At 35.3% G+C, this 144,179-nt stretch overlaps 1 long non-coding RNA gene across 2 annotated transcripts; it reads right to left on the reverse strand.

Annotated features, from left to right (window-relative positions):
- Nucleotides 1-23,104: 23,104 nt before the first annotated feature.
- On the reverse strand, nucleotides 23,105-65,181 carry LOC129524280 (uncharacterized). Of its 2 annotated transcripts, XR_008668046.2 has the most exons (4): nucleotides 41,579-41,641; nucleotides 30,155-30,225; nucleotides 23,238-23,463; nucleotides 23,105-23,155 (listed from the first exon to the last, which is right to left on the reverse strand). It is a non-coding gene; the product is annotated as an uncharacterized lncRNA (long non-coding RNA). The 2 variants fall into 2 exon arrangements; XR_010134873.1 differs by lacking the exons at nucleotides 30,155-30,225; nucleotides 41,579-41,641 and adding an exon at nucleotides 65,127-65,181.
- Between the last annotated feature and the right edge of the window lie 78,998 nt (nucleotides 65,182-144,179).

Consider the following 144,179-nt stretch of genomic DNA (forward strand, 5'->3'; position numbering starts at 1 on the left):
GTATGGCACTGCTCATAAAGATCTTTTTTTGGACTGGGCGTCATGGTGTGTGCCTGTTGTCTCAGCTACTCAAGAGGCTGAGGTGAGAGGATCCCTTGAGGCCAGGAGTTCAAGGAGGTTTCAGTGCACTATGATTCCAACTGTGAGTAATCACTGACTCCAGTCTGGGCAACACAGCAAGATCCTGTCTCTTTAAAAAAATGCCTATTTGGAAGAATTCTTATACACTTTGTGTATGGGAAGAGTAAGATGCCAATATATTTCTATTACTTTTATTATGTTTATGCAAGATTTTCACTACATATGAATGAAAATATATAAGGTAAAGTGCACTTTTGATATATATTCTCTTCCTTTCCAGTTTTAAAAGATGGCTTTATTTTAATTGTTTCATTTTTGTTTTATTTTATATTTTATCTTGTCAATGAGGGTAATAATGTGATTAAGGAGTGCAAACCTTGCCCAGAAGTAATCTGGATAGGATCTCTTTCTTCTGGAACATGTAGTTTTCTAATTTTAAATATCTCTACCTGTGATATCCACAGATGTGTGTACATGAAATGTGAAGAAAATAATGAGAACCGCTGGTTGTTAGTGTAACAAAGAATCAGCAAATTAACAGTCAGTAATATAAATCTACTGTAGCTAAAGCCATCTACTGGCAACCATGTGCTTTAAAAACCAGTGCTTTTTTGATATTTTTGAAATTTCAGTGATGACACTCTTCTCTAAAATTTAGGATTGCAAGAAGTTTACCAAGTCTGCACTTTTAAATATCCATTTCTAAACCATTATAACTAACACTGCAGAGTGACACAGTGTTTTTAATGAACATAAATGTAAGTCCCTATTTGTGTTGCCAAGGGAACTTTAAAACTCATGCATTAATTTTTCTTGCAAGGTTTTAAGGAATGTTTTTCTTAGTCTAATTTAAAAGATATGTCTTACTGTTTACTCAGTAGCCTATCGAGAATAGGGATCTTGGTTTCAAAGTTTGTGTTATACCAGGTAGCCTATTACACAGAATAGTATATGATTTTGTTTTAATTCAAAGGATATAAGACCTCAGGTTTATAAAGCACAAAAGAGATGAAATCAGTTTATGAACGTTATGTTAGTGACAGATTACCTATGTTTATCTAACAAAATGGGAACAAATCCAGGATATACAACTTGAAATACGGTTCTCCCTCAACTACAAAATAGAGTTGTTCCTGAAAAGTTGAACATAAATCTCAATTTTGCTGGTCACATACAATAAATTGGAAATTGTTTGCAAAAGAAAGGACATTTTCAATGGAAAAAGCTGTAAGCAAAGAAATAGCAAGATGGTATATAATCCCTAGCTGGGCTTTGCCCCAAGGACATCTGCTCTTGGCATGTTTTGCAGGGTGGGAGAGAAATTCCTGGAATCAAAATTGCTCAATATAATATTTCTTTCAAATAAAGACAGATCTCACACTGCCTCTCTGCCAACTCCCAACACAAGCCTGGCTGATCTGAGATGCACTCGACCTGGAAAATAGAAACAATCATGGTAGACATTGATTTTAAAGTATTCATAAACTCTCCCCTAAAAAGTCCCTAGTTATCACTATTCTGAATTATAAAACAAGCTCTTTAGTATATATTTGTATGAATAAAGAGGACAAACAATACCTTGTAGAGAGAAAAACAACATTTAAAGAGAAAATGTAATCTGTTGAAAGATTCCCAAAGTTTACTTCAGAACTGTCATGTTGTCAAGAAAGTTTCCATCCAACCCAGTTAAGTTACGGTGTTCAATTTCTTTAATAGACTCTATTTTTTTAGAGAATTTTTAGGTTAACGTCAAAATTGACTAGGAAGTCCAGAGATTTCTTATATACCTTATGCCTGACACATGCATAGACTCCCCCTTCAGTAACATCCCTCACCAAGGCAGCATGTTTGTTACAACTAATGAACCTACCCTGACACATCATTATACTGACACATCATTATCACCCAAAGTCCACAGTTATCAATAATGTTCACTCTTGGTGTCATACATCCTATGGGTTTGGAAAATGCATATTAATATGTATTCACGACTATGGTATTATATAGAGTAGTTTCACTGCCCTAGAAATCCCCTATGCTCTGCCTATTCCTCCCTCCCTTTCCCCAAACCCCTGGCAACCACTGATTTTTTTTAGTGTTTTCATAGATTTCCTTTTTCAGAATCTCATACACTGGAATCATACAGTATGTAGTTTTTTTCAGATTGTCTTCTTTCACTTAGTAATATGCATTTAAGGTTCCTCTGTGTCTTTTTATAGCTTGATAGCTCATTTCTTTTTACTGCTGAATAATATTCTATTGTCTGAATGTATTACAGTTTATTAATCCATTCACTTACTGAAGGACAAATTGGTTGCTTTCAAGCTTTAGCAATTATGAATAAACCTGCTAGAAACATTCATGTGCAGGTTTTTGTGAGGACATAAGAAACTGTCAAACTGTCTTTCAAAATGGCTGTACAATTTGCATTTCCATCAGCAATGAATGAGAGTTCCTGTTGCTCCACATTCTCACCAGCATTTGGTGTTTGTCAGTCAGAGAATTTTGGCCACTCTGGTAGATGTGTAGTGGTATCTCATTGTTGTTTTAATTTCTATTTCCCTGATGACATATGATGTGTAGCATCTTTTCATATGTTAATTTGCCATCTGTACAACTTCTTTGGTGAAGTGTGGTAAATATAAGTTCTCCAACGTTAAGGAGAAAAAAATTTCTCTTATGTCAAAATCTGTTTTAATCATTCTTACAACAGTGTTTCTTCTCTTGCCATGGTAATTGTACAATATTTCTACTTATTAATATATCATTTCACAAGGAAATGCATTTTTTCCATGTTTTAAACAACTGCTTTACAATGAACTTTAGAAATATCATCTAATTTTAAATTAGATAATTCTGAATGCAAGAAGTTCTATACTTGCTAGATAATATAAAACTTCTGCTACTTTAAGATAAGATTTTTCAATAAAAGCAGTTTTTCAAGGTTAGCATTTTAAGGTACTAAAGACCACGTGATAATAGGATTTTTAAGAAAACTGTACCTATAATTTTTTCTAAAAATTCTTTTTTATGTTTTCATTTTAATTGAATTACTCCTAGTTTTTCCAAATGCAAATACATAATAACACAAGGTACATACAATTTTGAATAATTTAAATATTTTACTGAGTGCATAATGATCTGCTGAAATTAGATGCCATAATTTACATAAGCATTCAATATTGTTGGACAATTGGATCATTTTCCAGTTTTTGCTATATATTTTCGCAATGGATGTCCTTTTTCACATGAACTTTTATTCCTGCTTAATAATTTCTATCTGAAAAATTCTAAAAGTGAGATTGTAAAGAAAGTAAGTTTTCCTTTGACTTTTCATTTTATTTGGAATTTTTAATTTTTTTGACATTTGTTCATCACTTTTGAATTTCCAAATGTTATTTTGGTATTGCATTTTCTTTTGAATTTTGATTTCACTTCAATTGTAATTAGGATTGGATTATAGTTTGTCTAAGTAGTTAATTTAAAAAGTTATCTTCTCTAGCTGATTGGTTTTAGCCAATACTTAATAGTATAGGGAATTTTAACATTTGCAAGGAATATGTACAAAGTGTAAATATTTTCTACTCTATCGATTTCACAACAGCTAATTTTTATATTTTTAGTTTACTTACAATAATGGCTATGTGTGGTTTACTATCCTCTTAAAATATTTTAATATGGGAAGTTCAACATTTGCAAGGAGTATGTACAATGTGTAAATATTTTCTACTCTATCAATTTCCAAGAGCTAATTTTTATATTTTTAGTTTATTTACAATAATGGTTATGTGTGGTTTACTATCCTCTTAAAGTATTATAAAATTATGCCAACATTCCCTTTACAGATCACTTAAAAAGAATCACAAATTCAATAGGTACCAAGTTATTAACGATAGAATGGTACTCATTTGTCATAAGAGAATGATGCTGAAAACCACAGTTACCTTCTTAAGTACACAAGAAAAACGTTTTTTAAAAAAATATTGTTTGGGCCAGGCATGGTGGCTCACGCCTGTAATCCCAGTACTTTGGGAGGCTGAGGCGGGTGGATCACGAGGTCAGGAGATCGAGACCTTCCTGGCTAACACAGTGAAACCCCATCTCTACTAAAAATACAAAAAAATTAGCCAGGCTTGGTGGCCAGCGCCTGTAGTCCCAGCTACTCGGGAGGCTGAGGCAGGAGAATGGCGTGAACCCGGGAGGCGGAGCTTACAGTAAGCCAAGATCGTGCCACTGCACTCCAGCCTGGGTGACAGAGTGAGACTCCGTCTTTAAAAAAAAAAAAAAAAAATTGTTTGAAATTTTTAACCCAAGATGTCAGAAGCATCATCATCCAGAATCCCAACAATAAAAAATCAAGATTCAGTATTAAAACTGAAGCTAAGTGCTTAGAAAAATAAAGCTAATAGTGTTATTAGAATCTGAAAGTGATTAGTTCTCAATCATATATCCCTCTATTTCTTCCTAAGTTCCATGTCAAAAATATATACCATTTCCAATGTATAGTAGAGTCCAAGAAAGTTTATTAACAGTTACATGTGTTTCATCAAATATAAAAATGAAGAGCCTCCTATAGCACATAATGTAAACCCAATAATCTACTGTTCTAAAAATATGTACTCAAGATGGAAGATTTCATTCCCATCAAATATTACTTTTGTTGCCACTAAGTTTCATCTGCTTATTATAATTAGGGTGGTTGGTTTGTTTTAAAAAGAAAAGAAACCTTGATTCATATTTCCAAAGTATCTTGGGCAATAGAAGATCAATGAAGAAAAGGAAATTTGGGTTTTGGCAAATGATTTTTCATTTTCAAGTTGAAAAGAAGTAACTACAACCCATATACCCAAATATAGCCATCTTCCCTATTATTCTACAACGGCCAAAATCTCTTTCAAATAAGCTAGTCCTTAAGCCGCAATTCTGCAGCCAATTTTAAGAATAGTCAGCCCAGTTGAATTTTGCTTCTCAAAATCGAAGTTTTGAATTTTGGCCTGTCATCAAGGAAAATGAAATTGGATGTTCAAACCAAAAATTAGCCAGAAGCATCTGTGGTTTGCCTACTCTGACTTCTGCCTGAAATTGAGAAATTACTTGATGAACCCCAGTTTTTCTTCTTAACCCCTACATCATGATGAAAAATGGCTTCAGTTTTATTTAACATTGAGCAACTGCAGAAGCATATTTGAAAAATTATCGTAATCAAAGGTAAAATTGAGATAATCTGAAAGGACATGCATCCACAATATTTACTAAAAGCTTGCTCACAAATAAAACAGAGATAATAAAGAACGATTATCCAAGCCAGAAGCCAAAACATCAACTGAACTAAAAAGCTTAAAGTATGAAACAAACAAAAAATATTGTCTGCAAATAATCTAAAAGCAACTTGGTAAATCAAAGATAACTAATGGTAGGATAATAAAACAGAGCTTTCTTCTTGCAAGGTTCATCTTTCTATAAAGTAAAATATCTGCAGAGTTCTCTGATTTTTGTTCCTTTTAATATTTGTTGTATAGAATTGCACAGACAAGCCAAAATACTCCCTGGGTTTCAGCTTTATCTCCAAAACAACTGGATGGAAGAGACCTTTGAGCATCTTTCTATGCACTATGTTCTATATTATGTTCTATGTGTCCATCATAGTAAAAAGAGGGACTTTTATACAGTTTTCAATTCTTGAAAAGAATTTTCACTGAAGCCACAAAAATGAGGCAGTAACTTCTAATTCCTAATAGTATCTTGTAAGATTCTAGGACAAAATCCAATTTCATAGAGTCGTAGCTTTTGCTAAAATTACATTTAAAACACAATGACTTTAAGTCAGGCCACCTTTTCATCCTACTTAAAAGGTTATCACTTTTTTGTCTGAAGTTGCACTCGCTATAGTCATAATGGAAAATTGTAGAATACTGAAATAGAAACTGAGTGGTATTAACAGATGTGATCTCATCAGGGTTCCATTTGTTAAAGAAAACATTGAATATTAATTAAAAGTTAGTTAGAACTAATTGCCAATTAGAAAGAAAAAGTAATTTGAAGCTACCCAAAGCCCTTCTATTATTATTACCTTTGAGAATCCTGCCCACCCAAGGGCTGCCAAGCATGCTACCTTTCCTTCCTCTGGTATCACTTCTATGCTTCATTCTGTTAAGAGTTAACTCATTGCATTAAACTACAGATTGTGATACCCAAACACATAATTGCATCAGTCATGAAATATTGTCACAAAGCAAGAGTTAATATTATACTGAGAGAGAATTCCGTGTGCTGCCGAAAACAAGAACTGCAAAAGCAGGAAAGCAAATGCAATACTTTTAAAGTATAAGGGAAGATGGAACATTGACAATGATTGTGGCTCTGTGTTGAGTGCCTCACCCACATGTATTCCTCCTTCTTCTAGCCCCATATCCTGATTTTCGTTTGAGGATCCATACATGTTAGGAGGCTCATGTTCAGAGTGTAGCTATATTACCAAGAATCCAGAGGCAGTACATAAAATGCAGGTCTAAACTAGAATGACTTCACTCTCTCATCCCTATGATTGAGTCCCATTAAGGACAACAAGCAGAATGAACCTCAGGGATGTTTTCCTAGAGTTTCCTTTAAAGGGCTCACTGTTTACTACTGGGATTTAAACGAAAGGAAATGAGGCTGAAGCTGGGAGCCATTTTGCCAGCAGACAGAGCTGTGACTGAAAGGTGAGCTGGAGAGAGACAGAGCTCCAGACATCCTTGAGCCTCAAAGCCAGCCACATCTGGAAACTGCCAACAATTTTTTTTCTTCTGGAGCTAGTTTGGGTTGTATTTCTAGTCACTTAAAACCAAAAAGTCCTACTAAAACAACAGCATTTTAAAGATATTTAAAAAATAGATGCAGAAGAGATTGTAATACACAAATATTCTAATAATTCCTTTCAAATATAGTATAGTGTAATATAGTAATAGTTCCCTTAGAGTTTAGCAAAGTATAATCTTCCAAGAAAACTATTGTTGCCATACCTATTCTTTGGTTTTATTCTGAAAATCTCAGATTGACACTAACAAGATGACTGTGAAACTGTGATTTTGTTTCTCAGCAGTTAGACTGAGAGCCTTCATCCCAGAATGCATTTCCTGTGCATTAGGTCCCCATTCACAGTAGATTTTCATTCACTCAAGACTTGGGTAGGATTTAAATCATTGACCTAATGGAAACAGCATGTTTTTTTAAAAAGGAAATTTCATGTATCAGAGAAATGACAATTTTGTTTTGTTTTTCAAGAAAATGCTTTGTGGTAGTTGTGGGGTGGGGGGAGGGGGGAGGGATAGCATTGGGAGATATACCTAATGCTAGATGACGAGTTAGTGGGTGCAGCGCACCAGCATGGCACATGTATACATATGTAACTAACTTGCATAATGTGCACATGTACCCTAAAACTTAAAGTATAATAATAATAAAAAAAAAAAGAAAATGCTTTGTGGTGCACTTCTCTGTCCTCCCTTTTGTGCCCTAGTTTCGAGACTTTGACTTTAATCTTTTAGACAGCAGGTAGCTACTGAGAATAAGAAATCCACGAACATTTTAATAGTACTCTAAGTAAAAATGCAGTACTAGATGGCTAACTTGAATTTGCTTCTCTCAATTCTTAGCTTTTATTTTAAAGTGCTTCTCTGATCCATTATGAATATTCATATAACACCTTAACACGTGTAGTTAGAAGGTGAACCATGATGTTACAAAGATTGATCCTCTCACTTACCCAATACCTTTACAAAAGGAAGTCATGATTTTTGCCTTATTGACATAACTTGAATGACCTGATCATTTTAGCTCCATTTAACAGCAAAAACAGGGAAATTGATTAGAAATGATACCGAACATGCTAATATTGACCTGGTTTGCTTATATATGACTTATGATTTTGAAACCTTTACATAAAAAAGAGTATAGAACAATTCTCAAATTTATATTTTTCAATTTACCGATTGGTTTTGTGGTTTTACCTTCAGATGGTATAAAAATGAAAGAAAAATGAGATTTTGCCTTTTCAAACATTCTTAGCTTAAATGCTGGACTGAGTTCATATATTTAAAAAGCTTGTCATTTATTAGAAGTATTATTAGTCTGAGCCTTCAGGCAGTTCTAAGAAGGTTACACAATGAAATGAAATTCACATTACTGAATCTAGAAGTTTCATTCTGACCTAAAAGCTCCATCAATGATGTTTAAATGTGGCACAGAAAGGTTGCTCAGATTTTCAATACCTTAATAGTATTTTTGCCTTGGAGGCTGTAAGAAATATTTAATATTTAACTTGTGATTCACAAAGGCAATATGCCTTTTTTCAAGTTTTTATATCTTTGACTTTTTGAGAATATTCTATAAGAAATGTGAATAATCTGATTTCCATTTATAAAACCCTTTCCAATATGGTATTCTTTAATTATGACTATTTTAATAGCCTGTTTCAAAGGGAAAAAAATAAGCAATAAATATATTGACCAATCAGGATTCTAAGAGGATTCCCTTGGAGTCTATAGAGAACTTTATCGTTAGAGCTTTTCTCTAGGTATGAGAGGCTTCTGATTAATAGAAGATACCTGAAATTTATCATCATATAAAAATTGTTAAAATACACACACACAGATTGAGCAACAGATCTAAATTAGCCATATTCTACAAATTCTGTCCTACATGACATTGTTGCATGTGTGTATTTTAAGGAAACAATTGAAAAAAAATGTTATAGTCTTGATATACAGCTCAAATTTAGGGTGTATTTCTATTTTCAGGATAGAATTTATTCAGTCAAATATGTCTGTTTAACACAATAATGAAAACCATATTTAACTTGTATTTTTAAATTACCTCCATGCAGGGAAGTCTTTGGAATTTGCTCCTGAAGTGCCTAAACTCTTATAGTTGCCACTTACACAATTTGATTTCTTGTATAACTTTAGTCAGCTTCAGATTATCCATGCCAAGACACAGCAATAGTGCACAGATAATGTAAAAATGGCAGATAACGCCAGTGTCATTTATATGTATGTCGGGAACGCATTTTCTGCTGCCCTTCTTCCCCCACCCCCAGAACATTTACCTTCCTAATTATGTTTTACTCAGTCTAATCTTTAAATTAATTTGAATTCCCTGAGCTCCCAACTGACAGTGAGAAGAATGAAGGAGAAAATTTCCTGAAGGGGAGGAGAAATTAGATTAAATACTAATGATCACTCGTGTTCCTATACCACTTCAGAGTTCACGATGTGATTTTGTGTATTTTCACCGAATGGGCCCCCACATTATGAAGTGGATGGAGAAGGATGCGAGTTAGTGAAACGGCATCTGCCACGTTCAGCTCCTTCAAAGGAAAATGGCGGCTGCTTACGAAAGCCCACAAGGGCAGGAATTCGTGGCACTTTGTTCACCAATGGGAACACAGCCCCAAGTGCCTCAAACAGTGCCTCGCTGTCATTCAAGCACAGTTCAGATTTGATGAAGACATGAATGTTACATTTCCTGTGGGAGGGTCAGCCCTGTGCCATCCTGCTGTGTCCCATGTGACTCCATCACCACCTGGCCAGCATGGAGTGGACCTCTTAAAGGGGGCCCAGGGACTCAGCTGCTGAAGGGACCAAAGGGAGCAGCATCCCGGCACAGCCTACTCGGAGGCAGTCCCCCAGCTAGAGAAGGGCCCCCAGGGGAACGTTCAGCCCAAAGAAGGATGAGACGAGCCAATCCATTTCTCACAGCAATTTTAATTAGAAAATAGAAAATTAAGAAATACTGAAGCAGGAACAAGCTGAAAGGAAAGCCAGAGCAAGGCTCAAAGTTAATACAGAGCCATGAACATTTTCTATTTTTGTACTTTATATACACATATGTATTTTTACAATGTTTAAGTCTAGTATTAATCATAATCCTGGTGGGGCAGGAGGAGGCGATAACAAGGGATATGGCTATAACAGTGGGTACTATTTTGTGAAACCATCCACTCAACCACAGACATACTCTTGAGGAAGCCAGAGTAAAAGCAATTGTTTTGGAAAACTGATTATGCTATTTTAAAATATTATCAATATTAGCATTCTCAAACAAATGTTATCTTCCTGGATAGTTACCTTGTAGTTTTGGTCTCTAGGCTGACTGTTGTTCATGTTATATTTCTATGAATTTATAATTCTAAATAACCTCCAGTTTTGATGATACATTATTTAACATTCTTGAAATATGTAATTACACACTGTTTGCTTTCTATCTGTATAATACAATATGTTAATAGTCACTGGCAGCATAATTTTTTTTAACCTAAACAGGTATGAGTAACATGTTCAGTCTATTGTTAAACTGATTTTTTGATGTTTTTATTAAAAGATTTCACTCTTAGCTAAAATTATTATTAATGACAGATCTTTTTCCATTTCAGTATTTTATATTCATTTTATTTGTGTGATACTTTTTTATGTGGAAGCAATGAATAAGTTTTAAAGCAATTTTATGTTTAAATCCATTAAAGATGAAGCAAACAGCCACCATCACAATCAAATTACTATCATCGTTATAAACACATTGGTGCTCAAGCTCTGAAAATACATACTTGCATTTCATTTCTCCACCCCTCCCCCAATGTTGATAAAATCCAGGCTTTACAATAGCGAAGACATCTTCTGCTTTTGGCAGAAATGGATTAATCATATTACAGCTAGCTAGTACCTGTTTCTAATGGAAAAGTAATGACACGCTAACAAAAAGAAGAAATATAGGTACAGAGACGGGGATATTATGCCTGGCTATGTTTGAAATAAAATGTATAATTTTCTAAGTGCAGTAAAATTTTCTCATAAATTTAAAACCCAGAGAATATAATATTTAGCTTATTCTGTGTTTCCAAATGTAAAGTACAGCTAAAGATAGAAGAAAGATAATTACACTATTCATGAATTCTGGAAAAAGCATAAAATATCTTATTTTGCTGCTCTCATTTGTAGCATCGTTACTTCAAATATTAAAAAGAAATATGAATTGAGCTGTAAAAATTTTGTTATTATCAAAACAAAAGATTTTTGACTCAACTTAAATTTCCATCCTTCAGTGGAAATAGAATTTAGGTAATTATAAAAATGTGTACTATGGTTTTCATGTTACTGTTAAAATTTTACAATTTGTTTATGGATATTTACTCAGGAGGATAAATTTGCCATTTTATAGCACAAATGTATTGATTCTTCTATTCTGTTCTAATAGGATACACATATTACTCAGATACATAGGTAGATATGGCAAAAAAAATCATGTACTTGTGAAAATACTACACAAAATATATTACTTTGTAGTATACCTGATGGACTTATAACCAATTGCTCTATTTGGAAAGGCATTCTTTTTATGTCTTATTTTATTTTTTTCACATTTGCAAAGAGGATTCTTCCTTTGTGCCTTAATTATTCACAGAAGAGGAAAACATTCCAAAGTATATTCATCAGAAGACACTGACTCATAACATAGAAGAGGGACACACCAAAATTAACATAACATCTGATTCAAATAACTTATTGAAGATACTAGGATGATTGAAAATACTCTCTTATGTCTTTGATTTTAAGTACTATATTAAAGTCATGATGGTTTATAATTTTAAAACATTGGAGAAGTCACTCTACAATTATTGCTACTTACTTATTATAATGAGTCATTGTTTACCATCTCAGGCTATTAGTTTAGCTTAGGGTCTTGAGCCTAAAAGCACTATTTTTTTTTTTTTTTTTTTTTTTTTTGCTAAACACTTAAGGCAATCATAAGTCCATAGAAGCCTTCTGTATAACCTGTTTTACTGACAAACAATTACATTTTAGATTGAAGAGGTGAAATGATTAAGAATATTTGACTTAGTTGCCATGACAGCATGCATTTTTCATCAGGCACAGTGTAATTACTACAATTTCAATGATGTAAAATCAAGAAAGATGATAACAAACAGCAGAACCGTGGAGATATTGCCATTGCAACCAGGTTGCCATAGCAACAGTGATAATAATCCCAGTGATAGATGTTTTCTCTTGCTCTTTCCATTTTGTACGGTTATAACATTCAGAGCCAGTTTTTACCACAGCTTTTTATAGTTTATTAGACTGTCAAAATAGTTTATGAGATGTTGTTGCAAAGGAAATGACTGAGTTCCGCAGCCTAATAAAAATGCCAAATACTCTGTTTACATACTGCTCCAGCACTTAACAAACATTAAAAAATTGTATGAAAAATGATTTGATATTGTATCTGTATTAATCAATTTGCAAGGCATAAGCTTTGTCACTGAAGGTCAAATGAATAGTTTCCAAACACTACTTTTGGAGAGCCTTTTTAAAGTTTATTTTTTGATGTAACACTGGCAACCCCCTTCACCTGGATGTGAGTATAAACTACCGACAGGAAACACGTTGTACAACTAAAAGATAAATAGTTATAGAAAATTAAAACCATGTTTGCTTCTCAAGTTGTTTTGGGAGAAATATTTAAAGTGTATGGCCAGGAGTATTCTAAATTAAGTTTTCAAGACAATGATTTTTCAAAGTATAACCAAAGATAACAGATATTAATGGAATGGGCTCAGAAATAAACACTGCGAGTGTAAATAGTTGACAAGAAAGCATATAGTAATACACAACAGTATGTAACTACATAAAGTACATGCAAAATGTGTAAAGAACATCATTTGCTAATGTACGATATCTGTGCCCATCATTATAAGCAATTTTTAAATGGGCTGGTTTTTTGCTTCTAATGGAAACACATTACAGTGAATGTACTTCAATGCAGACCTACCATGAGTTTTGTAAAGGTATCCAAAGATGCATGCATTCACATGGATCTGGAGGGTTTATAATTTATTGCAGTCATGTAGAGTATTCATGAATAGACTGCAGAAAATTGAGTCACACATTAAAGCTTTGGGACCTGCTTATACGCGGCAAACAGAAAGCACTGAATAGTTTCAAAGATATGTGTGATTGTGAGATCACAGGCAGTTTTACCAAAAAGCATAAAGGGTATAGAAAGAATTTTCAATGATAAGTCCTCCCCCTTTATTCATTCATTTATTCCCCTACCAATATTCTTCACTTTTGTGGAGTGCACTAGATCTACTCAGATTGGTGTTTAGAAAAATTACACTAATGAAAGTTAGGGTTATGGCCTACGCACAAGAATACCTGTTATCTTAGTGTTGGAAGACAAAGTAAAAGGCTTTAGAATTCCCAAAGTGTTTCCTATTACTCTCATTTATTGATGATCTGCTATTTAACAGTTTTATACTTCCGTTATTTGTTTTAAATGGGTATGATCAGGTGAGGCCTATGGATTTAGAAACAGGATTTTTGGGTTACCTACAGCTCTGTCAGCTTCAGTGTCCTTGTGTAAATGGTAATAGGAAAGCTTTTGTCACATAGCATCGAAGTAAATTTGTGCCTGTAACATGGTAAATATTGGCTGAATCCGATAAGGCTGTCCAGCACCCCTACAGCTGCTCGGGCCTCACAGAGATGCCTGGTAATCCGCCCTTTTGGTCCAGCTGCTAGAGTTGGGATGTGAAGAGATGAAGATGGTAGGATTTTCTTTGTGCTTTCCATCAGGAGCAGCTCCACAACTTGAAGGAGGGGACTGTAGATCACACATCCTGCCACAAACCACTCATTATATATTAACGCCTCTTAGGAAACCATTTACCAAGTTACAACTTTTAGCAACTTAAATAGAAAGTTAAAATAGTTAACAAGACTTTAAAAGTGCATGTTACTTTGTTCATTAAATACATCTCCAACACTTCTCCTGAAAACAAATCAACAGGTGTATTTTATGATCGGAGCATTGTATTCCTATCCTGCACACTGTCTAGTCATTAAATGAAGGTCTCATTGGAACAGGTTCCTCTCGCTAGCAAATAATTACTAGTGAGTTCATAACCAGGAGTGCCCAAGTTTTTAGTAAGTATTTTATCTGCTTAGAGAGAGATAATATCCCTCAAATTTGGCCTGAGAAACATAATTCTAAGTATTCAAGTGGCCCTCTATTTCCACCCTTTCAATAGTTCTTTTAATCCTACCATTTAGTTGTGACAAATGTCATGTTTTTCACTATGTGGTCAAATGCTATCAGACTTCTAGCTATTTATTTCATCTATTAATAACAAGCACTCATAAGAAACTCCTTCCAAAAAGGGTCAAAGAACTCAAAACATATACGGAGATGCTCAGAGTCATTAAATCAACAATGAAGGCAAGATCAAAGGCCTGAAAAAAGAATGAGAGTTGTAAGATGGCCCAAGATTGAGGGCATGTTTAAATCCTCAAAAGAAAATTCTCACCATTGCTCAAAGTCAAGTTAGCCTTTATTCCTTCCTTAAGAGAATGTTCTTTATCTATAATCTTAAGTGAATGTTCTGTCCCAGGAAGTAATATGTGTTTCTTAACTTGAATTGCTTTGATGTACAGTTATGCCATCATATGTAACTCACAAAACTGCCCTGCTGGGATGTTCGTTATTTAGTATCTAAAGAGCAATAACTCTAATCCTACAGCATTTGAGTTAGTTGTAAAAAAAATTGATCTTAACAGAGCAGTGAATATCTAGTTTTAATACCTCAGAATGCTGTGTACAAAAGGGCAGAGTATTTTATGGTTTTATTTCTACAATTATTCTCTACTAATAGTTTTAGGTTTACACTTGACTTCATTTTTGAAAGATTATACAAAAATGTCTATAAAATGTACCTAATTGTTTTAGCTGATTCTATTCCCTTTTCTTAACAGTTCCCAGTTGTGAGACTTTCATTTCCATTACCCTGGAAATTTTATTCTATTGAGGCACAAGACATTTATGCATATGGCAGGATTATACACAGTGCATTACATGAACCCAAGGAAGCTCAATGGTTCAAGTCCAACCTCAACCCCCTTACCCCAAAACATGTATATAATCCTCAAACAATAATCTGGAAAATTCAAGTATATATGTGTGTGTGTGTGTGTGTGTGTGTGTATGTGTGTGTACTTGTGAATATCTATAATTTATGGAAAATTTCCTATATTTTCTATTTCTTATTGCATTAGTCCTAGTCTGAACTGTACCACTAAGTTAGTGTGAACCACTGAAACTCAAAGAACTTCAATATTCTCTAAGATAGAGATAATAAGAGATACCTGGTTTATCTTATAGGATTTTTCATAAGGTTTGAAAGCGGTGAGAGATGATAAAGGATTAGCAAAGTTAAAAATGTAATTTACATAGATATGAAGCTAAGAAGTCATAATAATTGTTATTATTTGTTAGCTGACACCTTCTTGTTTAATTTTACAAATAATAATACATGCTGTGAAGTTCATAATGCTTGGTCCTCGTGGACCTGTGAAATTCTATGAAACTTGGTAATAAAAACATTCAACAGAAATGCAACTGAAGTGAACTTCAGCCTTGAAAGAATTATTACAGTGTTATTATTGTAAGAAAATAATCTTGCTGAAGAACGTGAGGACAAGCAGCATTTTCCTGGTAGTCAGAAGCAAAAATGCCAGGAATGGTTAATGAGGTAATTTGAGATGCACCCAACTAAGAGTCAGGCTCAGCATTATTCCATGGAATTGTTCATCCCATTGCATACAGGGTGGCTCACATTAAAGGAAACTTAGAAATCAGATGCTGGACCGTTTTCTACTTTCCTACCCAAACATTTAAGTATTTTCTGATGAACCATTATTGTTATTATTTCACAGGGGTAGTCTTGCTTCAGAAGACATTTGGATGTCCAACCTTCATTCTCATTTTAAATTTGCATCCATGTCATAATTTTCTTCCTGTCTCAAGCTGTATCCATTCTTAGTGTTTCAGAGCATTTGTACTTAATATATCATACCCCTCCCCAGACAGATCCAGGTCTAATTCAGTACTTTGACAAGTCAATAATTAACGTTCTGATATATCAAGTTTTCTTGGTTTGCTAAGGAGAATTATTAATTAATTAATGTAAAGATGAAATGGAATGATCAGAGTTGCATTAGCTCATTTTATAGTAATTCTCAACCACAGAAGTTCTTCCAAGACTTTCAAGCAGTGTCAGAACTTACAGTGTTCAGCTCCAAAGCAAAATACAGCCCTTTTGCAGCTGCAGAATAAAGATGTCCAGCCCTGTTATACATCTTTATTGCAAAGTCTATAACATGTATGGTCTTTATTGTCATTATATCCATTTTGCACGTAAAACCAAGATAACCACTGCTTTGCTTGCTCTGACTTTAGATTATTCTCCATTTTCCTTTGCGTGCTCTCCATGCTTAAAGAAGCTGAACAAATTTTTAACCTCTCCCATGTAAAATCATTTGAAGCTTATTTTTCACATACTAGTTTTTTTTTTATAAAAGTTCAGAATTCTTACAGCAAGGTTTTTCTGTAAATGGGATGTGTTGTATATCATGGATATCTCTGATAGTGCCCCAAATATAACTTTTTAAATTAGTGAAGCCTTGGCTCTAAAGCTATATATATCTTTTACATTGACATCTGAATTTCCAAGTTTTATGGAACTATCTTAAAAATACTTCCAACTAATTCAGAGAAAAAAATGGAAAAAAACTAATTCAGAAGATCCTTTCAGTATCCTCTCACTTGATATGTGCTTAAAATCAGAAACATGAATTTCACTAATATTAAAACATTTTTACAGCATTTAGTAATTTGTAATTCTAAAAAATATATAAAAAATTAAAACAAGATTTAACAATGACGGTTGAACTTACAAATCACTTCTGTACATCTGGGATTTTACAGTGGATATTTCTGTCTTGTACATTTCATCTTGTTATATTTCCACCAACTGTTATTCCTTTTGCTCTCATTTAGCTTTATCCTGGATCACAGTTTAGAGGAGATGTAGTCTTACAAGACAGAAAGTGTTTCAAGATGCCAGAGTATATCTTCTGTTTTCTAGATGAATATTTTAAGGAATTTTGGGAACACCAGATCAGATTACTTCTTCTGAGTTATACAAACAACTTTGATATCCAGGCAGCTCCATAAAACTTTACATACTTTACTTCATAGCTCCTGTTTTCCTTGACACCTCATCTTTGGTTGTTATTGGTTCTGTATTATTTTTCTAGCCAGAAAAATGCAAAGGAAATTGCAATGATTCATGCCATGTGAAAACTTAGCTATAATACTGACTATTCATTTCGTAGCATTCTCTGAACTGTAAACCAAGAGGACTTGATTAAATCATTCTGTTAATTTAATGCCAATCCCATGTTTAAAGACAAAGAAGTCCTTTAGCAATTAAAACAAAGAAAAAAACATTAAAGAAGTAAAATTCAACTTCAAATGTTTTCTTTGGCTCACTAAGCATATTTGCCATTTTATTGGGTTCATTTCCAAGAAGTAGAATGAGACAATCTGAAATTTTGCTAGGATGGAATGCTAAAAATGAGAAATCACATTGTCCTGAAAAATGCACAGCACTGGTGTGCACTGCTGAAATTCTGAGCCTCCCCTCTTCGAGGTCTGATACGTTCCTAATCTCCAGCTACATAGAAGTTATTTTACGTCATGGAAGAATTAATACACTTCCCTCAAGAAATCTAACTTACTCTAACATGATAACATTTCCTGGTGAAAAACACTGAAGGATCTTAGATAACCATCTGTGTTTCTAGCTGTTCCTTTATAAAAAGATAAAATTGGGACAGGGTCAAACTTAGACGCTTCGTAAGCTCACCATTACTCCTATAAAGGATATAACAAACACCTATCTCTTTTACATCATACCATTTAGTGACAATTATTATACTCCTTAAAATACATTGTATCGAGTGATAACTAGTGATAAGTTTTTTGTTATTAGTTATCTTGCTGATAAATCATGGATCGTGATGAAGTATCCTTGATTCTTTCTCAACTTAACATATCATCACTTAATTGTGTCAAACAATTTTTTTTACTATTTCATAAATTGCTTTCTTCCCTCCATCCCAATGCCATTGCCCTTGCCTGGCCTGTGTCACTGCCAATCTTCCTGTAACCACTCTCACTAGCTGTTCTCTAACCCATCCTCAACCCCACAACCAGAGATAATTTTCTAAATGACATCTCATCTTAACCCATTGCTTAACATCTTTGAGATACCCAAGGCTTCTGATTCAAAATTAGAAATTTTCATATTTGGATTTCCAAGCTAAGAAAGAGTGAAAAAAGTAGTAGAAAGCCAGGGATCTAAACCGGAAGACAGGATGAGGGCTGAGTTATGGCAGTAATGCCTAAGTCTAGATTCCATGACTAAGTTTAGCATCATTGGGATTTAGAAATATTACAAAGGCAGTTTCATCCTGAGTTTAAGATCAGGATCCCACTTTTTGAAAATGAGGCCTTGTCCTAGGTCTTCAAAGTGGGGTGTCCAGAGAAGCAGGATCAGCACCATATGGGGACTTGTTAGAAATGCACATTTCAGCCCTGCCCCAGACCTGGAATGGGAAATTATCAGATGAGGCCCCGACAATCTAGTTTCTGATAAGCCCTCCAGGTGATGTTAATGCCTGCTGAAGTTTGACAGCCATTATCTTAAAGAAGGAGATCAATCTAAGCCTGCAAATTAAAATTAAGGGGCCCAGCTGTAAAGGAAGACATTCTGCCAAGTCTACAAAGGAGGAATTTTATCCTGGGAGCACTTAAAGCAGTGGATCCCATCTACACTGCACATTACAATCACCTGGGAAACTTAAAACTACTGATGCTTCAGTCTTACCACAGGCCAATTACATCAGAACCTGTGAGGGTGGGGCCTAGCAATGAGGGGCTTTAAAGATAACCCACGTGATTCACATGTGCAGTCAGGACTGAAAACACTCATTTAGGAGGATCTAACCCCACTTAGGATCCTCCACTGCCTAGCTGAAACATTCTGGTACTCCAATTTTTAGGATTATAGCTATACTGCAGCTCAAAATCTGGGCCAATTTACCTACCCACACTTCTAGAACCCAGCAGCTTAAATGCAGGGCCACTACACTGCTCAGTAGCAAGGGCACCTTCCACCTGGTCAATGCGGCTGTCCCAGCCAGAACTCCTGAGAAGTGCTGGTGACATGCTTGTTCCTGCTCCTATACCTCATCCTGTACCCTGCTCCAGGCTGCTTCAAATAGGTGCTCATGCATCATGCCCTATGGAGATAAGCAACTCTACTGTCATGCCTTACATTTTAACTCAGGCTGGAAAATATAAAGTAAGACCTTGTTCTGTGTCTTTGACATAACTCTCCTCTTTTTAAAGTTCTATTATACTGCTTCAAGTCTTAGGTCATAAATCATTCCAAAGTAATCTTTCATAGTTTGAAATAGCTTTTAGTATTAAAACAACAAACACAAAATGATTATCTTTGATGTTCTTTTACTCACCTCTTTTGACTCGTGATAAAGGTAACTATCAACTTAATAATTAATTGATCTTTAATTTTACATAACCATCATTGACATACCATATCACTTCCTATGCTTAGCCATGTAACGATCTAATTTACACAATAAAAATTTAGTATTTTACAACATGAGGTGGTGGTCTTGGATGTTGCTAACCAAAGTGTTGTTCCCCAGCCCAGCAGACTGTTTCTACTTCGGAGTATGGAAGAAAAGCAGAATCTCCTGCCCAATTCAGACTTGCAGATGCAACATTTATTGAGAATCTGTATTTTAACAAAATCCCACGTAATCTTGTTGCATATTAAAATTTGAGAAGCGCTGGTCTTGGAAATGCTGTAGAAATTGATCCAAATTCAGATTAGAGAATCAATTTCACTTAGCAAAAATGAGTCCCCCCAAAATTTGACATGCTAATTAAAATTACAAATAAATTAGATTTTTTCCTTTGTTTAATGGATAATGAGCTCCAAATTAACATACATGGAGGAAACTATGGTCTCAGAAGGTTAAAGCCTATAGAATGATTCTCCTAACACAAAATACACCCTCTAGTTACCTAGGAATATAGCATGTTTCAGGATGCAAGAAGCCAGCCATGGGGTCAAGGCATATCAAGGTGAGGATCTACTGCTACCAGTGCTGAGCCAGTGGAAAGAATGTGGGAGCACTTCAGCACTTGATTTAGCCACTTAACAAACATTACAGAACATCTGCCATATGACAGAAATGGGATTAAGTACAAGAAATTCTTGCCTTCAGTTTGTTCACTGTCTAGATTTTGGAGACAGTCATGGCAACAATTACAATGCAGCTTGATAAGTGCTGTAAGATAGTCAGGCACCAGCATTATAGGGGGTTAAAAGAGAAAGCCCTAAATTGACTTGAGAAGAGTGAGCATAGTCAGGAATAATTCTTAGAAAAAGGGACAGGTGTCAATTCAAGTACTTGGAGGTGAGTGTAGTTGAATTCCAGAAGGACACAATCATTTGTTTATGAGTTATCTGAAGTCGTTGCAGAAAAATGAGCCTTGCAGGTGAAATCAATAGTCAGGTTTAATTGAATGGTATTTAACGGGAAGCCTTCTGAGAAAAAGTGGCTGAAGGAGAGAAAGGAGTTATGATGCAGGCCACAGATAGAGAAATAAAACCTTGAAAAGATCAAAATACTGCATTCCTATCACTAGAAGAAAGGTAAGTGATTAGGCTGTAAGTGGAGGAGGACATTCAGTTGAGAGGCTTTGCACTTGAAGGCTCCTATTTTATCTTCTCACTGAGGAAGAATGCAAAATCTTCCTTTCAGAAAAGAGTGAGATGGGCTGGAAAAGGCAACAGAGAGGAGTTTTGCAAATCAAAATTGCTCTTTTACATAATGAGAAATGGAATTTACAAGAGATGCTTTAAAAGGAGCTGGTGAGGATCCACATGCGGTTGGAAATAACAACAGTCTTTCAGGTAGTGGAATTTTGTATAACAATGTCCAGCAGAGTAGACATAGAAGCGTAGATACAGATGTTTGGATTAATTGAAGGTTACAGGAGTGTGCTGCACATGGAGCAGAAAGACAGAGATAGAAAGATCCTGAAATGATGTCAAGAGTAATTAATATGATATACTATGCACTTTTTAAAACTTAATTTGTATGTGTATCACCTGGAGCCTTTGTTAAAATGCAGATTCTGATTCAAATCCCTATTTCTGAAAAAAATCCCAGATGATGTTTGTTCTGGCATTCCAGAGACCCCACTTTGAGTTAACAAGTTTCTAAGCTATAAAAAGGAAGAATTAAAACCAAAAGTGGTGATGGCCTGGAAAAAAAAAAGAGATGGAATAAATATACTGAATGTCAAAAAGCAATTATACCATTTTATACCCTTAGAATGGCTATTATAAGAAATATTTTTTAAAACCCACAGAAAATAACAAATGTTGGTGAGGTTGTGGAAGGATTGGAATTCTTGTACACTGCTGATGGGAATGTAAAATGGCGCAGCCGTGGTAGAAAACAGTATGGCAGTTCCTTCGAAAAATTAAACATAGGATTAACACATGATCCAGAAATTCTGCTTCTAGGTATATTCCCCAAATAATTGAAATCAGAGACTCAAACAGATATTTCTCCACCCATGTTCCAGCAGTGCTGTTCACAAGAGCAAAAAAAGGAAACAACTCAAATGTCCATCAACATATGAATGGATAAACAGAAAATGGTATACATCCAAAAGAAAATTCTTCTTCTTTAAAACAGAAGGAAATTGTGACACATACTACGACATGGATGAATCTTGAAGACCTAATCCTAAGTGAAATAGGCCTAACATCGTATGATTTCACTCATATACAGTACCTGGAATAGTCAAATGCATAGTGACAAAAAGTCGGTTGGTGGTTACCATGGGCTGGCAGGGGATGTGCGAGCATAGGTTGAGGGGTAGGAGAGTAATGGGGAGTGATTGTTTAATAGGTACAGGGTTTCTGTTTTGGATGATGAAAAAGTTCTTTCAAAAATACAAATGCGTAACTTTTACCTGCAGATAGTCCAGCTTAACCGATTTGGAATGCAACCTGAGCATCACCCAAATCCCATCTTGAATTGTAGGTCCCATAATTCCCACATGTTGTGGGAGGAACATGGTGGGAGATAATTGAATTATGGTTGGGGAGTTCTCCTATACCGTTCTTATGGTAGTGAATAAGTCTCAAGAGATCTGATGTTTTTATAAACGGTTGCCCCTTTCACTTGGCTCTCATTCTCTTTTGTCTGCTGCCATACAAGACGTGCCTTTTGCCTTCCACCACGATTGTGAGGCCTCCCAGCCATGTGGAGCTGTGAGTCCATTAAACCTCTTTCTCTTTGTAAATTACCCAGTCTCAGGTATGTCTTTATCAGCAGTGTGAAAACAGACAAATACAAAGTCCCCAAGGTGATTCTATTGTGTAATAAAATTTCAGAACCACCAAATCAGAGGAATTTCAAGAGAAGAGTGAAAGGATTTTAAAAATTAAGAGTTATAACCACAGGAGAATAGTTTTATATTCAGCTTTGAGGAAATGATGCAGCGTACTTTAGATGTCTGCTTTTGTTTCTGGAGACTAGTTTTCAGAACTGTCTTAAAAGAAAAAAAATGAGTTTGTTGGTGTAAATCTACTTTGTCACATATTTTGAATGGGATCATAGAAGATCTTATCACTGGCTCTGTTTGGTCAGGGTCAGCCAGGAGCTTGGGCTAACTCAACATGAAGGTACAGAGAGGTGTGGGGTGAGGAGAAAACTTCCCCTTTGCCCTCCAAAGGTTCGCTAAAAACAAAATCAAGTGACAAAGGACAGATTAATAGGAGAAAAGGCATACAAATTTATTTGATCATAGTTTTACAAGAGCCTTCAGAATAAAGACCCAAAGATACAGGGAAAACAATCCATTTTTACACTGACATTCAATGATGTATGGACAGCCATGTAAAATACAACTGGACAGAAGGGGTATGATCAAATGCTTAAAGACTGCGTGGGGAAACCCAGCAAGGACGGTCCAGCTTCTTGGCCTCTCTGTGCAGCCTTCCTCCCTCTCAGGCATGCAATAGGACTCTCTGGAATGAAGGTCTTAATTTCTTTATGGCCAGCTGTTACACAAAAAGGCGGGGTTCCTGGAGGGGGAGACGTTAAAGCAATATTTTGAGGCTTTATGGTGGACTTTGGGGGAAAGGGGTTCTGGTTTCTATGACCCACCTTGGTGAAGAGGAATTTTAGTTTCTATCTTGCCTCAGTGGAGAAGGAAGGGAGAGAGGATGGGAGGGCAGGAGAAGGTCAGAGACTTTACTTTTGGGGCTGCTTCTGAGGACTTCACTTTGGGGTACTGTTTTCTGAGCCCCAACAGGGGTATTGAGTTCACTTTACAAAGTGCTTTGCTCTCTTTGTGACTGCATTCAGCTTCTTACTTCTGTGAATTTATACACTTCAAAAGAAAAACAAGATTTGGAATTAAAAGAAAATCAATTGGGTAATAAACATTGTTATTTTCTTACCATCCTGTTTTTGTTTGTTGAAGAAGTTGAAATTTCCGGGAAAACCGGCCTATAGCAATGCAAAATAATCACGAAATAATCACAAAGCCACCTATAATATGTGATACAAAATTACCTTGTCTGAAGAGGAAATCTTTTAATAACTATCACCTTTCTGTGAAATTTATTTTAGAAGTCCCTGTGATGAGGTAAATATCATAAAGATGCAAACTAAGGTTGTAGAATATACCCAATCAGACTCTCAAGATCCTTGATGTCCCCTTTTTCCAAAGAGTACAAAAGGTTTTAGAGGTCCAAAAGGTCTAAACTCTGATAGTTTAATTAGAATGACTTTAAGCCATCTTCCTTTCAAGGATACATATATATGTTCTTCTGCATTTATACATAAAGCCAATGATTTCAGTGCAGTCCTTGATAGGGCATAAGATTACAGCACTGACCCTCTGTTTAAATACAGTAGCCACTTTTTGTCTACGGTGCTGAGTATTATTCCAAGTTACTTAAGTTCTACTTTGAAATGTGGAAATAAGAGAAGAGAGAGTCCTTTCCATTTCCCATATATTTATAATGCTGAGAGACAGTATTTGTAATTTACCCCCAGTAGTAGAGGCAGGTGTCAAAACCAAACCATGACGGCAAATGGACATGACCCAAATTACTTTCTTCTAATTGAAACACTCTTACCAGAAACTAATACAATTAGATTCAAAAGCATCTCTCAAACCGTAAAAGAAGGTATTTATATGTTTATTGATCTTAAGGCAACAGAATCTACACAAGCAATACATACTTCAAAGGCATTTTGCTGCTTGTGTTATATTGTATGTAAATATATTATTAATAATGCCATTGGATAGGATAAAATGAAGCTTATTTTATGAAGAAGTATGTTCCAGGTTTAGAACCTATCCTTTTTATGTGGCCTTGATCTACACAGCCATCCACAGAAACTTTCCAGTGTGTTTAGCTAAATTCTCCCAGTTGTAAGTTACTCTCTCACAGTAACTTGGGCACTTTCAAAGGCTCATTACATCTTTCTGGGCCCTGGGGTATCACTAAAGAAACTGCTACAGTAATTTGCTAAATGGTATCCTGGGGACTTGAAAAAGTTCTTGTTCCTTACAAAAGGACTAACTGACTCTCAAAAAAAAAATACTTCCTACCAGGATATGGCTAAGACCCTTTGTTTATTGTTCCAATGAGGATTTAAGGGGGTTAAATCAATTATTTGCTTTAGACACACTCTGTGATCTAAAAACAACTACTATATTTTTTTATTATCAGAGTAAAAAAAAATGCACTAACCTGACTGTTCTCTACCCACTAGTAAGTCTGCCCATGGGGAGAATTGTCTATTTAAATGGTATGAGGAGCTTGGTCTGCCTTTAATTCCAAATTGGCTGTCCTGGAAATACATCAGCTGTTTCTTTAAGGCCCAGAGAAGTTTTATAAACATTGCTCTAAGTTTAAGTGAAACTAGAACTATCTTCAAACTCTTAAATGACATAATCTAAATAAACTAAACTAACATCTCTAAAGGAATTTCCATTACAGTAATGGAAGAAGAGATGAAACGCCGAGTTAAAAGTTATGTGATCTTGCTTCAGTGTTCTTTCAGTGTTTGTATTTGTTAATTTGCCTCCTCTACCATCCTGTACTGTTTTTCAACCAAATAAAGTATAGAATCAAGCTCATGTGGCTTCGCATGCCTAAAAATAACCCCCGGAATACAGTTCCGTGGAACTAGCATTAAAGAAGAACCGGGAGAAAGTTAGACCTAAGAATTAAATCTGGCCTTCACGCACAGATCAAAATTAAAATCACAAGGAGAAAAATCAACAAAAGCCCCTAGTATAGCCCTCAACCTCCTACCCTATTCTTGGCATTCTGTACAAAGGGGAGATTGGAATCTAGCCGTGTGTGTAGTTAGTGATATGCACATTCCAAAAATAAGGGTTTGGGGAAGTACCAGCATGAAAGAAAAGAATGTCATAAAAACTTGGTGTAGGCAACACCCGCCCCATCCTTACACACATGCATACAGACCCAGGCAAAACAATATGTAGGTTCTAAAAATAACTTGCCAGATACCACAAAGTTACCTCTAGCAAAATAGCTTATGACTGACTCATAGGACACTCATGACTTTAGTATAAGTACAGGATTTTACAAAGCCACAAGTGGTATTATTATCCCAATTTACAGATTAGTAAAGTGAAACTCACAAAGATCAAAAAACTTGCTCAGTCACAGAGCTAGTAAATGGTAGAAGCAAGATCAAGGATTCCTGTTTTAGCTCATTCCAGATCCCATGTTAATTCTACCACATTGTGACATCTAGAGAAGAGTCCATTTACTTTAGAATAGTAAATATTACTCAGGCTCTGCAATCTCCTACTTTTGTAAGCATAAGTTACCAAGGCTTCCCAGGTCCTAAAAGCAGAAACATTATCAAATAAGTGCATAAAACACTGAACCAAATGTGTTATTCCTATAGGACTATTTAGAGCCCTTAGTATAGAAATGTGCTCTGTGAATCTCCAAAATGTGGGCAAGAGAAGCTTTGGTTTTCCCCTGAAGGACATTTTACAGGACTCATGTTCCAAGAAATACATTTCAGGTTTGTGTCTGCAAAATCTTGCTGGCCTGGAAAAGTCAGTTTCTTTACAGTGGATTTGTATATCTCTGTTCTCATCTATTTTATGGTGATTTAAAATTTAATTCTCAGAGGTCAATGTATATCCCTTATGTCCAAAAACCATGAGAAGACTCATTCTTCTCCCCTGTAGCCTACAAGTATTGAAACTATTTATGGAAACCTGAAGTGTGAGAGCAGAAAACTTCACAGTTCCTTCCCTCTCCCCTGAGAATAGTGAAGTTATTTTCAGCACTTCGTCTAGAGTTGTGGACCTAGGGTCAACGCAGAGGAAGACCTTCTATTGTTTTTTCACACTTCTGTCCTCTGATTTCTCCCTCTGCTGCTCAATTGTGTTTTCTCTATTTAGTCTTCATACATTGCTATTTTCTTTTCTTCCTCCTGCACTTTTAAAGCATGTATCTGAATTTGATACAAAAGTGAGGAACATGTGTACTTCTGAAGAGTTTTTTGCCAGGCTGTAGGACACATTGATACTCCATTGAGAGCACTGGCCTAGAAAAAATGTAATCTTTCAATAAATTCTCCGTATACAAACAGTGAAAGCATTCACCAGTGTTGTTTGGAGCTGCAATGCAGTGGGGCTGGGTGTGATGTGGCTTTGGGGTGACTATGGGCTAGTTACTGACTTATCTATGCCTTCGTTTTCTCATCTTTAAAACAAGGATATAGATAGAATTACCTACCTCATCAGGTTATTTCATGTATTAAATACATAAAATGTACTAAAACAATGTCTGGAACACGGTAATTACACAGCAAACGTAGTTGTTGTTTGTATAATGCTACATTTATGAAGCTCTATTCCACAGGAACAGCTGTGACCAAAATTAGAGCAAGGTCTACTATGGTTCTCCTTCTGCCCCAGTCACTTGGCAAGGGCTTCCTCATCCTGGAAGAAGCCCTTCCTCCTGACTGGGGCAGAAGGAGAGCCATAGTAACCAGTGCCGTTCACATTGTAAGATGGACTGGAGGGTCAATCTGGGCACGTATTCGGTAGAAGCATATGGTGTCATTCAAAGAAGCTGAGGGTTGAAAAACTGTGGCCTGTAAAACTGACTCCTACCTTGAAGATTAGGTGGGAGATCTCACTGCATCTTGTTAAGAAATTAAGTAATTAAGAAAATCATTCTTGAAAGCATTTGTTTATATTCATGCATTTTTCCCTTAGGTTAAATTTGTACAAAGGGGCTATAGGAGAGATGGAATTCAAACTCATATTTTAAGACTTAGGTTCATATTAAATTTTTTTCCACCAAAAAAATTGCCAGTTCTTGCTCCCATCAACAGTGTACATGAATGCCTATTTTCTTAGCACCTTGACCACACCAGGCTTCTTGTATTTTCAAACATTTTCTATTTGATAAATAAAAATGTAACTATTAACTTTGTTTGTTTTGAATCACCAGTCAGGTTGAACATCTTTACATTGTCTACTGAATATTTGCATTTCTTTGTAAATTGTCTGTTCATAGCATTTGTTAATTTTATAATAATCAACTCTTTTTTTCTTTCCTGAAAACTATTCTTATTTGGTTGGAAAAGCATTCATTTTGTATGTTTTCTTCTGATTTTATGGTTTCCTATTTTTTTAATTTATATATTTCATATTTTATTTTTGTGTTATATTTCCCAATTATTTTAAAGATAAGCATAACAAAGTGTGATCCTCTGCCTTTAATGGAAATACATCTAGATTTAATTCTATATAGATTATTGATATGAAATATATTATTTAATATAGTAAGGAGGTATAATCTAATAAGATAGTTTACTAAAGTAAACTATTAAAATGATTAATTATATTTGTAGATTTCTTGTATCCCTGCACTCATCATAAACTCTACTTAGTCATAACTCATTATTACATATTATTTAACATGGTGATGGGTTCAATTTTCTATTTCATTTTTGTGAATATTTTCATAAGTGTAACTGGCCTGCAATGATCTAACATCGTACTGAAAGTTCTAATAAAAAAGAAATAGGAGTTATAAATATTTATGTTTGTTTGGTTTTACATATCTATCTCTGGACATACACACACTAGAAACCATTAGAAAGCTGATAAAGCAATTTCAGTTCAGCATCTTTTAAAAATAATCCTATGACAAGACTTTTCTTTTAAAGTAGCAACACAGTGATGTTCCATTAAACTTTTTCTCAATCTTAGTTGGTTTTTTAGAATTAAAGTAATGCATTTTAATATGAAATCATCCATTTCATTAATACTTTCTTATTTATTAGGATAGAGTTTTATATATTTATCTTATAATTATCTACTAATTCATATTTTTCTACATCTGTGTTTGTTTTCTGTTACTTATATAACACATTTACCTTATCTGTTTAGTTTTCGTAGTTTTCAAACAATGTGCTTTGCTTTAGGATTTATTAATCAGTTAGTCTCTTATATTCTAAATCATTAATTTTTTACCACTTATACTAATTGCTTTCTTTTTTAATATTTCAATTTATTTTATTAATTCCTTTCTAATATACAGACTGACTCAGTATTTTTTTCTTCATTATCTAAATACTAAAAAGCTTAGTATTAAGATTTTTAAGGGTACTTTCCTACTAGTACATATGTTTGTCTTAGGATTTTAATATGGACTCTTCCCACTACTGTTACTTTCTGATAGTCTTTACATCCAAGTGGTTAGAACATTTTTAATTTTTTGTTATTAACTTTATATATAATTTATTTCCTCATTGAATATTTCCTGTAATTTTTCCTTTGGAGAATTTCTCCTTTGTTGGGAATCTATTTTATTTTTATTTTTAAATTGCCAACTTTACTGAAACCAAGAACATGTTAGTATACACACACATATACATACATATACGTGTGTTTGTATATATATCAACATATGTACACATATATATCCTTTATATATAATCTCATAATTATATTATTCAGATTATCTAAAATTATTTAAAATTTTCCTTTTTCTGTCAAACATTGAGAAACACCCATTGCATTTTTTGCTCCTTATATTTTCACTAGTGTTTTGCTATATATATTTTAATATTATGTTATTTATCTCAGGCAATAACTACAGATTTTATCTCCTTTAATCAGGAAAATTGCTCTCTTTATTCTGGTAAATGCGTTTGGCCTAAAATCCCACTTTGTTTCATGTTAATATGACCCAAATGACCCCAGACTTCATTAGCCTGTGGGTACTAAAGATGCTCCATTAATATTAATATCCTAATTTGCTAGCTCATTAACCCCTACCTGTATAACAGTGGGACCTTGACCTCTACTTAGGAAGTCCCTAGGCAGTATCTGACATATACTATGGAATCAGTAATCTACTCTTCATCTCTACTGACTGCTCTTTGAAGACAGACTCCGGCTCCTGTTAACTTTTGCTGCTGCTGCTGCTGCTGCTGCTGCTACGTATAACTGCCTCCAAGCCACAGAGACAGTCAATCCTCCTGGTGCATAACAGTGAGAAGTGTCTTCTGTGAATGAAGAGAGAAAATCTCTTAGAGGGGTTCCCCCGTGAAGTTGCTTCATTGGGGAATCAGTGAGACCCTTAGTTGTGTTAACATTCAGCCCTTCTTTTTCCCAAGACACATATCTGTTGAGAGAAATTTGAGTAACAATTGCTTAATTCAATACAAACATTCCTCTTTAACTCCTGGCCTGATGTTAATTCTGATCATCATGCTAAATAATCTCTTTCCACAGATGGCTATTCTCTCAAGGTCCAACCTCCTTAAAATTTGCATTCATTTGGAATACCTTCTCTTACATTTTGAAAGATAAGACTCTAAAATAAAGTTTTTGTTTTTAAGAGTGCCCTTTACTGTGCTAGACATATTATGAGTTATCTTATTTAAATACCATAACAACTGTATGACATAGGAGCTCTTATTCTCATTTCACAAATATGAAAAGTGAATATAGTGAGGTTAAGTAACTTGCCCACATTGAAAGATTTAGCTACTACCTTAGCCACAAATCTTCCATACTGCTACTTGCTACTTCTTCAATCTTTTATTTTATTCATCTTTCTGGTGGCTGAAAAATATCATCAAATGCATTTTTCATGAAAAGTATTTTAGGTCATTTACTTCCTGACTCTTTAAATAGAGGTATTATATAACGTCTTTACTGTGACTATATTTATGATTGACAATACGTGGGTCATGATTTCTCTCATAAACTAGCATATAGCATAATGTATAAAACTATAGCATATAATTTTACTGCATAGGCAACTACAGCACATAGGAAGTATAGCATTTTGTGTAAAAATGTAGAAAGATGATCACTAGGGTCATTTCCTTAAATAGAGAATTCTAGTAGGAGTCTGTATAATTCTAATGCAGATGGTTTTTGGCCACATCTGGAAAACCACTGTATGATGTTGACATTACTGATTGGCATCAAAAGACAGTTCAAGTCTCTACTCTCATAATCACTAGTTTGAAGACACTAAGCATATTAACTTCTCTGAGCCTGAGTTTACTCATCTGTAGAATGTGACTAATGATAATGTCTATAACTTACAGTTGTTTTGAGGATTAAATAAAATAATGCCTGTAAATACATAGCCCAATTCTGAAAAAAATTATGTGATAAATATTTATTTTTATAATAAATATTATTATAGTTGCTATGCCGCTATCTACCTTTACATGCTGTAAAAATAATAATATATTCCCCATTTTTTCTTTAAATGTTTTTCTAACTTTTTTTCTATTTGGACGTAAAGTATACCTTCATCTTTAATTTTTTTTAAAAAGTACATATTTAAATGTGTTTTTGTTCTCTTTATTAATTTTTCTGGTTCATAATATCCTCATTGATGCTATTCTTTAGTTCAAGAAAGTTTTTATTCTATTTTGTTTTTTAATAATTTTTCTGTTCTGAGAATTAATTTTTGTAACTATTTTTGGAAAGCTTCAAAAGTATGTAAATTACACTGTTAATTTGAAGGCAATGTTGATTCTATTTTTTTTATCATTTCTAGTCCCATTTAAATTATCTTGTAGGGTTATTAATTTCTCCAATTCTTTCCATTTATCTGTATGTCTTCCAAATATTCAATCTATTGTCTCACTTTTCTTTTTTCTTTGATAAAATTGACATTTTCTTGAATTTATTTAGGATTTCAAAACAGCAGAAATCTAAAATTTATGTTTCTCATAGCAAATATCTTGCGCTGGAGGGAATAAAGAGATAGATCATACTTGGAGTTATGGAAGTATGACTTATAGCTTTTCCACTTAGAGGCCTAAGAAAGTGATGAAATCTAGAAGAGCAGTTAGGCACATGGTAGAGATGCAAATTTTGAATTTACTGAGTTTTAGTTATACGTGAGAAATCCAAATGGAGCTGCCTAACAAAGCACTGGATATTCATGTCTGGATTTCAAATAAATTTTGTCTAGAGATGAGTATTTCAGATACTACTGTACACTTGATAATTGGAGCAAGGGAAATCACCCAGAGAGGAGCTATAGAGGGACATGAGACATGGCTCACAGTGGAACACTGGAGAATAACCTTGTTTCAAGGATGAGTTGAAGGATGAAGAATGTCCACCCGACTATGAAAAGAGTAAAGAGAGGGAGGAACATAGCAGAGAAGACTGAAAGAGAACCAATATGACAAATGCAGCAGAAGCCAAATAGTATGAGAAATCGGAGACCACTGGATTTGCAAAACAAAATGTGGAAGAATAGACATGAATGCAACATTATAATAAGAAAGGTAGAAAGAGATCAGCTATGAGTTTAGGCTATGCCTTCAATAAATTTTCTACATAGAGAAGAAGAGAGACAAAAATGAGACAGATCCAGTGTTCATTCTCATTGAAGGTCAGGGGCCAGTTGAAACAAAGAGGCTGGAAATACAGGTAGAATGAGAATAATTAATGGAAAGAAGTTCAAAGGATATGAGAAAGAATGGGGATAAAGTGCAGGTGAAGATGGGTGTTATTCCTGGATAGAGGACACTTCTGAGACCGGACAGGAGAGAGAAGTACGTGTGTGGACTCAACAGATTTTTTGGGGAGGAGAGGCAGAATGTTAGAAATGTCTGTGTAAGAGTGTGTCAGAGGATTGAAAGAAAATTATAGAAACGTTGTATTAATTTCAGTGAAGGTGCTGGCATTAAAGAATGTCAAAGCGATTTGCGTGTCCCTATCAGATTGACAATAGTAAATTCTTAAAACCACCAATTTACACAGTTGTGTTGCTTTTGTTCTAGAAGCATTTTACATCTTGGATACACTGGCAAGTATTTGCAGGAATCATGTGCCAGAGAAGAGGGAAAGGAACTGGATCAGTACAAAAGAGAGCCCAAAGTCTTGACTAACTGGGATCTAAGCTAGAGAGGTATACTAGGCACCTGACATATCTATGGTGCTCTTCAGGAAAAATGCAGCTGTGGATTCCCATGCTTCATGTTGGGTCAGCACTATCATCCAGACACCCATTGGGTCAGTCAGGAATGGGTACCCAAAGGCAACCAACTATGTGTAGAGCTGTGAAATGTACCTAGCACGAAAGCTCATCCCAAAAGTGGTGCCTTAGCTTGTTGCAACATAATTAATCCACTTTCGCTGCAAGACGTACATGATGTAGTAGGAATATGCATTAAAAAACAACACATGAATTACAGTATATGACTGTAAGATAAAACTTAACAAAAGGAAAAGCAAAACAAAACAAAACATGAGGAGTGAGTTGGCTGGAAACTACAAAGAAAATGAGAAATATAAGAGAAAGAGTAAGTTAAAATTTTTTTAAAAATTCACCAAGAGTAGCTAAGTCCTGAGTACCAAAAATGGTAGTTCTTAACTACATCTAGTAGACTATTAAATGGAATTTTAAGTTGATACGTTTTTCATAATACTTTGTAAGATTCTGGAGAATAAGGACCATATCATATTACATATTATATGCATAAAACATAGCAATTTTTTATTCCACTTTGTTTATCAGCAGAAGTACAGCATCATAAAATAATGTAGTATTATTTCTTACATAGTAGAGTCAATAATTAACACCAGGATTCGGGGTGGGAGATTCACTTACTTTCTCTTTTGAGGCAGAATTTCGCTGGCTCTATCACCCAGGGTGTAGTGCAGTGGTGCAATCTCAGCTCACTGCAACCTCTAACTTCTGAGTTCAGGCAGTTCTCATACCTCAGCCTCCTGAGTAGCTGGGACTACAGGCGTGTGCCACCACACCTGGCTAATTTTTTGTATTTTTGTAGAGATGGGATTTTGCAATGTTGGCCAGGCTGGTCTTGAACTCCTGAATTCAAGTGATCCACCTGCCTCGGACTCCCAAAGTGCTGGGATTACAGGCATGAGGTACCACACCTGGCTAATTTTTTATATTTTTAGTAGAGATGGGCTGTCTCCATGTTGGCCAGGCTAGTCTGGAACTCTTGACCTCAAGTGATCAGCCCGCCTCAGCTTCCCAAAGTGCTGGGATTACAGTTGTGAGCCACTGTGCCTGGCCTGCCTCACTTACTTTCTAAAAGAAATATAGACTTGGAGACATTTTAGTTCTTTACATATGGGCATTAACATTCAAAAGCTGATACTAACTGGCTAAGATATGGTTTTAGGTTTTATCAAAATTCTTTCTCAAACAATCCTATTTACAAAAGAAAAATTAGTATGACCAATGTGGGTTATCTCTGATGTCTTAAATATCTACTGCAGTGCAGTGGGCTTGAGATCTGGCAGTTGATAGAGGCAATCAACTCCCATTGCAGACTCTTTAAAAAGAATAATAAAAGTAATAATATCAACGTAGTTGACTCGAGCAACACGAGGGTGGGGATGCTGACCCACCCCATGCAATTAAAAATCCACATATAAACTTTGACTCCCCACAAATCTTAATAGTCTACTGTTGACCTAAAGATTTGCCAACACAAACAGTTGATTCACATATATCTAATATGTTATATGCAAGGTACATATTATACTGTATTTTCATAATAAAGTAAGATAGATAAATATAAATATTTATATAAATATATTTATATTTTTAAATTATATAAATCTATATAAATTATATAATATTTATATTTATCTAGCTTACTTAATTATATATGTTATACTGTATTCTCATAATAAAGTGAGCTAGAGGAAAGAAAATATTAAGAAAATTATAAGAAAGACAAAATATATTTACAATTCATTATGTGGAAATGTATCTTAAAGGTCTTAATCCTCATTGTTTTCACACTGAGTAGGCTGAGGAGGAGGTAGAAAAGGAAGGGTTGTCTTGCTGTCTCAGGAGTGGCAGAGGAAGACATAGAGGAGGTAAAAGCTGAGGCAGGAGAGGCAAGCACATTTGGTGTAACTTCACAGAAATGTAGTATAATTTCGGTCTGATATTTTTGCTTTTTCATTTCTCCAAAAATGTTTCCACATAGTATCAATCCTTCTTCCATCATTTTAGTTTCAGTGCCAAGGTCATCCAAGATTTCTTGTCATAAGTCAATAGCAGTCTTTAATAATCAGAACTTTTCTGCCAGATTGTCTAATGTCAGTTCGCTTCTGTATTCCTCATAATCTGGCACTAGTTTGGAAGCACTCATCTCTGTCAAGTTGTTTTCTGTTAATTACTCTGGTGTGGTGTCTATTAGCTCTTGAATTTCTTGAAGAGTCACATCATGAAACTCTTCACCACCATTGCCACCATCTTTTTTTTTGTCATATCCATAAATCTCTCTCATTATTTTATTGATTGACTGTTGTAAATCCTGTAGAAGTCATGTACAACGTGTGGACACAGTTTTCTCCAGCGGGAATTTATTGTTTGGGGCTTGATGGCTTTTATGGCTTTTTCCATAACAATTCTGGCATCTTCAATAGTGTGATCCTTCCAGACTTTCATGATGTTATCTCATCAGACTGCTCTTCCATAGCGTTGGCAATCCTTTCCATATAATACTATGTGTAAGTCTGGATTAGAAATGTTGTGTTTCAAAACAAGTAGACCACTTAATGCTGTCAGTGTTGAACTCACGGGATTCTGGGTGAGTAGGGGCATTATCCAATATCCAAAAATTTTAAAAAGCAGTCACTTATTGGAAAGGTACTTCCTGACTTTAGGGACAAAGCATGCATGGAACCAATCCAGAAAAAGTGTTCTCATTTTTCACCCCTCTGATTATACAACCAAAATACCAGCAGCTGGTGTTTGTCTTTCCCTTCATGGCTCGGGAGTTGATGGCTTTATAGATAAGGGCCATCCTGATCATAAACCTGACTGCATTTGCCTTCCCAAAAAATAGAGTTAGGATATATTTTTAGAGTTAGGCTCTTTCCTGCCTTATATTGTGGTGCTCTGTTCTCTTCCTTGCTATTAAATGTGCTTTGTGGCTATTCTTTTTTCTAGAATGGGGCATTTTTGTCTATACTGAAAGCCTGTTCAGACCAGGTGCAGTGGCTCATGCCTGCAATCCCAGTGCTTTAGGAGGCCAAGGTGGGGCGGATCACAAGGTCAGGAGTTTGAGACCAGCCTGGCCAATATGGTGAAACCCCATCTCTACTAAAAATACAAAAATTAGCCAGGTGTGGTGGCGGGCACCTGTAGTCCCAGCTACTCAGGAGGCTGAGGCAGGAGAATTGCTTGAACCCGGGAGGCAGAGGTTGCAATGAGCTGAGATCACACCACTGCACTCCAGCCTGGGCGACAGAGCGAGACTCTGTCTCAAAAAAAAAAAAAAAAAAAAGAAAGAAAGAAAAAGAAAAAAGCCTGTTTAGGCCAATGTCCTTTCTTTTCAGTGATTTTCTTATGGCACCTGGGAACTCATCTGCTACCTTGTGGTTGCCAGAAGCTACTTCTCTTGTGATCTTGACATGTTTTAAGCCAAATGATCAAACCATCCTTTGCTGGCATTAGATTATCCAGCTTTAGATTCTTCACCTTCCTTTTGCTTTAAGTTGTCATATAATGACTTCACTTTTTCTCAAATCATATTAGTCTAGAGATGCTTTAATTACAGCAATTCTGCACTCACATAAAAACTGCATTTTCAATACAAGATAAAAAGATATTTCACAAAAAGTACAAGTGTTTTGCACCTACTGGCATAGCTACAGGGACAGCTTCACAAGGCTCCTTTTATTTTTTACAATGGTCCTTAGGCTAGATTCATTTATCTTGACATGGCAAGCAACTGCAATTGCAGATCTAAACCTACAATACACATCAAGCAATTCAACTTTTTCTTTTCTGACTTTTCTCTGATTTTTGGGAGCACTTCCAGCATCACTGGTGACACTACATGTAGGTCACATAGTATGATTCAAGGTTTACAGTATTACACTAAACACTATGAAAAATACACAAGAACCAAGAGAGATCACTTTTTACCACAATAGGCAATTTACTGGAGAGACAAACTGCTCATGGGAAGATGATTATGTCACATAGGCATTTTAAGTAGATACTTGCAACACTTGAGCTCACTGCAACAGCAACAAGGGGTTTCTACATAATTGCATTAGTACAGAATGTACAACAGTTAATTTTATGCAGTTATAATTTAATACTGCATCTTTACATTTGTTTACATTTCTCTCTACTGTGAACAGCACCATGTATGATGTGTAAGTATTTGTGTACATAAGTTATGATAAGTTCTTACTTTTTATAATAGATTTGTGTATATTTTATGGTAGTAAAAATATATGTAGGCTCATATCTACATATATTTTATACATTCATGACATACCTAACTTTTTCTTAACTTGTTGTTGTATTTTTAGTCTATATGATTCATCTGCAGGATTTTTCAAGTTATCAAAAATCTCCAAAAAATTTCCAACATATTTATTGAAAAAGTCATGTATAAGTGGACCTGTGTGGTTCAAATCCATGTTGTTCAAGGGTCAACTGTACTACAATAAAAACAGTCACTGAATAAAATCTCCTGTAATTTGGTCTAGCACATTGGTAAAATTGTGTTATATGCAATGTGGATATAATAGTACTTGCCATATAAGGTTGTTGTAATTATCGTAGACTATATATAGTGAGTACTATATCCTTACCAGAGAGTAGGAAACTAAAGTTTAGAGACGTTTTATGACTTGTCTGAGTTCTTACAATTACCTAAGTGTTATCCCATGGATTTTTAATCTAAACATTCACCTTCTTCCTTCTCTTTTTACACTATCTGTCACACATGACTTATGGCTCAACAAATAGTAGGGACTTAGTTATCTGGAAATAGGTATCTCTATTCTTAAAAGTGCCAATGTGATATTTATGGTCCATTTCTAGGGGCATAATCATAGCATTGTAAGGGAAAGATAATTATCATTTTTAAATTATCCATGCTATATATACTAAAACTCTAAGACCAAAGATATTGACCAGCCCTTTAATATTTGGGAGTAATGTAGTAATATGTATATCTAATACAAGGCAAATAAAATAAGAGAGTGATTAGCTTATATACAAAAGTTTTAAATTTTTCATCAATGTATGCTTTTATAAATTTATTTTTGGTGAATTGCATTTATCATATTTTAAAATAGTTTGAACGTTTGAAACGTGTATTTATTCCTATTTAGATTAGAACACCATTTAATTTGTTGATACTGGTTACATATACTATATATTTTGTAAAAATCAATTTTATTACAGATGAACATCATGAGAAAATTATATTTTGCAGGAACACTTTAAGACAATTATAGCTTAATTTTGCATCTCTAGAATGATGAATAGCAAAACTATCCCCTCCCCTTTTGCCAATAACATTCTAAAGTCAGAAGGGACCAGGAGATTAGAATATAAATTCTAATATTTCTTGCTACAGTAAAATTTAATGTCATTACAAAAGAATAACATCCAGCCCTCTGGTAATTATTAAATTAAGTCCTAAATGTTTTATAACATGTATGAACTTAGAATAGAATCTGTGGTATGAGAAAAACCTGGAAGGATATCTACTCTAACACTGCCTCAGCACCACAACCATTATCTGATAAAGGGATTGACCAACTTTCAGTTGAATGTGTCCAAGTTGATAAAATTCTCTACCTATTATGACATCCTATTCCAAGAATGTTCAGTTTTAATTCTTAGAAAGTACTTCTTTGAACTGAATTCTCCAAAAGTTATATTTGTCTGTCCTAGTTCTACCCTCTGTGGTTAAACTAGCAAGCTATAATCATTTTTCCATATGGAAGTACTTTTTCTATTTGAAGAGTTTTCAAATCTCTTTGGATAATCTTATCCCAGATCCTTCAACTATTTCTCTTGATTTTGAGAACTTCACCATCTTGATCACTTTCTGTGGAAAAGCTCTGCTTACTGAACAACTTTGAATGAGGGAAAGTAAGATAGTATTATTTCTCACTCTTCTTAGGCTTTTATTCAAAAGATCTTTAGGGTGAATAGATTTTACATCTACCATATTGACTATTTTAGAGCAAATTCAAAAGTGCATGACATGCAGTGATAGGTAATTTTTCCAATTGAAAATTTTGAATTGCACAGGTTGTAAGGCTGCTATACAGATGCAAATCAGCTAAGGGGTAAGAAGAGGGCACAAGGAAACCTAAATAGTCAGCATCCACATCCCTGTGTAGGTTTTTGATTCTATAATCCTCAGCATGCATACATAAGGTGACTTTTGTTATTGTGTGTGTGTGTGTGTGTGTGTGTGTCAGTGTAAAGTGATCACAAAAATAAATAACTGCCAGTGTTGTGAAAGAAATAAAGTAACACTAAAAAATCTAAGAAGGTCATGAAAATAACCACAAAAAATATTTTGATAATTCACTATTTAAATTAATCTGATATACGACGTGAGTCCACTATATATGCTCTACATAAATTTTTAAAAGGCGATTAATAAAAATGTCAATGATTTCCCTACCAGTGTACATTCTCTCTGTTAGTGATGAATAACAATTCATTAATAGGTAATTAACTGCTGGGCTGATGATATCCCAACAAATGCAGGACTCCATGCTGAAATGTGATTTGAGAATGTGTCAAGATTTTAAACGTTTATACCTATAGAAACGCATGGGTTCAATACGGTCTCAAGATATGTCCTTCACAAATATCAAAGATCTACAGGATTTCATATAAAGTAAACTAACATGATATCAGAAACCTGCAATCATACACACACTGTTAACTGAAAATAAAGAATGTAGGTTACAGCATTGCAAAAAGCCTCAACATTGGAACCATGTAGGAGTCTGGAAAATGAGTACCCAAAGATATTAGGTCAGAATATATAAACTCTTACAACTCAATAATAAAAAGAGAAATAACGCAACTTAAAAATGGCCAAGGAATAAAAATAGACATTTCTCCAAGAAAGATGTTCAAATGACAAGAAGCACATGAAAAAATTCTTGATATCATTAGTCATCAAATAATTGCAAATGAAAACTACCATGAAGTAGCACTTCACATACACTAATAGGGCTAGAATCAAAAAGCCAGGTAATGAGTGCTGGCAAGGATGTGGAGAAAGAGAAACCCTCATACACTGACCCTGCTAGTGTGAACGTAAAGTGGTACCATTACTTTGGGAAACAGTCTGGCAGTTGTTCAAATGATTAAATATACAGTTACCATGTGACCCAGCAATTCCACTCTCAGGTATATACCAAAATAAGTGAAAACATATGTCCACACAAAACCTTGTACATGAATGTTCATAGCAGCATTAATCCTAGTAGTCAAAAGGTAGAAGCACTCTAAATGTTCAACTGGTGGATGAGTAAACAAAACATGGCATATTCATACAATGGAATATTATGCAGCCATGAAAAGAAATGGAGTGCTGATAGTGCTACAACTTGGATGAACCTTGAAAACATTATTCTACATGAAAGAAGTTAGTTACAAAGGCCACATATTGTATGATCTCACTCATGAATAAAGAAACCTATGAGGCAGAAAATAGGTAAGTGTTTGCTTAGGGTTATGGTGGTGAGAACTAGGGATAAGGGGCTTTTAGCTAAATCATATGGGGTTTCGTTTTGAGGTAGTGAAGATGTTCTAAAATTGACTGTGGTGATGGTAGCACTTATCTGATATTATACTAAAAATAATTGAATTTTATACTTTAATTGGGAGAACTATATGGTATGGCAATAGTATCACAACAAAGTTGGAAAAAAAAAGATTGGGGTCCAGCTCTATGTGCTGAGAGGAAAAAACCCCCAAGGTGCATTGCTAAGGGTTTTATTTTTTATTTTTATTTTTATTTTTTTTTGAGACAGAGTCTCGCTCTGTCAGCCAGGCTGGAGTGCAGTGGCACAGTCTTGGTTCACTGCAACCTCCGTCTCCCAGGCTCAAGCAATTCTCCTGCCTCAGCCTCTCGAGTAGCTGGGATTATAGGCGTGTGCCACCACGCCCGGCTAATCTTTGTATTTTTAGTAGAGACGGGGTTTCACCATGTTGGCCAGGCTGGTCTCAAACTGCTGACCTCAGGTAATCTGCCTGCCTCGGCCTCCCAAAGTGTTGGGATTACAGGCGTGAGCCACTGGGCCTGGCTGCATTGCTATGTTTAAAAATAGTAGTTCAAATGAAGGAAATCAGTAGTGCTGATTCCAAACCCCACTAACAAATGCAATGGTGTTTTAGATAGAGGAGCTGAAGGGTTATTCTGGTGGGAGAAATTTCTCCTTTATCTTCATTTCCTTGGTCAAGTTAACAAATATTAACCACATATGAGGTCCCATAAGCTATAGACAGGAATTCAGGTGAGGGCCACACAGCAGTCTTCCCTTTCTGTGAGAGCATGACACCATTCCTTTCTGGCAACAAGTAAGGCTGACGAGAACTCTGTTGCCCATTTGAGTATTCTTTTGTATAAAATCTTTTATTTTGTTGTTTACAGGAAACTTATAGAATCACTCTTTATCCTTGGGAATCTGAAATTTCACAAAAATGCTTCTGAGAATGGATTTTGTTTTTTATTCTGTTTAACTATCTAGCAGCCTTTTAATCCAAAGGACTTTATCTCGCTTCTTTTATGCATCTTTCAATTCCCTTTTTACTCAACTTTGCCTCAAAACACTCAATTTCTTTTGATATTTTCAATCTGCATGTTTGTGTTTAAAATCTGAAGATAGCGTCATTCATAGCTCTGGACACTACCATAATTTTTTAAATTCCTGACAGTTATATTCTTTTAATTTTTAAAAACTTTTTCTTATTCTATGATCTTTCCTTTTCGTCATAGAAGTCTGTTTCTATTTTATGGCTATAAACTTCTTTGACTCTTTGGGTACATTATGACTATATCAATTGGCATATTTTACTCTAAAATATGACACGCGGAAGCTTGCAGGTGCAAGCAGGAGCACCTCAAAACAGAATAAGAAGGTCTGTACTCTGGTAGGTTCAACTCACCAGATTCCTAGCTATTTCTAGGCAGATTGGTTCATATATTTTAGGGATGCTTCTCCAGTTTTCATCTCATGTTACAAATTTCAAGCTCGCACTCATGCTACATTTATGGGGCCATGGTGGGGCTGACACGTCATGAGGGTTCTCCAATTATTACGACACTCTTTTGCTTCACTGGGAAGTGCCCCTTTTGAGTCGTTGCTGACGCTATGCGGTGCCTCTTCCTGGAGCCCCCAGAAAATTGCCCCAGATACGGCTTTTTAAACAGAGTCTCTGTTATTCTGGCTTGTGGTTATTTCTGCTTTGTCTCCCTTGTCACCACACATATCTGCTTTTTGTCTGCCAGAATTGTATTAATAGCTTTAGTTCACTGTTGGCCCTTACTCCTATTATCTTGCTATTATGGGTTTATTCACTTTTTTATACATTTATTTTCATTCTGGGGATTTTTTTAAGAGCCAGGAGGCATATAAATGTTCTCAGGCCACCACCTTGAACCAAGAGGTATCAGAACCAAGAAAAGTGTTAAATGTATTTTTACAAACTAAATCCGTGAATACTAAAGCCATACCCAGAAGAGAAACAATGGAGTGAAGGAGATAATACCTTCTGGAAGAGGCTTATTTTTAATAAAGTTGGCAAGAAAACCAAGAGCATGGTTTGGTCAAAACCACAACCACAAACCAGATGAAGCCATGGGATGTTGTAAGGTATAAGGGGACAGACACTATATCATATAAAAAGGACGGGTCTATAGGGGAAAAGTGTTAAAAAGAAAAAAAAAGGACCCCTGTGATGTGGGTTTTTGAGTGCTAAATGTTTGATAACACAGATAACAATGAGGCTCTGTGTATTATTGAAAAGGAGTTTGACAGGAGGAATGCAATGTTTGGAGAATATTATCATACCAGTTGTATAAGCAATAGACTTGATCAAAGGCAGACTGGAGCAAGGGAGAGTGCACGTGAGTTTGTTGATGTAGTCCAGAAGAAAGGGTCTAGGAAACTAACAGAGGATTGTAGCTGTGGGAACAGAGAGACAAGAGATGAGCAGCTTCAACTATTTCCTGCTGCTGCTTGACTTAGCTCCATTTAGTGTATTTTACTTCCGAAAGGCAAACAATGAAACAACAGCAACAACAAAAACATGACAAAATGTCAGTATTTGTGAAATCAGAGTTGGGGATGAAATAGGTAGCTGTTATGCTATTTTTCTATTTTTCTATACTTAAAAATATGTAATACAATAAAATCAAGGGAAAGAAATGAAGGGGAGGCATACGAATTTTAATTGATAAATGTTATACCTACAAAAGTACGGTATGATTTAAATCCCAACTCTACAACTTGTTGATAAAACTGACCATTAACTTAACCTCTCTAGTCACAGATACCTCATCTTTAAAGTGAGGTAAGAGTGCCAACTCCATAGAATTTTGGGGAAAATAAGATAATGCATGGAAAACCAAGTTTGCCTATTACCATTATATAAGCCTTGCAATTTTTAAAGAAATATGGAATCTTACAAATAAATGAGACATAACTCAATCTTTGCAAGCTGTTTTTTAAAGATCAATAGTATTTTGCCATGATAATTTGTGTTAGTAAAAAATAGAACTAAGGAAACTATATTAGCTAAAACAATTCTAATTTTAAAAACTACTCACTGAATCTTGATTCTTATGCATGTTAAACAAAAACATAGTCATTTGACCATGACTAAGTTTCCTTATTAATTTAACAAATACAATTTAATTATAGGATACATTACAGTTTTACATTTTATGTACTTCCAAGTGATCTAAAATTATTGTTTCTAAATTTTCCCATATATATAGTCACTAGCATATGTTGTCTACATGGCTAATTCTGTCTGTAACATACTGCTATGAGACTTCCTTATATTACACATTAGTTTTGAGGACACAATTTCCTTCTGGAGTTGAAAGGCTCTGAAGCAAAACCAAGAGTACCAAAGTTATTCAGAGGTACAAGATGATAACCATAAAAATACAACACTACTTGTTGTGATTAATTTTCATAATATTATTTCAGTTTCTGGTTTATGTCTAGGAGATACAGTATCCCCAGAATGTAACATCTCACTCCTGTTCATTCTTTACTCATATGAATGACAATTTAGAACAATTAACAAAATAGACCTTATTTAGCCTTGTTTCATGGTTAAGGAAAGCTTTTTGGTTGTTACTATTCTCTATGTTAAGTTGAAGGAAAGAAATAAATTAGCTAGGAAATAAGTAAATTTTCTTTATACTGAGAGCATAGTATTATCATGAAGAGTTACCAAACCAAAACTTTACATGGGCTAATAATTAAGCATTATAGTTGAAAAAATTCAGGAATTCTTCCCGTTTGGTTAATTCAAAATACTCCTCAAGATTTGTCAGAGACTCACAATCATAATTACAATCATCAAGTATAATATCACTGTTAAATTCAGTGGCAAAAGAGAGTTTTGGATTTTAAAAATATCATTTGACTGACAGTATTGTATTTACCATAGTTTTCTATTAAAAACTTTAGAATTGCTCCATGGGTTCAGATGTTAAGAGGTACATGGAGATAGTTGAAATGTAAAGAAGAAACAAAAAGGGAATCAGGAGGGAACCAAGGCTGCATCATTGCAATGCTGTGGCTCCAACACCATCAAAGTGGTTCGTCATAGTCTACAAATGTAGCGTTTGCGACTCTCTTAAATCATTCCTATGTTCATCAAGGTTAACCCTCAGAATGTTGAAATTATACTGAACGTTTATAATTTATTCAAAACATATTTCCAGCATGAAACATTAAATCTCAACCATAGCTATGATATGGGGAAAACATGTATTTTTGTGTATAACAATGAGACGAATTTTTGGTGCTGCAGAATTCTTTCTCTTGGAGTCTTCTAACCTCTCTGAAAACTGTGGCATACTTAATTATAACATAGAGATAATCATACCTACTTCCCAAAGTTTGAACGAAAAAAAAATGCATGATTTGTGATACTATTGATAGAGACAGGAGACAGTCAATGTTCCCCTTGGAAACCTCACCTTCATGCCTAAAACAGCCTGAAGGCTGAAAGACTGGACTGCTGGTCTCAGGAAACAGGCAACTCAGAGGGAGAACTGCCCCTGTTTGGCCGCCCTTTCCGGACTGATTCTTTCTGAATAATGCCCACACGCACACTGGGGGAACATGGTGGAGTCACGAGTAGTTTGTACCTTGTGCAGTGGGGAGGAGCCTGGCTTCTTCAGCTCATGAGTGTGGTGGCCTAGTATTCAATCTATGAGGTGGGAGCCTATTAGCAGGACCTCTTCTTTTTTTCACTGAGAGCTTTCTTTTAATAAATTCCTCTCTCCTCACCTTTCAACGTGTCTGTGTGCCTAATCTTTCCTGGTTGTGTGACAAGAACCCAGTTTTAGGTGAACTAAGGAGCAGAAATTGTGCATCACTATTTTATATAGAATAGTTTAGAATAAATCAATGAGGGCCAAGTCATTTGTCCATAGACTAACAAAATTAAATCTTTTCAAAGAGAAAGATCTTTTACAAGGAAATTATAGGAAATGCTCTGACATAACTAGATTTTATTTTCCTGATTCTTGCAACTCATACACATGAATGTCAATAGAGACTAGTCAATAAGGTCGTTTCTTTTAAGAAAGTTTTAAAACTGTGAATGGGGTATTTGTGTGTAAGTGTGAATTGAGCATTTGTTAGTGAAATCGGTTTGCATCATATAGATTGCTTAGAGGCAGGACGTGATCTTGATGGATAGTAAGGCTGCCTGGTACCGCCTCTGTGTTACATAGCAGAGAAACAAAACAGTGCTTTTTCTGAGGTGCTAGATCTCAGTTGATGGTGCTATCTTTTGCTTATCACAGTCTGTTGTGAATCATTATGCAATTTATTTTGATTTGGTGCCTTTTTGCTATCTTACTTCAATTATGCTGCATCATGAAAATGGGTGATAAACATATAATGAATTTGTATAAGAATCACTGGGCTAATCCTTGTGTTCTGGTGATTGATTGCAATTTAGCAAATACTGAATTTGCTAATCAAATGGTAGATTATCTCAGTGATATTTAGGTTTTTATACGCTTACAACTTTTAAAAACAGTTATTATTAAACATTCTTGGAGGAAAAATAACTTTTATTGCAGATTTGCTGGTCTCTAGTCCAACTCACATGTTTTTACATTAAAATTTCTTTTATGGCTCAAATATTTAATAACTTGAGATTTCTCAACTTCAACTCTTGAGTTATACCAGAGCAAACTCTGTCCAGCAGTAGTATACGGCATGTGAATTAACTCCACTGACTACATCCTTCTAATGAAACATTTTTACACAAACACCATGCTTTCACACTCACACCAACCTGTATGCCCCCACAATAGCTTAACTGCTTGTTCTCTTCTAAATAAAGGAACAACTTTAAAAAGAACTTTATGAAAAACAACTTAATGTAAATTCTGTACAGAGCTTATGATGGAGAGCTGCTTCTCAACATTTCTCATCCAAAAGGCAGTGGTATCATATCAGAGTGAATGCCAATAGGGCTATAAAATGGTTTCCACCTGTCATTAATTTTACCCTGGCCAGTTTGCAAACCAGTGCTGGTCCTATGGAACTTGCAGGAACCTTTCATATCCTGATGCATAATTTAAATATGAATAGCAATTTTTCTTTTATGATGAAATATTGGGACTTATTCCTACCCATAATCTTTTTCTGGTCATTTTCTGATCATGCTGCTCTTTCACAAATAAGTAGATCAAAATAATGACAACACAAATGTGCATTTTTTTCATTATCTTTTTACTTGATGCATACTTTGGGAAATATGTGTGATTATTTCTGTCTTACAATTAAGCATGCCACAGTGTGCAGAGAGGTTAGAAGACTTCCAGAGAAAGAATTTTGTAGCATCAAAATATCCTCTCATTGCCATACACAAAAATCCATATTTTCCTCAGATCATAGCAGTGGTTGTGATTTAATTGCTGGAAATATGTTTAGAATAAGTTATAAATGTCTAAAATGACATAAACATTCTGAGAATTAACCTTGATGAATATAGTGATGATCTGTGGGAGTCATAGACACTAAATTTGTAGAGTATGACGAAACACTTTGATGATGTTGGAACCACAAAAATGCAATAATGCAGCCTTGGCCAACTCTTAATTCCTCCCTCCATTTAAAAAAATTTCTGTTTGTTTCTATTCTAACTAACTCCATCTAGCTCTTAACATCTGGACCCATGGAGCAATTAAGTTAAATTACTGGTTTTAGTCGCAAATGAAACGAGCAGGGTTTAAATATTTTCAACTGCTCTCAGAAATCACAAAATTATATTTAAAAAGAACCATCTTCCCATTGATACAAAATTGTTGAAAATATACTTTTATTTTTCCTGTCACTATCTGTTTAAAACAGGAAGCTCACATACACTCGGATTATTTCTCTTTCCAAAATTCATATGCAATAATAACATGAATATGCTAAATCCCTCCATTTATCTTTGGATAGATGCTTGGAATTAGTTTTCTAATATCTTTAGACACACAAGATCAAGTGGAAAGGAAAGGAAAAAGAGATTAACTCTTAACTGAGTGCACGTACCACAGACACTATACTACTTAACATTCACTATTTTATTTAATCTTTAAAGCTATTTTTTTGGAAAAGATGTTAATATTCCCGTTTTTATAGATGAAGAATATTGAGTGTAGGTTGGCTAAGTTATTGGTCCAAATTGTCAGAGTGGTGAATTGTGGTTTTGAACAGGACTATATTAAAAGTCCATGCTTTTCTCCTTTATAACATTGAGATATAATGGTTAAGGGAATAAGACTGGCATTTTCTTTTTTTCCATTACACTAGCTTTTAAGATAACTTAAAAAAATCATTTTCAATACTTGGCAAATATGTTAGAAAGCATCTCTGACTTTTGACAAAATTTAAACTGTTAATTCCAGAGCTGGTACTTGTCAGATAACAAAAGTTTTTTTCCACTTAACATTAAATTCATTAATAATACCACAAAATTACTTCTGCTTAAAACCTCATAAAACAGGAACTAATCAAAGCAAACACACTTAACAGCTAATGATGATTTTAATTTAGCTGTAAATGCCTCAAAGGCTAGTAATTAGAGAGCAGTTCTACGCTTTTTGTTTTGCAAAAATAAATTATTGCTGCACGTTTTGCCACAATTTTCTCTATTTAATTTTGCTAAAACAGTGTTTCCTTTCCAAAATTTTAAAATAGATCTAATGGCTAGATGACTTAAATCACCATATTACAATCAATTTTGTTTAAAATAATGTCTCCTGAATATGTTTCGAACAATAAAACTGGACACAAATGTGCTATAAAAGAACAACAAAAAGAGCCAAGAAAATAAACTCTTCACAGCCCTTGATTGCACGGTACTACTCACTTTAGATTTAATGAAAGGTTATTTGTTTAGCCATAAAGATGTGAGTCATATATCCTGATGATAGTGTGGCTCTAAACAATGAAGCTTGATCTAAGATTACATATTTTCTCCAAATGGATGTGATTATCTGTATTTTCTCTTTAGCATTTAAATCTATAGCTTCAAAATTGCAAACCTAAATTCAAGGTCAATGATATTAAGTTAGCCTCTCTTATTTATTTATTTATTTATTTATTTATTTATTTATTTATTTATTTTTGAGATGGAGTCTTACTCTGTCACCCAGGCTGGAGTGCAGTGGGCAATCTCGACTCATTGCAACCTCTGCCTCCTGAGTTCAAGCGGTTCTCTGGCCTCAGCCTCCTGAGTAGCGGAGACCAATGGCGCATGCCATCACACCCAGCTAATTTTTGTATTTTTGGTAGTGATGGGGTTTCACCATGTTGACCAGGCTAATCTTGAACTCCTGACCTCAAGCAATCTGCCCACCTCGGCCTCCCGAAGTGTCGGGATTACAGGCGTGAGCCACTGCACCCGGCCTGTCCTCTCACATTTATCCATGGCTGATCCATAGGTTTCAACAGAAGGGGTTGGGGCGGGGACTTTGTCTTCCTAAATGAGAACCCTGAATGTAGAATTGCACATAGTGCCAACATTATTCATGAAGACAAAGCTAGTTTTCAGGAGAATGACCACTAAAGAGTAAGGAAATCTGCCATAAATTTAAACACCAGAAAAAGGAAATGCATAGGATCTAATTCTGAATTATTTATTTGTGTGATGTATTTATCTATTGCTATCCTAATACAGTAGTTCCCCCCTTATTCATAGGGGATAGGTTCCAACCCCTCCAGCGGATGCTTGAAACCATAGATAGCACCAAACCTGATTGCCATCTATTCATACACGTTTCTGCTCAGGTCTTCCACTTACAAATTTAGTGCTTTTTCCAACTTAACTAACTACTTAACAAGCATTGGGCTGTAACTTTTGCATTTTGGGGTGCAAAAACTAGCACAAATTTATTTTTCCTTCTTCATGATTTCACAGATAGATTCATTCTTACCATAGATCTTAGCAACCTCAGTATACAATTTTTTTTCTTTTCTTATTAAGTGGAAAACTTTCACCTTTTTACTTGAAGGAAACACTTTACTGTTTCTCTTTGGCATAGCTTAATCACCAGCAACACTACTCTTGTACTTTGGGACTTTTATTAGATAAAATAACTGTTCCTTGAACACAAGCACTGCCATACCAGAAAGTCGATGTGATCGCAGAAAGGGCGGCTAAGTGACTCACAGGTGGAAAGCTGTTACAGCGTGGATCTGCTGGACAAAGGGAAGATTCATGTCCTGAGAGGGACGGAACCTGACGGCCCAAGATTTCATCACACTACTCAGAACTGCAGGCAAGTTAAAACTTACGCATTGTTTATTTCTGGAATTTTCCGTTTAGTATTTTCGGCACAGGGTTGATGGCAGGTAACAAACCACGGAAACTGAAACTGTGGATAAAGGGTGACTACCGTACCACACTGATGTGATGAACATATAGTGCGTTCCAATATCTGGTAAGCAAGTCCGCTCTCAATTTTTTTATCTTCATAACTTTATTATCTTTTCTAAGATATTTATTATCCACCGTGAACTTTAATCATTTTATACATTTTCAAATGAGTCTCTGAAAATGCTCATTGACACTTCATTGAACTTATATATAATTGTGGAAATATATCATTTAATATTTTAATCTTAATATTTTAAGAATATTTTAATTATTTAATATTACATTTCAATTATCAATTTTGTTAATTTAATTCAATTTGAATTATTGAATATTAACAACATTCTTAATATTTTTAATATTATAGAAGGTTTTTGGTCTCTGTTATAAATGGAATACCTTTCCATTTTCACCTTTAAAATTTTATGCCAGGGTATATAAAAGCTATTAATTGAGGATATTTATCTTGTATTTTTTCACGTTATGAAATTCTCTTAAGAATTCTGCTTTTTTCTCAATATTTTTTGACTTTCTAGGTACGTAATAATGTCAGGAAGAAGAAATAAAAGTAGCTCTTCTTTTTAAGTATTTATATTATATATTTTTTGGTATATTGCATTTTCTAAAGCCTCAAAGACAATGATAGTAATATCATAGTAGAAATTCTTAATAGTTTCTAATTTTAATTAAAATGATTGTAGTGCCACCATTTTAGATATTTGTCTTCAGTTTTTGATAGTTTTTATTATATGTAAGTTGTTCTTTTATTTCTTTTTATTAAATTTTTTATTAGCAATGGCTGCAGTATTTAATAACTGCATTTTGTCACATGATATGCTTTTTCTCTTTTAACTTATTAATTCAGTTGATTATATTGATGAATTTCCTGATATTGAACCACCCTTGCATTCTTTAAGAGAAACTGCTTGCTCATAGTGTATTATTCTTATAATACATTGCAAGATTCCATTTACTAAGTTTTTCCTTTGAATTTTTATAACCTTAGTAATAAAAGGATTGATTCATAATGTCATATTTGTTTTTCCTTTTCAGGTTTGTTTGTAATGATGGCTGTATAAATCACATGTGGAACTTTGTTCTTTATTGATTTGAGTAATCTTAGAGTTATTTGTTCTTTAAAGATTAGATAAAACTCAACTCCGGAACCATTTGCCTAGTGGCCTTTTTCATGTTAACTTCGTATCTCTCGAATGTCCACAAATTCTCCACTTGTTCTAACATCAGTTACGATATTTTGGCAGAATGTTGTTAGGCAAGCATGTAATTTCGTCAGGTCTCAAATTTCTGCCAATGTAATGTCTGTAGTCATCTCTAGTGGTTCCTTATCTCCTTTCTCATTTCTGGTCTATTTTTGCTCTCTTTTGTGCCTTTATCAAGATTGCAAAGATATCTATTTTATAGTATTTTCTTCTCTTTTCTGCATGAATACAGGCACTTAAAATCATACTATTCCCTGATACACCACTTTTACTGTATTCCATAAGTTTCTTTTTGACAAAGTATTCTATCCATTGGTTTCTAGATAATGAGTACTTTTTGTTTACTTCTTGTTTAATCTAGGAAAATATTTTTAATTTCAAAATATTTAACATATTTCAATTACTTTAGTTATTTTTAAAATTTATATCATGACATAGAAAATGCATTTAAACACTTAATAAATGTATTAGGTTTCATTTATAGGTCAAGTTTATATTTTGTTCTTAAATCACTTTATTGAAGGTATGAGAGACATTTAAAAAGCTTTATTTATTAATAGAATGTGTTGTAAGGAGTTTGGAGGTAGTATAAACCTGTTCAAAACAATCATCACCATCAAGGCCATGATCATATGCATCACTTTCTAAAAGTTCTCTCTCATCGCCTTTATGATGATGATGATGTGGTGTTTTTGTGTATATGTGGTAAGAGCACTTAACATAAGATTGACCAACATAGCAAATTTTAAGTATACAATATAATATCATTAGCTATAGGCACTGTGCTTTATAGTAGATCTCTAGAACTTATTTATCTTGAATAACTGAAACTTTGTATCTTTTAGCCATTTCTTTTTATTATTAATTTAAATTTTTATCTTTATTGATTATGGTCATATCCTAACTACAATATTAAAATGTAAAAAAAGTATTATAACTGATATTTTCATCTACTCTATGTTGATTTTAAATTTTAGATTGTTTTACCTTTTCCCTTAATTTTACTCCTTTGACAACTTGTTCTTCACTTCATTTTCACCCTTGAAAACTTAATAGATATTAATCTCTTTTAAAATCATTTTTAAATAACTACCACCCAGTACATTTTTCTAACGATCTTTATCTTCTTTCCTGTCTTTTTCATAACATAGAATATTATGTCTCTCATAATTTGCATTCTTCTCTCTTACTTTTTCCCTCCCTTCAGTGAGAAATTTAGAAAACTTTTTCTGTTTTCTTCTCCGTCTCCATTTATATGATTTGCTGGGATAATTTTGAACTTAACAGAATTTACTTTGATGTACACCTCTTCGTTTCAATAGTTTTTCTTTTTTTTTTTTTTTTGAGACAGAGTCTCGCTCTGTCACACAGGCTGTAGTGCAGTGGTGAGATCTGGGCTCACTGCAAGCTCTGCCTCCAGGGTTCACGCCATTCTCCTGCCTCAGCGTCCTGAGTAGCTGGGACTACAGGCACCCACCATCACGCCCGGCTAATTTTTTTGTATTTTTAGTAGATACGGGGTTTCACTGTGTTATCCAGGATGGTCTCGATCTCCTGACCTTGTGATCTGCTCGCCTTGGCCTCCATAGTTTTTCCTAAACTCATATTATATATTTCCAGATGGTCTGTACTTATCATTAAATGCATGCTTAGTGATTGCTCACCACCGTGTTCTCTTCCCAGGATCTGCTGTCTTCCCAAGGTCCCTGATTTATAGCCTCATATGCTGTTAGAATCTTTTTCAAATATTTTTCTTTTGGTGGCCACTTGGGTAATATGCTAAGTTCTTGAATATTCTTGATCTAAAATAAAAAACAGTCTGTCAAGTGAATAATATCTTGGTTGAACACAGGATTCTGAAATAAGACTCTTTATTTCACTAGTCTGTTGATGCTATTCCACTGCCTTCCAACTTTCGTAGTTACCAACAAACATCCCAAAGGCAGTTTGCTGTTGGGAAAGAGGGGGATGATTTGTTCTGTCAGAACCGTGTGTGTGTGTGTGTGTGTGTGTGTGTGTGTGTATTTTTACCAAAATACTTCTTGGTGGTTGGCTTTTGTTATTATTTTGGTATTAAAACACAGTATTCCTTAATCTTTAGAAACAGATCTCTTATTTGCTGAATGAATTTTTTTGTATGTATATATATTTTTTTGATTGCCCGTCTTATATCTATTCATTTTTCTCCTTCTGGAGCACTTTTTCTTATGTTAGATCTCCTAGATCCATCTCTTAGTTTTTAATCCTTTTCTAAGTGATTTCTCTGTATCATTTGGCTCTATACTTAGAGATATTTCCTGCACTTGATTTTCCAGGCCATTAATTTATCAGAGACCAACTTCACTTGAATTTATATACTAGAATTTTTAACTCAAAACCCATAGTGTTCACCTGTGAGGAGTCTTTTTAGTGTTGTTTTAGATATCCTTAAGTGTTCTTCCTTTGTTTATTTGTAACTCTGTTCTTGCTCTAGCTCTTCCTGAAGTTGAATTTCATTAAGTATTATTTATGATTCTTTACTTGCTCCTCCTCTCAGTCAGACTTCTTGGGAGCGTAACAAAAGAAGACTAAGAATTTGTCACTAGTTGACTGTACTACAGGAAATACTAAAGAAGTTCTTCATTATGATAAGAAATTATTTCAGTTCCACAGAAAAGGACAGGGAGCATCAAAGTGATACATATCAAGTATAAAATCAAAAAGCTGTTTTCCCCCTCATAATTCCTTTAGAATTATAATTTCTTTATATATTATACAAACGTTTAAAGCCAAATTTATAACATTGTCTTGTGTTGTCAAACGATTTCATATATTTAGACCAGGAGAGTTAGTAAACAGATGAACAAACAAAAAAAACAGCAACAACAAATGTTGGAGCAGGGGGAATGAGAATTCAGAGAAGTTAAATTATATGACCTTAAATGCCCAGCTTTTAACCAAAAATTACAAGGCACTCACAAAAAGCAAGAAAGTGTAACCCATCCTGGGTGTAAAATAAAAGCAGTCAATGCACTAATTTTGATTGTCCCTAGAATCTCAATGTATCAGAAAAATAATTCAAAGCAACTATTATAAATATGTTCAAAGAAGTAAAGCAAAATCATATTTGAAGAGTTAAAGGCAAGCATGACAACAATGAATCAGCAAATATAAATTCCCAGACATGATAATTACCAAAAGGTATTAACATGATTGATGAAAATTTCACATAAATTCAGAGACCTGTGGGATAACATAAAGAATACCAGCAAACATTAAGTGGGAATCAAAAACAAAAAGACTACCTTCTGTATTATTCCATTTATAAAAAAATTTTGTAAAGCAAATATAGTGTGATGTAAAGCACATCAGCTGTTTTCTGGCACTGAGGGTCATGGGAGTGGGTCAGCTATAAATGGGCTCTACCAGGTAGCCAAAGAGACTAGTGCCCTGTTCAATTTCACACAGCTCAGCAGAGATCAAGCAGCAAATTTAGTAGACTTTAGTGAAAACCATACAGACACTAGAAGGAAAATACCACAAAGAAAATAATAATTGCTTAGGGAAAATCCTCACATTTTTTCTAGACTTGCTCCTTGCTTTACCTGTGATCTATATCTGTGTTCTGCCCTCATTGGAAGCATCTCAGAACCTTAGAGTCTGAGCAAGATTGATCTCCTTTTTATAAGGAAGACAAGTTTTTTCACTTGCTCAACTAAGGTCCACTTACCTTTCCTGCCACCTGATTGCAATATTCACTAGATATACCACAGTCCTATCCATAACAATATGGTCTGGCTCCATGTTCTAAGATAACCATATAATGATTGCATTGTCCTTTATTTCCCAAACCTTGTGTTTTTCAGTATCAGGTAACACCATATTTAAGACATCAATAGCCCAAGGCATACTATGCTGCTGATGCTTAATCCATTTTCTTTTAAGTCCATCATCATCAAGAGTTCAAAACACCCAGGGTTCCATTTCCAAACAGAATTATGTTGTGTGAAGGCTAAATAAGACCATAGGGACAATATGTGTGAAAGTTTCTTCACCATGCCGGCCACAGATATATGTGGAGCAAATGTTGTCTCTCAACTTTTTTTCCTGAAAGAAATATTTGAATTTATCAGTAGGTCACCAAATATTTTAATCATTGAAGTACTTAAACAGAAGTGTGAAGGGCAAGACTAATACCTAGGAGACCATTCACTTAAGACACAGGCAAGGAAACATAGTTAGAGAGCTAAGTGTAAGCTACAAATATACATAAATTTTAAAAAATGATTATGTAGGTAATGGAGAGATAGTGAAGGTCTTTAAGATACAGGGGAAAAATGATAAAAACCTTATTTTAAGGGCTTCCCGCTAGGTTGATATGAGGAAAATACCAGAGAACTCCAACTGAGGCAGGGAGATGTTAGAATTTTGTGATTTCCTAGGTGATAAAGGCTTAAAGCCTTACTAATGGTAATGGAAATAATGATGATAGCGGTCTTCAGAATAGTTAGATTTACTGAATGCTCACTCTGTGCCACCATGCTAGGTACTCTTTCGACACTCATTTAATCTGCACAGCACTGAGTACTCTTGGTACTACTGTTATCTTCATTTGGCAGAAGTTAAGTAACTTGTTTAAATTCACAAGTAACAGAGTCGAAAGGCAAGAATCAAGTCTAGGCTGTCTAACTCTAACCCTTATGCTTGCAAACACTACACTAAGTAAAACATTGTAAAGAGAAAATGTCTTACTTGATTCCAGTGGTCAAAGACCAGTGACATGTGATCAAGAGATTTCCAGTCTGAGGGAAGTTGGAAATAAGCCTCTTGGGCTTTAATTCTTCTTAGAATTATGATTCAGTCTCCTTCTTCTCTTAAATTGAGCTCATATTTTTCATATTGTGTACCCTCTAAGTTTTCTCGTTATTGTAACTGCACTTTATGTGAAAGGTATGTTGTATTTCTTTTAAAATATTCTGATTTAATTTGATCTGGCTGAGCCCTTACTCTTGCTGAAGTTTGTGAGAACTTGAATATTATCATTATTGGAACTTCCCCTCTTACATTGCATCATACGAGACCCAGAGAAATGAAAAAGGAATATGTTTTGCTGCCCATAATGGATTCCTTTGTCCAACCTTTATCATTGTCACCCTTAGCCCCCCATCAGTCAGGCACTATTTTAGTGCTCATAGCCAGCAGTGATGTTCAGTGCCATGAAGCACCCAGAGCAGAAGCTTGTAGATGGAACATGCTTCTGTGTGCCAATGTAGCTATTCCCACACAAGGCATTTTATTTCTATGTCCCTGTATTTGAGAGGGAACTAGTCTTCTTCCACCTGTGAAACTTGAAGTACCCACTTTTCTTTCCTTCATCTTTCAAAATCCATGGCATCTCTATCACTTCCCTCTCTCAAAATATGTAGCTAAATCCTCCCATGGGCCTTAACCCACTGTTAAACACCATGGTCAATGGGGCAGGTCTAGCTGACTGCTGTGCTTTGTTGAGTCAATAAAGTACTGACCCATACATTAGTATACATTTCCAGCAATTAAAATGTGGATATTTTACATAAAACCTAAAGCCCAAATTCTCAACTAGCAAAACCAGACTGGGGCTTTAGTGGTTTTCATTCTTGCATGTGGTGTTCCCACAGCCTGTACCACTCCTTATTACTGACAAGACACTGAAGTCAGGTATCAGATCTCAAAGATGTTCAGTGTATCTTCAGGCCACGGTAACCCAGAATGAAGGTCCGACTGCCTGAATATGAAGCTCCTCACTACTTTCTTAAGAAAATACCTCTCATTTTATTATCAAGAGCCTGCAACTAAGAAAATATGAACACATTTATTTTCTCATTCAGATTATTCTACCTTATTAACTTTCTAATAGAACATTTTGCGTTTGCTGTGATGATGTTTTGTCATCTCAATCATCGATACCAATTAGCTAGAGCAATGAAGGTAATACTTATAACACCCCCATGAGTACAGTACTCCATCCAATAGGTCAGAAAAGCTGCCCATTAAATTGGTTGTGAACTGTTATTAAGAAGACTAACCAAATGGGCATTGGCTCAGAGCAGTTAGCCAGACAATAATGTGATCAATTGTTTGGATTCAAGTAAAATCAGTTTTACTCTGGCCAAACAGAAACATCCATATTGCTCAGGGAATATTTTTCATAGAGTAATCTCCTAAAAGGCTCTGAATGGGTTGCACTAGTTCCAGCAAAACATGGAAAACACACCTGAAATGTATTTTCAAATAGGAAATATATTTCTAATTCTACAGTTGGTACAAAATAAAAGTCACTGAGAGAGAATGAAGCAAGAGCGAAGAAACCAGGGGAACGTGACGGGGAGAGCTCTTTGGTGTGGTGGTGTTCATGTTTTCTGCAGGGACCACCTGTCCCTATTTCCTGCAGTAGAGTAACTGTTACTTTGTTATGCTGATCCTGGTATCTGATGTTCTTACAGCTAGTAATAGTGAGTTTTCCCTGTTTGTGTTAAGCAGTATTTTTAAAAAGGAATCCAATAAAATTTCAATATAGATCTTTTAAAAGGTCCTATATCAACACTAGCACTAACTTCTCTCAAAGATGTTGCATGTTTCTCAGCTGATTGTGTTGTAAAGCAGCAAAAAATTGAAAAAATATAATTATGCCTGTCATGGTTTACATGCCTACACTGGTGGTTCTGAATGTACACATGATGACTCCCTTGAAAATAAAATATTTTCTTCACCCTTACAATAATGGAATTACAATTTTAGTATTCATTACTAGGGAAAATATGTAACAATAAAAAGCTATTATGAATTGATTAATGATTAAGATTTGTGTATTTTGTCATTATATGCCACATAATTTGTCAAGTGCATTTGAAAATGTGTCCTCACAGACTGACCAACATAGCAAAACCCCATCTCTACTAAAAACACAAAAATTAGCTGGGCATGGTGGCACACACCTGTAGTCTCAGCTACTCGGGAGGCTGAGGCATGAGAATGGCTTGAACCTGCAAGGCAGAAGTTGCAGTGAGCCAAGATTGTGCCACTGCACTCCAAGAATTCTGGTTGGTGTATATCCACACTGTTAGAACTCTTGTGGTAATTTTGTGACATCCTCCCCATCACCAGGAGTCTATAAAGCATATATTGGTAACCACTGATTAACATAAACAAACTTTGAAAGTTTAACTGCATAAGTTTTATTAACAAAATCAAAGTGTGTGTGTGCGTCTGTGAGTGTAACCATATTACATTATGCACAACTCTAAGAGAGCCATTCAAGAAAGCTAAGCCATTACTTGTCAGCTTGGAGCAAATTTGGCAAATTGTCAGTAACCCACCAAAGACTCTCTTGACACATTTCCAATCTGAACAGATTGTGAGTACAGTTGCTTTAATTCAGCCTGCCATGAAGCTCACTACTGTAAATCAAATAGATGCACGGTCTGAGATCGCGTATGAGGAAAAATTACATACTTTGTAAAGATGTGCTGGATAAAAAACCTATCATATCATCTGTTTGACAGCTCTACCATTAGAATTCATAGGTACTAAAAGTAGGAGACAAACAAACATAAAATGTCATTCTTTCTAATAGTATCAGGAGTACATCTATAAAAGTCTTTTGTCATATTAGAGAAGCAGTGGCTATACCTTTAGGATAGTCCTACCATACAAACTGACACCAAGAATCTCTCTACATGTGTATTTTAATCTCTCTGATTTTTGCCTGAGATATTTTACCTCCAGGGTTTTAAAACTGAATTTTATTCTATTTATTGTGCATTTATAACTTTCCATCTTAGGTTAGAATTATTAGATTTGAGATTTAGGTCTAAGATAAAAATGTTTAGTAATACATAGAAAGTGTCTAAGTTTTGTAAAACTGCTAAGAATACTACTCTATTCTGGACAGCTATTTGGTAATTAGATTTATTTTAATTTACCTATGATTGTATATAAATTCATAGCATATTAATATAGTATATTATACTACCACATTAATATATATAGTATACTACCACATTAATATATATAGTATATATAGTATAGTATACATATACTATGTAGTATACTATAGAAATAAAAAAATTTGTGATTTTAGTGTGCAGGTCTATGATTTCTAACACATACATAGATTCGTATAACCACCACCACAACCAACCAGGATCAGAAAGGTCCCATCATCACATTAAATTCCATGGTGCTTTCCCTTTGTAGTCAAACCCTCCTGCACCCCTAATCCTGTCAACCACACTTCTGTTTTTTGTGCCCATAGTTTCACCACTTCTAGAATCTTAACTTAATGGAATTGTGCAATAAACAAATTTTCCAGACTGGATTCTTTCTGTTAGCATAATGCATTTAATATCCATTCACATCATTGCATGTATCAATAGCTCATTCCTTTTCACGGCTTGCTCAAATTTCATTGTATTGATACCTCATTTTGTTTATCCATACACACAGTGAAGTGCATTAAGTTGTTTCTAATTTTGGTGGTTATGAATGATGTATGAATGATGCATGAGTGATATAAATATTCAATAAAAGATTTAGTATAAATATACATTTGTAATTATATAGGGTAAATATCTAGGAGTAGGGTAGCTATGTGCTATAGTAAGTGTATGTTTAATTTTATAAGAAACCACCACAATATTTTCTGGAGAATGGCTGTACCATTTTGCATTCCCACTAGAAAGAAATGACAGTTTCTGTTGTTCTGTATTCTTGCCATAATTTGGCATTGTCAGGTTTTATTTTTCTTATACATTGTAATAATGTGTAGTGCTGTTTGTGGTTTTGATTTGCATTTCCCTAATGGCTAATAAGGTTGATTATTTATTCATGTGCTTAATTTCCCAACTGAATAGCCTTTTTGATGAAGTGTTAGTTCAGACTTTGTCCACTTTTTAAATAGCTTCCTTGTTTTCTTATGGTCGAGTTTTGAGAACATTTTAAAATATATTCTGGATATAAGCCCTTTGCCAAGAATATTATTTGTAAATAATCTATTCTAGTCTTTGAGTGGGTTGGCTTTTGATTCCCTAACAGTGTATTTAGCAAAAGTATTTACATTTTGATGAAGTCTAATTTCTCTCTCTCTCTTTTTTCTTTTGTGTAAGAACTTGATATTATTTCTATGAACTTTCGCCTATCTCAAGTTTTCAAAGATTTTCTCTTGTGTTTTATCAGTTTTACATACATTAATTGCCAATTATGATTAAATAATAATCTTTTTCTTGCCTTATTGCACTAGCTAAAATTTCAAGTAAGATGTTAAATAGGAGTGCTGAAAGTGGATTAGGCAAAACACATTCATTGCATTTTTTCTGGTTATTGGGGGAAATAATTTGGTCTTTCATCGGGAAATGTAATGTTAGCTGCAGATTTTCCGTACGCACCTTTTTTCAGACTGAGAAATGTCCTTTTCTATATTTAACTTGCTGAGCATTTGTATTATGAATGCGTTTTACCTAATATATTTTCTATGTTGATATGTTCATGGGCATTTTCTGTTATGGTCTTATTTAGTCTATTAATACAGTGAACTGCACTGATTAATCATCAGATATTGAACCTATCTTAACAATTTGGTGGAAGATTATTGAATACACGTTACACTTTGCAAATATCAACTCTTTGTAAAATCTGATGGTAAAAATACAACGCAATTCACTAAGTATATTTCTACATAGTTAAAATAAGGTTTATATGTTCAGGTCTTCTTATGATAAATTTGTTAGATATTTGGTGTAGACTGTCTATGGTGGTTGTAATCTGTTGGGCCATAGGTCAAATCTTCTCCAAATGCTTTTTGTTTGATCTATAAAATATTTTTTAAAAGTTGAAAAAATGTCTGGCATTTAAACTTCAGATTTTAATTTTATTTCTGGACTTCCAGCTTCGAAGGTCTTGCAACACTAGACCTTATTGTTGTGTAACATCATGAGTTGAGTAGCAACTATTCCTATTTCACAAGGACCATGTGAGTTCTGTTTTACTACAGTACCCAATATTCCCTAAGTAATTTTACTCATTTAAATTATCTTACAGCTGTAGGGTATGGACTTTGCAGTCAGTGATCTAGAGAAGTAGAGAGATTAAATATTATTTAGTATTTTTAAATCAACAATAAATACAATTTGGAATTGTGAGATATTATTTGGTCTAATGCATTGTTTACTTTAAAAATAAACGTGCTATTGAAATAAGTAATTTTACAGATTTTGAAGCAAATGTAAACAGACATAGATATAGTTGACCATTGAACAACATTGGTTTAAACCGTGCAAGTCCACTTATAATCAGATGTTATTGTGCCTCTATTACCCCGAGACAGTGAGACCCCCTTCTTTTCTTTCTCCTCCTCAGCCTACTTAACATGGAAATGACAATGAAGACCTTTATAATAGTCTACTTACAGTTAATGAATAGTAAATATATTTTCTATTCCACATTATTTTCCAGCTTACTTTCATTGTAAGAATACAGTATAAATACAAGACATAAAATTTTCTTACAAATGCCAAACATTCCCAAATTCCTAGAAAATGGTCTTTGTTACATTGCCAAAAGCTTGATGTAAAAACAAAATAAAACATAAAAATAAAGCGTTCTAGCTAATGCATACTCCCTAAGTGTAACCAAACAAGTGTAGACACGTGGAAAGTTAAAAAACTGCCTTCTAACAGACTACTCTATGCCATTGATTCAGGCAGACTTAGGGTCTATGCCAAAAACCTCAGTGCCTTTCCTCTTTTGAATGGCATCTATGTAGGGAACTAGTAAGAATTGAGGCCCTTCCATCTCTTCTTGAAACCTATTCAGAAACAATAAATGCAGAAGAAAACATGATTGAATGCATATTTTCAAAATAAAAAGCATAATGTGTATGACTGGAGATCTCCTAATGTGTATGACTGGAGGCCTTCCAAAGAAGGCAGGCCAGTAGATTTATTTTATTTGTAATCTTTCTATAGCGGAGGATTTTACTCTCTGCCTCTTAAGAACAGCTGAAGTATTTTAACATCAGAACCAAAGAATCCACTGAAGTCCATGAGCTTCTGGATGACTATCTGCTACAAACGAGAAATTGGACTGGGTTATATTTGTCAACCTCTATTCTGTGTATGATTTTAGGAGAAGAATTTTAACAATCCAGAAGTCCTGTCTTTCAGAAAACTCCAGGCCTGGCTCTCTTCTTACTCAGAAAATTAATGAAAACATAAAGACATAACAGCAGAGGACTGTAGAAATATTCTGTATGAGAGAGTAACAGGAAAACATAGCATTGAACATGTAGAAGAGCATCATTTTATACATGATTTATAGAAGATTCATTTTAAATAATTTTTGTTTGTTAACAATGGGGTTTAGGCCTATAGAGGTTGTATTTGTTACCTTTTTCACATTGCGGGTAGTTTCTAAATACATGACATTTCAATCATGGCTTATTCTTTAACCTGAGAAATTGTCTTAAAATTTCCCAGTTGTTAGATTTTTTGATTGGATATCTTAAAGTTGGTTTTAAATGGTTTCATTGTTGTTTGTACTATGTTTTGGTCAGATTTGGGGGTCTCTAAAATATCTATTTTTTTCTTATGTAATTAAAATTTTATTTATGAGCTACTGCCTGATTCTAAATAGTCTATGGTTATTTGAAAATATCATGCCTTCTTTAAGGGAAACCAAATAATAATATATCTTGTTAAATGCTTTATTTAAATCCTCTGTATATATTTTAATGTTTTTACTTGTATCAGTAACAGTTTGCAAATTTCAAACACATAAAAAAAACTTACCCTCCTTTACATTATTTTAATAGTGTATCTCCCATAGTGCCATATAGCTAGATTTTTTTTTCTGTTTTAAACTTAGTTTAAAATGTTTATTTTGTAGTAGTAAAATTTAGTTTCAGCAAATATATTATCAATAATTGATATATTTGTCTTACTTATTAAACTTTATTTAATGCACTGTGTTTATTAGGCTTTCTTAGTATTCCCCCATTTTTTCCTTTTCTTATTTTACAGCATAAAACTTTATCAAGTTTTACGTTCACTTTTTCTTCTATTGATATGTTACCAGTAGTTATTTTTAATTTTACAACAGGTGTATTTGAGCATATGTATGTTCTTTCCTTAAATAAAACAAGACCAGTACTTGTTGTGTCTTTTGATTTGAAAAGTTTAGGTATTCACCATACTTCTTTGATTATTTCTTCTCCCTTCACTTTTTGTTCCCCTAAAACTTCCACAATACTTATCTTAGATATCTAAATTCTACTCTTTCTTAGATTTTGTCACATTCTAGTCATCTCTGTGCTTTCCTCTTTTTTTTGAGAGAGAATTAATTGGTTTTCTAATTTATATAACTACAAATGCAATTTTCATCAATATCAGTTCTGTTTTATCAACATTTCTAAAATCTTTTTTTAATTACTAAGATAATATTCTTCCTTTTTATTATTCCTTTTTATAGCTACTTAATTTTTTTGCAGTTTTAAAATGTTTTAAAGTGAAAATGTTGAGGTTTAATTTGTATAGTACAATTCAACTTTTACAAAATTGCAATATATAACATGTATACAAAATCTGTGTTAAATTGTTTATGTTACTGGTAAGGCTTCCATTCAACAGGCTATTAGTAGTTAAGTTTTGTGGGAGTCAAAAGTTATGCACAGATTTTTGACTGTGAGGTGGGGTCAGTGTCCCTAATCCCTGCATTGTTCAAGGCTCAACTGTATTGGATGAGTAACCATTCCCACGTCAAGAGACAGAACATTTTTATCACACAAGAAGTTCCTTCATATCTCTTTGCAGTAAAGCCCCTACTTTACTTTGCAGTAAAGCTCCAGGGTCTAGGCCACTACTGATCTGACCTCTTTCCCTATTAAATGGGGTTCCCAGAATGTCAATATAAATGGAATCAAACAGTAGGAACATTTTGTGACAAATTTCACTTTGTATAATGCTTTTGTTACCAGTACACCAGAGGTTTGGTCTGGGTTCTGTTGCTTGCAGCACAGAATGCCAATGACAGACAAGGAGTATTGTCAAGGAAGAAGGTTTTGATAGGGTGCTGCAGCTGAGGAAATAGGAGCTCAGTCTCATATCCATCTCCCTGACCAACTAAAACTAGGGGTTTATATAGCAGGGAAGAAATGAACAATGGGTAAGAAAACAGGAACCAGGGAGGGGCAAGGAAGCAATAATGATGAATGAGGGGTCCAGCATCTCATTGTCTGGATCTGGTGATCTCGTGACTTTCAGTTCTTTGCTACTTTTTTTTTTTTTTTTTGAGATGGCATCTCACACTGTTGCCCAGGCTGTAGTGCAGTGGCACGATCTCGCCTCACTGCAACCTCCATCTCCCAGGTTCAAAGGATTCTCCTCCCTCAGCCTCCTGAGTAGCTGGGATTACAGGCACGTGCCACCATGCCCGGCAAATCTTTGTATTTTTGGTAGAGACAGGGTTTCACCATGTTGGTCAGGCTGGTCTCGAACTCCTGACCTCATAATCTGCCCACCTCGGCCTCCCAAAGTGATGGGATTACAGGAGTGAGCTAACGCGCCCGGCCTGGTACTTTTTTTGAGAGGCCTGAAGGTCTTTCCTGAGGAAGAAACTCAGATGAAATAAATGTTAGGTTCAAGCCAGAAAGGTGCTTTTCTATGTTTATCCACAAAACTGTCTATGGAACTCTTGGGTCAGTTTCACTTTGAAGATTTACCCATGTTGTTGCATGTGTTAGTTCAGCCCATTTATTGTTAAGTAGTGGTCTATCACAATTTTTTCATCCATGTATAATTGGGCATTTAGATATTTTTCCCAAATTTTTACTACAGGTATACCTCAGAGATATTGTGGGTTCAGTTCCAGACCATTACAATAAAGCAAATATGGCAATAAAGCAAGTCACACAAACTTTTTGGTTTCCCAATGAATATAAAAGTTATGTTTACACTATACTGTAGTCTACTAACTATGCAATAGTTTTAAGCCTTGAAAACAAGAAACATACCTTAACTTAGAATACTCTATTCCTACAAAATTCCGACACGGAAACATGAAATGAGCACACGCTGTTGGAAAAATGGTTCCAATAGACTTTCTTGTCACAGGGTTGCCACATACCTTCAATTTGTAAAAATCACAGTATCTGTGAAGTGCAAAGAAGCTAAGAACAATAAAACAAGCTATACCTGTATTAGGAATAAAGCTGCTGGAAATATTCATATACTGATATTTATGTAGACATATGTTTTCATTTAGCTTGGCCAAATGACTAGGAGAAGGATTTTTGGGTTCCGTAGTAAGTGTACAATTAACCTTATAAGAAACATTACTATAGCATTTTACATTCCTACCAGCAATATAAGTGATCTCACGTTGTTCTGCATATTCACTGGCACTTGAATTCAGTGTTTTTACTGTTAGTCATTGTAATGGTTAGTGATATTCCATTGTGTTCTCATAGAAGTCCAATGTAAGTTGTGTTCTATATATGTTCTGGATTCAAGTCCTTTATCATATATGTTTTTCAAATATTTTCTCCCAGTCGGTGACTAGTCTTTTCATTTTCTGAACAATGTCTTTTGAAGAACAGAAGTTTTTTATTTTAGTGTGGTACTATTAATCCTTTTTTCTTACATGGTTTGTGATTTGGAATTCCATTAGTGACATCTTTAAGCCGACATACCAAAAGATTTCCTCCTGTTTTTACACTGAAGATTTGGAGCTTCAGTTCTTATAATCATGAATATGATACATTTTGAGTTATATATATTTACAGTTTAAAATAGGTGTCGGCGTTCATTCTTTTGAATATGGATAGCAAACCTTCCAGCATCATTCGTTGAAAGACTTTATCTTCACCATTGAAATAGTTTGGCACCTAAATTAGATTTCTATCATGGTTGTAACAAAGTACCACAAACTTAAAGTAATATCCACTTATTATCTCACAATTTTGTAGGTCAGGAGTTTGACACTATGTGTCTGGATTCCTGCTCAGAGTCTCACTGTGCTAAAATTAAAATACAGGTTGTGGCTGTAGTTCTTTCTGAGCTCAGAATCCTCTTTCGAGCTCACTAATTGTGGAACAATTCATTTGCTTCTCATGCTTTCCACACGACCCCTTCCATCTTCAAGCCAGCAATGGTGGATCGAGTTCTACTTACATTCAAATCTCTCTGCCTCATACTTTTGTTGCATCTCTGTGACTTTCACTTCTGCTTTCCTCTTGTTTTATGGGCTCATGTAATTCCAGGGTAATCTCCCTATTTTAACTACATCTGCATAGTTTTTTTTTGTCACAAAAAGTAACAAAGTCATATGAACAACACCAGTGGTCAACATGATGGGGCCAAATTCTGACACCACCACCTTCATTGTAATCTAATGGACCATATATTTTGGACTCTTATTCTGGCTTTCATTTATGTTCCCTTAATCTATATGTCTATCTTTATACCAATACTATATTTTATTTACTATGATTTTATAGTAAGCCTTTAAATCACAAAGTATAGATCTTCTAAATGTGTTCTTTTAGAAGATAGGTGACTATTTTATGCTCTTTATATTTCAGTGTGCAATTTGAATAACACAAATATCTACCCAAAGCAAAGCCTCTTGCACTTATTTTGTTATATTGATTCCAAAATACTTCATGTTTTCTTTTATGATGTTGTAAATGGCATCGTTATTAAAATTGTTATTGTCAGTTGACCATTGCTAGTATATAGATATTCAATTCTTTTTTTATATTGGCCTTATAATCTGTGACTTTGTTAAGTTCACTTATTAGTTCTAAGGGCTTTTTCATAGATTCCTTGAGAGTTGTCTACATAAACAACCATGTCATCCTTGAATGAGGACATTCCTGTTTATTTCTTTCCAATCCATATGGCTTTCCTTTCTTTTTGTGTTCCTTATTTTACTAGTTAGGATTTCTTGTACAATGTTGAATATATAATTATTGACATTAGACACCCTTGTCTGTTGCAACCTTAGGGGGAAATAACTCAGTCTTTCACCATAAATTATGTTAGCTATACAAATTTTTACAATTTCCTTGATTGGATTGAGGAAGATGTTTTCTATCTTTAGGATGCTCAGAGTTGGTGATTGTAAATGGAAGTTGAATTTTAGCAATTTTTTTGTGTATTTATTTTAAGTAATATACCAAGTAGGGCCTATTTCAGAAAGGCAACATTGTTTCAACTAAAAAAATCAATTATTCTAATTCATTAGGTTAACGGACTTAAAAAAATGTGATGATCTCAACACATGCAGAAAATTGTTTTTGAGAAAATTCAACCTCTATTAATAATAAAAACACTGCAAACTAGGATAGATGAAAATTTCTTCAACTTTTAAAAGGGTCTGTACAAAAATAAACTAAATATGCTAATATTTAGATAAGAATGTTGCCACTTTGTTGTTGAAGGATATTACTTTAGTTTCCTTTGTTTGTATGATCTTTACCTATTTGAGTATCAGGGTAATACTGGCCTGATGTGAGTTTAGACATGCTCATTCCTTTTTATTTCTCTAAGAGATTGTGTGGAACTGGTATATCTCTTCCTTAGATATTTGGTAGAATTTACACATGAAACCATGCGTGTTTAAAGTTTTTAGCTTTTTTAAACTATGAATTCCCCTTTTTAAATAGATATTGGACATTCTGTTTATCTATTTTGTCTTTAATTAGCTGATAGTTGGTATATTTCATAGAATTTGTTTATTTCCTTTAATTTGACAATATGTTGTTCTAAATACCACTACCTTAGTTTGCTTTTTATTTGCTTCTTTTGTTTGAGGCTCTGCAATGGTGCCCACTTTCTGGTTAGAGGAATAAATTTTGTTATCTTTTCAAAGGACCAGCTTTCCATCTCTTCGATTTTCTCTATTGATTTTCTGTTTCCTACTTTAATGGTAACTTCTGTCATTCTTTCATTTGCTTCCTCTTGCTTTGTGTTTAATTTGCTTTTTATAGCTTTTTAAAAATGGAAGCATAGATAATATATTTGATACCATTCTACTTTTGTAATATAAGCTGTTACTACTATACATTGCTTCTAATCACAGTTTTAGCTAAGTTTTTAAATTTTTATAATCCTATTTTCATTTATGCTGAGTTAACAATATATTTTAATTTATACTGTGATTTTTTTTCTTTCATCCATTGGTTATTTAGAAATGTATATTTTAATTTCCACATATTTGGGGATTTTCCATATACCATTTTGTTACTGATTTTGCAAATATTTGGGGATTTTCCTGATATTTTTTGTTAATGTAATGAGAGAATGTGTTTCTAGCAATTTTAATTGCGTTGAGATTTGTTTTATGTTCCAGAATATTGTTTACTTTAGTATTCACCAAGACACATGTGGCATGTGCCTTTGGAAAAATGTGTATAATACTATCGTCAGGTCTATAAACATCAATAGGCCAGTTGGTCAATAATGTTTTTCAGAAGTCTTCTATGTCCTAACAGATATTTTTGTCTATGTTTTATTTAGACTACTGAGGGGAAAGTGTCTACTGCTTCCTTATAACTGTGAATCTATTTCTTCTTTCAGTTCTATCACGTTTTCCTTTATGTATTTGACATTGACAATAGTTACACATAAATGCGTGATTGTCTTCACATATTGTGTAAGAAACCTATAAGAGAAAACTTTCAATTCCTCTTACCTATTCAGACTTTTTTTTAACTTGGAATTTAGGGTTTTAATAAACTAAAAAATAGGGCAGTTTAGAGTCACAGCCAAATTGAGCAGAAAGCACAGAAAGTTTCCACATACCCACTGTCTCCACGTATGCCAGTCTCCACAACTATCAAAAATCTGTACCAGAGCCCAATCATTTTCCTACTCTCATATGTTTTACTTCTACATATGTTATAATCCCCACAATATATTAACCATTTTGCTTTGAGTTGTCAATTATCATTTAAAATTTTACTTTTAATTAAAGTAAAATTAATTTTTGAATATGAATTTTTATGATCTTTAGAACATGTATAGATTTGTATGCCATCCACATGATGAGAATGTTGAACAGTTCTATTAACATCAAAAAAAACAGCCTCTCATAGGTTTCCTTTGTATTTACACCCTTTCCCCATACCACTGGGAACCACTGACATGTGTTCTCCTTTCCTACAATTTTGTCTTTTCAAGAGTGGGAAATAAATAGGCCTATACAGTATGTAACCTAACAGGATTGGCTTCCATCTCAGTAAAGAACTTTGAAATTCACCCTAGTTTATATATATATATATATAAATTGCTTGTTTTTTAAATTTATTCACAATTGTGAATGTGCCACAATTTGTTTATTTGCTAACTGAGAACATTTGAGCTGTTTCCAGTTATTGGAGATTACAAATGGAGATATTACATATTTGTGTCATGGTTTTTGTTAACTTTTTATATCTACAAGTATTTAGGAGTGGAACTGCTGTGACATATGGTAAGTGGGTATTTATTTTTATAAGAAACATCCTCCAAAGTTCCTGTATCCTTTTGCATTTCCACCAAAAGTGTAAGAGAGTTCTAGTCATTACACATTCTCATTAGTACACTGAATTTTCAGAATGTTTTTATTTCAGTCATTCAGAAGGGGTATCTCCTTGTGGTTTTAATTTGAAAGCCCCAGTGGCTGAGGATCTTGAAATATCTTTTAATGGGCCTATTTGCCTTCCATGTATCCTCTTACATCAGATGACTATTTAAGACTTTTACTCAGTTTTTAACTGGGTTGTTTGTTTTCTTACTGTGCAGTTTGAGAGCTTTTATATATTCTGGAAACCATTCCTTTGTTTAATAAGTAATTGCCAGAGATTTTCTCCCATTCTGTTTGTCTTTTCATCAATTTCTCTGTCTTTCTTAGAGCAACAGTGTTTACTTTTGATAAAGTTCAATTTTTTTAATGCACCATTGCTAAGAACTCTTTGCCTAAGCCCAAGTGAAAAAAAAGTCTTTCTTTTGAATAAAAGCTTATTTTTTTCCATTTTACATTCAATTTTATGAACTATTTTTAGTTAATTTTTGTGTAATATGTGGGGTTAAGATTTAAGGTTCATTTTGGTTTTTTTGCTCTTGGAGAACCAATTGTCTCAATCCCATTTAAAGACAGTCTTTAACCTGAGTTAAACAGACTATCCTTTTAATATTCAATAGGCATTGCAACTTTGTAAAAATCAATTGATAATGATTTTTATTAATTTATTTCTAATTGAACAATGTAATAGAACATTATATTGTTCTATTAAATGTTTACATTCAAAACTACACTGTTTTGATTACTTGTAGTTTTCTTCAAATAGGCCATATACATTCCTGTTTCCTGATTTGCCTTATGATTTTTTTATGAAAACTAGAAATTTGTATATTATAATATGGTAGCTCTGGAAGTCAGAAATCACCCAAAAGATAGAGTGTTATTTAGTCTTCTCTGCTACATAGTTTTTGTGCCTGTACCTGCATCCTGAGCCATTAGGTGGAAGGATCACAAGAAAAACAATCGGGGGGTGGGGAAATTTTGTCCCAGGTGTTGAGGTCTGCAGTTTCCCTGGAGAGCATGGTTGTCTCTTTCTGATTTGTGGGTGCCTGTGTGTCCCTTATGCAGCATCTGTTGCTGTCACCATTGCCATCTCACGGGATGGCATAAGGGCTGAGATATGACTGAAGAGGGAAAAAGAAAAAAAAAAACCAGTAGACTTGCTAATCTCTCTGAGAATTAGAAATCCACTTTCCTGCTTCTAGATTAAGAACTAGAGGAATCTCCTGGAACTTTCACTATCCATTCTAACGCCTGCTTCTGGGTTTTTGGTTCCTTTGAGTCCTGGCTGAAAGATTTGGGAGGAGAAAAGTGTTAAACTCTCTGCCAGATCAGTAGTGCTCCAAATTCTGTTTTTACCCCCCAAATACCCATGCTACAGTTTACATTTCAGAGTCTTTAAAAAGCTGGTCCATTGATTCATTTTAGGTGTTATATCTGCATTCAGTTACAGAAGTCTGGGGAGTGTGATTTCTCAATCTTATCCAAAACTTGAATAGATCAATCTGTTATCTTTTAAAGTGATTAAAAATAATCACTGGCTCCATTCAAAAATATATTTTTAATTGACAAGTAATATTGTATATATTTATGGTGTACAACACGGTATTTTGATATATAAGTATATACATAGTGGAATGGCTAAATCAAAATATTTAAAGTATGCATTACCTCACGTACATTTCTTTTGTGGTGAGAACACTTGATATCTACTCTCTTAGCAATTTTCAAGTATACGTCATTAACTACAGTTACCATGACATATACTAGTTCTCTGGAATGTATTCTTCCTGTCTAACTAAACTTTTGTGTCTTCTGACCAATATATCTTCAATACCCCTACTCCCCAGTTTTCTCTAACCACCATTTTACTCTCTGTTTTTAAGATTTTGACTTTTTCAGATTCCATATATAAGTGAGATTATGGCATTTTCCTTTCTGTGCTTGGCTTATTTCACTGGATATAATGTCCTCCAGATGCATCCATGTTTCTGCAACATTTTATAAAACTGAATAGTATTGCATTGTGTGTATATACCACATTTTCTTTATCCACTCATCCATTGATGGACATAGGTTGATACATTATCTTGGCTATTGTGAATAATGCTCTAATGAACATGAGAGTACAGTTATTATTTCATCATATTGATTTTTATTTTTTGGATATAAACCACGTGTGGTTGACCCTCCTGTATCCATGGGTTCTACATCCACAGAGTCCAACAGTGGATGAAAAATATTTTTTAAAAGGAATAACAATTAAAAATAAAAACATTTAAAATAATATAGCATAACAACTGTTTACATAGCAGTTACATTGTATTAGATATTATAAGTAATGCAGAGATTATTCTAAGTATACAGGAGGATGTACATACTATACTATTTTATATAAGGGAGTTGAGCATCATGGATTTTGGTAATTGTCGGAGGTCCTAGAACCAAGCCCTGCAGATAACAAGTAACAACTTTAGTGAGATTGCTGGATCATATGAGAGCTCTATATGGATTTTTTTAGGACTCATAATACTGTTTTCCATGATGGCTGTACTAGTTTACATTCCCACAAACATTTTACAAGAGTTTCCTTTTCTCCACATTCTTGCAAATACATATTGTTTGTGTTTTTGATAATATCCATTTGAACAGGTGTGAGGTGATATTTCATTGTGTGATGATTAATGTTTAATATTTTTTCATACAATTGGCCACTTAGATTTTTTTTTTTGAGAAATGTCCATTTAGGTCTTTCATCCATTTTTTCGTTGAGTTATTTGTGTTCCTTACTATTCAGTTGTTTGAGTCCCTTATATATTTTGGATATTTACCACTTATCAGATCCATGGCTTGCAAATATTTTCTTCAATTCCATAGGCTGTCTATTCACTTACTTGTTTTCTTTGCTGCAGACAAGGCTTTCAGTTTGAAGTGATCTTGTTTGTCAATATTTGCTATTGTTGCCAATGATTTGAGATCATATCCAAAAATATCATTGCCCAGAATCATGTCATGGAGCTTTTCCCTTATATCTTCTTTTAGTAGTGTTGTAGTTTCAGGTCTTACATTTAAGTCTTCAAGTCATTTTGAGTTAATTGTTGTATATGGTGTGATCTAGTAGTCTAATTTAATTATTCTGTATCTGGATATCCCATTTTCCCAGCACCATTTACTGAGGAGACATTCTTTAACATCTTTGTTGAAGATCAATTGGCCAGGCATTATTTCTGAGCTATTTTCTTCCATTAGTCTATGTGTCTGTTTTTATGCCAGCACTAAGGTATTTCTGTAACTAGAGCTTTGTAAAGATTTTGAAGTCAGGTAGTGTGATGCCTCCAGCTTTGTTCTTTTTACTAAAAATTGCTTTAGTTATTCAGAGGTTTGTACATATATATAAACTTCAGGAATGTTTTTTCTATTTCTGTGGAAAATGTTGTTAGAATTTTGATAGGGATTTCATTGAATCTGTAGATTGCTATGGGTACTATGGACATTTGCCGTATGTTCCAGTCCATGAGCATGGTATTTTTTTATTTATTTGTATCTTTAGTTTTTTCAGTTAATGTTTTATAGTTTTCAATATACAAATTTTCTACCACCCTGCTTAAATTTATTCCTAATTATTTCATGTTTTGTAGCAATTGTAAATGAAATTACTTGATTTTTTTAGATAGTTTGTTGTCAGTGTATACATATTTTACTAATATTTGTATGTTTTGTATGTGGTTTTTTTTGTTTGTTTTTGTTTTTTTTTTTTTTTCTTTTGACAGGGTCTCACTTTGTCACTTAGGCTGGAGTGCAGTGGCACGATCTCAGCTCACTGAAGCCTTGACCTCTTTGTCTCAAGCTATCCTCCCACCAAGTAGCTGAGACTACAGGCATGCACCACCACACCTGGCTAATTTTTTGTATTTTTTTTTTTTTTTTTTTTTTGCTAGAGACATTTTCACCATGTTGCCCAAGCTGGTCTTGAACTCCTGAGCTCAAGTAATCCACCTGCCTCAGCCTCCCAAAGTGCTAGAATTACAGGCACGAGCCACTACGCCTGGCCTGTATGTTATTTTGTATGTTGATTTTCTATCCTGCAACTTTACTGAATTAGTGTTAAGCTTTTGGAGAGAAGTCTTTAGAAGATCATGCTGTTTGCAGAGACAATTTAACTTCTTCCTTTCTTTTTTGGATGCTTTTTATTTCCTTCTCTTGTGTAATTTCTCTGGCTGAGACTTTCAGTCCGATGTTGAAAAGAAGTGATGAGAGTGAACATCCTTGTCTGGTTGCTGATCACAAAGGAAAAGCTTTCAACTTTTCATTGTTGAATGTAATGTTAGTTGTGGGGTTGTGGGTCTTTATTGTGTTGAGGTACATTCTTTCTATACCTAATATCTTGACAGTTTTATCATAACAGAATATTGAATATTGTCAAATGACCTTTCGGCATCTATTGCAATAATTATATGGTTTTAATCTTTTATTCTGTTAATGTGGTGTATCAAATTTATTGATTTGTGTATGTTCAATCATCCTTGCATCCCTGGAATAAATTTCACTTGATTATGGTGGATTATCTTTTTAATATTCTGTTCAATTAATTTTGCTAGTATTTTGTTGAGAATTTTTGCATTTATAATCACTAGGGATATTGATCTATAAATTTCTTTTCTGGTAATGTTCTTATCTCATTTTGGTATAAGAGTAATTCTAGCCTTGTAAAATGATTTGAAACTGTTTCCTTTCTTTTAATTTTTTTGGAAGAGTTTGAGAAGAATAGTATTCTTTCCTCTGTAAATGTTTGATAGACTTGAGCAGTGGAGTCATCAAGTCCTGGTCTTTTCTTTGATGGTAGACTTATTATTACTGATTCAATGTCTTTACTCATTATTGGTCTGTTCAGATTTTCTATTTCTTCATGATTGACTCTTAGTAGGTTGTATGTGTCTAGAAATTTATCGATTTCTTTTAGATTATTTAATTTGTAGGCATATAATAGTTCACAGTATTCTCTCATGACACTGTATTTCTGTGAGACCAGTTGTAATGTCTCTTCTTTCATTTCTGATTTTATTTAAGTCTTCTCCTTTTTTCTTAATCTAGCTAAAAGCTTTTAATTTTATTTTTTCAAAAAAACATTTAGTTGTATTGATTTTTCTCTATTTATTCCTAGTCTCTATTTCATTTATTTTTGCTCTTATCCTCCCATCGTTCTACTAACTTCATGTTTGGTTTGTTCTTTTTCTAGTTATCTGTGGTGTAACAATAGGTTGATTTTCTGAGATCTCTCTCTCTCTCTCTCTCTCTCTGATGTTGGTGTTTATTGCTAAAAACTTCCCACTTAAAACTGCTTTTGCTATATCCCATTAGTTCTGGTATGTTTTATGTTCATTTTCATTCATCTCAAGGTATTTTTAAATTTCCCTTTCAATTCCTTCTTAGACCCACTGATTGTTTAGGAGCATGTTGTTTACTTTCCATATATTTGTGAATTTTCTAAAATTCCTCCTGTTATTGATTTCTAGTTTCATATCATTGTGGTTGGAAGGAATATTTGATATGATTTCAATCTTCTTAAATTTCTTAAGACTTGTTTTGTGGCCTAACATGTGAGCTATCTTGGAGAATTTTCTGTGTGGGCATGAGAAAATATATATTCTGCTGTTGGATGGAATGTTCTGTATATACCGATTAGGTCCATTTAGTCTAAAGTATAATTCAAATTCAATGTTTTCTTATTGATTTTCTGTCTAGATGATCTGTCCACTATTGAAGTTGGAGTATTGATGTCCCCTATTAGTATTTTGTTGCAATCTCTCTCTCTCTTCAGATCTATTAATATTTGCTTTATACATTTAGGTGCTCTAATTTGGAATGCATATACATAATTCTTATATTCTTTTGGTGAATTAACTCTTTTGGCATTGTATAATGACCTTTGTCTTGTTTTACAGTTTTAGACTTAATGTCTATTTTATCTCATGTAAGTATAGCTACTCCTACTCTCTTTTGGTTTCCATTTGCCTGGAATATCTTTTTCCATTCTTTCACTTTCAATCTTTAGTAGTCTTTAAGGGGGAGTGAGTCTTTTATGTGCAGCACGTAATTTTTTTTTCCATTGAGCCACTCTATGTCCTTTGCTTTGTTTTATTTTTAGTTTTTTTGTTGGTTTGTTTTTTGGAGAAGCATTTTATTTTTTATTTTATGTTTTAAATTTAATTCAATGTTTTATTTCCATAGGTTATTGGGGAACAGGTGGTGTTTAGTTACATGAGTAAGTTCTTTGGTGATGATTTGTGAGATTTTGGTGCACCCATCATGCTAGAAATATACACTACACCCTACTTATAGTCTTTTATCCCTCACCCTCTTCCTACTCTTTCTTCCTGAGTCCTTAAAGTCTATTGTCATTCTTGTGCCTTTGCATCCTGATAGCTTAGCTGACACTTACAAGTGAGAACATACAATGTTTGTTTTTCCATTCCTGAGTTACTTCACTTAGAATAATAGTCTCTAATCTCATCCAGGTCACTGTGAATGCAATTAATTCATTCCTTTTTATGGCTGAGTAACATTCCATCATATATATAGTCTCAAGAGAGTAAGAAAGTGTGTATGGAATTATCTTACATTTATAGAAAATGTATTGTGGGATAATATATATAAAATCGAACACTGTTTCTAGATACAAAGAAAATTGGAAATTTGTTTTATGTATCTCACAAATATATATGTATATATATATCACAGTTTCTTTATCCACTCATTGATTGACGGGCATTTGGGTTGGTTACACATTTTTGCAATTGCTGATTGTGCTTCTATAAACATGTTTGTGCAAGTATCTTTTTCATATAATGACTTATTTTCCTCTAGGTAGATACCCAGTAGTGGGATTGCTGGATCAAATGGTAGTTCTACTTTTAGTTCTTTAAGGAATCTCCACACTTCTTTCTATAGTGGTTGTGCTAGTTTACATTCCCACCAGCAGTGTAGAAATGTTCCTTGTTCACTGCATCCATGCCAACATCTACTATTTTTTGGTTTGTTGATTATGGCCATTCCTGCAGGGGTAAGGTGGTACCACATTGTGGTTCTGATTTGCATTTCCCTGTATCATGTTGAGCAATTTTTCATATGTTTGTTGGCCATTTGTATATCTTCTTTTGAGAATTGTCTACTCATGTCCTTTCACCACTTTTTTGATGGGATTCTTTTTTCTTGTTGATTTGTTTGAGTTCATTGTAGATTCTGGAGTCCTTTGTCAGATGTATACATTGAGAAGACTTTTTCCCACTCTGTGGATTGTCTGTTTACTCTGCTGACTGTTCCTTTTGCTGTTCAAATGCTCTTTAGTTTAATTACATCTCAGCTATTTATCTTTGTTTTTACTGCGTTCACTTTTGGGTTCTTGGTCATGAAATCCTTGCCTAAGCAAATGTCTAGAAGGGTTTTTCCAATGTTATCTTCTGGAATTTGTACAGTTTCAGGTCTTAGATTTAAGTCCTTAAAATCCATCTTGAGTTGATTTTTGTATGAGGTGAGATATGGGGATCCAGTTTCATTCTCCTACATGTGGTTAGCCAATTATCCCAACACCATTTGTTGAAAAGGGTGACTTTCACCACTTTATGTATTTGTTTGCTTAGTCAAAGATCACTTGACTGTAAGGTTTTGGGCTTATTTCTGGGTTCTCTATTCTGTTTCATTGGTCTTTGTGCCTATTTTTATACCAATACCATGCTGTTTTGGTGACTATGGCCTTATAATATAGTTTGAAATCAGGTAATGTGATGTCTCCAGATTTGTCCTTTTTGCTTAGTCTCGCTTTGGCTATGCAAAGTTTCTGTATACAAAATTAATGTACACAAAACAGTAGCTCTTCTATATACCAACAGCAACCAAGCTGAGAATCAAATCAAGAATTCATCCCCTTTTACAATAGCTGCAAAAAAAGAAAACCAAACAAACAAAAAACAAACAATAACAAAAATTTAGGAATATACCTAACCAAAGAAATGAAAAAACTCTACGAGTTCTTCTTAGAGGAAAACCAAAAACCACTGAGGAAAGAAATCATAGATGACACAAACAAATGGAAACATATCCCATGCTCATGGATGGGTAGAATCAATATTGTGAAAATGATCATACTGCCAAAAGCAATCTGCAAATTCAATGCAATTACCATCAAAATATCATCATCATTCTTCACAGAATTAGAAAAACAATTCTATGTCCTTTGATTGGAGACTTTCACCTATTTATCAAGAGGTAAGGACTTGCTACTGCCATTTTGTTACCTGTTTTCTGGTTATTTTTTAGATATTTTGTTCCTTCCTTACTCTATGGATGTCTTTTTTGTGATTAGATAATTCCTTCTGATGTGCTTTGATTCATGACTTTTTTTTTTTTGAGATGGAGTTTTGCTCTTGTTAGCCAGGCTGGAGTGCAATGGCATGATCTTGACTCACCGCAACCTCTGCCTCCCAGGTTCAAGCGATACTCCTGCCTCATCCTCCCGAATAGCTGGGATTACAGGCATATGCCACCACACCCGGCTAATTTTGTATTTTTAGTAGAAATGTGGTTTCTCCATGTTGGTCAGGCTGGTCTCAAACTCCTGACCTCAGGTTATCTGCCTGCCTTGGCCTCACAAAGTGCTGGGATTACAGGCGTAAGCCACCGCGCCCGGCCGATTCATGACCTTTTATCTTTTGTGTACCTACAGGCTTTTGCTTTGTGTTACTGCAGGGCTTACATAAAACATCTTATAGTTACAACATCAAGATTTTTTTTTAACATTTTAGCTTAAGAAGCTTGATTATGATGCTCTTTGATTTGCTTCGTTTTGTTTGGTGTTGTTTTCTTTGCTATCCAAGCTTGATGTTCTCTGTAATTTTTTAATCTGTGGTTTTTCTTGTCTCATTATTTTGAAAGCCATTTTCTCTTCAAATGTATCTTTGATTGATTCTCTTTTCTTTCTGAAATTTCAATTACATGTATGTTAAACCATTATATATCTTTCCACAGCTCTTGGGCTGCTTTAATTTCTCAATCTTTATCTTTCTGTATTTCAGTAGAAATAATTTTTATTAAACTACATTATTTCAGGGGAAATATATTTCTAGGAACCCTTTAAAGTAGAAGCCATGGAGGAAGGATCACTCATTGAGCTTTAATCTTAGAGGGGTACCACAGCTACAAAATCAATGTACCAAAACAGTGAAGAGGTAAATAAATGCCTCTCTATATCTCTACTCAACCTCCAATATTTTGATAGAAAGTTTTAATGGCTGAATCCAACTGAAGTCAGCTGGTAAGGAAGCCCAGGTGATGTATGTCAGGAGTCATCTTCCAGAGATAGAAAGATATGTAGAGAGAGGTAGGAAATGAGTGGAGGAGAGAATAGACTTGCCATTCTTGTCAATTTGAAAATGTAAAATAATTTATCAGCTTAGTTTAATTTGTATTACTCTTATGCAGGAAGTTTCCATGTTTATGGGCCATGTTTACTTACTTACTTGAGACATTTTCAGATTTTCTTTGTATCTAAGAACAATGTTTGATTTTTTTATATATATATATAATTCCACAATACATTTTTTATAAATATAAGATATTCCATACACACTTACTTAAGACATTTTCAGATTTTCTTTGTAGCTAAAAACGATGTTCTGTTTTAATTTATATATATATAATTTTTTTATAAATATAAGATTTTCCATATACACACACATATATACAATTTCCCATGGTTGTATAACAAACATGGTGGCTTAATGAAAAAGAAATTTATTCTTTCATGGCTGCTAGCTATCCTTGGTATTCCATGGCTTATAGCTCCACCACTCCAATCTCTACCTCCCTCTTCAAATTACTTCTTCCTCTGTGTGTGGGTGTCTTCTTTTCTGTCTATCTCAAATATTCCTTTGCCTTTCTCTTATAAGAACACTGGTCATTAAATTTAGGGCCCATATGGATAATCTGAGATGACCTCCTCATCTCAAGATTCTTAACTTATTTATATCTGCAAAGACATTTTTCAAACAAGAGAATGCTCACAAGTTCCAGAGATTTGATATGAAATCTGAAGCCATGGTTTTGGAGACATGTTTCACCATATTATGTATGTTATATATGAGAGGACTTCAAAACTCCGTGAAAAAAATGAATTAAAAGACAAAACTTAAAAAAATATAAACTATTGCTCAGCACAAACTCCATCAAGGTCAAGACACTTTTGTAAGAAATGATAATAGTCATTTAGTTCCTCCCTAGAAACCTGAGCATCCTGGCAAGTTTACCATGTCAATGAAGTCCTTTTTACATTATTAACTGGAGAAAAATGGGTGCCCTTTACAGTTTTTTCTAAGATTAAGAAAGAAAAAGAAATCAAAATGAACCAAATCGGGACTGTGAGGTGGATGTCTAATGATTTCCCATCAAAACTCACATAACTTTGCCCTTGTTTGATGAGAAGAATGAGCAGAAGCATTGTTGTGGTGGAGAGGGACTTTCTGGTGAAGGTTTGCAAGGCATTTTTCTGCTAAAGCTTTGGCTAAATTTCTCAAAACACTGTCATAATGAGCAGATGTTATTGTTCTTTGGCCCTCTAAAGAATCAACAATGCTTGAGTATCCCAAAAAACAGTTGCCATGACCTTTGCTCTAGACCGGTCTGTTTTTGCTTTGACTGGACCACATTTACCTCTTGGTAGTCATTGCAGAATCCTATTGGTAAAACCATGTTTAATTTCTTATTAATTCTTCAAATAAATGTCTCAGGATCTTGATCTTAACTTGTTTAAAATTTCCACTTAAAGCTTTGCTCTTGTCTGCAACTGATTTGAGCACAATGGTTTTGGCACCCATCGAGCAGAAAGTTAGTTCAACTTTAATTTTTTAGTGAAAATTATTTCACTAAGTTGATTCACTAAGTTGAATCAATATATTTACAGTTTGGCTATTGTTTCAGCTGTTAATTATTGATCTTCTTCCATTTGGTCACAAAGAATATTAATTATTCTTCTCTCAAATTGATGTGGATGGTCTGCTAGTGTGGGCTTTATCTTCAACATCATGCCGTTCCTTTTTAACATGAGTTCTCCATTTGTAAACTGCGGAGCTCTTTGGTGCTTTGTTCCCAGAAACTACATAAAGCGTCAATGATTTTAGCATTCTTCCACTCAAGTTTCTTTCACCATAAATTTTATGTTTGTTCTTGCTTCAATTTTAGCTGAGTTCATATTGCTTTGATAGGGGCTCTTTTCAAATCTGTGTCTTTTCCTTCTTAGTGCCTCAAATTAGATCCTGTTCAGAAATGTTAAAACTAGTTAGTACAAATTAATTTTGGTGTGAACCATTTTTTCAGTCCATGCAGTTTTTTCATAATGTGCATTTTCCATGAATTTTTTGAATCTCCTGTGTAACTCAAGTAAGTCTATCTTATTAATTATGCTGTTCTGTTATTCCTACCTATATTTCTGTCCACTTGATGTGTCATGGCATAAGATAGGTGAATTAAAATGCCCTAATTTAATGTTTCTATTTATCCTTGAGTCTCCTATAATTTCAGCTTTATTCATATGGTTACTAAATTATTTGCTGCATAAAAATGTATGATTGTTATATCTTCATGTGAATTCTACTTTTTAATTTTTATAAAATACCCTTCTTCTTGTGATTTTTACGTTGAATTCCAATTTCTAATAATGTGGCCCCTGTTTGATTTTAGTTGAATTTGTTTGGTTTATCATTTTTCAAACTTTGCTTTTCAATTGCTTTTTATTATTTTGTTTTAGATGTCTTTTAACATATAGCATGTAGTTTTATACTTTGGCCAACATAAAATGTATTTAATATGTTTTTAGGCCATATAAATTTATTTATGTGACAGGTACATTTGATCATAATTATCATATTTTATTATGTTTTCTCTTATTTTTAAGAGTATCCAACACTCCTTATACAACTGCATTTCTTTTAAAACTCTCCTGTCTCTTCCTCTAGTTGCTGCTGTAAATGGATTCCAAAACCACTTTTAATTGACCCATCCCTACATTGCCTCAGTTCATCTCTCATTCTGCACCAGCTGCCTGTTGTCCCAAAGTTTCAATGCTAATTCCACTATGGCATGCTCCTGGAAACTTATGCATAAGGAATCTGGAACCATTTGGTTTTAGTTGACTTTTTAAAAATACGTTTTGGTGTCACAGTTGTATTATTAAACATAATTATGCCTGATACTTGATTTGTCCATTTTGCCTCATATCTTTTTATACAAATATTAAAGATAAGGAAATTATTATAAATATTCCACCTCCTACCTTCTTTACCATTTTCCACATATTGAGTTTAAATCAAATGTTACATAGCAAGTTAAATTTTAATGTCGCTATATTCTGTTTTGTCGCCATGATCTTTTTTTTCTTTTTTTTTTTTGTGACAGAGTCTTGCTCTGTCTGCCAGGCTGGAGTGCAGTGATGCAATCTCAGCTCACTGCAACCTCCACCTCTCGGATTCAAGCGATTCTCCTGCCCCAGTCTCCCGAGTAGCTGGGACTACAGGTACACACCACCACACCTGGCTAATTTTTGTATGTTTTGTAGAGTTGGGGTTTCACCAGGTTGGACAGGCTGGTCTCAAACTCCTGACGTCAGCTGGCATTACAGGTGTGAGCCACCACACACAGCCTTCCCTTTTGTTTTAATCTTCCTTCTACATTTAAGTAGATTCAGTACTCCCTACCAAGCCTTTACCTGTAGTTTTTAAATCACCTTCTGTTTGGCTGATGGTTGTCCTTCAGTAGATTCTCCAAAAGGGGACTATGAAGCCTACATTTTCAAAGTTTCTGGATATTTACAACGCCATACAGCTTTTATATTTGCATTACAATTTCATTTTTTTATTAAATACTTTGTTCACTCTTTCCCTATGGATTGTGTAGATGTTGCTTTAATACATTTCTGTGAGAGTCTATATATATATATTTTTTCTTACAAGTGACTTATTCTTTTTACCTAAATGCCCAAATAATTTATTTTAAAATTTTGGTACCCAGAACTTTTCCCTACAAAAAGTCTTTTTTGTTTTAAGGACTCTGTTCTTCCATTTTCTCTTTAAAGATTAGTCCATACTTGCCGGGCATGGTGGCTCACGCCTGTAATCCCAGCACTTTTGGAGACTGAGGCGGGCAAATCACAAGGTCAGGAGATCAAGACCATCCTGGTCAACATGATGAAACCCTGTCTCTACTAAAAATACAAAAAAAAAATTAGCTGGGCGTGGTGGTGTGCAACTGTAGTCCCAGCTACTCCAGAGGCTGAGGCAGGAGAATAGCTTGAGCCTGGGAGGTGGAGGTAGTAGTGAGCGGAGATCATGCCACTGCACTCCACCATGGCCACAGAGTAAGACTCTGTCAAAAAAAGAAAAAAAATCAGTCCATGCTTTTCTGTGTAGTCTAATTATGCATACACTACATCTCTTTTGTTAGCTGTTTCTATTACTGTCTCTAATTTAGTTAAAATTTGCATTCATTTATATGCTCTATGACCCTAAATTTGTATTTAACAGTGATTTTTCTTTCATGTGTTCCTGTCATTGTCTCCTTTTTTTGGATTCAGAAAATGAGACTCCAAAGTTTAGGCCTCAGAAGCAAATCTCTGTCTGATCGTCTCTTGTCCTGACATAGAAACCACAGTCCCTTTTCCCCAAGGCAGATCATTGAAACCAGAACCCATTTTCCCCGAAGCCATCCATAAAACCTAAAAATATTACTCTAAGCTTTGCCTCTTTCTGTGTTAAGAACTGGCCATAAAGAAATTTCCTGACCTACCTAGTTTGACGATGGGTCTCAAGTCCCTCGCTCTTGAGCGTCCTGCCCCATAGCTGGGAGAAGGAATGCTGCACGGAGAGGCCGAAAAGAATCTGAACAAATGGGCCTTGCAGAGTTTCCCCCTTCAGTCTGTTCCCATTAAGTCATACTCTTTCTGTCCAGTCACATTTCTAGGTGGTTGTCCATTCTTCACCAAACCTCAGCATAAAAATAGACAGTTTTTCTGGGGTCTTTGAGTCTTCATTCTGAAGGCTCCCATGTCATATAAAACTCTGATTAAATAATTGTGTTATGCCTTTCCCTTGTTAGCCTGTCTTTTGTTATATGGGTGTTGGCCATGATCCTTGTGATAAGTGAGGAAAGGTATAACCCCTTTTCACCCCTCCGTATATGGATTTTTAAATTTTTCCCACCACATATTTTCTGACCTCTTCCAGATGGCATTTCATCTCCACCTATTGTCTCACCATTTCTTCTTTGAGATTTTGTGATTTTTATTTACGCTTTTGTTTCATAGAGGCAAATGATTCATTAAAGGTTTTTGTTTTTTCTTTGTTTAAGTTCATCGAAAAATGTTCACAATTTTCTTCTTTGTGACAACATTTTTCTGGTATTTTTCTTTTGCTATCTAGTTTCACTATGCATTTGAATATGTTCCGTGCTGTTATATTTTTGATTCTTCATCTTTGAAGGAGAAAAGTTATTTCTGGACCACCTATTTATAGGAGTCTCTGGGGAGAGGTCGATGGCTGTGTTCCATGCTGGTAGCAATTTTCCATAAGATTCAGGACGTGGTGTGTGATTTCTTTAAATTTTCCACCACCCCATTCAATAGAAATACAAGATGTAGAACTGTCCACAGTAAAAAGTCTCCTTTTCCCCCATGTCACGAAAATCAGCATCTTCCAGAAAACATGGCTAACTATGTTGAGTCCCAGTACATTGCAGCCACCCTTTCTTATCAAAATAAAATGGGTCCAGAGAAGCTCTCCCTAATACCAGCAATTTCACATATTTTCTTCTGTGTCAAATAAAACATTTTAGTTCAGTATAGTAGGGTGCTTTACTCACCTTGGAAAGTCTATGTTTTCTATCTTCCTGAGCTTCAAACCAGAGGAGTTGTCTTCTCACTTATTTGCATACCTTGTCTCCCACATTGTGGGCCACGCTTTTGCCCATTTCATAGTTGAGGGTTTCAGCTAGATTATATTTTGTCCAATAATGGAGTTTTCATATTTGTATTCTGTTCTCCTAATCGCTTGTGGATGATTTAAAAGATGAGTTAGGGGACATAAAAAATACATGTGGTGATCTTCAAACCTTGTGTAAGGGCTGTTATTTTACCATAGGTACAGGGGCTGGAGTTGGGAAGGAAGAAGCATCCATTATCTTGTGCAAGTAAGGAATTATATCTAAGCTCCAAGGTCAAAAGTATGCACAATTATGTGTTTAGCAAAATTCAAGCTAACAAGAATTTGTCTAGGTCAATCACCTCCTTAAGATATTCACCAGAGTTTGAACTTACTTGGAGTAGGAGGCCAAACGATCTAAGCAGGAAGAAATGAAGATCTCAAAAAGTGTAAATACATAGTGAAATTCAAAACAATATTGATGGTTTAAAATAAGTGCACTATCTTGTGAGACATACACAGAATAAAATATATGACAACAATAGCACAAAGGGGAAGTAAGAATAAATGAAATCATACTGTTGCAAAGATTTTACAGTTGTTATAGAAGGAGGAAAAACACTAATGTAAGATGAATATAAAAAGGCAAAGATACAAACTATCCTATTTAGTTTAAATAATGAAAGAATCATTATATATGGAGTCCTTCAGCACGCCGTGACAGCCAGCATCAAGGCAGCAGCTGCAGTCAAAGTCGGAGCAGGGGAGACTAGCTGCAGGCATCGCGTTGTGTCCTTCTGGGGAAGAGAAAGGGGTCGTCTGGAGCCAGCAGTTTCCAACTTCCTGGGGGCCATTTGGAGTTCGGTAAGAGCTGGGAAGAATGCACTGAAAAGGAAGCCTGGAAAGAAGCAGCTCTTCACCTGAAAAATGTTTGCTTTGCCTCAGTTGAGAGTTCTTTCGTTGAGAAAGAGAATTATCATGTTACCATATTAACCAAAGGAGAGGTGGACGTGACTCATGATTCAGAACCACAGAATGTGGAGCCTGAAAAAAAATGAAAGTTGGGACTGGGTTCCTTGGGAAGAATTTCCTCTACTAGATCAGCTTTTCTGGTCTCAAGGCCATGGTCCATTTAAAGAAGATTTGAACCATATGGTTGGACACAAAGGAAATCATCTCTGGTGACCAAGATTTATTGATTTTTTTCAAAAAGGACAAAAATAAGGGCTAGTTAGGGAATGAAAAATATCTGCATTTCAGAAAAATTTTTTTATCAAAAAAGTTCTTGTGATTGCCAATTTATTTGCAGTGTCTTCATATACTCACCGCCCTTTCAGCCAGTACTTGGGAACATTTTTCTGAAATACATCACTGAATTGTATTTCAGACACAGAGTATATGATAAATAGTGATATTATGGTTAATCCACTTTCCACGTTTATCTATGATATTTACTGTGCAGTTTGTCATTACCAGCTTGCATGGAGTAGGATGCAATCAAATTTGCCTGAGTGTTTCAGTTCAAATAGAGATCTTAATTCAAATAGTGTAATTCAGATGTAGACAATATGCTTGTAGGAAAAATCTATCATGTTTGTTGATTTACCCCTTTTATTTAAAAAAATGGTAATATATTGTGATCATCTTTGCAACTAGAGAGAAGAGAACAGGCCTTTAGGGTATATTTATTTCCTTGGTTTCGAATTGACAATCTAAACTAAGAGAAGTGAGACAAGCCATCTAAGATCCGTATCCTGTCATTAACAGGCTGTGAGATTTTGGGTTTCTCACTCACTCTGAGATCCAATGTCCTTATATGTAAGATAAGGAGATTAGACTAGAGCAGTGGGTCTCAAAGTGTGGTCTGGGGGGTCCTCAAGAGCCTTTTAAGGGAATTCAAGGTCAAAGCTATTTTTATAATACTAAGATGTCATTTATCTTTTTCACTCTCATTCTTTCATAAGCGCACAGAGGAGATTTTTAGAGGCTACCTAAGGTGTGATATTGTAAAAGTCCTAATGTAAAAGCAGATATGAGAGCCCAGCTTTCTTCTATTATGTCAGATATTGAAGAGATTTGTAAAAATGTAAAGCAGTGCCATTTCTCGTTAATGATTTTTTTATTTTAGAAAAAGAGTAAAGTATATATGTTAACGTATTATTTGTAAATGATTAATAGAATTTAAAAAATAAAAAAGAACCATTATATACATATATGTAATATTAACAAAAAGAGGTAAAAGGATAATATATAGTCTCACCTAATATTAACTATGTAACAAATATTAAATACTATTTTTATTATATTTTTGAAGTATCTAAATAGTCCCAAGGAAGGGGTAGGCCCACAGAATGATAAAGAGAGAGAGAATAATATAACCTAGTTAACTAGTTTTGGCAAATTTTAAATGAAGTATTAAAAAAAACTCAAAGTAAAATTAAAAAAAAAAAAAGAGTTGAGATCAGACCATAGTCTCCCAAGAAGATTTAGCCAAGGTGTTCTGGAGTTTTGGCATCACCGAATCCCGTTTTGAGGCTTCCTCTTGGCAGGCCAGGTATATCATCCCTGTGGCTCTAGGGGTAAGGGTAGCAGGTGGGAGGGAAAGTCAACTCTTGTCCACACTAAAGCAAGGGCTACAATTCCCAGTAGAAGTGACACCTGCCCCTGAGAAGTAACTGGAATGAGAGAAATAATCAGAGATGGAATTCCAGAGGAGATATAGTGGCTTGGCTATCCTTGGAAGATTATTAAAATACTGTAGCTTGAGAATATAGTATTATATTGAGAATTGAGAATATAGTGTTATAACTAATGAGATAGTGAAGCCAAATTCCATTTTATTTCTCTATACCATAACTTATGCCAAGAAAAAATAAAAACAGTATCATGGCCAGGCACAGTGGCTTATGCCTGTAATCCTAGCCATTTGTCAGGCCAAGGCGGGCAGATAGCTTGAGCTCACAAGTCAGCCTGGGCAACATGGCAAAACTGCATCTCTACAAAAAATACAAAAATTAGCCGGGTGTGCTGGTGCACACTTGTAGTCCCAGCTACAGTGTGGTTGGGAGCTTGAGCTTGGGAGGTAGAGGGTGCAGTGAGCCAAGGCTGTGCCACTGCACTCCAGCCTTTAGCCTGGGTGATAGAGCCAGACTTTGTCAAGAAAAAAAAAAGCACCCAAAAAGCAATATCACTTACAATAGCATTAAAACTGTAAATTACATAGAAATAAATCTATAAAACATGTGAACTCCACTGACAAAATATAAAATTTCACTAAAAACACTTTTAAAAACAAATGGGGAGATATGCCACATTCAGAGAGAGAAAAATAAAATGTTATGAAGACACTAATTCTCCCCAAATGTATTTATTTATTCAATACTGTCTTTTTTTGCTTTTACTATAGACTTAACACAGTAATTTTAAATAAAAGTGAAAAATAATAACCAGATTAGTTGAAGAAAATCAAGTAGAGAGAACTTAGTCTCAAGATATCCTGACATATTATAAGGCTCTAGTCAGTTGGTTATTATGGAATTGAAGCAAAGATTACAAAACGGGACACCAGAACATAATAGAGAAACAAGAAGTAAATCCACACACTTATGGAAATTTAATATATGACAGACGGGCATGAGTAGATTAATGGAGAATATGGTCATTCCAACAAGTGATGCTGGGCAATTGAGTACCATTTAGAACAAAAGAAAATTAGTCTCGCACTTTAATATACATTTAAAAATTCAATTTCAGGTAAATTAAAAAATTGTGAAAAGAAAAATTGTAAAGATTTTAAAAGATATTATAGAATCATATGTTAAACATCCCAAGATTGGAAATTATTTCTTAAATAACACACAAATGGCAATAGCAATAAAAGAAAACATTGATAAATTTTTATATGGTAAAATGGTCTCTTAATCAAAGACAGCGAAGAAGCAGTGCAAAAACAAGCTGCAGAAGGAAAGAAGTCATTTGAAATAAGGGACTAGAATCTATAATTAAAATCCTTTTAGATAAAAAAATCAGACAATCTAAAAAAAAATGGAAAGAGACCTTCACAAAAGTGGATATCCATATGACCAGTAAGGATATGAAAGTGGATCAATAATGTTTCCCGTCAGAAAAATGCAAATTCAAAGCACAATGAGAGCAAAAAAAAAAAAAAAAGGTACAAAAAAAGCACAGATACCACACACTTATCAAGCTACAGTGGAAATATCTGACAGTACTGACTATTGGTGAAGATATGGAGAAATCAGAACCCTCATACACTTCTGATGGCAATGCACATTTAAATAAAATAGTGTATGTCCCCTAATAAACTGAAAATTATGATACCCAGAAAATCTACTCATAGATATATATGCTGGGGAGCCTTGTCCATGTGTTCCAGAACACAAATGCATCAAAGTCCATAGCATCATCTTTCATAAAACTGGGTAGTATCAGTTGAGGTTTTCCAGAGAAACAGAACTAGAGATAGATAGATAGATAGATAGATAGATAGATAGATAGATAGATAGATAGATAGATACATACATACATACATACATACATACATACATACATACATACATAGAAATCTGATTGGAATTGTCCTATCCACATTATCAAGGGTCATCCCCTTTGCATAAAGTAAAGTAAGTGTAGATGTTAACCGTATCTACAAAGTACCTTCGGAGTAGCTCTAAATTATCATTTGATTAAATAATTGAGTACTATAGCTTAGCCAAGTTGACACATAACACGAAGCATCACATGGGTCAGTGAAATGAGTAATAAATTATGATATATTCACACATCATGGATGAATCTCACAAACAATTTTGAGCAAAGAAGACTACTTTTCTTTAATATAAAATCCAAAAGCAAACAAATCTAAATTCTATTGTTTACAGATATACAATTACACAATAAAACTATAAAGCAAAGAAATGATTATGGCAAAAGCGAATATAATGGTAACCTGTGAATACAGAGGTGGTTATTTTAAACACAAGTAATTATTTGGGGGAGGGACATGAGGAGGGTTTCTGGAGTTGGAAATGTGTGTGCGTTTGTTTTTTTCTCCTTGACTTTGGTCACTCTATGCATGTGTTAGGCCTTCCATACTTGTTTTATGTGCATTTTATTGTGTACATCGTATTTTATGAAAAGTAAAGAAAAGCAAAATATTCACAATACCAATTAAAACTATGTATCATTGAAGAATAATCCTAAAGAAGTGCAAGAACTTCATGGAGCAAAACATAAATGTTACCGAAGGACATTAAAGAAAATCCAAATCAGTAGAGAAAGATGCCATTTGAAGGGGTTGCAATCCTGAGTTCGAAAATATTTACTTGTCCCACAAATAATCAATCTATAAACTCAAAGTAAATCGAACTCAAATCACAACAGGGTTTACCAGGGAAGTTCACAAAGAGGTTTCAAAATTTATCTGGAATAATAATATTCCAAGAATAGCCAAAATCATTCTGAAAAAGAACAAATACAATTGGTACTGAACTTGTTACTTCAGTAAGGATCCACTTTTGTTACCCTTAAAATGAAGTCAGAGATACTTAATCTCCTTTATAGAATGTAAGAATACTTTTCTTTCTTTCATAAACCTCTAAATCAGGAAAATATAAAACCTTTAGTATCCCATTTCAACCATTATTGACTTTCATGTGCGGAAGTTATTTCTGAAGCTTGCATTAAATCTTTTATCCTTAAGCTTGTTTCTTATTTTGTCATTATTCTTGGTGTTCTAAGACTTCATGTTCTTGAAGATAATTATTAAGTTTTCCTCATCTTTTTTCCCAATGCAGAAAACAAAATCGTAGTTCCATGAACTTTTCATTTTCAATTCTCTGCTGCTTTTCAAAATATTCTTTCTTTTGGTTATGTTTCTCTCACACTTGATTGGGGAAGGAGGGCTGTAAAAGGGTGGAGAGTGGGTAGAGGGCAGCCTATATAGGCAATTACACGGTAAAATTTTGTTTTGAAGAGTGGGCTGACTTTTACTGATCCTGAAGTTTGAACGGTGTTGGAGCAAAGAGTATTATAATGGACAATAACTTTGTTTTACAAATTTGCTAAGCTCCAGCCAGTAGCATGTTTATATAACAATATTTGAATATCATTATATGATTTCCAGTGTATTTTCAGAAACATTATTTTGCTTCTTTCTACCAACAACTTTTTAAATTATTACAGGTAATATCAGTCTCGTTGGGGAGGAAACTCAATAACGTTGACATGATTTGCCCAAGGTCACTAGGGCAGAGCAGAAAAATCACTAGAAACCAGGTCTTCTGAAGGTTTAGCTGGAATTTTCTCTTTTTCACTTATTCAAGTCTTCATTTGATGTATCAAAATTCTAGCAGTACAAAATAATTTGGACAAACTCCTGGCATTTATATAATTCATTAAATTTTGTCGTTACCAAGTGATTTTTCGTGTGAAAGAATGCATTTCCTGCTATCACCATTTGTGATACCAGAATGTTGGACCCCTAAAGAGAACCACATCTTAATTCCCCAAACCTGTGTACATGTTACAAGACAAGGGGGAATTAAGGTTGCAGAGGGAATCGTGGTTACTCAGCTGACCTTAAAGATTACCCTGGATTACCCGGTGAGCCCAAGGTTATCACACGGGTTTTTGGAAGCACAAGAGTCAGTACGAGAGTGATACAACGCGGAACAGACTCAACCAGCTATTGCCGGCTTGAAAGATGGAAAGGGCAGGAGCCAAAGAAAGCAGGAGTCCTCCAGAAACTGGAAAAAGCAAGAAAAGGGATTCTCTCCTAAATATTTTTCCCCCCAACATCAAATATATGGTGTCTTTTCCAGCAGCATCAGTTCTCCAACTCTCTGACACCAGGTGAGTATCGAAAAACTTAATTCAATTCTGACACCAACTCCTGGAGTTAGTTTAGACTCCACAAGATCAGCACTCAGTCCCACAAGACTGTCCACACTTCAGAGGCCACCCACAAGTGGGGTTCCCGGGCTACCCACATTTCTGTCCCACTAACTACAAATTCAGGGGTTTCCATGACTCCTCTTCAGGTTCAATAATTCGCTAGAAGGGCTCACAAAACTCAGGAAAACACTTTACTCAGTACTAATGGTTTATTTTAAAGGAGGCTGCTCACGAAGAGCCAAATGAAAGAGATGCATAGGCGAGGGGAGGGGCTAGTGGGCGGAACTTCCGTGTTTCCCAGGGCATCCTCCGGCCACCTCCACGTGTTCACCAGCCTGGAAACTCTCTGAACCTTCTTGTTTAAGGGCTTTTATGGAGGTTTCATTAAAGAGACATGACTGATTAAATAATTGGCCACCGGTGACTGAACTCAAATCTCTAGACACTCTCCCCTCCCCAGAGGTGGGGCTGGGGCAGGGCTGAAAGTCCCATTCCTCCAAATCAAGGCTTGGCTCTTCTGCTGACCAGCTCCCATCCTGAAACTATCTAGGGTACCAGATAGTATTATATCTATTCAGCAGACATTCGTCTGCATACCAAAGAAACACTTCACTGTGGAGATTCTAAGGAGTTTAGGAGCCCTGTGCCAGAAATCTTACGGACAAAGACCAAATAATTTTTATTATACCACGCTCCCCTGGAACCTCCAGAAAGGATCACAGCCCTGCCAGCACCTTAATTTTAGCCCCTGTGAGACGCATTTTGGAATCCTGACCTCCAGACCTGTAAGATCAAATATTTGTGTTGCTTTAAGTCATGAAATTTCTGTCAATTTGTTAGAGCAGCAAGAAGAGACTAATACACCATTTCATAAACATCAACAATGGATTATCACACTCACAGAGAAAGAATTTCAGATATTAAAAACACAAAGTTTTGATTTTTGTTTTGTTTTGTTTTTTGGTTACTGCATTTATAAGAGAAAGATTTTGGTTTTACAGTAATTTTCCTCTTGTATAGCTGTTTATAGCAATGCAATGCAAAGTGACGAGATATCCACCTTTGAAGGAAAATACACTATTTTCGGATTAGATATCAGCTGTCAACTTGGATAGAGTGTATTGCTTCTGATATTTCACAGTCCAGTTCACAAAAATTTTACATGCTTACAATTCACTTCTGGTGTGAAATGTTTGTTGAAATATGTTGCATATGGAGCTCACAATAAGAACCTTTGTGCACACAGTCTGTACAGATTATATTAGGTCTGAATAGATACTGGTTAATATAAAATAAAAATGAGAAATTGAAAAAATACTCACTGAAGCAATTGAAATTGGTAAATAGTTTACATCAATAAATACTCTCAAACACAGTATTGGATAAGTATTTTATACTGTGAATTCACAATTCAGAATCCATTGTACTCTAGCACAGGCTGAGTATATTTTGGCACAGTAGCCAAAAATCAGAAAACTAAATGTTAATTTAACCCTGTTTTCTGTTAATTCACTTAGAAAACTATAAGGTAAGCCTAAACTATTGGAATCTACAAACTGTAATAACATGTAAAAAATCCTCTGAATATTATTTAAGTGTAGGCATTGACTATCATCTCTGTTAAAATTTATTCTTAAAACACTTCTATATCACGTTCAGCCTAAAACACATGAAAATACAAACTATTGGCAATTATTGTTTGGATGAAAGAGACATAGATGATTTAGTATTTCCTTTTCACTCTCAGGTAAATGAGGATATAGAGAACTTCAGTCCACTGAGCAAGCTGATAATTTGGGATTTTAAAAAATCACGTTTAAAAAAAATAAGAGTTCTGTATCTGATCTACCGAATCAATATTTTGAAAGTGAGTGAAGTAAAGAGGCTTTAATTATACCACCTTTTAAATGCAAAGTGATCATTGTGTTTTTTCTTGGTAGACCTAATTTATTGGTAGTTTCACTGTTTTATTGATTCAAATAATAATCCACAAATTATCAAACTACATAATTAAAACTGCAAAAACTAATCTTTTAAAATTACTTTAGGGTTTACATCTTTTTGCTTTCATTGTCTTACTTGATCTTCCCAGTTATTATTTCAGAGGAATCGTTTGCTTTTAAAAAAAATTTTAACTACGAAATAAATATTTGCACTCTCATTTACTATCTTTTTATTTTTAGATTTAGGAGCTTAGTTCAATGCCAGGTACATCGAGAATGCCTGATAAATGGTTTTTGAACCTATATTCACTGTATAATTTCTGGATCTTTTTCATAACAAATCAAAATAATGTCATCTATTAATATTATCTAATTAACAGATTCAAATTATGTTGAAACCTAACACCAAGCTAGGTGATATTGTGTCCAAAATTGGTGGATTCTTGGTCTCACTGACTTAAAGAATGAAGCTGTGAACCCTCACGATGAGTGTTACAGTTCTTAAAGATGACGTGTCTGGAGTTTGTTCCTTCTGATGTTCAGACTTGTTTGGAGTTTCTTCCTTCTGGTGGGCTCGTGGTCTCACTGGCTTCAGGAGTGAAGCTGCAGACCTTTGCGCTGAGTGTTACAGCTCATAAAGGCAGTGTGGACCCAGAGTGAGCAGCAGCAAGATTTATTGCAAAGAGCAAAAGAACAAAGTATTCACAGCGCAGAAGAGGACCAGAGCAGTTTGCCCTGCTGGCACTGGTAGCCTGCGTTTATTCCCTTACCTGACCCTACCTACAGCCTGCTGATTGGCCCATTTTACAGAGAGCTGATTGGTCCATTTTACAGAGAGCTGATTGGTCCATATTGACAGGGTGCTGATTGGTACATTTACAAACCTTAAACTAGACACAGAGTGCTGATTGGTGCTTTTACAATCCTTTAGCTAGATGCAAAAGTTCTCCAAGTCCCCACTAGATTAACTAGACACAGAGCACTGATTGGTGCATTTACAAACCTTGAGCTAGACACAGGGTGCTGATTGGTGCATTTACAAACCTTGAGCTAGACACAGAGTGCTGATTGGTGCATTTACAATCCTTTAGCTAGACATAAAATTTCTCCAAGTCCCCACCTGACTCAGTAGCCTAGCTGGCTTAGCCTAGTGGATGCCATGCAGGGGCTGCCGGCAGAGCTGCCCACCCGTCCTGCACCACATGTCTGCAATCCTCAGCCCTTGGGCGGTTGATGAGACGGGCTCCACAGAACAGGGGGCTGCGCCCATCAGGGAGGTTCAGCTGCAGGAGCCCAGAGGGTGGGGGTGGGATAGGGGAGGGGTGGGGGAGGGCATGGCGAGCTGCAGGTCCTGAGCCCTGCCTCAAGGGGAGGCAGCTGAGGCCCAGTGAGAATTCGAGTGCGGCTGGGCCAGCCGGCAGTGCTGGGGGACCCAGTGCACCCTCCGCAGCTGCTGGCCTGGGTCCTAAGCTCCTCACCACCCAGGGCCGGCGGCACCAGCCAGCCGCTCTAAGTGCAGAGCCCACCGAGCCTGGGCCCACCAGGAGCTCACAGCCCCAGTTCCCGCCCACGCCTCTCCCTCCACCCCTCCCCGCAAGCAGAGGGAGCCGGCTCCAGCCTCAGCCAGCCCAGAGAGGGGCTTCCACAGTGCAGCTACGGACTGAAGTTCTCCTCAAGCATGGCCAGAGTGGATGCCGAGGCCAAGGAGGCACCAAGAGCTAGTGAGGGCTGCTAGCACCTTGTCACCTCTCAATATTAGCCACAAGCAATTTTGCTTCTCTTTTGATAACGCTTAGCAGGGCTTCTATGTGTGGTTGGCATTTGTGTCCCACACATATCCCTTGTGTGAGGGTGAAGTTGCCATTCAGCCCAGCTTGGTTTTACAAGCAACACCAGGCAGAAGGAAGAGCTGCCTTCTTGTAATTCATCCCTGCCCTGGGGGTCAGGGGTGAGCTGCATTTTACAATTCATTAAAGGCATAAAGGCATCATACGTGCCACTTGTTTAGGGCAACAAAAATCTCTTGTTAATTTTTTTAATCATACTAATCTTAAATCACAATCACTAGATTTTCTTTTTTTTTTTTTTTTTTTTGTCAGAGTCTCGCTCTGTTGCCCAGGCTGGAGTGCAGTGGCGCAATTTCCGCCCACTGCAAGCTCTGCCTCCTGGGTTCGTGCCCTTCTACTGCCTAGGCCTCCTGAGTAGGTGGGACTACAGGCACCCACCACCACACCCAGCTAGTTTTTTTGTATTTTTAGTAGAGACGGGGTTTCACCGTGTTAGCCAGGATAGTCTGGATTTCCTGACTTCGTGATCCACCCACCTCAGCCTCCCAAAGTGCTGGGATTACAGGCCTGAGCCACCGTGCCCAGCCCACAATCACTAGAATTTCTTATTGGCTATCCTGGAAACATGGTAACTATGTAGATTTATATCTGTATTAACTGCAATTACTTTATTTCAGGCATGAAGATTTATAATATTTTCTGAAATTTTACAATGTTCTTGGCTCAAATGTTTCTTTTAAACAATTTGGCACAAAGACCACATTTTTCCTCAATACCTATGTTATAAGAAAAGGGAACTCAAGGGAACCAAGATGGACAGACTCCCCATCAAATTGTATGCTCCCTTTCTGGATGTCATAAAGATAAAATAAGCCTATAATCTGACACATAGAAGGGCAAATTTTTAGAGGCTCTTATAACCATATCAATTTCATGGATGGAAAGCTAGAATTCATTAATTCAAAAAAGTCCAAAAAGTTCCCCTAACCTCTCATTCCATTGTCATCATTTAAGTTCAAGTCATCAATACTACTATAATATCCCACTAATTATTATATTGGTTAATTGATTGATTGAATAAACATGTAGTTATTAGGGGCCACACACTAGTCTAATCATTTTATAAATACCAATTCATTTAATCCTATTAAAAATGTGGTATATACAATTATTATTCTCATTTTATTAATGAAGAAACCAAGGCAAAGAAAGTAAATTCTCAAGATACCACAGCTAGCAAAGGATCAGAATCAGGATTCAAGCTGGTTAGTCTGGCTCCAGGGTCCTTGCTCTGAACCACTAATTATGCTGCCTACAGTCTTTCCACCTCATCTTCTTACCTTCCCCTTCTGATTCACTTTGTATATTCACCAGATCAAACTCTATAAGGACTATTTAAACCATGTATTTATTTAGTACACTCTTGTAATATGCCCTCTTTTCTGCTTGTCCATGTGTAAGTCACAGAGGCTCAAATACCCTCCCCTTCTTCCAGAAACCAAACAGCTTTGTGGAGGAGATAAACATCTTCATAAATGGTAGCATGTACATCGGACATTTGATATGCCTGAATCCTATTACTCCATAGTCCTTAAGATTGTTTTTGGCTCATGGCATACACAATAAAGGATGACAAGCAAAATTTAAAAAAAAAAAAAAAAGAGATACAATTTGGCCAGGCACGGTGGCTCACACCTGTAATCCCAGCACTTTAGGAGGCTGAGGCAGGTGGATCATGAGGTCAGGGGATGGAGACCATCCTGGCCAAGATGGTGAAACTCTGTCTCTACTAAAAATACACAAATTAGCTGGGCATGGTGGTGTGTGCCTATAGTCCCAGCTACTCAGGAGGCTGAGGTAGGAGAATTGCTTCAACCTGGGAGGTGGAGGTTGCAGTGAGCCAAGACCATGCCACTGCACTCCAGCCTGGGCAACAGAGCGAGCCTGTTCTCAAAAAAAAAAAAAAAAAAAAGAGAGAGACAATTTTATTAATCTGGGAAAGCACCTCCTACCCCCAAAGATACAAGGATTTTTGTAAACTGTATTGCAGTAAGCAACAAAGACCTAAGGGACCCTCAATATAGATTTTGTCCGCTGCAGAATAAAGCATGTCCTGCAGATATATAACTGGCCCCTGGGGTTACATCTCCAAAGACTATCAGCTTGCTTCACAGCCCTGGAACAGGACCATGAGGAAGAAGAGTGGATGCACACCGTCTTCTAAGTTGTTCACTTCTGAAATGTAGCTCCATCAGTGTCAGACTCTGACACTGCAGCTCAGCCAGGTCTTCTTGGGAAGCAGCTGGTGCAGAGCTGGGGACACTGGGCACATCCTATTCACACTCTGTGGGTGGAAAGCAGCAAAGTTCTCCTCTTTTCTGGGCATGTGTCATGGTTAATACTGTCAACTTGATTCAATTGAAGGATGCAAAGTATTGATCCTGGGTGTGTCTGTGAGAGTATTGCCAAAGAAGATTAACATTTGAGTCAGTGGGCTGAGGAAGGCAGACCCACCCTAAATCATGGTAGACACCATCTAATCAGCTGCCAGACAATATAAAGCAGGCGGAAAAATGTGAAAAGGCTAGACTGGCTTAGCCTCCCAGCCTACATCTTTCTCCCATGCTGGATGCTTTCTGCCTTCGAACATAGGACTTCAAGTTCTTCAGCTTTGGGACTTGGACTGGCTTCCTTGCTCCTCAGCTTGCAGATGGCCTATTGTTGGACCTTGTGATCATGTGAGTTTAACACTCCTTAATAAACTCCCCTATATATAGAGAGAGGAAGATATAGAGCTAGAGATAGATATAGAGATATATAGACAAATCTATCCTATTAGTTCTGTCCTTCTAGAGAACCCTGACTCATACAGCATGGAAGGAAAGAGAATACGGGTTTTCTTTTCTTTTTTTTTTTTTTTTTTTTGGTTTCTCAGTTGTTGCCTTTTTATTGATTCACATTTTGTTGAAGATGATTAGAACATTGAATATCATTCATATGTCCTATGACAGCTGCCACCATGAATAAAAGTGGCATAATTGGAAAGACCTGAACTGCAATAATTTTATAAACTTTTCTATTACAAAAATTTCAAATACATACAAAATAAACAGTGACATAATGAACCTATGTACCATTATCCAGCTTCAACAACTATCAGCATTCTGCCATTCTTTTTTTTTTTTTTTCCATCTATCAGCTATTCTTTTTTTTTTTTTAATTATACTTTAAGTTTTAGGGTACATGTGCACAATGTGCAGGTTTGTTACATCTGTATACATGTGCCATGTTGGTGTACTGCACCCATTAATTCCTTATTTAACATTAGGTATATCTCCCAATGCTATCCCTCCCTGCTCCCCCCACCCCACAATAGGCCCTGGTGTGTGATGTTCCCCTTCCTGTGTCCATGCGTTCTCATTGTTCAATTCCCACCTATGAGTGAGAACATGCGGTGTTTGGTTTTTTGTCCTTGTGATAGTTTGCTGAGAATGATGGTTTCCAGCTTTATCCATGTCCCTACAAAGGACATGAACTCATCCTTTTTTATGGCTGCATAGAATTCCATGGTGTATATGTGCCACATTTTCTTAATCCAGTCTATCATTGATGGACATTTGGGTTGGTTCCAAGTCTTTGCTATTGTGAATAGTGCCTCAATGAACATACGTGTGCCTGTGTCTTTATAGCAGCACGATTTATAATCCTTTGGGCATATACCCAGTAATGGGATGGCTGGGTCAAATGGTATTTCTAGTTCTAGATCCCTGAGGCATCGCCACACTGACTTCCACAATGTTTACAGTCCCACCAACAGTGTAAAAGTGTTCCTATTTCTCCACATCCTCTCCAGCACCTGTTGTTTCCTGACTTTTTAACGATCGCCATTCTAACTGGTGTGAGATGGTATCTCATTGTGCTTTTGATTTGCATTTCTCTGATGGCCAGTGATGATGAGCATTTTTTCATGTGTCTTTTGGCTGCATAAATATCTTCTTTTGAGAAGTGTCTGTTCATATCCTTCGCCCACTTTGTGATGGAGTTGTTTTTTTCTTGTAAATTTGTTTGAGTTCATTGTAGATTCTGGATATTAGCCCTTTGTCAGATGAGTAGGTTGCAAAAATTTTCTCCCATTCTGTAGGTTGCCTGTTCACTCTGATGGTAGTTTCTTTTGCTGTGCAGAAGCTCTTTAGTTTAATTAGATCCCATTTGTCAATTTTGGCTTTTGTTGCCATTGCTTTTGGTGTTTTAGACATGAAGTCCTTGCCCATGCCTATGTCCTGAATGGTAATGCCTAGGTTTTCTTCTAGGGTTTTTATGGTTTTAGGTCTAACATTTAAGTCTTTAATCCATCTTGAATTAATTTTTGTGTAAGGTGTAAGGAAGGGATCCAGTTTCAGCTTTCTACATATGGCTAGCCAGTTTTCCCAGCACCATTTATTAAATAGGGAATCCTTTCCCCATTTCTTGTTTTTTTTTATTTTATTTATTTTTTTTTTATTATTATACTTTAAGTTTTAGGGTACATGTGCACATTGTGCAGGTTAGTTACATACATATACATGTGCCATGCTGGTGTGCTGCACCCACTAACTCGTCATCTAGCATTAGGTATATCTCCCAGTGCTAGGTTTGTCAAAGATCAGATGGTTGTAGATATGCGGCATTATTTCTGAGGGCTCTGTTCTGTTCTATTGATCTATGTCTCTGTTTTAGTACCAGTACCATGCTGTTTTGGTTACTGTAGCCTTGTAGTATAGTTTGAAGTCAGGTAACGTGATGCCTCCAGCTTTGTTCTTTTGGCTTAGGATTGACTTGGCAATGCGGGCTCTTTTTTGGTTCCATATGAACTTTAAAGTAGTTTTTTCCAATTCTGTGAAGAAAGTCATTGGTAGCTTGATGGGGATGTCATTGAATCTATAAATTACCTTGGGCAGTATGGCCATTTTCATGGTATTGAGAGAATATGGGTTTTCTTTAGCAATGGAGGTACACAATCCTGAGGGAGCACTGAGCATTAAGCTACCGGACTCTTACAGGGAAAATTAGAGATTTCTCCAAAGAGAAGACATTTAAGCTAAGACTTGACATAAATTTAATGAGCATAAATATTTGCCAAGGAGACCAAAGAAGAAAAACATATGTCCAGCATAAGGAAGAACAGGACAAAGTCACGGATGGGGGTAAGGACATACTACCCCCCAATACAGCCTCTTGGTATTAGATAAAATAGCAGAAGCAGAAAGGCCACTCTCACCTTCCCCACTTCTCCACTGAGACAAGTCACAAAACCTAGGAAGGGCTTTCTGACCTTCCCCTGAAGCAGGTTGTAAGACCCTCATTGGAGAGGTGCCTTTTCTCTAATCAGAGGGAAAGGGTATCCTTATCTCTAAAGACTCAGGGACACAGAGAAGCACCTGAACAAAGAAGTCCTGCTAAACTCCCTCTGACTTTTACCAGTAGATCATACCCTTCATCCAATCATACTTTTCCACAACTATCCACTTCTTCATCAAACCTAGCATAAAAGTGCACACATTTACCCATTTCTTTGTATCTTCATTTCTATATGAAATCTCCCATATCACATAAAACATATTAATTACATTTGTATTCTTTTGTTACTTTGTCTTTTGTTATAGGGACCTCAGCCATGAACCTAAGATGAAAAAGAAAGAAATTTCTTGTCCCCTACACTACACAAATGGAAAAGAATATGGAAGGTCCAAGAAAATGCAGTGACAGGAAAGGTGTTGGAGATCCTAGGCGATGAGGCCAACTGCATGGTGGGGGTCTGAATGTAAATGAGATTGAAAAGTATATGGGGAGGCTGGACTTAATTCTACAAGTAGTTTTCAAAATATGTACCATGAATTACTGGAGTATTATGGAGAATTTTGAGGGTCCTTCAAATATTTTTTTCAGAAGCCATTTAAATTGCATTTTAAATAGTTTTTTGAATGTGTGATCAAAAATTTCAGAAAGAAACATCAACATATCAAATTTTAACCTTGTGGGGATCATCAATATAGAAACTGCAACAAGTGATCTCACTATGGGATACAGATTTGACTGTCTCTGTCCAATTACTGAAACTTTTAATGTTAAAAAAAAAAAAACATTATGTAGAAAGTTTGCAGTGCTCTACTGACCATTTTTAAAACAGTCTATCCTAATCATGTCTACTCAATTTCAGGAGATGCTAAGATACATTAAAGCTACTTTTAAATCATATAGTAATATATTTCTTTATTTTGTATAAATTTTATATTTATAAATGCTACATTTTTATGTTCTATAAGGTAAAATAATTATGCCTAAAGCTAGATAGGCATTTCTGCCTAAAACTAGAAAATGTAAAATAATTGAAGAGTTATATGTTGGACTAGTTTCAAGAAGCAATGACAAAGTAAACCTAGCTATCAACTGATAATTCAACTAGTGTTGGCCAAAGTGACAATAAAAAATTAAATCAACTTCTAATATACAATCATTCACAGGCAAAAACACAACAATCCTATTTATTTGTCCTTTGGGTTTATCTTTAATTGCAGTAAAATAAACCCAACTCCATTATGTTTTATGAAGTGAATTTTGGAAAAGGGCTCCTGCTAAGTGATTCTTGCAAAGTGACAACATTTTGTAATATATGTAGTAGGCATGAAAATAAAGCTTTTAGCCTCCGACTGCAAGAACTAAATAATTTAATGTTATTTAAGAAAACATGATTTGAGTTTAAATTTTATGATATTAAAATAGCTTAGTGTATTATGTGTGCTGTAAAGACTGCATTGTCAGAAAGTTTAATAAGGAAACTTATTAAATGTTCTGCTACATAGATTGCAAAATCTTATATGAGTCAGATACTAAAAAATGCAACCTGCTAATTTAGTCAAGTCAAGAAGCTCCATTGTGCTTGTTATATGTGATATTTTGACCCAGGCTTATTATTTTGTGGGATGCTCGACACATACATAAATGGAGAAGGAACCATTATATGAGACTTTTCTGGGTATTTCTCAGATCTGGCATGTTGAAGATTAATGACATATTCACAGTTTATAAATCATAATTTCCAAAGAATAAAATGACATATAATGATATTTTGATATAAAGAAAATTTTTTTAAAATATGTAATTACAGTCTAATGATATAAAACAGCTCTTAAGCTCCAAATTTTATGAATGACCACACTAGCTAGAATTCATGAGTTACACAGAGACTACCCTGGAACCCCATGGTCATCCCCAAAGCAACTCACTGTCCATATCACAGGTGATATAATTGGGGAAACAGTAGAAGAAAAAGAAACATTTTTCCTAAATGCATCCAAGTGGTTCTACTTTTAATAGTAATAACAATAAAGAAGATGATATCGTTCAAAACACATTGGTTAATGCCACATAACCTGCCCATTTTTTTAAAGCATTATCTTTAAATTGTGGACCTTCAAGTTATTTGTGATAATTGCAGTGATTTACAGGATTTCTATCACTCTGACTATTATTGGTTGTCTTGTATTAAAGGGCTGATATTAACATTTCAAAGGAAATAGAAGCTAGTCAATATTTTCTACAAACAAAATCTGTAAGCCTAAATACTGAAACATCCAAACAAAAAAATCATTCTAAAGGATTTTTGCAAAATAGTCCTTTTTAAAAAAATCATAATTATAATAATTAAAAAGTAATTTTCTGGGATATGGGTTAAAATTATGAAACGACCGCATATGTATGCAGGGATGGAAAAAATAAATAAATGGATGATGGGTAGTAGGAATAGGGGATTTCTCACTGTTAGAGAGTTTTCAGAAAAGAAAGGGGAAAACACTGGAATAGACCACGCAGTGATGCATTAGAATCAGAGCAATCGGTATGAACTCATGTTTAACTTACTGCAGATGTAGCTAGATGGTTACAGGAATAATGAGAGATATTTGTGCAGACACAGTTGGTAGACTATGGCTCTGCTCACCACAGGGTCTAAAAGTAACCACACTTGTATAGGAACAGGCATGCCCTGTGCCCAGATCTTGATTTTTTTTTTAAATGTCTTACTGGCAAGATGTGTTTAACAAATTCTTTTTTTTATTATTATAATTATACTTTAAGTTTTAGGGTACATGTGCACAAAGTGCAGGTTAGTTACATATGTACACATGTGCCATGCTGGTGTGCTGCACCCATTAAATTGTCATTTAGCATTAGGTATATATCCTAATGCTATCCCTCCCCCCTACCCCCACCCCACAACAGTCCCCAGAGTGTGATGTTCCCCTTCCTGTGTCCATGTGTTCTCATTGTTCAATTCCCATCTATGAGTGAGAACATGTGGTGTTTGCTTTTTTGTCCTTGCGATAGTTTACTGAGAATGATGATTTCCAATTTCATCCATGTCCCTACAAAGGACATGAACTCATCATTTTTTATGGCTGCATAGTATTCCATGGTGTATATGTACCACATTTTCTTAATCCAGTCTATCATTTTTGGACATTTGGGTTGGTTCCAAGTCTTTGCTATTGTGAATAGTGCCACAATAAACATACGTGTGCATGTGTCTTTATAGCAGCATGATTTATAGTCCCTTGGGTATATACCCAGTAATGGCATGGCTGGGTCAAATGGTATTTCTAGTTCTAGATCCCTGAGGAATCGCCACGCTGACTTCCACAATGGTTGAACTAGTTTACAGTCCCACCAACAGTGTAAAAGTGTTCCTATTTCTCCACATCCTCTCCAGCACCTGTTGTTTCCTGACTTTTTAGTGATTGCCATTCTAACTGGTGTGAGATGGTATCTCATTGTGCTTTTGATTTGCATTTCTCTGATGGCCAGTGATGATGAGCATTTTTTCATATGTCTTTTGGCTACATAAATGTCTTCTTTTGAGAAGTGTCTGTTCATGTCCTTTGCCCACTTTTTGATGGGGTTGTTTGTTTTTTTCTTGTAAATTTGTTTGAGTTCATTGTAGATTCTGGATATTAGCCCTTTGTCAGATGAGTAGGTTGCAAAAATTTTCTCCCATTCTGTAGGTTGCCTGTTCACTCTGATGGTAGTTTCTTTTGCTGTGCAGAAGCTCTTTAGTTTAATTAGATCCCATTTGTCAATTTTGGCTTTTGTTGCCATTGCTTTTGGTGTTTTAGACATGAAGTCCTTGCCCATGCCTATGTCCTGAATGGTAATGCCTAGGTTTTCTTCTAGGGTTTTTATGGTTTTAGGTCTAACATTTAAGTCTTTAATCCATCTTGAATTAATTTTTGTATAAGGTGTAAGGAAGGGATCCAGTTTCAGCTTTCTACATATGGCTAGCCAGTTTTCCCAGCACCATTTATTAAATAGGGAATCCTTTCCCCATTGCTTGTTTTTCTCAGGTTTGTCAGAGATCAGATAGTTGTAGAAATGCGGCATTATTTCTGAGGGCTCTGTTCTGTTCCATTGATCTATATCTCTGTTTTGGTACCAGTACCATGCTGTTTTGGTTACTGTAGCCTTGTAGTATAGTTTGAAGTCAGGTAGCGTGATGCCTCCAGTTTTGTTCTTTTGGCTTAGGATTGACTTGGCGATGCGGGCTCTTTTTTGGTTCCATATGAACTTTAAAGTAGTTTTTTCCAATTCTGTGAAGAAAGGCATTGGTAGCTTGATGGGGATGGCATTGAATCTATAAATTACCTTGGGCAGTATGGCCATTTTCATGATATTGATTCTTCCTACCCACGAGCATGGAATGTTCTTCCATTTGTTTGTATCCTCTTTTATTTCATTGAGCAGTGGTTTGTAGTTCTCCTTGAAGAGGTCCTTCACGTCCCTTGTAAGGTGGATTCCTAGGTGTTTTATTCTCTTTGAAGCAATTGTGAATGGGATTTCACTCATGATTTGTCTGTTATTGGTATATAAGAATGCTTGTGTTTTTTGCATATTGATTTTGTATCCTGAGACTTTGCTGAAGTTGCTTATCAGCTTAAGGAGATTTTGGGCTGAGACAATGGGCTTTTCTAGATATACAATCATGTCGTCTGCAAACAGGGATAATTTGACTTCCTCTTTTCCTAATTGAATACCCTTTATTTCCTTCTCCTGCCTAATTGCCCTGGCCAGAACTTCCAACACTATGTTGAATAGGAGTGGTGAGAGAGGGCATCCCTGTCTTGTGCCAGTTTTCAAAGGGAATGCTTCCAGTTTTTGCCCATTCAGTATGATAATGGCTGTGGGTTTGTCATAGATAGCTCTTATTATTTTGAGATACGTCCCATCAATACCTAATTTATTGAGAGTTTTTAGCATGAAGGGTTGTTGAATTTTGTCAGAGGCCTTTTCTGCATCTATTGAGATAATCATGTGGTTTTTGTCTTTGGTTCTGTTTATATGCTGGATTACATTTATTGATTTGCATATGTTGAACCAGCCTTGCATCCCAGGGATGAAGCTCACTTGATCATGGTGGATAAGCTTTTTGATGTGCTGCTGGATTTGGTTTGCCAGTATTTTATTGAGGATTTTTGCATCAATGTTCATCAAGGATATTGGTCTAAAATTCTCTTTTTTGGTTGTGTCTCTGCCAGGCTTTGGTATCACGATGATGCTGGCCTCATAAAATGAGTTAGGGAGGATTCCCCCTTTTTCTATTGATTGGAATATTTTCAGAAGGAATGGTACCAGTTCCTCCATGTACCTCTGGTGGAATTCAGCTGTGAATCCATCTGGTCCTGGACTCTTTTTGGTTGGTAAGCTATTGATTAGTGCCACAATTTCAGCTCCTGTTATTGGTCTATTCAGAGATTCAACTTCTTTGTGGTTTAGTCTTGGGAGAGTGTATGTGTCAAGGAATTTATCCATTTCTTCTAGATTTTCTAATTTATTTGCGCAGAGGTGTTTGTAGTATTCTCTGATGGTAGTTTGTATTTCTGTGGGATCAGTGGTGATATCCCCTTTATCATGTTTTATTGTGTCTATTTGATTCTTCTCTCTTTTTTTCTCTATTAGTCTTGCTAGCGGACTATCAATTTTGTTGATCCTTTCAAAAAACCAGCTCCTGGATTCATTAATTTTTTGAAGGGTTTTTTGTATCTGTATTTCCTTCAGTTCTGCTCTGATTTTAGTTATTTTTTGCCTTCTGCTAGCTTTTGAATGTGTTTGCTTTTGCTTTTCTAGTTCTTTTAATTGTGATGTTAGGGTGTCAATTTTGGATCTTTCCTGCTTTCTCTTGTGGGCATTTAGTGCTATAAATTTCCCTCTACACATTGCTTTGAATGTGTCCCAGAGATTCTGGTATGTTGTGTGTTTGTTCTCATTGGTTTCAAAGAACATCTTTATTTTTGCCTTCATTTCGTTATGTACCCAGTAGTCATTCAGGAGCAGGTTGTTCAGTTTCCATGTAGTTGAGCAGTTTTGAGTGAGTTTCTTAATCTGGAGTTCTAGTTTGATTGCACTGTGGTCTGAGAGACAGTTTGTTATAATTTCTGTTCTTTTACATTTGCTGAGGAGAGATTTACTTCCAACTATGTGGTCAATTTTGGAATAGGTGTTGTGTGGTGCTGGAAAAAATGTATATTCTGTTGATTTGGGGTGGAGAGTTCTGTAGATGTGTATTAGGTCCACTTGGTGCAGAGCTGAGTTCAATTCCTGGGTATCCTTGTTAACTTTCTGTCTCGTTGATCTGTCTAATGTTGACAGTGGGGTGTTAAAGTCTCCCGTTATTAATGTGTGGGAGTCTAAGTCTCTTTGTAGGTCACTCAGGACTTGCTTTATGAATCTGGATGCTCCTGTATTGGGTGCATATATAGTTAGGATAGTTAGCTCTTCTTGTTGAATTGATCCCTTTACCATTATGTAATGGCCTTCTTTGTCTCTTTTGATCTTTGTTGGTTTAAAGTCTGTTTTATCAGAGACTAGGATTGCAACCCCTGCCGTTTTTGTTTTCCATTTGCTTGGTAGATCTTCCTCCATCCTTTTATTTTGAGCCTATGTGTGTCTCTGCATGTGAGATGGGTTTCCTGAATAGAGCACACTGATGGGTCTTGACTCTTTATCCAATTTGCCAGTCTGTGTCTTTTAATTGGAGCATTTAGTCCATTGACATTTAAAGTTAATATTGTTATGTGTGAATTTGATCCTGTCATTATGATGTTAGCTGGTTATTTTGCTCATTAGTTGATGCAGTTTCTTCCTAGTCTCAATGGTCTTTACATTTTGGCATGATTTTGCAGTGGCTGGTTCCAGTTGTTCCTTTCCATGTAAAGAATTTTCAACCCAGAATTTCATATCCAGCCAAACTAAGCTTCATAAGTGAAGGAGAAATAAAATACTTTACAGACAAGCAAATGCTGAGAGATTTTGTCACCACCAGGCCTGCCCTAAAACAGATATTGATTTCTAATACCATTTTCCATTTAAAAGAACCAAGACCCTCTGGATAAACAGCTGATTCTAGGACTGGGGCTGCAGCAAACAAGATGAGCCTGAAGCATCTTGACATGCAAGAAAGTAAGGAAGTGCAAAAACAAACAAACAAACAACAACAACAACAATAAAAACAGTCCCAAAAGGATGGGCAGGTCAAGGAAACACCAGAGCCAACCTAAAAGTGCTCTCAGTGGCCAAACTTGAATTTCCAAATATATGAGGCTCATCAAGTGCCAGTTAAAATGCTGACTTAGACACAATTCAGTATTATACTCAACTCCAAAGATAAAAGAAAAACTTGTAAGTTTCTTGAGAGAGAGAGAGAGAGGCTGAACAAAGGAAAAGGAAAATAATTAGACTGCCACCAGATTTCTCATCTGTAATCCTGGACATTGGAAGATAGAGTTTGAGGAAAGGGATGGTGTCGTTGGAATTTTTTTTTCCTAGCCAAACATTTATAACATTTATTTCAATATTTCAAGATCTATAAGAAGACCATCTATCACAGTTGGGTTTTGTGGGGGAGGAGGCAGAGATCAAAATATTCTAACAAATGAAAAATCTTAAAAGGTAACAATACAATATATATGAAACAAGAGTGGATAGAGTTCTGTGACACTTAAGTCAGAATTCTGAGTATATTTCAATAGTGTTTGCAAACTATAAAAGTTTTTGTCTTCTGAAAAGATCAGTTAAATTACTTTAACAATGAGATTGTAAATTGGGTTATAAAAAAATCTCATCATTAATGACTACTTAGTTTTATGAAGAAATATCTTTATTCTGCACAAATGAAATGAAAGTTCAAGATAACTTTAGTGCTGAGACTGATACAAGACTTCACAATCATTCCTAGCTGTCATTTTAAAATTATTATAGAATACATTAACATTGTTATTAAAAGAATCTCATTGTTCTTATGTTCTTGCCTTATAATCAGTATATGTTACAAAGCTTAAAATATGTTCATACTACTAAAATATTGCTTTTTTGTTCATTTTGTATGTAGGGTTTTATTTTTTTTAAAGAATTGCCTATTAAAAAATGCTTGAAAACTATAGCTGCAGACAAATGACTTCGAGTAGGAAAATCACACTAACAGAACAGTAGTTTAGAAAATATAATTCTGGTGGCAGTGAAGCAAATGCCTGGAAGAGGAGGGAAAAATATAAAACATAATACAAGTCATGTAATGTCCTATTATTTTGGTTATTAGACCTATAGGAGGTGAGAATATGCCACCCCAAAATATGCTTATTTGATATAAGGATTATTTTGAGCTGATAGTTTGGAGAAACTGCAGAAACCAGAGAAGCTCTGAAAACAAGGGTAGAAGTTATCCTTTTGTAAGAGAAATGTATAACTATAAAGGAAATCTTCATTTGTAAGGGAGTCTCTCTCTCAGGACCAGGAAGAGAAGGATGGCTCCAAATCACTGGAGACTTGTCAATAGGGAAGGCACCAATTTCAGTGCTTTTCCTGGTTACCTCTCATTTCTGGGCTTCCCTGTGCCCTTCATTCTTTATTTCCATGGACAGTGGTATTTAAGCCTGAATTCAAAGCTCCCTCATTTCTCTAGGTATTTCTTATGTAAACATGAGATATACATGTTATTAAACTTGTTTGTTTTTCTCTTATTAATCTGTCTTTTGTTAGTGGGGTCCATTTGAATGAAGAACTATGAAAGGTAGAGAGAAAATGATTTTTTCCTTCCCTACAGAACTACAAATTTTTGAGAACTAACTGTGTGCCTGAGATTGCACTAGGTACTTATGTACATTATCCATCTTCTCTCATTCTCACAACCAGCCAACAGGTATTACCGCCTTCATTTTACTGGCCCAGAGTGCTGACGTGACTTGTTGTAAGAGCAGCCGGAATCTGAGCCCTGGGACTAGCCAGTTCCAACATCCAGGCTCTCTACTGGGTACAGCATGGAACTGTTTCCCAACTAGTGCATAACGCTTTACTGTCTGACTTAAAAAAATAGACTGTAATTATTTCAGGGAAAAAATGTTATTTACTGCATTTGAAGCAACCATAACACGTAATACAAGGAAGCAGTGAGTAATTAACATATATTTGTAGATAGATAAAAGAATAAACAAATATAATCAAATCCCCTGAAATTCCCAAGGTGTTTTGGTTTTTTAGAAGGATACCATGTGATAAACATTAACTGGTTAATGCACATGCTTTCCTAATATATTTTTTTCTCTTTGCTGATTCTGTTTGACATCAGTCAAATTATATTGCAAAATCCACAATAAAGATTTCAGAAGAATTGTCCCTTTCCATTATTCATATAGTATGCATTACTTTCTTAGTAAACTGGTTTCAAAAACAAGCTTCGGATTTAAATGTTAAAATGTTATCTTAGTTTTTTTTTTTTTTTTTTTTGAAGGTGGTAAAAATGGAAAAAGGCACAGCATTTGAATGCAGGAAGCCTTTAAGTCATCTTTCTCTCCTTTGCCCTTGCCTCCCCCTCTCTTCCTGTGAAACATCAGAATAAACGTCCCTTGTTTGAACTAAATCACCCACTGTGCGTAACTGATATCATAAGCACAGACACATATACCTCATAACCAGAGCTCTCACACCTTATCAGAACATTCTCATCTGAAAGGTGAGGATGTTGGAAACCAGGCTTTTTTAATGTGGTGATATCAATTAGGAGCAAGGAGAAAAAAGTGCACGGGGCTAGAGGGGAGTGGTTGCTTAGGTTTGTTTAGGCTTCACTTAGCTTTAGTCTATTAAGGTCTAATTCCTTATGTGTTTTACCTGATGGTGAGCAAAGTGGCTTTACATTGTATTTCTTTGCAACACTGACATTTCCTTCGCACCATTTAAAATTAAACCTTTTATTAGTCCATGGATGGCTGAGGCAGGAAACAACAGCAGCTCAGGGAGAATATTTCTGTTTCATTGTGTAGGATGTTTGAGCTCTTGATTAGTTGCATTCTACAGTACTTAACAGCTAACCAATCTTACCATGATTAACAACACGAGAAGTTTGTTGTTGTTGTTGTTGTTGTTGTTGTTTTATACTAGAAATGCTGTTTTATATGTTTCTTGGTGACTTAAATCTTGTTTTAAAAAATACCTCTCATTTTCTGGGGTGTGTTTGAAAACGACCACACCATCAATGGCATGCAGTAGTGAGCAGTGGGCAAGGCAAGAGGGGATCACTATAAAATGGATGTAAAAAGCTGTGGGTTGTCCGGCATTAAGCATTCCCAGTGTGTTTCTAATGAGCTTATGATGGCCTCGCTGGATTACTGTTTCTACTCCAGCCCAGTAAATTATAGTATGCCCAAATTAAATCAATGGGACTCCATAGAAGCCGATCTTCAGCAGGCGCCACATTTGTAAGAATTAAAAAATCACACTTAATCATACTTAATCATGTCCATTGTCTCAAGAGTACTAGGCTTACTTTTCTTCCCAAGTATTTGGGTGCTAGAGATAGATATAGTGACTCTATGCTCAGGAAGCAATTTTACTTCATTTTCTATTTTACCCAAGTGCAATTCTTATTCCACTTCTGGTCATTCCAAACCACTTGCAGTGTGAACACTGAAGATGAATTCCAATTCAATAATCACTATTAAGTAGTAAGATTATCACGATCACATCTGTATATATACATTAGTTATTAAATATGTGTAGCTTTCACTTTGATTTTAAAGTGTCCCCGAAGCTGGGATTTGGTAAATTACATATCATTAGATAGCAATAACTTATGTGAGTTAGGCTAAAAATGTGCTTTAAAAGCCTTGAGAAGTGACTACAAAAATGTGTCATCTGTGTGAATGAACAGCCATATTATATGGATAAAATAAAACAGATCACATAGATTGGTTTCCAAGAATGAAAAATAAAATGATACTAAGGTTTGAACTGGGAGAAATAAAATTTACAGAAAATGGGATAATTACTACTTTATACCATTCCCCTTAACTATTATGTCAGGCAAGTAATACTTGTAACACTTCTTGACTGAGAGTTAAAGAAGCATTACAAACATTAACCAGTTCTGAGTCATAGTATCTCTTTTAATAATTATCAATGCTACATAAGCACTCGGTTTTGGCTACAGGAAAAAAAAAAAATGCCCAGAAGAGTATTTAAGTGAAATTGACTTCTAGTTTCCATTTTCTAAAACCAGACTCCATAATCCCTGTCCATTAATGTATTAATTGGTTATCATATTACTGGTGGAGGGTTGAATTAGGCTATTTAATTTATAGCAGGAAATAAAATTGCTCTCCCTTTTCCCACAGAATCTAGCCGTCTTCCTGCCCAGCCTCTCCCCACCTGGCTCAAACCGCTTTCTGCTTTTCACAGAGAGCAGCTTAACAACAGGACTTTATACAGTTTTAAATAAATAATCCAGGTTCTCATTCCTAAAATGGAATGCAGCAAAGAGCTGGTTTAGAAGATGGCATCTCGCGTCCTGTGTATGTGAAACATCAGCGTTGATTAGCAGGGACAGGAGACTGGAAAACCATGAAGCACTTTTGAAACCTTGACAAGAAGTGACTCTCCCTGGATGCAGATTTATTGATACTGACAACATTTTTTTTTCTCAAGTTTTAAAAAAGTGAAAATACCTTGTACATGGAAAAACACAGAAACCAAATGAATAATGAAGAAAGCAACAGCTCAGTAGAACTAAATGCCCCAGCTGCTGAAAGAACCTGTGTGTGCACTTTGGAGTTGAGGGAGATGGGGAGAGGAAAAGAGAGGAAGAGGGAGGAAGAAGGGAAGGGAAGGGAAGAGAGGGGAGGGAGGGGAAAGGGAAGGGGAAGGGCAGCCAGGCAGGCAGACAGACAGGCAAAATATTATCAGCAGAATTTTTAAGAGATAAATATTCTATATGATATTTGAATGTTGGCAAAAATCCAGTTCTTGGTTCATCTATTTATTTAAAAGGAAAACCTATAATATTCAGTTACATTAGCCTGAAACCTGGATCTTTTGGGAAAAATCATCTCACTGTGACTTTATGTATCCATACTGTCCAAGGAAAGATAGTGATGTAAAGGTGAATCCCCTCAAGAAAAAAAAAAAGTAAAAAAAAGTGAAAAAAGAAAGAATGGCAAGAAAACACAGCAATCTTTCCAAATGGCAAAGTCTCTCAAATTTTTTTGTAAGAAAATAGAAAGTTTGTATTACGCTTTTCCAAATTTATGTGTGGTTAATTCAAAAACTGAGTCACCGAATGGGTGAATTATGAGAAAATCCCTGTCTTGTAATTCAATCTTCCCCAATATCATCAAACACTCTATTTACTGACAGCACAAGGAGCATAGCTGGAAATTACACATAGCATTAGAAGTGAGGAGGCCTCTGATGTTGAATCCAGGGTCGGGAGGCTGTTGGCTTCCATTGCAAAGCTGGGCTCCCAGGAGGACACTTACCTGTGGGTGCAAGATGGCAAAGTGCCTCAGCCAGTCTGCAAATGCTCTTCTGGCTTTCCCTCCATAGCTCCAGCCTCCTTGGATAGGCTTTATGTGCCAAAGGCCAGATTTCCTTCGTTCTTTATGACTGTTCTGTCACAGTAAACAGAACCCGCAGATCTTCAAGTACATACTTTCACTGGGATAAAACTCCCAAGTTAACCCTGTCCTTGTCCATGCAGAGAACACAGCCATTTGAGGAACTAAGCACTAAGAACACCATGTTTAGTACAATCTGTAAAACCAGTCAGGGGAGGGCAAGGTCCACTCAGACACTGCAGAAAGGATGGATGACATCACAGACAGGAGGCGCTGACTCAAGTTTGGCCTCAGCCATCTGCATTGTACCGTCCTTGAGAGCAAAGATACAGAGGTTTAAAAAAGAAAAACAATGGATATGAGAAATATGATAGAAACAGGCCATTTTCCACTCCCTTCCCTCAACATACATAAGTTTCCTTTGGAATGTCTGATAGGTACAGACTGAGTCCCCCGCACAAATGGATGTGCACAATCACTACGGATCAAGCTCATCCAACTGGTGGCCCGCAGGCTGCATGTGGCCGAGGATGGCTTTGAATGAGGCCCAACACAAATTCATAAACTTCCTTAAAACGTTATAAGATTTTTTGCAATTTTTTTTTTTTTTAGCTCATCAGCTATTGTTAATGTTAGTGTATTTTATGTGTGGCCTAAGACAATTATTCTTCTTCCAATGTGGTCCAGGGAAGCCAAAAGATTGGTCACCCCTGCAGATGATCTGTGGCCTGTCATGGGATATGAGGTTACAAAGGGAGGGAATATACAATGTTTTGAATCTTCAGATGATCATAAATATTATTATTCATCATGATACTGGCAATAATTGAATAGCTAGAATATAAGAACATAGAAATAAGTATTTTTAATAAAAATAAAACCTCAATACAAGGGGCTTATCAGTTGCTACCAAAGAAATGCACTAAAAGTTATATGAGACTTTTTAAGCTGTAATATTTATTAAATAAGTTTTTATTTAACACAATATTGTTATAACCTCTGCTTTAAAGTTTTTGGGAGTTATTTGATCTGAAAAAGTACCTAGGTGAGGTTAGAGACTGTGTCTTAATTAATCCAGTATGCAGAGTACTTAGTAAACTGTTATCCAGATATGAAAGAATAAATAAGCCAGTGGACATATGAACAAGAGAGCAGTATGGAGGCCTGCTTTGATCACTCGCTTTGTCTTCATTGAATCCTGAGCTCATTTCCTAGGTCAGCGTTATTCTAGTTAGATGCTAAGCATTCTAGGAGTGTAATGGCCAGCCATGCCTTTATTCTTGGGACCTGAAATATTTGATTCTCTTCACATTTCTTAGTACAATAGACAGCATTTACAAATTCACTTGGGACAGCAACATAGAGGATGCAGAGATGCAGGCACTGCTTGAGAAGGCTGTGTAATACAAGAACGAAGGGCTAAGACTAGATTTTTAGAAAATGGGATATGGAAAAATCCTATGATGCATATTCACCTCATCAGTCAACCTCTCACAACACATGTAAAATACTTTGGGGTCAAACTAAGCTTTGAGGGATCTGAGGAACATTACTTTGCCCTCTGGGTTCAGTTCTCTCATCTGTAAAACCTGAGAAAATAAAGGGATTCCTCAGAGGTATTATTGCAGGTTCAGTTCCGGACCACCACGATATTTTTTTGTTTCCAAGGGTGGAGAAAAGTTAGGCTTACACTATACTGTAGTCTATTAAGTGTGCAATGGCATCGTGTCTAAAAAAAGTACATACCTTAATTGAAACACACTTTATTGCAAATAATGCTAACAATCATCTAAGCCTTCAGGCAGTCATCTTTTTGCTGGTGGAGGGTCTTGTTTCAATGTTGATAGCTGCTGACTGATCAGGGTGCTGAAGGTTAGAGGGTCTGTAGTAATTAATTGCTTAAAATAAGTGAACAATGAAGTTTACCACATCTATTGACTCTTTGTTTCATGAAAGATTTATTTGTAACATCTGATGCTATTTGATAGAATTTATTTCAAAATTGGTTTCAATCTGTTCAAACCCTGCCACTGTTTATCAACTAAGTTTATGTAGTATTCTAAATCCTTTGGTGTCATTTCAACAATGTTCATAGTGTATTCACCAGTAGATTCTGTCTCAAGAAAACATTTTCTTTGCTTATTAATAAGAAACAAGTCTTCATCCATTAAAGTTTTATTACAAGACTGTAACAACTTTGTCACACCTTTAGGCTCCACTTCTAATCCCAGTTCTCTTGCTATTTCCCTAATATTTGCAGTTTCTTGCTCCACTGAAGTCTTAACCTCTCAAAGTCATCCATGAAAATTGGAATCAATGTCTTCCAAACTTCTGTTAATATAGATATTTTTACCTCCCATGAATCATAACTCTCCTTAATGGTGTCTAAAATGGTGACTCCTTTTCAGAAGGTTTTCAATTTACTTTCCCAGAATTCATCAGAGGTATCACACTTTTTTCCAGCTATAACCTTCCAAAATGTATTTTTTAAATAATAAGACTTGAAAGTCAAAATTACTCCTTGATCCATGGGCTGCAGAATGGATGTTGTGTTAACAGGCATGAAAATATTCATCTCCTTGTACTCCCCATTAGAGTTCTTGGATGATCAGATGGATTGTCAATGAACAGTAATAGTGTGAAAGTTGAAAGAAATCTTTTTTCTGAGCAGTAGGTCTCAACAGTGGGCTTAAAATATTCAGTAAACCATGTCTAAACAGATGTGCTGTCATCCAGGATTTGCTGTTTCGTTTATTGAGCACAGGCAGAATAGATTTAGCATCATACTTAATGGCCCTAGAATTTCCAGAATAGTAAATGAGCATTGGCTTCAGCTTAAAGTCAGCAGCTGCATAGTGCCTCACAAGAGAGTCAGCCTGTCCTTTGAAGCTTTGAAGCCAGGTATTGACATCTCTTCTCCAGCCATGAAAGTTTTAGATGACATCTTCTTCCAATAGAAGGCTGTTTCATCTACATCGAAAATCTGTTGCTTAGGGTAGTCACCTTCATCAGTGATCTTAGCTAGATCTCTCCATAACTTGCTGTAGCTTCTACACCAGCCCTTGCCACTTTACCTTGTATTTGTATGTAATGGGGATGGCTTATTTTCTTAAACCTCATGCACCAACCTCTGCTAGCTTCCATCTTTTCTTCTGCAGTTTCTTTAACTCTCTCAGCTTTCATATGATAGAACTGAAGAAAGTTAGGGCCTTGATCTGGATTAGGCTTTGACTTAAGATAATGATGTGACAGGTTTGATTTCTATCCATAACACTCAAACTTTCTCCATATCAGCAATAAACCTGTTTTGCTATTTTGTCATTTGTGTGTTCACTGGAATAGCACTTTCAAATGCCTTCAAGAAGTTTTCGTTTCCATTTACAACTTGGCTGTTTAGTGCAAGACACCTAGCTTTCAGCCTATGTTGGCTTTCAACATGACTTCCTTACTAAGCTTAATCATTTCTAGCTTCTGATTTAAAGTGAGAGATGTGTAAGTCTTTCTTTCACTTGAACACTTAGAGGCCATCTTAGGGTTATCGATTGTCCTAATTTCAAGATCATTGTGTCTCAGGGAATAGGGAGACCTGAGGAGAGGGAGAGAGGTGAGGAAATGGCCAGTGGGTGGAGCAGTCAGAGCACACACACTTACCAGTTAAGTTCACTGTCTTATGTGGATGCCGTTCATGACACCATCAAACAATTACAATAGTAAAATCTAAGACCACTGCTGACAGATACTATAACATAGCAGTTCCCAACCTTTTTGGCACTAGGGACCAGTTTTGTGGAAGACAATTTTTTTCACACACTTGGGTGGTGAGGGTGGATGCAGGCTTGTCATCAACCTTCCATTTGAAAGAAAAAAAAAGCAGCATTTATGAAGCACAATAAAGCCAAGTGCAATAAACTGAGTTATTCCTGTACTTGTCTCATACTGATGATTAAATAATATAAGATAAAGATATGAAAATATCCTGTTGCCATGCAGAATGTGAGTGGAGTGGCTAGTAAATGTAATTTTCTTGTCTTTCTCATCCTAAAATAAAACCTTTATTTAGGAAAAAAAAAGAAAAAAGCTTGTTTTCTATCCAGAGCAAAGCTCTGGTACTTCTCAAAAAATTAATTCGGTAAGTGTGATTTTTTTCAAAAACTTACAGGATACCCATATAAATTGATAAATGATAAGAAGGACTCAGTACCACCAGGGGCAATTTAATACTCAATTTCAAAGACAACATGAGCTTGGAACTTTGAAGAAGAGAAACTGGTGATACATAATTTAATCTAGTTCTCAAGAGATTACATTTTAATTTGGGCTGTTTAAACACCACTTGTGAGACTGTAGGGACTTTAAACCACATCACAAATCTCAGAATGAAGCACTTTATTTTTCAGGCAAGTTTATTAAACCGAGGCAGGTGAATGACAAGTAACTAGAGTAATTATGAAAACATTTTTTTCATGATTAAGATGGATGGCAGTCCTCTTGTTTAAACAGTGCAGTTAGAGAAAAACATTATACTTTCTAGAAAGATGTCACTTCTGAAATGTTCCTCCCTCTTCAGATAAGACTAGTTTCTTATTCTGATAGAGCATTTATGTTTATCATATTATGCATTTTGCTGGTTGAAAACAAAAAGTTTAGACATATGATAAGAAAGGTCTAAGATAACTGCTTTGTAAGGCAACTTCTGAAAAGGAGAAACAAACATGTAATGGTCAATATTGTCCCATTTAAATGTATCTCAGAAATGTTTTGGTTCAATGAATTCAGAATGAGTGTGAGATCACAGTGTGATATCGTTTATATAAAAAGTCACAAACACATAATACAAAACTTTTACATTCTATGCACACACACACACATATAACACATATATAAATGCAAGGGAAATAAAGATTTTGAAAGAAACAGATAAAACCCCGGTAACTTTGGAAAGCACCGCAATTTTGCTGTGGGGAAAAGAAAGAGAAGGACTATAGGGAAAGAAAGGCTGGACTCAACTGCGGGGAGGTAAGGGTTTATTACTCAACGACAGGAATCAGAATAATAGCTTTTCTTGAGTTCTAGGTATAAAACAGAGAAATAGGCCCCCAAAACTAAAAATTCCAGGCAAGAGAGTTGTTAAGATTTCATTCCAGAAATTAAAATCCTGTATGAAATTAGAAAAACAATCGGTTTGCACTGTGTGCCTATAATTTAGTTAGAATAATGAGATTACTTACATTACAAAATACGAACAGTTTAATGAGCTAATAGTTTCTGATAGAGAAGAATATCAGGAGAGTAGTATTGAAACAGGAAAAGTTCCCTTATCCCCCTCACAGGGTATGTGACGGGGGTATGGCTCTCTTCTTCAGTGCCCCACTTCTCAAACCTCTAGAGGGAGCATGCAGGCAGGCATGTTGTGGGGCTCCGACCCCACTGCAGCATCTAGGGGTGAATGTTTGCAACTCCTGAAGCCCCAGTGTGTGTGTGTTACATGGTGCTCTTTTAGTTTTGCCATCTGTAGGCAGCTTGTGTTAACCAGCTCAGTTAGACCCTCAACTTTATCTCAAGGACAGAGGGCTTTCTGTATCCTGGGTTCTTGCCTTGGTGTACTGTAATAATTGGATACACATGTGCTTGGAGAATGAGTGCAAGGTTTTATTGAATGGAAGTAGCTCTCAGCAGATGGATGGGGAGCCAGAAGGGAGATGAGGTGGGAAGGTGGTTTTCCTCCGGTATTGGGCAGCTCAGCTGCCGGGCTCTCCTTTGACTGGCCCAGCCAAACTCGACATTGTTCTGCTGGTTGATGGCCTGCTGGCATCTGCTAGTACCTGTTGGTGTGCTCTTACGCCGGTGCGTTCCTCTCGCAGTCCAGCTGGTTGTGTGCATGCCCGCTAGGGTCTCAAGGTTTTTACAGGCACAAGATGTGGGTGTGGTGGGCTAGAGTGATCTTGTGAAATGCAACATTTGGGCACGAAAACAGAAATGCCTGTCCTCACCTAGGTCTGTGGGCACAGGTCCAGGGGTGGAGCCCTCCCCAGGAACCATGTCTTTCCCTTCCCAGCATTTCCCTGCCCAACTCCCATATCAGTATATACAAACTACTGATGAGTTTCTGACAAAGATTGTTTTTCTAATCTGTAATAAAATAATAACAATTTGGGCAATGTAGTGAGTTTTTCATAAATTTACTTATTTTCTCAAAGGGCTATTCTTTATTCTCAGAATACATTCTTTCTATTTTGGGTGTGTTACAAAAGCTGTTTCTTTGATAAAATTGATGGCAAGTGAAAATGGTAATCTATTTTTTTTCTAATGTCCTTGCTTGGTAAAATAGAAATTGAACACATTTTATTACACATATATTTTATCTTTTGAAGTGTTAGCAGTTGTTTCAATCCAAGAATCTAAGAACACTCTTAAAAAGTATGGAAGAAATAGATTGTTTCTAAAGATAATTTTTTTTGTTTTTGTTGAGATTTTCTATATACTTTTGTTTTCTATTTTATCATTCTCTGTTATTATTACTATTATTTATCTTCTTCAACTTTGTTGAATTTTCTCTCTTTAACTTCTTGAAATGAATGCTTAGCTTCATGATTTTCAGCCTTTATTCTAACAGATTTAGGTCTATACACTTTCCTTTAGAAAAGCTTTAGCTGCCTCCCACATGATATGATGTTTTGTACTTTGTTATTTTTTTCAAAATATATTCTAAACTTTGCTTTCATAATTTCTATCACTTGTAAACTAGAAGAGTGTTAATTAATTCCTAAACATTTGGGCATTAGTGGAACAGAATGTGATTAATTATGGCAAATGTCCCATTTGTTCTTGAAAAGAAAGGGATTTCCTCTTTATATAGCAGTGGGGTAAGAGTGAAGAATCATGTTTAGATCTTCTACATCATTGCTGATGTTTTCAATCTGCTCATTTTCTGTTTTTAGCTTTTATTTTAGGTACAGGCAGGGGTACATGTGCACCTTTCTTATATAGGTAAATTGCATGTCACACGGGTTTGTTGTACAAATAATTTCATCACTCAGGTAATAAGCATATTAACTGACGGATATTTTTTCTGATCCTCTTCCTCCTCCCACCCTCCCCCTCTCCACCCTCAAGGAGGCCTCAGTGTCTGTTATTCTCCTCCTAGTATCCATGTGTTCTTATTATTTAACTTCCACTTGTAAGTGAGGGCATGCATTATTTAGTTTTCTGTTCCTGTGTTAGTTGGCTTAGGATAACGGCCTCTAGCTTTATCCATATTGCTGCAAAGGACATGATATCCTTCTTTTTCATGACTGTGTAGTATTCCATGGTGTATATGTACCACGTTTTCTTTATCCCATCTACCATTGATGGGCATTTAAGTCAATTCCATGTCTTTGCTATTGCAAATACAGCTGCAATGAACATATGCACACCTGTGTTTTTATGGTAGAATAACTTACATTCCTTTAAGTGCATATCCTGAAATAGGATTGCTAGGTTGAATGGTAATTCTGTTTTAAGTTCTTCGAGAAATCACCAAACTGCTTCCCACAATGGCTGAAATAATTTGCACTCCCACCAACAGTGTATGAGCATTCCCTTTTCTCCACAACCTCACCAGCGTCTGTTATTTTTTTTGACATTTTAATAATAGCCATTCTGACTAGCATGAGACATCAATTGTGGTTTTGATTTGCATTTCTCTAATGATTAGTGATGTTGAGCATTTTTTCATAAGCTTATAGGTCACATGTATGTCTTCTTTTGTAAAATGTATGGTCATGTCATTTGCTCACTTTTAGTGGGGTTGTTTATTTTGTGCTTGTAAATTTGTTGAAGTTCCTTCTAGATTCTGAATATTAGACCTTTATCGGTTGCATAGTTTGCATATATTTTTCCCATTCTGTAGGTTGTCTCTTTACTCTGTTGATAGCTTCTCTTGTTGTTCACAGGCTCTTTAATTTAATTAGATCCTATTTGTCAATTTTTGTTTTTGTTGCAGTGGCTTTTGGCATTTCCATCATGAAATCTTTGCAAAGGTCCAAGTCCAGAATGGCATGGATTATTTTCCAAAGTTTTTATTGTTTTAGGTTTTATATTTAAGTCTTTAATCCATCTTGAGTTGATTTTTGTACGTGGTGTACAGTAGACATCTAGTTTCATTCTTCTGCATATGGCTAGCCAGTTACTCCAGTATCATTTATCGAATGAGTTCTTTCCTTATTCCTTGTTTTTGTCAGCTTTGTCAAAGATCAGATGGTTGTAGACGTGTGGCATTATTTCTGGGCTCTCTATTCTGTCCCATTGTTCTATGTGTCTGTTCATGTACCAGTATCATGCCATTTTGGTTACTGTATTGCTAAGAGACATGAGTTACAGTCTTTCTCTTTTTTGGATTTCTCTATTTCTCCCCTTAGTTTCAGCAGTTTTGGGTTTATGCTTCTTGGGATTATATTATTAGATTTATAAAAATTCAGAATTGTACTTCCTAGTGGATTGATATTTTATCACTTTGAAAGCCGCCTTTTTGTCTCTAGCAATGATGCTAGCCTATCTACTTTGTATGCTTAGTATAGCTCTACTAGCTTGCTTAGAGTAAACATTACCTTAGGGTATCCTTTTAAGGTGTGTCTCTAGAAGGCAACATATATTTGGATTTGTTTTTTAACCACCATAGCCGTATCTATCCTTTAATTAGAGTATTAAACATATTGACATTTGATATATTTAATGAAATATTTTTGTTGAAATCTACATCTTCCTACTTGATTTCTAGTTTTCCATATCTTCTTGATTCTTTTTTCCCTTCTTCTTTGTCTTCTTTTAGAAAAATCAAGACTCCTTTGTTCTTATTTTCTCCTGTATTTACTCTTGGTTATATGTTCTTTTACTTTTTACTTTAGTGGTTATCCTGAAGATCGGAACATTCATTCGTGACTTATTATAGATTACTATAAATTAGTACTTTCCCAACATCCCAGATAATGAAAAAGCTTTCACTATTTTATGTCAATTTACCTTCTCACATCTTTTGTGCTGTTGTTTTTATGTAATTTATTGCACCTTATTTCAGCCTTAGTTTGGTTTCCCCACAAAACAGTTTCTGAGGCAAGAATTAGAGTTCAGAGAATTTATTTGGAAAGTAATCCCAGAAAGAATGTCATCAAAGAGAAATTGAAGAAAAGCCAGTAAAGAATATTTTAATGACCAGGTCACAGGTTTGAGTTAGTGTTAGAGGTTGTAGTATGTTAAGTGGTGACCCCCAAGAAGATATGTCCATGTTCTTACCCCAAGAGCCTGTGAATGTCACCTTAGTGGGAAATAAGGTCTTTGCAAATATAATTAATTTAATAATCTTGAGATAAGGAGATTATCCTGCATTAGGGTGTACCCTAAATCTAATGACAAGTCCTTTAAGACATAGGAGAAAACACAGACACTGAAGAGGAAAAGGCCATGTGAAGATGGAGGCAGAGATTGGAATGATGAAACCTCAAGGCAAGGAACATCCGAAGATACCAGAAGCTAGAGGAGGCAAGGCATAATTCTTTCATGAACATTCACAGGGAGCTTGACTATGTTCACACCGTTATTTCAAACCTCTAGCTTCCATCCACAACTATGAGACAATACATTTTTATTGTTTTAAGTCAACAAGTTCATAGTAATTTGTTACAGCATTCCTAGAAAACTAATTCAGGATCTCTCTGTGAAACACATCACAGAATCTTTCCACAAACTGCCGAGGAGGCTGGGGGATTTATCCACTGACTTACATTTTATGCCATTGAGGGTTGCCCCAGGGCATTATGTTCCTGAACTTCTGGACAGATCTGTGTATAGTCACTCAAACTGAACTTCGCTGATGCTAAAGAGAGGATCCAAGCAGGGAAGAGAAAAGGGCACGGGAGGTAGAAAGGTTGTTATTGTGAGGAATTGTCAATATCTTCATGGGAAGTCAGGTAGTCCATGGGCTCTCAGATGGGATATCAACATTATCTATTGCATATATTTTATGTTTTATAAGACATTAGTATCATTGTTTTATACAACTGGTACTCATTTAAATTTATAATATTTAATTTGTTTCATTAATGTGCATTTCTTCTTGCTTTTCTGTGATTCTAACTGGGATGATTTTTCTTCTTTGTAAAAAGAGTCTATCAGGCCGAGGTGGGCGGATCACGAGGTCAGGAGATCGAGACCACGGTGAAACCCCATCTCTACTAAAAATACAAAAAATTAGCCGGGCGCAGTGGCGGGCGCCTGTAGTCCCAGCTACTCGGGAGGCTGAGGCAGGAGAATGGCGTGAACCCGGGAGGCGGAGCTTGCAGTGAGCCGAGATTGCACCACTGCACTCCAGCCTGGGCGACAGAGCGAGACTCCGTCTCAAAAAAAAAAAAAGAAAAAAAAAAAAGAGTCTATCATATATTTTAGTCTATCAGGTGGCAAAAATTTCTCTCAGTTTTTGTTTGTGTGAAAATGTGTTTATTTTATTTTATCTTTTTTTTAATTGAAGACTGTCTTGGCTGGGTATAGATTTTGGGGTTGGCAGTTATTTTCTTTCACCACGTTTATGATGACATTTTATTTTCCTCTGGCTTTCATCCTTTGTTTGAAACGTTAGTTGGCAGTCTTATTTTTGCTCCTTTTAACAGTTTTCTTCTGGATGCTTTTAAGTCTGGTTGCTTGTGTTTGGTTTTCAGCATTTTATAAATGTTTTGGTATGTTTTCCTTTATCCTACTTGAGTTTCATAATACTTCTTGAATTTGTAGTTTGATATCTTCAGTTTTGGAAAGTTGTCAGCTAGTATTTCTTTAGTTATTGCTTATACTTCATTCTTCTCTCTATTTGGAATTCTACTTATTCATGTATTGCAGTTTGTCTCTGTATCTCATGTGGTTTTGATTTTCTTTTTCATATATTTATTCTTTTCTTTTGCTATGCTTATGTATGGATATTTCCCATTCATCTGTCTCTCCCAGTTCACAAACTCTGTGCCTATTCTGCTGTTTAAACTATTTGTTACATTCTTAATTTCAACTAGCAAATTTTTCAGTACTAAAATAAGCATTTGATACTTTTTTAAAAGAGTTAATTCCAGTTTTTTGGTAAAATTCAGATGAAAAAGTGCAATATTTTACCAGAGAATGGTAGTCTATGAAACTGTTATGTTCAAGTCTGTTTCTGCTATTTCCAACATCCAGATTATGTGTCAATCTGTTTCTGTTGTTCATTTTTCCTTTTTATTTTCAGTCTTTTGGTCTTGACACTGTGTGAACCTCAGATTAGACTATCTTCTCCCGGAGAGAATTTGCTTTTCTTCTTGTAATCAGTGAAAATAAATGCTGATCTCTTTAATCCATTCAAAGTTTCTAGTCCTGGTGAGGCTGCTGTAGAACCAGTGCTCCAACTCCTAAGGTGTAGCCTTTCAGAGAATTAGCCGGAATCTGGGGTATTTACCTTCTCAGTGGCCTCTGATTCCCCATTTCCTTTCCTCTTCATCTAATTGCTAAATTTTAAAACTACCTTTCTGCTGGTCTTTTCAGCTTTTTTCTTGATGCAGTTCAGGAATTGGAAACCCCCTCAAGGGAAAGGAAGCAGGGAATATAGGACTGACTTTACACACCTTCTTCTTCTTCTTCTTTCTTCTTCTTCTCCTTCTCCTTCTCCTTCTCCTTCTTCTTCTTCTTTCTGGAATCTTGGCTCCTTAAAACCTTGTTGCATAAAATTCTTCTTCTATTCCTATCACAGCTATTTGCTTGTTTGTGTTTTTCCAGTTTTTATTTACCTCTTTTAGTTGCTGTCTTACAGCAGAGGCCAGATTCTAGTTTTAAGATAGAAATCCTAATTTATTGTATGATTGTAGTGAATAATACCAGCAGTAAATGTGAAGACATTTTTTCTTTGAGAGTCTCTGGAGGTTTTGTTTCCCCATAACCATTAATACTATAAGTGCAAATGTCATACTTTTATGAAGGTAGAAATAATACAGGAGGAAAAGGTCTAAAGATCTCAAGAGATTATTGTTATATAATCCACTCCTTTTCTTACCTCCCAAAGCACCTCAGGTGATTATCTCTTTTAATTAATTAATTAATTCAATTAAAGCTAAAGTTTTTAAACAAATATTAATTTCTTGTCATGATGTGCCCAGAACCATTCTAAGCACTAGGAGCTGATGAACGGGGAAAGTGATATTGAGTGGGTGGGTTAGGAGCAGAAGATAATAGTCTCCCGGACAGAAAAAAATAGTAAGTATACAAAATCAGAGAACAAATAAAAATGAATTATATCACACTGATTATAAGTGTGGAAGGAATAATGATATAATAAAGATTGAAAGGGCAAGAGACACTATCTAATGAGGTATTATAGCTGTTATTGTGCTAAAGTTATTTGCTTATTTGCAACCAAAATTTCTGCTAAGATGAGTTAGTCTCATATCTTTCATGATCTCCTCAGGGGAAAAGTGTTCATTTATTCAGTGTGCTTATTCTTATAATATGTCATTAATCACCATGACAAGTCCCAGAATGAGAAATTGTACATAAATATCCACACAAAGAATATTCCAGTCAATGAATAAGCACTAAGAACAAATTCTCTCTTTATGAGGTTACCAATCGCAAACAAATAACAGATTAGGGGCACTTCATGTTATAATCATTTGTATTTTTATGTAAATAAAAATAAAATGATTTTTAAAATAATTTTCGCAAGAAAACTGGACAATTTCTTGTTGTGATGTTCTAGTTTTGTTGTTTTGCCAAAGGTGTTACAGAACTCAATTATCCTAAGTCATTTTTAAGATTGTATGCTTTTATTTTCATATTTATTTATGATTTTACTCTGAGGCAAACCAGCAGTAATAATATATCATGAAATGCTTTCTTTTTAAATAACCGTAAGATCATGGATCATGGAATTGAAAGAGTAGTAATAAAGCCATTATTTTAAATATAAAATCTCAGTTTTTCTGAAGTATAACTAGGTAGAAAAGCACTGTTAAGTATCATTTTACAATGTCTGCATTGACACAGCATTACGCAAAATGCTATAGCAAAAAAGTAAGATAAAATCTCTTTATATATCAATATGTGTACATATAAACACACACACATTACAAAAAATACCAAAATGCTTTGAGAACCATAATAAAATATACTGAGTACTGTTTTAAAATCTAGTTGATGCAAGTAGCAATCCATTTATAAAATACAATCGGAGAAACAAAAAAGAAATGATAGCAGCAGCAAAATAGCTGAAATACAAAGAGAAGCTTAACAAGAAATGAGCATCATCCATAAGAAGAAAACTTTAAAATTATGAAAGACACAAAAGAAGATTTAAACAAATGGGAAGTTCTGCTTTAGCCTTGAATAGAAAAACCCAACATCACCAAAAAGGAGCAAAAGGAAAAAAAACCCAACAATAAAATGAAATCAGTTCTCTCAATATTAATATTATTAATTAGCTGGTAAAATATAAATAATAATTCTAGAAAAATAATGAATAGGACTACCTTTGTAAATTGTTAAACCACGTTATAAAGCTAACAATATAAAAACAGAATGGTATGTATTTATAACTAGATAAAGCAGAATACAAAATTCAGAAATCCATCTAAATCCATGAGGCATTTTTTTTCATTTGATAAAGAAAGCATTTCAATGAAGTAAGAAAGTACGGATTAATAAGTAAATTAAACTGGGCCTATCGGCTAGTCATTTGGAAAAAATAAATAAATTTGAATTCCTACTTAATACACAATAAATTCCATATGGGTCAAAGAATTACAGGTGAAAAACCAACCATAAAGTGTTATGGGAAAACAAAACAAAGCAACAAAACATGTACCATTCTTTTATAATCTCAGAATGAGAAAGGCCATTAAAGTATTGCACAAAATTTCAGAAGCCTCAGACTAGTATATTGATAAATTCAACTATACTAGAATATAATATTTCTGCTTGAAAGAAAAAAAGCAAGCGAATTCAAGAAAAGGGATAAATGGGGAAACATTTGCTCATATCATAGTGTATCGATTTCCCTAATATGTAAATACATATACCAAATTAATAAGAAAATATCTATAAACATTATGAAATTTGTGAAGTATATGATAAGACAGTTCACAGAAAATGAAAAGTAAATATTTGGCTCTTAAATATGTTAAACATATGAAAAGACACCATACATTTCATCAATAAGGGAAATGCTAAATTAAAATTATGAAATGATACAGTTTTCCCTAAATATTTGGCAACTATCAAACAGTTTGATTAGACAAAGTCATTTTCATACTTCTTAATAAAAGTATGAATTGGTACGTCTTTATGGAAGGCAATTTAGCACTAGTTAGAAAAATGTTTTAAAAATATCCTTGTTTTTTGCCCTTATTCATATTCCTCAATTGAGAATACATCCTACATAAGTATCCACAAATATGTAAAATGGCCTATGTGTAATATTAGTCATTGAATTGTCTTTTAATATTGCAAAAACTTTGAAGAAAATATATTTTCATCATTAAGGGAATGGTTAAGAATATTATGTCACATTTATATAATAAATGTCGTTATTAAAAAGAATTAGGCAGAACTTGTGTTTTAAGACACTGAAGATCTTTAAGATATATTTATTAAGGAAGGAAATAAGATGATAACTACATTTATGACAAACTACCTTTTATGAGCTGAATTATGTTTCCCCCAAATTAGTATGTTGAAGTCCTAAACCCCAGTACATTAGAATGTGACTGGATTTGAAAATACAGCCTTTGAAGAGATAATTAAGGTAACATGAAGTCATATGAGTGTACCCTAATCCATTGTGACTGGTGTCCTTACAAGAAGAGTAAATTCAGATGTAAACTACTCACACAAACAAAGGGGTAACCATGTGAGGTGCAAAGGCAGTATTCTACAAGCCGAAGGGAGAAGCCTCAGAGAAGCCAAATATGCCTACACGTTGTTCTTTGACTTCTAACCTCCAGAACTATGAGAAAATAGACTTCTGTCTTGTAAGTCACCCAGTCTGTGGTATTTTGTTACAGCAGCTCTAGCAGACTAATATACTACCATTTGTGTAAAAATAATTATTTATATATATATATATATATATATATAGGTATGTATTTGCTGTATGTGTATAGAAAATCTCTTGCAGAGTAGATAAACTGGTTTCAATACTTCCTCTGGGGAAAATAACTTTTCATCAACTGTGTTGATGGAAATGTGGGAAACAGACTTCCGGAAAAAGGAATATCCTGGGAACAAGAAGAAGGGTTTGAATAGCAGCCTCCATCCATTACCATATTACCTGGATGAAAGTTGCCTAGCCACACAGGGTCTCAGCTAAGAGGGTAAAGTATGAGCACTGAATGACTTCTCGGTATCTTCACATGAAAATACAATGAGTATTATATTGTTTGAAAAGTTTTTATCTGCGCAGGAAAAGAATGACAACCAAGGAATTGTAAATATGTGAACATTCATTTTCTAACCAAACGATTAGTCTTGTGTCATAAAGACCAAAGTTCAGAAGAAACTAATGATAACAGCATGTTTTTAGTTCTGTCCTGAGCAAGGAAAAAATGAAGAAGTAATCCTATTGATTATGGGCAGATGGCATGAAGTTAGAAAACAAGAAAGAGAGAAAATAGGAATCTCCTATTTTATTTCTGTTCTCCCTGTCAAAGAGAATGATCTTCACACTGGAAAGAGTAGGAAATATATTGGGTTTGGGAAATTGAAACTGAAAGATAAGTGAAGAGATTGTAAGAGAGCACCCAGCTACTCAAAATGAATCCAATTTTCTGGAGCCAGATGAATTGTTCTAAGATACTGAGAGAACTTTTTAGCTGAGAGCACTTGGCTGCCATCATTAATCATTAAGGGGATGTAAAAGAAGAATACATGTTATCCTGGTTTCAAAAAGTTTCAGAAGGTGCCTTTCACAAACCATAGATGTGGGGTCTTTTACTTTTTATTCTTGTATTTCTTGGGCTTGATATGCTGTAAAAGAATTAAGATAATTCTCTAGAGCAAATGTTTAATCTGTTGAGATGTGAGCTTGTGGAAAGGAAATGAGAAATCACTAGGAACCATATTGGATTTAGAGGGACTAGGTCATTGGGGACCAACTACAGAGCTGGTCTCTCACTCTTCTTTGTTCCTGTGGGTCACTTTCCCCATATCTCTGTCATGGCTCTTGTGTTATGAGGGAGGTCTTTACTTACATATGGTGTTTCTTTCAATGGACTGTGAGCTCCTCAGGATTTGGAGGACACTTTATTTTAGAGTCTGAGCCTGTAACATTCCGTTTATTTTTATAGCACTAGAAAACTGCAGGTTTGGGTGCAATATCAACTACAGTCAGAGTTAGGGTACACGTGTGGCATTTGAATAAATTGTTAATTATGCACAATGGAGAAAAGCTCTACAATCAGGACTTGTAGTTTGTTAAGTTGCATTAGCCAAGGGGCAGAGGCTAATGGATGTTAATGAGAGGAAGATCTCTATTTAGATCATATAAAGTCTTATCTTCATCTCTGTCTTTTTTGAAATTGCAGAGGTCCTTGTCTATGGCCCTACCATCCTGAATGTGCCCAATCTCATCTGAAATTGTAGAGTTCCTGGATACACTCAGAAAGCTTACGAATCACATAATATTGACCAAGCACTGTGCCAGGCTTGTGTCACGGTTAAAACAGTGGACAAGGAGGGGCTCAGTCTTCACTATGGGAGCATGTGAAGCCTGACAGAAACAACACATAAATATTTTTAAATAAAACAGAAGAAATGTCAGTGGCTGCTCCATATTCTCCCCATAGGATGAGTTTAGTGTTGGTAATCTCACTGAAATTTGCCTGTAAGGCTTGTGTTTAAGTTGCATTTGTATAGCAAAGAGACTAATTTTATTTAGCTATTTGTTTATTTGGGGGCCTTTAGAGTGAGGGATGCTCTGGAAAATTTGGGGAACACAGGTTGATCTGAAGCTTGTTGATAGTGAGTTTTACGACAGAGAAAGTACAGATTGCACTGGGGTTACCTGGTGGAGGTATCTAACCTAGGTCTACATCCAACAGACATATGACCTAATTTAGTGGAACTGATGTCATACCTACACCATGAAGATGAATAAGAGGGAGAAATGGGGTAAAAACAAGTGTTGCAGGTGGAAGGAACAGTACCTGCCAACTTCTAGAGGAAGGATCATGGGCCCTTAGAAGATCTAGAAATTTACTCCAACTAGAACACAGATTGAGAATGGAGGGAGTGTGACATGATGGCCCTGTAAAGAATTACCATAAGGAGCCTTGTCATTGCAAAGGTACAATCTGTACTTAATCCTCTGAGTAGTGGAAGCAAATAGAGGTTTTTAATGCTGGAGTATAACAATCAGTTTCTGTTTTTAGTAAGACTTCTTGATATGGAGAACACATTGGATGGGCTACACATGGAGGGAGGATGACTACTTAGAAAGCTGTCACAGTGGCAGGAGATTTTGACAAGGAATAGAGCAAGGGAGGAGGGACCTGTGAAATCTTTACATGGTCATATTGATAGAAATCTGGGATCTGTTGCATGGGAACATGAAAAAGGGGAAGAGTCTTTTGAAATTTCTAAGTCTACAGCATGGACTCCTGTATGGAGAGTGATGCCACTTATTTGAGGTAGAACATGGGAGGAAAATCATGTATGGATTTTGGGGGGTAGATTAGGAATTCGGTGTGATAGGTGATGCACAGGAGAGAGGCAGTAATGGAGATGCATATAAAGAAATCAACTCTATATAGATTAGTCATTTTTCTTTTTCATGCCTGCCTTTAAGAACTTGATTGTTGTTATGGTACGAAATGAACATACACACGACAATGTTTGTGAACGCCTTGGTTAGCCTTTTTGGATTCTAGATGAAGTATCACTGTAGGGGGATGAATAGAGTCACCTAGAGAGTATGTGTAGATTGAGAATAGGAGAAGGCGTAGTATGGGACCCTGAAAAATAATAGCAATGGGCAGAGAATAATGACCCTGTAAGATAACTAAGGAAGAGAATTCAGAGGGTTCAAAGGAAAACAAGTGGAGATTATGTCACAAAAACTAAGTGAAAAAACATGTGAAGCATGTGGAACTTCTTAACAGTGTAAAATATGAGAGGGGTAGCAAATACGCTGAATGAACAAATGAGGGCATACACATATTTCAAGCAGCTTGAATGATACAATACATCCACCAAGAAGAAATACAGTGTTATTAAATGTAAAGGCCTATCCTGGGTCCAAATATTTAACTGAAAAAATGATATGATAGAAACATTTTTATTTAACCAAAGTACATGAAAGACATTAGGGTTAATATGGATCATTAGAGTAATTTTCATCTACAATAATGGACATAGAATAGGAAAAATAAGTAATAGTCTCAATCCTAGGCCTGAGTAGCTTTTAGTAGTTTAAGATTTGCCTTTGTAGTCTCAAAAAAAAAAAAAAAAGACTTGCCTTTGTAAAACAGATAGGTTAGAAAATATTTGTGTCTTAGAAAATATAAATTGAACCAATATTGATTCAGTAATAATAATAATAATAAGTTGATTCAGTAATTCAGAGAATTCCTGGAAATTACTTATACCTAGAAATGACTGCTTCTTAAATTGGTATGTTCCTCAATAATGTAGAAGGAGTTCCAGCAGAGGTTACATGGTAGAAGGTCCACAATATTAAAAGACTAATCAGGCAGCAATTTGAGATCGGAGCTGGATAACCATTAAGTTTTATATTATTTTTTCTAATCGATGATTTGAAGATTTCTGGAAAAAATTAAAATATAAGCATTATTAAATCTAGAGAAAACTATAAATGTTCTCTCAGTCAACCTATGGTTCTATAATTGTGGTATCTAGGTTTAATCTTTCCTATACTGTAATTGTTTTACAACCCCGACAAACTTTAAACACAAAGTTCTATTATAGTCATTCAAATGTTTAAAATAATGATGGATAGATAGACAGATGGGTAGAAAATAGATAGATATAGATAATATAGATACTGATATATATTTTAACTGTCTGGATATAATAAAATAAAGTGAAATATATCTGCTAAAGCAATGTTGATGCAAAAATAAATAATGAATATATTAAGTTGTTACCACAATATACAGCACCAGAAAGGTACTTATAAAATTAGCATTTAAAAATAAAAACCTTCCTATTTCCAGAATTATGTAATACAAATGACTTTCATCAAACTTTCAATACTTTAAGTTGATCATTGTCTTGAAAATCTAAAGGAAAATAGACACAAAAATTGTAACTAATGAGGAAAAAACTTCTCTTTGAAAGCCTATGCAAACAATGTATTATCAATAATAATAAAACTAAGAACTTTTCCTGCATTCCAGCCAATTTTATAATATTGAAAAGGAATAGCTAAAAAATGAAAAGAAGCAAATTCTTAACCAAAATTTGTACAAACTGATCTGTATCTTATATGTGCTGTTATTCACACATAGTGTAGAAAAAAAACTTTGGTCTTGTCCAGCTGCTGGAGAAAGGAAGTTTGTGCCTATATTGAAACTTGGCTCAGATCATCTACCCACAAGAGTTGATTCCAGCCAGCCTTATGGCTTTGCCAAGAAATAGGGAGAAAAAGATGCTTACGATGACTTATTCAATGCAGCAAAGAGAAAGAAAGGCTGTTTTCTATGGCCCTGTGTAATTCAGGTCCAAAATGATTCATTCCTCTTGAGCAAGGATAAGCTTAAAAAATTAGCCCATTTTCCTTTACTTCAGACTTTAGTGTCCACATCAGCAAAACTGAACAAAGAGCTCACTTTGAAAGAAACCTTACAGCAGACAGCAAAACCTGACCACAAAAAGACCCATTTGTGAAGAGATTATCACCAAGGCAGCTTGTGGTTAGATACCTTACGATTTGAGACAAAATAGGTTCCCAGGAGTCATGGTTCTTTAGGAGAAAATAGATTCACAGGAGTCATGTTATTATTATTATTATTATTATCTTTATTGTGGTTTGGTTTTGTTTTGTTTTTGAGATGGAGTCTCGCTCTGTTGCCCAGGCTGGAGTGCAATGGCACAATCTTGGCTTACTGCAACCTCCGCCTCCCAGGTTCAAGCAATTCTCCTGCCTCAGCCTCCTGAGTAGCTGGGATTACAGATGTGCACCACCACACCTGGCTAATTTTTGTATTTTTAGTAGAAACAAGGTTTCACCATGTTGGCCAGGCTGGTCTCGAACTCCCAACCTCAGGTAATCTGCCTGCCTCAGCCTCTCAAAGTGCTGGGATTACAGGCGTGATCCACTGCCCCAGCGCATGTTTCTTTTAAACACATTTTTTTAAAACTTCGACTGCATGAAAATTGGTATTCAATTTCAACAAAATGTGTGTACAGAACATCTTCAAAAACTCATTTACATGTAAGCAAGTGGTTAAATATAAATATTACTAACCATGATTAACCTCATGATTGCCAAAAACATTACTGACATATTATATATACAAAACATTGACTACATCTAGCACACAGAACATGGTCTCTAATACCATCCCTACTAAAAGGAATCAAGGCTCCACAGAGCAATGACTTATTCCAGGGCTAAGGCATAGAACATCTTTTGATATCAGAATGTAAAGAGGTGCTTTAAAAATGATAGGTGCGTATCACAAAGACAAAGGAGCGAGGCTGAAAGGGCTCCCATTGGCCAAATCCAGGACAACTTGACAACCAAAATAATTAGGAAAAGTAAGAAATTTTAAGCCATTGAAATAAAGTACAATCTATTAGTTTGCACCATAAGAAATAAATGATAGATGGTTACATGATGGATATGAACATGCATACATACATGTATACATATGAAGGAGTGTCAAATACTGAACAGGGGAGGAATGGTGGAGTTGAAAAAATCACGATTTTGCAACCATCCAAATAAAGATTAGAATATTGGATCAAGTAAGAGTCATCAATGGATGAGCAATCTAGAAAGAAATTTACATGAGAAACAGGATATTTAAATGGCCATAAAGATTCTTCCCACAGATTACTCATTGGTAACAATACCATGCAGAAATTGGACAAAGTATTGACCAGGCAATCAACATTAGTGCCACCAATGAGGGGGAAGATGGACACCATACACTTCCAGATGTGACATCTTGAGAAAGGCACGTCACTTATTTATTATTCCAGCCATCACCATGAGAAAACATCCAACAAAATCAAAATGAGAAGTCCTCTGTTTAAAAGGAAAGACAGTTCATTCTTCAAACAATTTTAATGTCAAAAAGACAGTGAAAATGTTTAAGATTCTAAATACAACTGATCATAAAGTGAACTCTGTAATGAAGGAAAAACATACCATAAATATATTGTGAGGTCAATGGGCAAAATTGGAGTGCAAAGTTTAGATTACACAAAAGTATTCTATCAAATTGATAATCCTATAGCAATTATGTAATAGAATATGCCTACTCTTAAGAAATATGCATTGAAATCTTTAAGGGTAAAGAATTTTATTTTAATCATCTTAATCTCACATGATTCTGAAAATAAACCCAGAAAATACACACACACACACATACACACACACACACAATAAAAAAAGAAAGAAAGAAAGAAAGAAAGAAAGAAAGAAAAAAGAAAGAAAGAAAGAAAGAAAGAAAGAAAGAAAGAAGGAAAGAAAGAAAGAAAGAAAGAAAGAAAGAGAAAGAAAGAAAGAAAGAAAGAAAGAAAGAAAGACAGAAAGAAAGAAAGGAAATAGGTTGTTAAGAATATTTTGGGTAAAAGTTGAACTTGTGTAAGTTGAGTAAAAGTTATATTTTTATTTGAGAAAAAGGTATATGGGCAATCTTTGTACTGTTGATATTTTTGCATTTTTGTACTACTGTTACTTTTCACAAATTTTATATGTATATAATTATTTTCAAATAAAATGTATTTTTAAAAGCTCTATGAAGCTGGACATGGTGGCTCATACCTGTAATCCCAGTACTTTGGGAGGCTGAGGTGGAAGGATCACTTGAAGCTGGGAGTTTGAGACCAGCCTGGGAAACATAGCAAGACCCCACTTCTGCAAAAAAAAATTTTAAAAATTAGTTGTGTGTGATGAGACACACAGGTAGTCCCAGCTTCTCAGGAGGCTGAGGCAGGAAGACCAGTTGGCCCTAGGAGTTTCCGGCTGCAGTAAGTTATAATTGTGCCACTGCACTCCAGCCTAGGTGACAGAGCAAGAATCTGTCTCTTCTAGATCATTGGGAGTAAAGATGTATAGTATGCAGTTGTGTCATCCTCGAGTACAAATTCTAGTTGGAACACATGTTTATCCAAAAGTAATGTTAAGGATCATAAGATGGCAAAATAATATCAATACAATACTTAGATTGTGTTTTGACTTTTTGAGCACAGACTATTTTTGGTGCTGTAAGCCTTTCAAAATGAAATAGAGGTAACTTATAATGGCAGCTTAAATTAGTGTCTTTCCTGTAAATGGTTTTACAGTTAATCTGATTGATCCTAATGTTAAAAGTGCCTCAAAAATTGAAATCAATAGAATGTCTCACTTCTCAATGGTGGTCTCAAGTGTTCCTGATGTGCATTTATTTTTAACAATTTACCTGAGACCGTAAACGCAGAGAATTCCAAAACCATTTTATCACTAGAGCCAACCAAATGTGAAGGGCAGAGGATGGGAGACAGCAGAAATGACCACGTATCGAGTTGCAAGGACAAACATTAATACTTACTCAGCAACCACACTTTATTTTTGAAAACTTTCATGTTACTATGGGAACATGAAAGAGTGAAGTGCACATATGCAAGATGACAATAATAAATTCAAGAGTTATAAGAGGATTGCAATGAACAAACACACATGCACACAGAATTGTTTATCATCATTTGCAGCAAACAGGAGCAACCTGAAAGCCTCAAGGAGTCCTACAAACTAGGATATCAGGCATGAAATACTCATGGTGTATATGGAACCAATATACAAGAAAACCTGCAGATTATCTCCTGATTTATAGCTGAGAAAAGGCCTGTTCAGGAATTAAGGCCTGGTGCTGTGCACACATTCAGATGGTAAGGATGAAGATAACGAAGGCAACAATTTGCCCCTCAAGGTTCCCACCCATTCTTATTGTGTTCTGAAGCTTCCTTTCTTCTCAGCCTCAGACATTTGGTGTTTCTAGGCCTACTTTCGTGTACCCATGTCTATTTCCCCAACTAGGCCCATGAACAAGGACATTCATTTGGCCTCAACATCCATTCTTCCTCCCTCAAAACACCATAATTTCCTTTTGAGCAATTACTTCTCCACCACATTGTATAGTGTGGGTGAAATGCTTAATCCATTCCAGAGGAGAAGCTACAGGGGTGCCTGTAACCTCTTTCTGGAAGATTCTTCCTTACCACCCCATACAATTAGCTTCAAGCTGTGCCCTAACCTGTGCCAAGCACACGCTTTTTCTGCAGACTTTAAACCTTAAGTAAATTACGCAAGGCTGCAATAATATAAAGAAATAAAAATAAAGCTGGTTGAGTTTACTCACTCTCTGATTCCAAATTTTCAACTAACCATACTACCTCTACATTCTTTGCCACATCAAGATTTATTTTCCACAAGCCATCTCCCAAGCATTCCTTCCTTTTTACCTCCCTCAACAAAAATTCTGCAGTCGAGCTCTGTAATCACCTTCAACTTCCTTTTACTTCTTGTGTCCCTCTCTTCTTCCAAAATGTTCGTAGCGAAAAATACATTCTGGATGGTTTCATTTTTATTTTTATATTTTATATATTATATATATATTTTATATAATATGTATTTTTATGTATATTTATATATTTTATATTTTTATATATTTTATTTTATATATATTTTATATTATATATTTATTTTATATATAATATAAAATATATAATATATATTTATTTTATATATAATATAAAATATATAATATATATTTATTTTATATATAATATAAAATATATAATATATATTTATTTTATATATTTTTTATATATATGAGAGAGAGAATATAATATTCTATATAATATATATAATTATATATATATTTTAGATTCAGGGGACACATGTACAGGTTTGTTACAAGGGTATGTTTTATGATGCTGAGATTTGGCCTTCTATTGATCCCATTGCCCAAATAGTGAACATAGTATCCAATAAGAAGTTTTTTAGCCCTTGCCCCCTCCTTCCTCCCTTTTGGAGTCCCCAGTGTTTATTGTTTCTATCTTTCTGTCCGTGTGTACCCAACGTTTATTTCCCACTTATAAATGAGAACGTGTGATATTGGGGTTTCTGTTTCTGCATCACTTAGGTTAATGGCCTCAGGACATTGATGTTGCTGGAAAGGGCATAATTTCATTCTTTTGATGACACTGCATTGTAATGCATAGTATATGTGTGCCACATCTTCTTTATCAAATCCACCCATTGATGGGCACCTAGGTTGATTGCACATCTTTGCTACTGTGAGTAGTGCTGCAAATATTTCTCCCATTCTGTGGTTGTATGTTTACTCTGCCGATAGCTTCTTTTTGTGTGAAGAAGCTCTTTAACCTAATTATAATAGGTCCCAGTTGTCAATTTTTGTTTTTGTTTTGTTGCATTTTTTTTTTGAACTTACTCTTATGGGTGCAGGTGTCTTTTATAAGCAATGCATTTTCCTTTGGGTATATACCCAGTAAGGGATTGCTGGCTCAATGGTAGTTCTATTTTCAGTTCCTTGACAAATCTCCAAGCCACTTTCTACAGGGTCTCAACTAATTTACATTCCCACCAACAGTGTATAATCATTCAATTTTTTCTGTAACCTCCCAACATGTTACTGTTTTTTCTAAAAAAAAGAATAAAAAAGTTTTACAAAAATAACTTACAAGTTTTACAAGTTACAAACTTACAAGTTATAAGTTTTTTATAAAAAAATGAATTTTAAAAAACTTTTAAATAATAGCCATTCTTCCTGGCATAAGATAATACCTTACTGTGGTTTTGATTTGCATTTGTTTGCTGATTAGTGATGTTGAACATTTCTTCATGTTTGTTGGCTGCTCGTATGTTTTCTTTTGAGAAGTATCTGTTCATGTTCTTTGCCCACTTGTTAATGGGGTTATTTGTTTTTTACTTGTTGATTTGTTTCAGTTCCTTATAGATTCTCGATATTAGTCTTTTGCCAGATGCATAGTTTGCAAATATTTTCTCCCATTCTGGAGGTTATTTACTGTGTTGATAGTTTATTTTGCTGCACAGAAGCTCTTAGTTAAATAGGTGCCAATTGTCAATTTTTGTTTCGTTGCATTTGCTTTTGAAGACTTAGTCATAAATTATTTGCCTAGGCTGATGCCCGAAAGTGTAATTCCTTGGTTTTTTTCTAGGATTTTTATACTTTGAGTTCTTACATTTAAGTATTTAATCCATTTTGAGTCAATTTTTTAAATGGTGAGAGGTAGACGTCCAGTAGCATTCCTCTGCATATGTTTAGCTAGTTTTCCCAGCACTATTTATTGAACAGGAGGTCCTTTCTCCATTATTTATTTTTGTCAACTTTGTCAAAGATCAGTTGGTTGTAGGTCTGTGGCTTTATTTCTGGGTTCTCTATCCTGTTCCTTTTGTCTATGTGTCTATTTTTGTATTAGTACCTTGTTGTTTTGGTTGCTATAGCCTTGTAGGCAACCCAACTTTGAAGTTGGGTAATGGGATGCCTCTGGCTTTGTTCTTTTTGCATAGGATTGCTTTGGCTACTTGGACTCTTTTTTCTTCCATATTAATTTTAGAATTTTTTTAATTCTGTGAAAAATGACATTGGTGATTTGATAGGAATAGCATTTAATCTATAGATTGCTTTAGGCAGTATAGACATTTTAACAATATTGCTTCTTTCAGTCTATGAACATGGATTTTTTTTATTTGTTTATGTCATCTCTGATTTCTTTCACTTTTGTAGTTCTCCTTGTAGAGATATTTCACTTCCTTGTTTAGATGCATTCCTAGATATTTTATATTTTTATGGCTATTGTAAATGGGATTATGCACTTGATTTTTCTCTCGGCTTTAATTTCTTCCTGATTCACTCTTGGTAGATTGTGTGTTTCCAGAAATCTATCCATTTCCTCTAGATTTTTTAGGTTGTATGCATAGAGGTGTTCATAATAATTTCTGAGGATCTTTTGTATTTCTGTGGAATTGGTCATAATGCCACCGTTATCATTTCTGATCAGTTTATTTGGATGTTCTCTTTCTCTCTTTGTTAATGTACCTAGAGGTCTTTCGATCTTGTTTATTCTTTCAAATAAACCACTGTTTATTTTGTTAATCTTTTGTATGAATTTTTTGTCTCAATTTCATTTAGTTCTGTTCTGATTTCAGTTATTTTTTTTCTTCTGCTAGCTTTGGGATAAGTTTGCTCTTGTTTTTCTAGTTTCTTTAGATGGAATGTTAGATTGCTAATTTGAGATCTTTCTATCATCTTGATGTAGATGTTTAATGCTATAAACTCTCTACTTAACATTGCTTTTGCCACATCCCAGAGGTTTTGGTATGTTGTGTCTCTATTTAATTTATTTCAAAGAATTTTTTTAATTTTTGCCTTAATTTTATTGTTTACCCAAAAGTCATTCAGAAGCAAGTTGTAATTTCCATGTAATTATATGGCTTTAAGAATTCCTTTTGGTATTGATTTCTATTTTTATTCTACTGTGGCCTAAGATTATGGTTGATATCATTTTGATTTTTTTGGATTTATTGCAACTTACTTTATGACCAAGCATGTTATAAATCTTGGAATACGTTCTGTGTGCAGAGGAGAAGAATGTATATTTAGTGGTTGGTGGTATATTTAGTGATTATCTATTAGTTACAGTTGCTCAAGTGTCAAATTTAAGTCCAGAATTTGTTAGTTTTCTGCCTTAGTGATCTCCCTAATGCTGTCAGTGGAATGCTGAAGTCTCCCTCTATTATTGTATGTCTGACTAAGTCTTTTCTTAGGCCTGGAAGTAATTGTTGTATGAATCTGGGTGCTCCAATGTTGGGTGTGTATATATTCAATCTTAGGAGAGTTAAAACTTCTTATTAAATTGAACCTTTTATCATTATGCAATGCCCTTCTTTTTGCTTTATTACTGTTGTTGGTTTAAACTCTTTATTTCAAACAAGAATACTGATTTCTGCTCTTTTTTGTTTTCCATTTGCAAAACAGATCTTTCTTCATCCCTTTACTTTGAGCCTGTGGGTGTCATGACATGTGAGATGGGCCTGTTGAAGACAGCAGAAAGATAGGTCTTGTATTTGTTTTATCCATTTTGCCACTATATGTGCTTTAAGTGGAGCATTTAAGCCATTTACATTCAAGGTTAATATTGGTATGTAAGGTTGTGTTCCTGTTGCAGTGTTGTTAGCAAGTTCCTTCATAGTTTCAACTGTGTAGTTGTTTTATAGGGTCTGTGAGCTATGTACTTACATGTGCTTTCATTGTGTGTATCATTTTTGTTTTTCTTTTCATGTTTACAACTCCTTTAAGAATCCCTTGTAGACCCAGTCTGGTAGTGACAAATTTGATTTATGATTGCTTATCTGAGAAATGCTTTACTTCTTCATTTATGAAGCTTAGTTTGATGGTGTATGAGATAATTGGCTGGCATATATTTTCTTTAAGAATGCTAAAAATGAGCCCTTAGTCTCTTCTGGCTTGTAAGACTTTTCCTGAGAAGTCTGCTGTTAGTCTGATTGCTTTCCTTGTAGAAGTAATATGGCCTTTTTCTCTAGTAGCCTTTAAGAATTTTTTCTTTTGCATTAATCTTGGATAGTCTGATAACTATGTGCCTTGTGTAGTATCTATGGTTATCTTATACAGTATTTCACAGGAGTTCTCTGGATTTCTTATACCTGCATGTCTACCTCTCTAGCAAAATTGGGGAAATTTTTCTAAAGTATATTCCTCAAATATGTTTTCCATGTTGCTTACATTTTCTCTTATTCTCTCTCAGGAATACCAGTAAGTCATAGACTTGATTGCTTCGCCTAATTTCATATTTCTCAAAAGCTTTGTTTTTACTCTTTTTTCTTTATTTTTGTTTGTCTGGGTTAATTCAAAGGACTGGTCTTCAGTCTCTGAAATTCTTTCTTTTGCTTGTTTCTGTTGTTAAGCCTTCCAATTGTTTTTTGAAATTCCTGTAGTGAATTTTTTCATGTGAGAAGTTCTAGGCTCACTGCAAGCTCCGCCTCCCTGGTTCACGCCATTCTCCTGCCTCAGCCTCCCAGGTAGCTGGGACTACAGGCACCGGCCACCATGCCTGGCTAATTTTTTGTATTTTTAGTAGAGACGGGGTTTCACCGTGTTAGCCAAGATGGTCTCAATCTGCTGACCTCGTGATCCACCCACCTCGGCCTCCCAAAGTGCTGGGATTACAGGCGTGAGACACCTCGCCCAGCCTATTTGGTTCTTTCTTAATGTAGCTATGTCATCTTTCAAATTCTGAATAGTTTTTCTGTTTCTTTTTATTGGATTTCAACTTTCTCTTGGATCTCATTGAGTTTTCTTGCCATCCATTTTCTGAATTCTATATCTATTATTTCAGACATTTCATTCTTGTTAGGATCCATTGCTAGGGACCTAGTGTGATCTCTGCAAGGTGACAAAACACTCTGGCCTATTATATTTCCAAAGTTCTTTCACTGGTTCCTTCTCATCTGGAGATGATGCTTTTTTAAATTTGTTTTTGAATTTGGTATTGTTTGGATGGGGATTTTTTGATTTTTTATTCTTTTTTCTCTTGAGGGTATGACTGTGGTGTATGATGACTGTGGTGTATGTGGTGTATGATGGATTGGCTTTGTTTCTGAGTGCTTTCAGATGACCATGGCTCTATACAGAATCCTTGGTCACAGATGGATTTCTATGGTGGCTTTCTCAGATTTTGTTTGGCATAGTGATATACTTGTGCTCATACAAAGTCAATCATTGTTTGGTGACCTGGAAACAACAGCCACTGCAGACATTTTCTTCTCAAGCCAGAGATTACATCACTTGCTCTGGAGCTAGTGAAGGGCCCCCATAGCTAGAATTGAGTGGCAAGTGTGGAGAGCACTCCAGCAGTAGATGCTGGAATTAGCCTGTCTCCCACGACAGGACTGGAGCTGGAAGAGAGCTGCTGAAGCTGAGGTTTCTCTTGGGTGGTATGATTTGCAGCTAGCGACAGCTTTGCAACCTGGAACCCATCTGCATGTGTTATTGCTGAGTGCCCTAGCCTGCTTCCTTGGTCAGTTGGAGGAGAGTGACCAACCAGCTCTGAAGGGAGGAAGAGAGGCAGACCCCACTATGGTTCAGACCTAATCCTTGGCATAGACTACCCCTAAGAAAGGGGTGAGTGCAGTATACCAAAGCTCCCCTTTGGTCAAAGGAAATGTAAGCATGATGCCAGCTGCTGAAGAGGCAACATTAAAGCCTGGGATGGACTTGGAGAGGAGATCGTTTCTCAACCCTCACCCCTTCCCCCAGTGTACTGCTGTGGACACAGTTGTGGCTCTTCCCACTGGGGCTCAGGGAGCATGGGCTTAGAGAGACACTTCTGGGGATTCTCCAGTGGCCACACCCCTGCTGAAAGCCAGCAGCCCTGGGAGAGAGTGTGTTTTGTGCTTCTCTGTCACCTTTGCCCTGCTGAGGGTGTGCACTCTCAGAGTAAAACCTCCTGCCAATTATTATTAATTGCCATCTACCAGAATGCAGCCTGAATCTTTCCTCAAATGCTCAGTACTCCTTCTTCTTTACTATCTTTCTTTTTTCACCAAGAAAAGAAATATAGCTTAATAAAGAGACTGAGCCAAAAGTTGGACAGCAAATGCATGTTTGGGCTATGAGTAGCCCATTTGCCTACTGCTTATGCCTACTGTTCATGCGGAAGCAAGATTGAATCCAGAAAAGGGATGAGGCTAAATCTTCTTGACCTTGAAGAGGCCAAACCTAAAAGTTTACATACTGTTAAGTGGGCAATAGATTAACCAAGGTTTCTGTAACAACCTCTAAATCTCAGTGGCTTACAAAAGCAAATATTGATTTTCATGCTCACAAGACTGCTGGTAGTCTGTGCTCCTGCTGACCTTGGATAAGTTTGTCTGAGCCAGGCTGGATTCCAGTTTTCTGGGTGAGACGCAGATGTGTTCCACATGACATTATTCTGGGGCTGAGCCTGAATGTGCAGTGGTTACCAGGGACATGCCATTCTCATGATGGATCACACAGACACAGGACCACAAGGGGAAATGGGGTGCTCCTTAAGGCCTCAGCTTGGAATTTGCCAGCACACCCTCAATTCTGCCACTAAAACAAGTCCCACAGACAAGCCCATGGTGGGATGCACTGGAGAGTTCCCTGGCAAACAGAGAAGGAGTGACAAATTGGGAACAATATTCCAATCTATCACAGGCAATACATAATAATTTAAGGTTTGGGGGATCATTAGAAAAAGTAATCACGAAATAGGATAGAGGTAGGGCTGGAAGGAAAGACCAGAATCCAAGAGATCACACAAGAAATTATAACAATAGAGAGAGAGGCGATAAGATCCCTTGTTAATGCAGATTCAGTGGTAAAAAAGACGGAAATTAGAAGAGAAAAATACAATACAATACAATACAATACAATACAATACAATACAATACAATACAATACAATACAATACAAAGGAAGAAGCAACAAGACTGGTGATAGCCCAGATGAGAGGAAAGAGAAGGTGAACTCAAGATAACACCAAGGATCTGTTGATAAAAAATGTATAAGGGGAAATAAATATGGAAGAAAGATTATGAGTTTGGTTTCTTGTTCTGTAGTGAGTTCGGCTGCCTCCTTAGAATGAGGCATCCAGTCCTACCTCAGAGCAAAATCCCAGGCTGTCACAGCACACTCAACATTTGTCACATGGCAATGCTTCATTATCATGTTTATATCAACGTTACCTCCAGATATGTGGACATGAAATTAATAGGAAATGGCCAATATGTCTATGCACTCCCACAGCCTAGTGTGCCTACACTTCCTTACCATTGCTGTTATCACTGTCTTTTAGGGGCCAATTTACCAGTTTGCTTCTCTCTTACACTATTTTTTCACTTTGTATCTGTAGTGCCTCCAAAAGACACTGGGATTTTAGGATTTCATTTTCCAGCTTCTACCATAGAGGCAGACAAAGAAGAAGGGGAGTTGTAATGGGTGCTGAATGAATCAAATACAGCATTGGCCATATTTAATATAACCAATATCAATTTATTGCTAACAATGTAAAGCTTTCAACTTATTTTTATTAATTTATTTTTTAAATCTT

The sequence above is a fragment of the Gorilla gorilla genome, chromosome 7 (assembly GCF_029281585.2).
Source record: "Gorilla gorilla gorilla isolate KB3781 chromosome 7, NHGRI_mGorGor1-v2.1_pri, whole genome shotgun sequence".
In the NCBI taxonomy this organism is placed as follows: domain Eukaryota; kingdom Metazoa; phylum Chordata; class Mammalia; order Primates; family Hominidae; genus Gorilla; species Gorilla gorilla.